The sequence below is a fragment of the Brienomyrus brachyistius genome, chromosome 7 (assembly GCF_023856365.1).
Source record: "Brienomyrus brachyistius isolate T26 chromosome 7, BBRACH_0.4, whole genome shotgun sequence".
NCBI lineage: Eukaryota > Metazoa > Chordata > Actinopteri > Osteoglossiformes > Mormyridae > Brienomyrus > Brienomyrus brachyistius.
Window position 1 is genome coordinate 9091903 of NC_064539.1, and position 139133 is coordinate 9231035.

The 139133-nt window shown below is 46.2% G+C and overlaps 11 protein-coding genes and 2 long non-coding RNA genes across 30 annotated transcripts; 6 read left to right on the forward strand and 7 right to left on the reverse strand.

Moving 5' to 3' along the window:
- Positions 1-1010: 1010 nt before the first annotated feature.
- Positions 1011-4751, reverse strand: drg1 (developmentally regulated GTP binding protein 1). The gene is made up of 9 exons (XM_049020978.1): positions 4546-4751; positions 3980-4103; positions 3709-3884; positions 3232-3301; positions 2965-3134; positions 2744-2874; positions 2362-2529; positions 2021-2143; positions 1011-1674 (listed from the first exon to the last, which is right to left on the reverse strand). The coding sequence occupies exons 1-9, from the start codon at positions 4582-4584 to the stop codon at positions 1575-1577; spliced, it is 1101 nt and encodes a 366-aa protein (XP_048876935.1). The 5' UTR covers positions 4585-4751; the 3' UTR covers positions 1011-1574.
- Positions 4752-8251: 3500 nt separating this feature from the next.
- Positions 8252-17600, forward strand: slc2a11l (solute carrier family 2 member 11, like). Its single transcript, XM_049019974.1, has 12 exons — positions 8252-8375; positions 8519-8617; positions 9454-9614; positions 9921-10045; positions 10958-11087; positions 11292-11440; positions 11971-12158; positions 12547-12657; positions 13155-13256; positions 14164-14239; positions 14523-14650; positions 15458-17600. Exons 1-12 carry the CDS (start codon positions 8352-8354, stop codon positions 15665-15667), a joined length of 1503 nt encoding a protein of 500 aa, XP_048875931.1. The 5' UTR covers positions 8252-8351; the 3' UTR covers positions 15668-17600.
- Positions 17601-19583: 1983 nt separating this feature from the next.
- LOC125746228 (uncharacterized) lies at positions 19584-22327 on the forward strand. 2 transcript variants are annotated; one of them, XR_007398886.1, is made up of 4 exons: positions 19584-20429; positions 20828-21165; positions 21240-21298; positions 21402-22327. It is a non-coding gene; the product is annotated as an uncharacterized LOC125746228 (long non-coding RNA). The 2 variants fall into 2 exon arrangements; XR_007398885.1 differs by having other exon boundaries at positions 21240-22327.
- Positions 22328-24565: 2238 nt separating this feature from the next.
- LOC125746224 (cytosolic purine 5'-nucleotidase-like) lies at positions 24566-33989 on the forward strand. Its single transcript, XM_049019975.1, has 17 exons — positions 24566-24819; positions 25182-25299; positions 25452-25547; positions 26974-27065; positions 27554-27611; positions 27697-27790; positions 28042-28095; positions 28414-28497; positions 28887-28928; positions 29142-29234; positions 29722-29788; positions 30828-30998; positions 31272-31323; positions 31450-31510; positions 31642-31818; positions 31929-32024; positions 32402-33989. The coding sequence occupies exons 1-17, from the start codon at positions 24801-24803 to the stop codon at positions 32444-32446; spliced, it is 1419 nt and encodes a 472-aa protein (XP_048875932.1). The 5' UTR covers positions 24566-24800; the 3' UTR covers positions 32447-33989.
- On the reverse strand, positions 28776-43681 carry LOC125746226 (uncharacterized). 5 transcript variants are annotated; one of them, XR_007398881.1, is made up of 7 exons: positions 43551-43677; positions 38168-38278; positions 37769-37809; positions 36327-36394; positions 35793-35884; positions 30947-30973; positions 28776-30850 (listed from the first exon to the last, which is right to left on the reverse strand). It is a non-coding gene; the product is annotated as an uncharacterized LOC125746226 (long non-coding RNA). The 5 variants fall into 5 exon arrangements; XR_007398880.1 differs by having other exon boundaries at positions 28776-30973; XR_007398882.1 differs by having other exon boundaries at positions 28776-30973; positions 37769-37866.
- si:dkey-106l3.7 (uncharacterized) lies at positions 36871-43237 on the forward strand. Its single transcript, XM_049019976.1, has 6 exons — positions 36871-37442; positions 40435-40614; positions 40696-40858; positions 42054-42136; positions 42214-42302; positions 42409-43237. The coding sequence occupies exons 1-6, from the start codon at positions 36921-36923 to the stop codon at positions 42476-42478; spliced, it is 1107 nt and encodes a 368-aa protein (XP_048875933.1). The 5' UTR covers positions 36871-36920; the 3' UTR covers positions 42479-43237.
- A 1665-nt stretch (positions 43682-45346) lies between the features above and the next one.
- On the forward strand, positions 45347-51069 carry rnf208 (ring finger protein 208). Of its 3 annotated transcripts, none has more exons than XM_049021071.1 (2): positions 45347-46336; positions 49276-51069. In XM_049021071.1, the coding sequence occupies exon 2, from the start codon at positions 49989-49991 to the stop codon at positions 50787-50789; it is 801 nt and encodes a 266-aa protein (XP_048877028.1). In that variant the 5' UTR covers positions 45347-46336; positions 49276-49988; the 3' UTR covers positions 50790-51069. The 3 variants fall into 3 exon arrangements, with proteins under 3 accessions (XP_048877028.1, XP_048877029.1, XP_048877030.1); XM_049021072.1 differs by lacking the exon at positions 45347-46336 and adding an exon at positions 46358-47105; XM_049021073.1 differs by lacking the exon at positions 45347-46336 and adding an exon at positions 47176-48434.
- A 1471-nt stretch (positions 51070-52540) lies between these two features.
- Positions 52541-65352, reverse strand: slc5a1 (solute carrier family 5 member 1). Its single transcript, XM_049021356.1, has 15 exons — positions 65171-65352; positions 63194-63265; positions 61516-61620; positions 60899-60958; positions 60628-60732; positions 60156-60261; positions 59044-59124; positions 58711-58922; positions 58397-58532; positions 58071-58178; positions 56575-56725; positions 55870-56038; positions 54974-55189; positions 53865-53973; positions 52541-52943 (listed from the first exon to the last, which is right to left on the reverse strand). Exons 1-15 carry the CDS (start codon positions 65300-65302, stop codon positions 52729-52731), a joined length of 1977 nt encoding a protein of 658 aa, XP_048877313.1. The 5' UTR covers positions 65303-65352; the 3' UTR covers positions 52541-52728.
- A 9498-nt stretch (positions 65353-74850) lies between these two features.
- ywhah (tyrosine 3-monooxygenase/tryptophan 5-monooxygenase activation protein, eta polypeptide) lies at positions 74851-79119 on the reverse strand. The gene is made up of 2 exons (XM_049020709.1): positions 78579-79119; positions 74851-75642 (listed from the first exon to the last, which is right to left on the reverse strand). The coding sequence occupies exons 1-2, from the start codon at positions 78663-78665 to the stop codon at positions 74986-74988; spliced, it is 744 nt and encodes a 247-aa protein (XP_048876666.1). The 5' UTR covers positions 78666-79119; the 3' UTR covers positions 74851-74985.
- Positions 79120-79895: 776 nt separating this feature from the next.
- Positions 79896-101782, reverse strand: depdc5 (DEP domain containing 5, GATOR1 subcomplex subunit). 8 transcript variants are annotated; one of them, XM_049019694.1, is made up of 43 exons: positions 101568-101782; positions 100523-100645; positions 100257-100344; positions 100072-100118; positions 99857-99942; positions 99646-99729; positions 99248-99297; positions 99085-99154; positions 98906-98984; positions 98708-98769; positions 98536-98605; positions 98318-98390; positions 97698-97801; positions 96948-97022; positions 96696-96830; positions 96551-96612; positions 96151-96224; positions 95897-95966; positions 95398-95434; positions 95113-95233; positions 94177-94409; positions 92742-92942; positions 92438-92573; positions 92271-92365; positions 92057-92116; positions 90640-90823; positions 90170-90330; positions 89747-89867; positions 89372-89539; positions 88888-89119; positions 88627-88760; positions 88245-88344; positions 87026-87088; positions 86448-86584; positions 85994-86074; positions 85724-85856; positions 85532-85640; positions 85202-85441; positions 82355-82524; positions 82070-82241; positions 81735-81795; positions 81556-81638; positions 79896-80362 (listed from the first exon to the last, which is right to left on the reverse strand). In XM_049019694.1, exons 2-43 carry the CDS (start codon positions 100578-100580, stop codon positions 80031-80033), a joined length of 4851 nt encoding a protein of 1616 aa, XP_048875651.1. In that variant the 5' UTR covers positions 100581-100645; positions 101568-101782; the 3' UTR covers positions 79896-80030. The 8 variants fall into 8 exon arrangements, with proteins under 8 accessions (XP_048875651.1, XP_048875653.1, XP_048875652.1 ...); XM_049019696.1 differs by lacking the exon at positions 101568-101782 and adding an exon at positions 101143-101314 and having other exon boundaries at positions 90640-90796; XM_049019695.1 differs by lacking the exon at positions 101568-101782 and adding an exon at positions 101154-101313.
- A 530-nt stretch (positions 101783-102312) lies between these two features.
- rab36 (RAB36, member RAS oncogene family) lies at positions 102313-107127 on the reverse strand. 4 transcript variants are annotated; one of them, XM_049021448.1, is made up of 11 exons: positions 107006-107127; positions 106417-106518; positions 105207-105298; positions 104954-105019; positions 104131-104232; positions 103968-104032; positions 103795-103846; positions 103579-103660; positions 103379-103469; positions 103125-103241; positions 102313-102845 (listed from the first exon to the last, which is right to left on the reverse strand). In XM_049021448.1, the coding sequence occupies exons 2-11, from the start codon at positions 106483-106485 to the stop codon at positions 102781-102783; spliced, it is 801 nt and encodes a 266-aa protein (XP_048877405.1). In that variant the 5' UTR covers positions 106486-106518; positions 107006-107127; the 3' UTR covers positions 102313-102780. The 4 variants fall into 4 exon arrangements, with proteins under 4 accessions (XP_048877405.1, XP_048877406.1, XP_048877408.1 ...); XM_049021449.1 differs by having other exon boundaries at positions 107028-107119; XM_049021451.1 differs by lacking the exon at positions 107006-107127 and adding an exon at positions 106032-106284.
- A 10967-nt stretch (positions 107128-118094) lies between these two features.
- On the forward strand, positions 118095-123859 carry LOC125746390 (indoleamine 2,3-dioxygenase 2-like). Its single transcript, XM_049020320.1, has 10 exons — positions 118095-118166; positions 118974-119069; positions 119305-119424; positions 121371-121489; positions 121825-121839; positions 122071-122170; positions 122301-122418; positions 122953-123004; positions 123199-123347; positions 123525-123859. The coding sequence occupies exons 1-10, from the start codon at positions 118095-118097 to the stop codon at positions 123857-123859; spliced, it is 1176 nt and encodes a 391-aa protein (XP_048876277.1).
- A 6820-nt stretch (positions 123860-130679) lies between these two features.
- On the reverse strand, positions 130680-138028 carry LOC125746906 (5-hydroxytryptamine receptor 7-like). The gene is made up of 2 exons (XM_049021523.1): positions 137162-138028; positions 130680-132733 (listed from the first exon to the last, which is right to left on the reverse strand). Exons 1-2 carry the CDS (start codon positions 137605-137607, stop codon positions 132070-132072), a joined length of 1110 nt encoding a protein of 369 aa, XP_048877480.1. The 5' UTR covers positions 137608-138028; the 3' UTR covers positions 130680-132069.
- Between the last annotated feature and the right edge of the window lie 1105 nt (positions 138029-139133).

Sequence of the window (139133 nt, forward strand, 5' to 3'; positions counted from 1 at the left end):
CCCACACATGAACCAGGAGCGTTGAACCTGATGAATGTTCCCTCTGGGCTTCTGAAGACCATTGGCCTTTCCGTTGATCCCTGCCCCCCTCCGTTTTTGGTACAATGTCCCCAAATCAGTTTTTAGTAACATGCAAGACATCAGACTCTCAGTTTCAGCTCCTTCTCAGGCCGAGTTGTCTCAGACATTTATAACACCAAATAAACCGTGATGCTACTTGCTCCGCCCCAATGCGGCGGTTCCTGCACCGGACCTGAGGATGGTGGGATTTTGCTGGTTTTCACTGCAGCTGAACCATTAATTACTCAAGCTTGATTGGCCTGAATGCACAGAATGCATTACGTTTTTCAGTCGCATGAAATAAGATTATTGCTAACTGAAAATAATAAAAAAATGAATGCCGAAAATATCAAAGTTCTTTGAACACTCTTCATCTTTGCACACTGCTGTAAATGAAGAGGACTTAATACTTTTTGGTTTATGACCATAGTAGCTTATTAAATAATCGATACACTAGGTAAAACGGGAAATAGAATTAGTTCTTCTGTTCTACTTGAATTTCACAAATGAAAAGTTAACAAATTTCACGACCGCTCTTTAAAATCTTGCATTAATGAAACAAGACTAGGATCCGCAGTCCGTTAAGCCTGATCTGAAACATGTGCTGCAATCAATTTATTTAAAAAAAAAATCTCAATCAAGGCTAAGTAATTAACAGTCAGGCTGGAGCAGGAAAGGGCAGGAATGCGAGAATCCGGAGCTCCATGCTCTCCCAGCCAAGCTCATCAAGTCTTCTTAGTTACTCAATGGTCTCACAAGGAATCGCCTACAACCAGCAAAAAGCACACTGCAGTACTTATTAACATGCTGACAACCATTTAGATACCCCCCCCCCTAAAAAAAAAATGACATATCACAGCTGTAAAGCTGCCCCACGCAGTTTGATCAGGCTCCTCCTCTGATATCACCAAAATAGTAACAGTACTGTGCATGTATATAAGGAAATGCAATTACGCAGTTTGAGAATTTATTTTCCCCATGTATCAGTGGACTTGAAGCACACGTATTCACATTCTGCCAAAGAGCCAGTTAAACATGGATGACTGAGTTTGTTGGTGGGGTCCATCGTTTTTTAAATCCGCCTCGTAAAATATCCTTTACAAACATTTCAGACATTGCTACCTGCTGGAAGGTATGTCTGTATTAGCCATGATCGTAGATGATTACAGCACAAAAAACTACCCACTTAAATATGTTACCTTGAGCAGGATCGCCTCAGTGGAAATTAAGTGATGCACTTCGGAATAAGGTTGTTATATTGCCTCTTTCTCAGCGTTACCATCCCCAAGACATTTTTACCCTTAGAGATCAGTGAGTCATACTTGCCAAAATGCATGTTTTAAACAAAACTCTGCAGGCATATATATTGACAAATAAAACGAGAACAAGATGACAACACTGATAACGCCATTTGCACTTTGTGGGCCCCCAAGTCCATCCAGCCCCTAACCATATCTACAGTCGTGGTGTGGTGGTCAGGAAGGGGTGTGTGGGGGTGGGTTTAAAAGGTCCCTCTACTTCTTGACCAGCTGAATGACATCCTCATCCTCCAGGATGTGATCCTTCCCCACCTTCTGAGGGTTGTGCTTGACCGACGTGCCCCACACGAGGGCGCTGTGGAGATAGAAAATTCCTATTTTACTCACTGGCCATGTCTGTATGTGGGACCGAGGGTTAGGCTGATCAAATGGAAAGATACCATTATATACCCCAAAGGGATCAGAAACAGTACTTGGCAGGCATGCATGCAGCAGGTAGCATGGCAGCTAAGGAACTCACCTTAACTACTTACCCATCCTTAACCAGTCAAGTATTTATATTGAATTGATCCAAGCTATAAATACCATGTCAAGCTGCATAAATTTGGGCTGAAAATATTTATAAACAGCAATTATGCTCTTGAATGCCGCAGTCACTCTACGCAGACTGTAAGCCATGCGGGTACGATGGAGATGCTCACTATTTGAACTCTTTCATGAGGTTCTTGTGGATCTTCATGCAGAAGTCCTCCACGGCTGTCCGTCCGTCAGGAAGCACAACGGGGGCCGTGTAGTCTGGGAGCTGCCCTTTTGGCTTGGTGTAGCTGCAAGGAGATGCAGCACGGTCACGCCCGGCTGGCTTGTTGTGAAAAAGTGCAGTAACAGCGGAGCGATGCCGGTATAACGCGCCGTCATGTAGCGAATTTGCAAAACGCCATCCCCGCCCCCGAGGTTTACGGTTGGCTTTTCTGGGCACATAGAACTGCCTGAATAGGTCATAAAGTCATCTGTCGCTCAGTGACACCCAGAGCGAGCGGCTTACATGCGCACGAGGTGCAAGTAGTCCCAGATCTTCTCCAGCAGGTCATCGAAATTCCAGCGGTGGTGCGCCGAGATGGGTACGCAGTGGGGGACCTTGTAGATGATGTCCAGCTCCTCTATGGAGATCTGGTCGATCTTGTTCAGCACATAAATGCAGGGGATGTAAACCCTAGGAGGAACATAGGAGGGAGGGAATAGCAGAAAGGAAGACGGGGAGGAGGGTGGAAGGAAAAAAGGAGGGGAGGAGAAAGAAAGAATGCGAAGGAAGGAAGAGTGTCAGTGGGAATGTGACACTACGTTGGAAAGGTCACATACATTACCTGAGGGAGGAGTGATATGCAAGTTTATTTGGGGGGGTAGGAATCTGAAGGTCTGCTGTTTACCGGTTTCCCTCCACCACGTCGATGAGGTCATCGGCCGTGCAGTCACTGCGGAGGGTGACGTCTGCGTTGTGGATTTTGTACTCAGCCAGGATGCTTTTCACTGTCTCCAAGTCCAGTTCACTCTGGGAGCACTGAGTCACAGAGAAAGGTGGCGCCTTCAAACCCCAGCAGTGCTATCCCACCAGCAGCCAGCAGGGGGCGAGGCTCCCCGCTCTGCTCACCGTGGCAGTGAAGTTGATTCCGCCCTTGTCCTTCTTCTTGAAGCCGATGTTGGGCGGCTTCTTATTGAGCCGGATCCCAAAGCCTTCCAGCTCGTGCTCAATCAGCTTCTTGTGTCCCAGGGGTTTCAGCACGTCCAGCACGATCAGGATCAGGTTGCAGGTTCGAGCCACTGTGCGGAACAAGGTGGATGAGCCCGAAAAATGTAATCTGGGCAACAGACTAATAAAACTGTTCCATAAATAGTGGCCACGGTATGTAGCTCCTACCTGCTATGACCTGCCTTCCCCTGCCCTTTCCATCCTTGGCCCCCTCGATGATCCCTGGAAGATCCAGTAGCTGGTGGACAGAAAAATTGAACATAAATAAACTCACCACATTGGCTCAGGAACACTGAGAAAACAGTGGACAGAGGTGGAGATTTCAGGTCCAGAGAGCACAAATCCAGACCAAAACAAAATTTGGGTCTGGATTTATACTCGCTGGACATGAAATCTCCACCTCTGCCACCGGAATGCTATCAAAAATTTGGCCCACTTCTTAAAAACCATAGAAATTGTAGATAATCTGTGTCACTAGGAAACGGTCAACTTATCAGTATTTAACACACCTGATAAAGGTTAAATTGTGCGTGGAACAGCTTCCCGAGCAAATCTACCAGGTCCCATGCATTCACAAGGTGTCAGGATGATGGAGGAGGTTGTTCAGTCAGATGAAGAAATAGGCTAGGAAGATCCTGAGCGTACCTGAATCTTAGCACCCTTGTAGCGGATGACCCCTGGCACGGTGGTGAGGGTGGTGAACTCGTAGGCTGCCACCTCAGAGTACACTCCTGCCAGGTTGCTGAGCAGAGTGGACTTTCCTACAGACGGGAACCCGACGAACCCGATACGGGCATCACCGGTCTTCGCCACGTCGAAACCTGAGGGAATGGCATGGCAGTGTGGCACATGAGTGGCTCAACACCACAAATCAGAGAGCCGGATCTCCTTGCTGTGTCTCCACGGCGATGCCCACCTTCCCCGGCACCACCACCACTGCCACCCTTGGGTGTGATGAGCTCCCGCCGCAGCTTGGCCAAGCGAGCCTTCAGCAGCCCCAAGTGGTGAGCTGTGGCCTTGTTCTTCTGGGTCCGAGCCATCTACAATACAGTCGAACGGGGGCGTTAGTGAGGCAGGGCTTGGGACCGGGGCTCAAAATGCACGCCCTCGCTTGAAAAAAGATCAGTCGTCAACAGTTAAAATAGGAACTAAACAAAGTTCGGGTATTGTGTTAGCAGACACAAAGTTACAAGCCTTCATGATCATGATTTAATATAAAATAATTTAAAATAGTTTTCAAGTAGCTAATATCATACAACATCCACGAGCGCGCTAACCAGCAACGACTGGTAAACTCATCATATACGTCAACATTTTTCGAATAAGTGGCTTCTGATGATTCAGTCCAAAAACTGAGACCAAGTAACTGAACGTGACAGAAATAACAAGGTGCACTTTCTACACGATGACGGACGGACTGTCTGACACGCAGTTAAATGATCCTGGTTCTGCCTGTAGTGTTGATTCATTGATTTTCAGTACCTCGGACTCGATTTCCGCAATTTTGGCAAGCAAACTCATTTCGATCGCGTACGGTTCACACTAAAAAAAATCCAGGTATTGAAAACTGCGCCTCCAATTCCAGACGTGTCGCCTTTAAGTTACTGTTAGCTTTTTACAGACTGTTCATATCACACTCCCAGCCGCAGCTCATGCTTTTCAGTCAGCCATAGGGTACGGCGAAATCACGCGAGAAGTCGGCAAATGGACGGCAGTGCTTTAATAAGCGCGCCCCCTGCGTTTCGGCGGTAGCATTGCAGATGAGCGTTCTCACGTTGAGGTGTGACAGTGTAATACACCACATTCTCAGCAGTGTGGGGGACTCTAGGTTTCTTTCCCACGGGGTTCAAGGTGAGAGTCCAACCAGCAGAGGTGGAAGGTTCAGGTCCAAAAAGTACAAATCCAGACCAAGCTTTGTTTTAGCAAACCAGCTAAGTGTAAGGAGTCAGTCACAGAGTACTCAGTTTGCTGGTTGAAACAAAACCTTGGTCTGCCTTTGAACTTTCTGGACCTGAATTTTCCACCTTTGCCAAACAGGAATCAATAGACCCGTGTACAGAGAGAACCGGGGGTCTGAATGTAAATTCAGACCTGGGGAGGGGCTCTATCAGTCATTTGGGCAAAAGTGCTATATAATTCCTATGTAATTAAATTTTATTGAACTCAATATGTTCAAATAGAGTTTACATCTATCGAGTAGTGAGGGTTCACCCCTGGTAAAATCACCTATGCTCATCACTGATTTATATTGTATGATTATCCATCCATCCATTTTCCAAACCGCTTATCCTACTGGGTCGCGGGGGGTCCGGAGCCTATCCCGGAAGCAATGGGCACGAGGCAGGGAACAACCCAGGATGGGGGGCCAGCCCATCGCAGGGCACACTCACACACCATGCACTCACACATACACACCTACGGGCAATTTAGCAACTCCAATTAGCCTCCCCTGTGGGGGGAAACCGGAGTACCCGGAGGAAACCCCACGACAACATGGGGAGAACATGCAAACTCCGTACACATGTGTCCCAGGCAGAGACTCGAACCCGGGTCCCAGAGGTGTGAGGCAACAGTGCTAACCACTGCACCACCATGCCGCCCCCTATTGTATGATTATTTGAAATACAAATATTTCACTGGTTATTAAGAATGCCGGTGCTTCCTTTCATACATATGCTTTACTAAATATTCATCGAGTGAACCAGAAAGTCATGGAAGTTGGTGAAGCAGAGAAGAAGGAGAGGACAGTAATGAACATTTGTCTGCATCAGAAATTGATGTTCGGAAGTGATGCTAAGCAAGACTGGGGTGCTTCAAAGGACAGATCAGTCACCGTTCCTGCTTAGTCACAGACTTCAGATGATTCATCAGTTGTGCAGTTTATCCGTGAAGCAAGAGTAGAGTAGATATCTGATTGAGAATTGTACTGGGTGGTGTGAGAAGAAGCATATAGGGCTTAATGTCACAAAGACAAAACCGACGGTGGTGGACTTCAGTAGGGATCTGTTACAGTGTGTTAAGTACCTTCTCATCTACACCAGTGACGGACTGGAGTGGTATAACAACTAGGAGGCAGTCAACAAGTGCAGAGGCAGCTGTTTCTGCTTAACGGCAAAGAAAATTGCCACAAATCTTTTCTGTTATGTGCTGGAGAGTAAAGTCAAGACTAGTTCCATCACAAGAATGAGCCGAGACTCTTTGTAAGTGGTGCTGGAGGGATGGTGTCCTAACTTTACACTCCATGATGAATAACGAGGTCCATCCACTCAACAGGAAGGTGGTGCAGTCAAGTAACAAGTCAACAGGTCAACCAAGGATGGCATCTTCAGTGCCCTGCATACTATTCTCACTCATTTGGAACATCATAAGTCATATGTCAGAATGCTCTGTTGGGATGTCAGCTTCACTTTTAACATAATAATCGAAGACAAACTATTTTATAAACCCTTGGACATAGTCCATAGCATATGTGCAAAAGGATAATGGACCTCTAACCAATAACCCCAAGCATTCAGGTTAGGAGCACGTCTTTCTTCCGCACTCACAGTCAGTAACTGGCATACCTCAGGACTGTGTGCAGAGCATTTGAATAAGGTACGTAAATAATGCTACTGTAATAGGTCTGATCCCTGATTATGAGACAGCCGACAGAGGAAGTACAGAATCTGGTGAGCTGGTGCTGAAATAACAGTTTTACTCATAATAAAGGTTAAACAAAAATAACTATTGATGTCAGATGACAATATGCTTTAAAAAACACCAGTTTTGAGACCAGTTGGAGAGAATCCCCAAGTTCGAATTCCTGGGAGTCCACACTACAGATGACATCACATGGACAGTCAGCACTACCTCACCGATTTAGAAGGCACTGCAACAGCTATACCACCTGAGATCCCTCAGGAAGGCCAGTGGGGAGTGACAGCTATTGGTGAACGTTTACTGCAGCATCATTGAAAGCATCATCACATTCTGCATCCCACTGTGATTTACCAGTTGCTCTACTGCTGACAAGAAATCAGCAAAGCGAGTCATCAGCACAGCACCGGAGATCACTGGATCTGAGGCATTTACTTCACCTGTTACCTTCTCAGAGAAGCCAGCATCGTCAAAGACCACACACCCCTATTACCTCCCGTCCGTCAGCTACATGATACAGAACCGTCCAGGCCCACACTTTAAGAATGAGGAACAGTTTCTACCCAAGAGCCGTTGCCTTAAATAACCAGCCATATACAATCTTACTTGCTGTACTGTCACACACCATATATTACCATGTCTTTTTGTACCACTATCACATTCTCTTACCTGCTGTTACTGCTGAATTATTGCAATAGTATCTCATGGTCCATGCATTGCACTTTACTCCTAATATAGTAACTTTTTATCCTTCTTGTAAATTTGTTAAAGCACATATAGTTACCTTTTTGTATATACATGCACCTTATTTCTTTCCTTGTATGTTTTCTTTTTTTTCTTCTGCATTGTCACTGGAATGGCAACAAATTTCATTGTACACTGTACAATGATATTCTATTCTATTCTATTCTATTCTATTCTATTCTATTCTATTCTATTCTATTCTATTCTATTCTCTTTGTTTAGTGCTTCTGGGGTTCATGTCCATAACCCCACCCAGCTCAGAGTACACCGACCCAACTCTGTTCAACTCATGCACTCTTTCACCTGCGCTAAATTATACACCTTCTATGTTTCACCGTCACCTCTACCACAGGGATTAGTAAAATTGGTTTCTTCCCAAGTGTGTGGTATATGCAATGTTCAACTCTTACCACTAGAGGGAGCTAGTATTCAATAAAAATGTCTTGCTTATTAGGGTTTGTGAACTTGACCAAGAAGTTGGTAGATGACTGAATGGATGGATGTGAGGGGACTTAATTGGTAATATTCATGTGCACAGCAGGCAAATAAAAACCAAAATGAGAGTAAGTGTTCACCCATGGAATCATATCTAGTAAGAATAATGACCAAAAAAATGCGTTACACCAACATTATGTTTTTACCATGATGATGTGTGAGAGCAAATGTTACCCACTAAATCACAAAGCTCAAGGGGCAGAATATGGTGGTCCTGAGAATGGACTTCTGACAAAATGACCTCCCTCTGCTCTTTGGTTCTTCTAGGTACATCGGCTTCTCCATACAGTTAAAATTTAGCACCTTGACTGTGATTCAGTAACCACTTCCTGTCTCTGCCAGACAAAAAGTGATCAAACGAGTAGGAGGCTGATTCAGAGGTTAATACAACACAGAAGTCACAGCTAGATACAATGACTCAAGCAATATCTCTCCTGGTAAGTGACATGGCAGTTACCACACTCTCTTCAGTGCTTTCTGTAGTTTGGTTTCAAATCTGTGAGACCCACTGGGTCAGATGTCTCTGTTTGCTCGGCTGTAATTCTACAAGCATTGCCGTGAATTTTGTGGTTCTGTGCAGGTCAGAAGCCCGAGGTTTGTCATAGCCATCCTGATTCTTGGCACCGGTGGGACATTCCAGTATGGATTTCACATATCTGTGCTCAACTCGCCATCGCCGGTGAGTCGCCCTGTTCTGGTTACTTTCTACCAGATCGAGGTCCAGTTGATTGAAGTGGTTCTGGAGGTGATGGGCTGTGTTGCGCATTATGTTGGACTGTTAGGTTTGGGTGAGTCAGCATGCAGGTGGTTTGGTGTGTGAGATTCTGGTCAAGTGGAACAGATAAGGAGCTTGTTTATCTCACACGGCTAAAGTCAAGTTGCCTTGTGAAAAGAGAGCACAGCGGCCGGTGGCGTGACAGCATGTCCGCTGATCCTGAATATCCATTAAGGATCAGCGGACATCAGGTGTGAAAAGCAGGATAGAAGAATGTGAATGTGTAGAATTGCCCAGAGGTACAACTGCAGTGTCATCGTGATGATGGAATGTGTGCATGGCTATTACATCATTAACCCTCTCCTCATGTGACACTCTTTCGGGTCACTTGATCTTGTTTTTTGTATGTGCGAAAAGTTAAATTTTGCTAAAGTGAGTTATTTATTTTCTGAAAAAGAAGGAGGGGGCAGTGACAGAGGGAGACAGATAATGAGTCAGCGATTTCTGTGATTTCTCTAATATCTCAATAAATACAACACACAATAACATTTGGGTCTTGGCTGTAGTTATCTTACCTGACTAAATCTTAATATCTTATAAGGCCCTTTTAGATAAAACTGAAGAAACTCCATTGTGTCTTCCCAGTAGCTGTTCAAGTGCTACCGAATGATACTTGTCTTTAATATTAAGTTTGCCCCAGTAGTCAAGAAAGCTTATGCCTCCCAACTCAGAAACGGCACATGATCAGCATGACAGCTGCAGGAATTGATGATGCTAACTCACCCATGTCTATGGTGTAGTTCATTAAGGAGCTGGTCAACAAAACCTGCACTGAGCGCTACAACCTCTCCCTGGAGCCCTGGGTTTTGAGCCTCATCTGGTCTTTCATTGTCTCCATCTACTGCATCGGGGGAATCCTAGGATCTTTGGTTGCTGGACGGTTGGCTCATGTTTATGGAAGGTGAGTGCTGGTAAGATCAGTTTTGGGATGTGGTCCAATCAGAGCACCATTTGTTCCGGTTGTTAAGGAAATGAACTTAGACCAAACAGTTACCGGCGAAAGTCTCAGTAGGTGAAAATAGTGTTGTGACCTTTGAGCCAGACACAAAAATGTCATCCAGTAAACATCTAGTTATGTGGATTTATATTGGATTAGAACGATTCTAGATACAGTTTTAAAACTGGTAAGTTCCACTAAAACATGTGTATTAAAACTGCACTGAGATGGATTTCATGGAAGGCCCTGCTCTTCTCACTGCTTTTCTAGGAAGAGGTCCCTACTGTTCAATAACGTATTAGCCATAGTCGGGGCCTCCATGATGCTCCTGAGCAAGGTCGCAGATTCCTTCGAGATGATCATGATCGGGCGACTCCTCTATGGTGTCAATTCAGGTTGGTGTCCACAGAGACAAAAGCCACACAAGCGGTCAATTACAGCCTGTGAGGAGAACCTGCAACCTTACTGGGTAAACATTATGGAAGATGGATGGATGATAGTCTAGTTAAGGTTTGAAATGATCTGGAATCAGTCCTAGTGAGCATTTGGCACACACCGAAAATCCTGACGGCAAACGAAAGCCACCCCTTCACTTGAACGGCTTGTCTTTAGAAACTCAAGCATCCACAGGAAGCCCAAATGAATGTGTGTATATTTAAATACAGGTCTCGAAGGCATCAGTAGCTCTCTGTAAGATCTTGGTGCCCCCAAGAGGAAAAACTGGTAGAAAATGATTTTCTACCAAACAATGTATTGTAACTTTGTATGATAGAGGGTTTAGTGTTTAACCCTTCCAGCACAATATCCATCCATCCATTTTCCAAACCGCTTATCCTACTGGGGGTCCGGAGTCTATCCCAGAAGCAATGGGCACGAGGCAGGGAACAACCCAGGATGGGGGGCCAGCCCATCGCAGGGCACACTCACACACCATTCACTTACACATGCACACGTACGGGCAATTTAGAAACTCCAATTAGCCTCAGCATGTTTTTGGACTGTGGGTGGAAACCGGAGTACCCAGAGGAAACCCCACGACGACATGGGGAGAACATGCAAACTCCACACACGTGACCCAGGCAGAGACTCGAACCCGGGTCCCAGAGGTGTGAGGCAACAGTGCTAACCACTGCACCATCCAGCACAATATATCACAGAAATTGGAACAACAGCAATGAATCAAAGAACAGTTTTTGTCTTTATTATCTTACACCAGACTTGATCTGAATTTTCCCACTGAAGAGAAGCTTTGATGTAGGATTCCACCAAAGTTGAGGTTTTCTTCTTTATAAATGCTCTACCCAAAGGATTTGCCCTGGTAGTTCATACATTGTATGTGGTGGAGTGCGCCCCCAGGATGTTGCGCGGCATAGCGGGTGTGTCTATCGCCACTTTCGTCGCCTTGGGGAAGTTCTCTGGACAACTGCTGGGACTCAGGTGAGATGCCAAGGCGTTTTGCTTAGCTTTAGTAATAGCTTAGCATTAAGGAGGGATATTTTAGCTATTATCTTAGCATGTGTCAATTCTACCGTGCGCTGACTTATTTAAACAGCAGTTGCATGCATTAGATGCTGAAGTCTTTGTGAAGAGGATATGTTTAAATGAAACAGGAGCATGTGATGGGGCTGTCCCTCCTCGCAGGGAGCTGTTGGGCTCAGAGGACCGGTGGCCCTGGCTGCTGGCCTTCTCTGGCTTTATGGGCATCTTGCAGCTGCTCACCCTGCCCTTCCTCCCAGAGTCTCCGCACTACCTGCTGCTGGACCGGGGGGACCGACCCAGCTGTGAGAAGGGTAAGGTCCCACGTGTAGCTGTAATTTTAAATGATGAAGCTCATTTCCAAATCAAAGGTTAGCACTGACCAGTTACATGAGCATTACCACACTACAGCAATCAAAACTACTGATTCTGGAAGATCACTCCAGTTGCCTCTCATTTGCTCTCTTATCAACCTTGTATAGTATGTAAAGTGCTTCCCAGTCCTGTGTTCCCCAGTCCGGTTATTGATGTCATTCCTTCATGTTGCCTGTGCCACTCCTCACTCCCTCCTCCCATTCTGGTCCTCCAAGATCACGCTCATTTCCAGTTGTTCTTTTGAGTTCAATAAAACCCCTTTTTGTTTGCCACCACCCCTGTTCCCATGTTCTTCAGTCCGCCCAGCCCAACATTATTATTATTACTGTAACTTTGCTTAATGTAAACCTTTACCCAAACTATTTTCAGCTCTTTACACACTTAGGAAATTTGTTAAGGTATGCAGGTTAGATAAAGTTGAAGGTGAGCTGGATCATCTCTGATGTTGATTTGTCCCCTGTCACCACAGCCATGCAGCAGCTGTGGGGTAAGGGAGATCACATCTCAGAGATTGAGGATATGCTGCTACAGAGGGCGGCTATCCAGGGGGTGCGGTACCGGTCTGTGTGGGAGCTGATCCATGACCAGACTGTACGCTGGCAGATGTTGACTGTCATAGTCACTTGCAGTGTCCTCCAGTTCTGTGGGATCAATGCAGTGAGTATCAATCAATCAACTAACTAGCCAATCAACCAATCAACCAACCAATATATCAATAAATCAACTAATCAATCAATTACATTAATACTAATTAAGTTGTGCTTTGCACACATTTTGTCACATGTACAATCAAATTTCAGTTTTTCACCAGAGAGATATTGCAAACAAACAGATTTGGATTCATTTCAGTTACGTAAGAAAATAGCTGATGAATGCTGGCTACGTCAGAACTCTGCTGGGACAAAACCCAGTGCACCATCAAACCCTGTTTCCTTGACATTGTCAATCAAAGGGTAGCTTTTCTCGGTGTAATTCAGCCACACCCCGAAATATGTCTCACTCTGTGCTGCCCTCCATGCCAAAGCAGTTGTGTCCCCCACCTCAGGTCTACATGTATGCCTTGGACGTCTTCCGCACGGCAGGGATTCCATCTCACCAGCTGCAGTACGCCACCCTGGGAACGGGGCTGTGTGAGATCGCCATCTCTCTGACTTGCGTGAGCCTCTATCTTTGCATGTATTCTTAGCTGTCACTTGTTGGGTTTGCTGGATGGGTCATGATCTCTAAAAGCAAAAAAAAAACTGTTAGATATATTGAAAGATTGAAACATATGATATTCCACAATCCTATCAATGTTTAGTACACCCTTGTGCAAATTAAATGAAAACAAGTCTGAAAACAGTGTGTAGGCACAGTGCCTCCTCTGTCCATCCACCCAGCTCTAACTCCACCCGAGCAGGCCTGCCAGTCTGTGGTCACAGTGCCTCCTCTGTCCATCCACCCAGCTCTAACCCCACCTGAGAAGGCCTGCCAGTCTGTGGGCATAGTGCCTCCTCTGTCCATCCACTCAGCTCTAACCCCACCCGAGCAGGCCTGCCTGTCTGTGGGCATAGTGCCTCCTCTGTTCATCACACTCCCTGCCCTGTTGTCTGGGCAGACCAGCAGGTCCCTGACCACTGCACACATGTCTTTGTGACAACTTGTTTCTCACAGGCAATGATAATTGAGAGCACAGGCAAGAGGGTTCTGCTGATCCGAGGTAACTTGATGATGGCTGCCGTTCTGGGACTGCTCACTGTCACCCTCAACCTACAGGTGAGCCGCCTCCCCGTTTGGCCAGCAGATGTCACTGGCCATCCTGTCTTCCCCATTGTCAAAGTCTTCAGTGTTGCTCCTTAGACAGCTGCATGGTTCAGTGAGCTGAATGTGTGGCTACCTGTCAATCCCTCAGTTGTGTGTTCAAATCCCAACTCCCCTGTTTTTGAATTTTGTTCCCTGATGTTTCGTTCGTATCCATTTTTCTAGTGTTTTGTTGACTTGAATTCTTTTTTTTGCTTTGTGCCTTGGTTTTGTTTTACCTGCCTTCATTATTTTCCCACTGTTAGATTCTGTTTCCTTGTTTGTCAGTTTCTTATTTTTCCTGTTGATCTCACAGTTCCTTGATTTAATTATTAGTTTCACCTGATGCCTGCTTTCTTGTGCCAGTCCTTGTGTGTTCAACCCTGATTGCTTGTTGTCCTGCACCCTTCCTGATTGGTTAATTGTTTCACATCTCAGTCCTCCTGCGTCGTTACCCGGTTCGGTTTGTGTATCTATGTTCCTGCTTTAGTTCACTTCCTTAGTGGGTCACTGTGTGTTTCAGAATGTTGTTTTATTTTTGTACTTTGTTCCCTGCCTGCTCCTTGGTCCTTTGACTTTTTGTAGTCTTTGTTTTTCCTTTTTCCTTTTTGACCCCTAGTAGTCTGTTTATTTTGTAGCGTTCCTAGTGTTTTCGGTTTTTGGGTTTCTGTTAATAAACTCCTGTGAGCCGAAAGTGGATCGTCCACCCCTTTCTCAGCTTGCACCATTCTGCACCAGCTGTTTGAAGGAAGACCCAGTGGTGAAGAGTTCCATCAACTTTTTCCTCAACTCCTGGATATTTTCAGCTTTTATTTTAAACAAATCTGTTTTTTTTGTGTGTGTGTGTGTGTGTGTATGATTCAGCTGATGTGTCCATTTACAGAAGCAGGTGTTTTGGATGCCTTACTGCAGCATGATCCTCATCTTCATCTACATCTTCTTCTTTGGCAGTGGACCAGGTATGTATATTCCAAACTGGGAAAACTACTCAATGTCAAAATCTTAGAGCCAAGCTCTGTCCTAAATCCAGGCTCCATAGTTACACTGACCTAGGTGTCTTGGAAATGCTGTTCTTATACCATTAGGTCATGCTTTTTTTTTTTTTTTTTGGTTTTAATAAGCTGCTTTGACCAGAACAATGATGAGCGGCACTGAATGTGGGGATGGGAGCTGTCAGAATGGCTCAATAAAATGTGTGTGTGTGTGTGTGTGTGTGTGTGTGTGTGTGTGCACGCCTCACAGCTGGCGTGACGATTGCACTTGCTTCGGACATCTTCAACCAGGCCTACAAGCCTGCAGCTTACACTGTCGGTGGCTCACTCAACTGGATCTCCCTCTTCCTCATCGGAATATTGTTCCCTGTACTTGTAGTAAGTACTTATTCAGGGGGCTCCTTGGGGATCCAGAGCCCCTCCCATTATGCTAATGGTGCTGTAATTCAGTCAGATCACAAACATTCAACTGAACTCAATTTCATTTGTACGGTGCATTTTCACAACATTACGTTGTCGCCAAGTGCTTTACATTATCCCTGTCCAAAGTCCCCAGTGAGCAGGCTAGAGGTGACAGGGGCAAGGAAATACTCCCTAGAAGGAGAGAACCAGACTCAAAGGGGGAGCCCAACCTCCAAGGGTCAACAGGAAGTCAAAATAACAGGATGGCAAAATCCTAGTTTACACAGTCAAAACTTTTAGATTTTTAAGTCTCAGTGTGGCAGGAAGGTGACAGCAGGCTAGTGCTGCTTCTGATGGGATAAGAAGGGAGACAGCAGCAGGGCAGGGCATCAATCTGATGAATGAGTTGAAGAACGGATGAATTCTCGGCTACCAAGTCGGGATGTCTAAAGCTTTTTTGACAGGATTTAACTTCAGTGTGATTTGTTCTTTTATTTTTCTGTTGTGATTAGCCATATTTGAATAGAACAGACAACAAAAAAATACACACGTTTGTTCAAGTCGTACTGAAACCACACTAGTTTTCATGAGATCCAGACACCCAAGTGTTGCTTCTATTCTATAGTTTGGACCATAAGACATCCATTGAATATCTCCATCCTTTCCTCCATGAGGAAATAGTTCATCTCTGGGGCCAATTTTTCTTACATGAAACTGTCCTGAGCATTTTGTATATACAGGTTCAGCAGATGACCTGAGGAAAGCTCTCCTGTGTCTCCACAGCAATACCTGGGTGAATTCTGCTTCATCGTATTTCTGGCCTGCTGTCTCTTCTGTGCAGCGTTTATATGGCGACACCTCCCAGAGATAAAGAACCGGACGATCTTGGAAATCACAGAGGACTTCCAAAGAATGCACGCTCCAAAACGAGGTGTGGTCAAGTGGTGCATGTCTGAGGTCAAAACCCAAGCCACGAAGTCGACAAAACTCTAAAACGGTTTTTGAGTATTTTCAGCTTTTGAAATGCAAATGTGTACTGGTGTCATCCATCTAACCATGAGTTTTATGATTAAAAAAAAAAAGAAAATACACCAAACCGCCAACCTTTAGTAAACATCAATAACTGAGTCCCTTTTCTGTAGCTCCACACCATTAATGATGAATAACAAACTAGCGGAACTGGATTAAGGCGAAGTGGGGTGGTCAGGGATGGGCAACCGGACAGGGAATCAAGAGGCAGAGTCTGGGTCACGTAGCCAGGAGGGTCGGAGCTGGGGTGGTCAGTCCAAGGACGAAGATTCCAGACACAGAGCAGGAGCAGAGGGGGAGTGCAGGACAGGAGTGGTCGGCACGGGAACAGGGCAGATCAGTGACCTGGATTACGAAACGGGGTTACTGGCTTATCGGGGTAACTTGTCAGATTTAAGGTAGTCTGGACAAAACATAAGTGAACGAATATGAAGTCCATTTAAACTGTGGTACCTTAAATCTGAGAAGTTACCCAGATAAGCCATTAACCCCACTTCGTAGTACAGGCCACCGGGCTAGTCGGTTAGCGCTCTCAGTAAGTCTCATTCGAACACGTGACAATATCTCGCATTACACTTCTCCTGCATTATTAACATGACAGGAATTTCTCCTAATGTCACCCCAATATTTGCAGTAACCGTCCAATACACCCATACAATGTTTTGACTTAACCACCACCCCACCTTGTTTGGCTGATCAATATGTCATTTATTAACTCATTTAATTGATTAATTAATTAAGCTAATGGCAAAATTTACTGAATACCTACAATAGCTGGGAGGCTCCTGAGGAGAGGTTTGGGGGCCAAAGAGTTCATCTAGCTAACTTTTTGGAGAACAGAGGAAATTATTTATTTTTTTATAGTGTTACTGATAATTTGAATATGTTCTTTTGTTCAATAGTATTTTTCCCTGAGCAAATATACAGGAAATCCCTAGATGAACATCCTTAAACATCTGACTAAGGCTTTTACACACTATTGTATAAACAGTATTGACTCCATGAAATGTTTTAAAGATAAAAGCACACTGCATGCATGCATAGGAACGGCACGATAACTCCTGTTGTCTCATGCTGCCCTGTCTTCCCCTCTTATGTAATAAGACGATTTATCTATCAGCATCTCTCCCCCGCCCCACATGTCACGCACGCCCGGCAGTTGTTCTGTGGAAAGTCTGCAGTGTTCAGGCCTATGACATCATAGATCATTTCTAACCTGGGTGTGGGTGAAGTGCAAGCCCATAATATTGGACCTTAATGCTGCAACACCCCCCCCCCCCCTTTGCGGTCACACCAGGAAATGGGTGAGAGGTCCCTCTCTCATTCAACTGAATAAGGAGGGGGGTTCCTTAAAATGTCATTCATACTTCTGAAATATAACCACCATGCAGTTATGCATCTGGGTTTTGTTCTGATCTGCGTCCAAACTATATCCATCAGCAAGACTTTGTGGGGTCATCTGATACGGGATCTCCATTTATTAGCTGCGTTAAACCATTTATCAGCTGTATCCGTGTTTGCTCCTTGAGCCCACGCTCTCTCGTCTTTTCCGACTGAGTGAGCGGAAGTCCATACGAAAGCAGCACAGGCTCGATACCAAATGCAAGGCAGGTTATCGTGGACAAACAGCCTTCTATTTTTATACATGATGGGTTTAATGGATAGGCTCTGGTGCAATCAGGAAAAGGCTTTGTTCCGCGGTGATCGCGTGACTGTGGAATCAAAGCCATCGGTAATCAGATCACCAAAGACAGTGGCAGTGTCCGCTTCACAGGCTTACCCAGCGATGCACTTTTTAAATGTTGTTCCTTCACAACAGATAACTACAAAAATCCAATTTTACCCATATGTATAGTACGAGAGCAAAGCTATATAATAAAGCTTTTACTAACTTGTATATTTGTTTGCAATTTTCATTTATGCATCCCGATATTTACTGAAGCTGTTTACCTTACGATCGTAAGGTAAGTCCCTTTTACCTTACGATCACATGCGTAGTAACTGGTCCTTAATTTTAAATATTACATCCTTTACCACTACCCCGCCTAGTGTCCAAAGTAGGCAAATATTTTTTAATGTTTCGATGTCTTATGAGATCCGCTGCTTCATACTGTCCTCGGAAAAATCGCTGGTCGTACGTGTCACTTGTGCTAAACGGCGGTGTTGCTGTCAGAGCACAGGAACGACTCTATATGAAATCGATCTGCGCCGGATTAGTCGGATATGCAGTGTCCACGTGAAGTGTGGCCTAGGCGTGTATTATAGAGAGCGTGCTAAAAATATGAAAAGGACGGGTTTAGACCGTGCGTTTATGGTCCCAATAATTTAACCCAGTGAGGATGCTCTGGGTGTAATTGTAAGGCTCCGGGCACGCCGCCAAGCTTTCGTAGGATAATTTCAAAGCCCAATTTAAAGAATTTGGGGAGTTGGATCTGTAGCCCACTTCACTCATATCCCCAGCACTTCCATCTCTGTTGTTAACAAACGTAAAACCAGACATCGTCGCCACAATTGCGACTGAAACTGTATTTATTTGACTATTCATACCGTATTTAAACCGGTGCATACGACTTGGGTAAAAAAGGTACGTCTTATGACTTTGCAAGCGGCAGCATTTGCTTGCGTCCCGATAAGCAGAAGCCAGGATGCCCCATGAGAACGTGCGCTTGCTTCAGCTGTCTGTGTCCCCCTTCGCGTGTGCGCGTTTCTGATAACATAATCTCTGCGTGTAACGCGGATCCACGCACCGACTCCATCCAAAATAAGGCAGCATAGGGTACACACCCTCACCGCTTTTCAACACGTCCGGACCACATCGCGCTTGGGGAGGAGTTGTTTACAGACGAAAGGCCAACAAGAGGGGACGTAATTCACTTGTGTCCTGGCGCAGCCCTCTTATCTCATATAAACCCCCGAGATCCTGCAGTTTGGACCCTGGTTGTGAACAGGAGGAGACAAGAGGTCGTGAGAAAAGAGGAAAGTTTCGACATGGGGAGCATTTCCACCGAAACCGGGGGAAATACCGGCGAGTCGGTTCGCATGCCGCTGCCAACGGATCCCAAGACTGGTTCGCTGAAGAGGGATTACCAGCACAGGTGAGGAGTCCGATGCACCGGGAATTAGGAAAGATCGCCGCTACTGGAGCGCCCCATTCAGTGACACGCATTAAGAATACCTTCCATTCATTTTCATCATTTACAAAAGATTCCCAAGGTCTAGATCTGCACCGCTTGATTTGAGACAATCTTTCGAATTTGCCCCTACCTTGATAAAAACAGTATGCGGTCCAATTGATCAGCACTGGCATTAAGTCTGATTTAATCAATTACTATTTGCTGTCGTTATTCTGTTTCCCAAGCCGTGATATGATTCCAGTAAATAAACTTTGTTTGGTGATCTTGATTCAAAGACAACTTCGAATACTCTGAACTCGCTAACTAAAATCGGATTCCTTTCACTGAGAATAAAGACCTATAGTCTAAAACGTCTCAGGGCAAATAAATTTACGATTTGAGGTGGAGCTTGCTGCATGGCCGAAGATAAGGCGAGTCTCGTGTTTAATGTAAGTTTAAATGAGATTAGTTAATAATTTAATAAATCCGATGCAGATCCTGTGATTTTTGAAATATTCAATAAGTGTACAAGAAGATTGTGTTGTCATTTCTGCCTGTATACCTGTATTCAAAGTTTACAAGAGAAATATTATGAAAAATATAATTTTTGCAGCGTTGATTAAACAAACCAGGATAATATATGTTCATCAGAGCGCCTTGGATATCGCGGCACATTCAGTGTATAACATAAGATTGTATAATATGGGGGGGGGGGGGGGTGCAGAATTTCTAGGTACTCTCCTGCAGATAAGGGGTTAGAAGATGGATGGATGGATGGATGGATTAAACATAGATCTGTACGTGCCTTATCAGTCTGAAAGTACATTTTTGGGACACATTTGATACTGCCAGTACTGCATTCTGTTACATCAGGCTGGCCTCTCATAAGAATTGATTAGGCTGAGTGTGTACTTTTATGGGTTTTTTGTAGTAGAACAAGCAACCTAAATAATTTCCTATAAAAATTTGCTGGTACTTTGCTATAATGGAAATTGCAGTATTGTGGTTCTGACCAACTCTGTGTGGGATAACGCTGATGTTAAAAGGGCACCTGCCCCCTCTGTCTGCCTGCCTGTGCGGCTTGCATGGATGTGCCCTGCAATGAACTGGCCGTTGTAGGCTGGTAGAGGATGGATGGATGGAAAGACACTATTTTATGCTGGATGTAAAGGAACAACCCAGGAGCCCCTTGTTGGGGGGGGGGCTGGCTTCTGCTGCTGTGTGTACTGTCCAGGTGCGTGTCAGACCATGTGGCCACCAACTTGTAAATCTTTAAATTAGCTGAACAGTATTGACTGGGGTGGGGGACAGGGAGATTGGAGTGGTTGGAGAGGGGCAGACTTTACCTTTCAGGTATTGATAGGTGCATATGTGGTATGTGATAGGTGCATATGTGGTATGTGATAGGTGCATATGTGGTATGTAATAGGTGCATATGTGGTATGTGGTAGGTGCATATGTGGTATGTAATAGGTGCATATGTGGTATGTGGTAGGTGCATATGTGGTATCTGATAGGTGCATATGTGGTATGTAATAGGTGCATATGTGATAGGTGCATATGTGGTATGTGATAGGTGCATATGTGGTATGTAATAGGTGCATATGTGATAGGTGCATATGTGGTATGTAATAGGTGCATATGTGGTATGTGATAGGTGCATATGTGGTATGTGGTAGGTGCATATGTGGTATCTGATAGGTGCATATGTGGTATGTAATAGGTGCATATGTGGTATCTGATAGGTGCATATGTGGTATGTGGTAGGTGCATATGTGGTATGTGCATATGTGGTATGTGATAGGTGCATATGTGGTATGTGGTAGGTGCATATGTGGTAGGTGCATATGTGGTATGTGATAGGTGCATATGTGGTATGTGGTAGGTGCATATGTGGTAGGTGCATATGTGGTAGGTGCATATGTGGTATGTGGTAGGTGCATATGTGGTAGGTGCATATGTGGTAGGTGCATATGTGGTATGTGGTAGGTGCATATGTGGTATGTGGTAGGTGCATATGTGGTATGTGATAGGTGCATATGTGGTATGTAATAGGTGCATATGTGGTATGTAATAGGTGCATATGTGGTATGTAATAGGTGCATATGTGGTATGTGGTAGGTGCATATGTGGTATCTGATAGGTGCATATGTGGTATGTAATAGGTGCATATGTGATAGGTGCATATGTGGTATGTGATAGGTGCATATGTGGTATGTAATAGGTGCATATGTGGTATGTGATAGGTGCATATGTGGTATCTGATAGGTGCATATGTGGTATGTAATAGGTGCATATGTGGTATCTGATAGGTGCATATGTGGTATGTGATAGGTGCATATGTGGTATGTGCATATGTGGTATGTGATAGGTGCATATGTGGTAGGTGCATATGTGGTAGGTGCATATGTGGTATGTGGTAGGTGCATATGTGGTATGTGATAGGTGCATATGTGGTATGTGGTAGGTGCATATGTGGTAGGTGCATATGTGGTAGGTGCATATGTGGTATGTGGTAGGTGCATATGTGGTATGTGGTAGGTGCATATGTGGTATGTGGTAGGTGCATATGTGGTATGTGGTAGGTGCATATGTGGTATGTGATAGGTGCATATGTGGTATGTGGTAGGTGCATATGTGGTATGTGGTAGGTGCATATGTGGTATGTGATAGGTGCATATGTGGTATGTGATAGGTGCATATGTGGTAGGTGCATAGGATAGGGCCAGACCGGAGTTACCTGGGACAAAAACACTTTTATTTACACAGAAGTCCTACTATCTTAGTTATTTAAAGAAACAAAGTAATACTAACCCAGCCCCCCTACCAAAAAAAAAACCAGGAAAAAACAATGATAAACTTTACCTTGAGTCTGCCACTGTAATATTTTTATGCATCACTTATTAGGAATGTGATCGTTGTTATCCCAGGTTCACCTGGGCTCCTCTTACCACATCTTTCTGTTCTTATTGCACGCGTTCATGCTGCTAGGATGCAAACTACAATCATATATTTATTTCAAAGAAAAACAGGGCATCCCTTAGCCCGCTGCATCCAGAGGGTCCATCGCGCCTCTCAGCCCACTGCTGTCTGCTGGGAGGGTCTGCGGCCACGACAATCAGGCTTAAAAGCAGTTTATTTCTCAGTTTATTTGACTGCTGAATAGTCTGTATTTAAATTCTCTTTATTACTTATTTTCATTTGCACTACGACCAACCTCATACATCACATATCTGAAGCTCACAATAAAAGACACTTTGACTGTTACTGTATGTAGGATAGTTAAAATTCTTGCACAAATTCGGAATCTCGGAATATTGGACCTTAAGCCTAAAGGAATGCATGTCCCATGGGACTTGATCATGGGGAATTTGGATCCCGACAATTCCGGAAATAGTTTAATAATAAATTCCCAGAGGTCCCACTGGACTGGACAGATCATATGGAATATGGATTTCCTGCTGGTAGACATCCTTCTTGGGGCTTGGCGGGGATGTAGTTTAACTTGCAATTTGACCAAGCTGACCTCTGCTCCCTGTCTAATGTTAAACTGCACGCCATGACGTTTTTATAGACGTTATAGCAGTTTGCGTACGTTCCAATCTGGCCTTCAGGTCCACAGCCTCAGGTCATCTCCAGAGCTTCTCTATTCTCCTGCTTCCTTCCCCCACAGCACACAGAGAGCAGATGATCATCAGCGTGGCCCCCGGTTCGCCACCCGTGCAGGGTGGGGTCGTTTCAGACCCGTGGGCATCTTCATGGGTTCGTGTTATTGTCGTGGAAACAGAGCGGGCATGTGGCTCTAACTGGATCAGTCCCCACTCTCTCCCCCTCCCCCCCCCACCCCATTATTTTTTTCCAGTACCTCAAGAAAGAAATTTTCCTTAGGGCGAAACTGTGTGACCTCTCAGACGTTTTCGGTTGGCACGGAAATGGAGGCAGACAGTAGCAATGTGGATTATTCTCAATGGAGCTGCTGATAGAGCATGTTCCAAATCTCAAATTGGCTTACTCACACCCCCCTCACACCCCCCACTGTGTTAACGTGACAACGCGAATGGCTCTGTGCATATGGGGAGGGTGTGATAAAGCCAGGGCTCGCTGTCAAGATGCGATAGACACCCACTGCAAAGTACGTGGCTGAGGGCACTAACCTCACCCCCCCCGCCTGTCACATGGGAGCCCCGCCCCTGCATGGACTCCTCCCACTGTAACGCTGCTGTCAGATGATGTTGTGGGCACTGGTACATTACATGAACCTCATCGTGACGCCCTGGTACAGTGTCAGAGGGCAAAAGTGAAAATAATTGCCGAAATCTATGTGAATCATTCAGCTGTAAATACCAGTTAATAAAGGACCAGGCTGTACTGCGTAACTGTAGAGATAACTCCTGATTATTGTGGTTATGCAACATATTGCACTCATGCTATTGATATACATTTATTTAATTACCTGACAACTTTATGACAAGCAATTTGCAAATTCTGGCTAATATATATACCTGGGTATTTTTCTGGGATGGTTCTGATTGGCTACTCTGCATTAAGAACCAGATCCCTGGTTTCGACATTCATGTTATGCGTCCATATGATGCACCACCTCTGGACAAACAGCTGCATGCTAACTGACGCAGCAATTAGCTACTAGGTAATTAGCCGTTACTGTCTCAAAGTACTTAGTGTGGTGGGGGGAGCAGTGGTGGGCCATGCTGTAAGTGGAGATCTCATTTTCTCAGTGGGAGTGCAAGATAATGTCATCGGAGATCCTGTTTACTCCCCCTGCAGAGAAAAACTTTCCTTAGCTGCTGGATAAATCATACTATTCGGTTAGTGCTGAAAGTGAACCTAATTTGCAATTGCAAATATTTAATTAGTAATTAATTAGTAATAAGTAGTTTGGTTTCAGATGAATTAATGTAGTTTTAGATTCTAGCTTTATATTAATTTTAATAATTCAGTGGTAAAGTGGTATGTTAGCTTAAACAGACCTAACTGAATCTGCAAAACACCTATGAACAGCCGGGTACATGCTAGGAGTGCAATGCTAATATGCCTTCGCTGTTCATCTGGATGATTAGATCTGTATATAAGGGTTTGAATGGATTAAAGCTGTCAGATTTAAGTGGGCTGACTGATTTTTCTTCTGGGACCAGCTGAGGGATCCACAAGCAGAGTGGCCTTCAGGGCTTTGGCCTCCCACTGCATCAGTGGCCGCCGTCCATCCATCCATCCATCCATCCATCCATCCATCCATCCATCCATCCATCCATCTTCTGTAACTGCCTGTCCTATTCAGTGTCACTGGGGGTTCAGAGCGTATCCCAGAGACTGCAAGCATAAGGCAGGGAACAACCCAGGATGGGGCACCAACCCATCGCAGGACACACTCACACGCTATTTACTCACACATGCAAACCTACAGGAAATTTGGTAGCTCCAGAGGAAACCTCACAACAAGATAGGGAGAACATGCTAACTCCACACGTACGGAGTCATGGCGGAGGCTCGAACCCTGGTCCCAGAGGTGCGCTAACCACTGCGCCTCCATGCCATCCCCTATGGCAGCCAGTTAGTGTGAATAGCGTTCGGTGCAGAAACATCGATAAAATCTTTGCAGAGCTTTTAATTAGAACATAAGAACATAAGAACTATACAAACGAGAGGAGGCCATTCGGCCCATCAAGCTCGCTTGGGGAGAACTAAACTTTGTAATTGAATCATTACAAAGCATTATAAACTGAGGCCTTTTCTGGCAAACTAATGAAAGTAGCTGTAATGCTACGATACTAAAAAGCTCTACTTCTTTATTAGCTTAAACACAGAACGTGATACGGACGCTTATGCAGCCGGTTTAATCAGCCGAACTGCCTCAGGAGCTTCTCTGCCAAAGAGCTTTGAATGCATAACTCAATTCTGTTCACTCTTTCAGTATTTTTGTCAACCGGAGCCTGGCGCTGGAGAATGTGAAATGTTTCGGCTTTGACATGGATTACACCTTGGCCCGTGAGTTATGAGAGACTTAATTATGCTGTTTTATTCTGTAAAATGAATGACTTTACAGGTTAAGGGTGTCGGATTAGGATTATGCCCATAGAAATGAATGGAGAGTCCCCACAAAGACATGAATATGTGGACTGTATGTGTGTGTGTGTGTGTGTGTGTGCCCTTCCCAATATGCTTGTTCATTTCCTTGGAATTCTATAATTTATAGTACAAGTTTATACTGTTGGGGGGATGTGGTTTTATATCCCAGCCTTAAGGTCATGACCCTCCCCACAGGCGGTACAGTTCTGTGACCCAATTGCATGTTCTAATGTATCTAAAGTTCCCTTTGGCCTCACTGACAGCCCATGTATCCACTGCAGATTACAAGTCCCCAGATTACGAGGAGATGGGCTTCGAGCTGCTGAGGGACAGACTGGTGTCCATAGGTTACCCACATGAGCTGCTGCAGTACACATATGATCCCAGTTACCCCACACGGTGAGCGCCCCCTGCAGGACAGGGCTCTGCCTCTGTTTTACCACCATTGACATGATCCAGGTTTTTTGCTGAATATCTTTCAAATAGCTATTCACACTATTGCTACAGTATGTTGACAGCTTATAGATCACTGTCTCCCCCCCCCCCCACAGAGGCCTAGTGTTTGACACCATGTACGGCAACTTGCTGAAGGTGGACTCCCATGGTAACATCCTGGTGTGTGCCCATGGCTTCAGCTTCCTCCGAGGGTGAGGCGACACCGTTAAAATGACGGCGTACGATTGGTGCCTGACAGGCACATGACTAAGTCTCGGTTTGCAGCTTGAGACTAACAGCACGGAAAGCAACGTGTGTCTAATATGAAATGCTAATTTAAAAATATCTCCTAACAAATACTGCAATAAAAAGTACAGTGTAGCAAAGACTGCCACGTGATTTAATTGCCAAATAATCCAATTATTACAAGTTTTGCAGGTTTTGTGCTCTAATATTTTTGTCCCAAGGGCTAATAATGCGTGTGTTGTGATGTTGTAATGATGTTAATGATGAGTTAATTTTAGAATGAATATGCTGACTTCAAACCCACAGCATGACAGCGATTTTGGCAAATCGTACGGCTTAATGCTAACAAGCTGTTACATGCCAGAGATGTTGACGAAGGTTCGCCAACACTAGTTGCAAGGAACCCATATGACAATTAATTCTGACATATTTGAAATGGGACAGAAATAATGGAGATGCTTCTCCGAGGATGACGTTTCATTACTCCATAACTGATCTGGAACTTTCCTTTATCTAGTCAGGAAATGTTTACAAGACAAAATATGGAGATGAAGGATTTGCGGGCAGTTGGGTCAGAGACACTTTTCCATTTTTTTTTAAATCTCTTTGCTTTGCCAGTGGCGAGCAAATGCAGGCATATCTGAGGCTGACAGTGTTTTCAAGCAGTCATTGTTTTTCCATGTTTGAAAAATATACAAGGATCAAAATAGCAGGCCTGTATTACGGCCACAAGTATTCCCTTGAACTACAACAGATGAGACGACCAGCCTGGGAGCAGTAATGTGTATTTATATCCTACACCTGGTGAAAGGGCTTTGGGCCGGAGATCCAGCAGCTTTTGTCTGTGTCACTCCCCCTCTTTCTGCATGAGTGAGGAAATTATCCAAGAGGCCAGATTCTCTGTTTTTACCCACCTTACACCTGCTCCGTAAATCTCAGACATATTCTCGGAACCTCCTCTTCATCCTATATCTGGAATGATGAAAGCTCCGAGCTTTCCAGGCCTTAAGAGGCAGTTCCCCAAGTGGAATCGCAGCCTGAACCCAGAACCTTTGGCTGGGTTCTGATGGAAAATGGCCATTTACCTCATATCCCAGGCTTATCCCAGAGAGAACCGGATCTGGGTCACCACCGGTTTGCTCCCCCCAGGTCTGAGAAGCCCCAGCATTCCAGCTAGTGACAGGCAGACATGGGCTTTCCACGCTCATGTTACTATGAAAGTCCAGATATCCATCTGTAGTGTTCAGTATCCTCTCACTGGTCACGTGACATGTTTGACCAGGTGAGAAGGATGGCAGTTATTTCGATTCACTCCAGGAATGTTCTGTGGGTGCCGAGTATTCGCGAGCGTCAGTAGATGTAAGTGACTGGGCTCTCACCCGCTCTTCCCAGGTCAGAGATGCAGGAGTACTACCCTAGCAGGTTCATTCGCAAAGACAACACGGATCGCTACTACATCCTCAATACCCTCTTCAACCTCTCAGGTAGCCGTCTTGCATACATTGTTTTGTAAGCTTTATTTAATTGGAAACATCTATATTCGGCTTCCTAAGTGTGTTACTGAGATACATCAGTCTAACATAACAGGCTTAAGACATAGAGAAACGGGTATATAGCACTTGGAATAAGACAAAAACAATGCAGTGATCAATGTTAAAATATTTGCAATTGGGGTCCTCAAAAAGAGAATTAATTTTGTTAGGTAGTAAAAGTGTGTCTTGTTATGGGAAGGTTCTGCCTTCTCCCAATGTGTAATTCCTTCAGGGAAGTCTTCTGTCTCCTTCAATAATTAATTCACAATAATTAGCATCTCCTGAAGGGTCTGGAAAAGTTCTGACACTCTGCAGAGTCACAAATACACGAAGCATTAGTCAACGGCAGATGTTTGCCACATCAGCAACCCCCTATGTGCCTGATTCGCGATGGCGAGGCAGGAATGCTTTTCCGCATCGTGTTCTCTCTTTCTTTCCAGAAACCTACCTGTACGCTTGTCTTGTTGACTTTTTCACCAGATCTACCAGATACACTAAGTAAGTTACTTCTCCTCACCCTAGACGGCTTCCCACTCGTCCCACATCATCCATGACCCGTTCATCTGTGTCTTTCTCTCTCGAGTCTGCATAAGGGGTTTCAGCACGGCGACCTGTTCATGTCTTTCCGAAGCATGTTCCAAGACGTGCGGGAAGCTATGGACTATGTCCATGAAACGGTAAGCGAGTGATTTCATCCAGGCCGCGTGGAATACAGACTTCAAAATGGCCGACCCTTTAAACATAAGGAAATGGGAAATTATGTGTCTGACGCTTTTTAAAGTTCTCTTTATCGTGTCCTTTACCGAGATCAAAAAGCCTAATTCTTTATTTCCTGCTTGTGTAATGGGAAGTAACGCAGAGTCTGTTAATGTCCAGCCTTTAATGATGGGTGGTCTGCGTCGGAGTAAATGTTCATCTCGCCCTGCAGGGCAGCCTAAAGGAGAAGACGCTGAAGAACCTGGAGAAGTACGTGGTGAAAGATGTGAGTGACAGCAGGCAGACGGCTTGCCTTCTGTTTTGAGCTGCGCTGCAGATGAAAGAGAGCAGAGGACAGAAGCCCTGCTTGATGCTCAGCATTAAAGAGGCCTGCGTTGTTGGGGGGGTAGAGGCATAACTTCCGGACAGAGCCCTGCTTGATGCTCAGCATTAAAGAGGCCTGCATTGTGTGTGTGCGTGTGGGGGGGGGTGGGGTAGAGGCATAACTGCCTTGTCCAGATCTGAAGCAGGACTATAGTGTGGACTAAGGCTATAGTGAATGTAGTTTAGCAGAAATGAGAACCATGTGACCTGTCTCCTATAGCCCCGCCTCCCGCTCCTCCTCAGCCGCATGAAGGAGGTGGCCAAAGTGTTCTTGGCCACCAACAGTGACTACAACTACACAGAGGTGGGCGTCTTTTATGCACATGCTTCTCTATATACACACTGTTGCTGATTTAGGACAGTAACAGGCATATCTGTGCAAACAACAACAAACAAACATGACATGACGCGACAAGAAAAATAGCAAAGGCTGTTTTGGCTTAAAGGGGAAATGAGATGTGGGTTTCAATCGCTGCCGGTCTGTATGGACTTGTGTGGAGTGTGCTGCCCTCTGGTGGCTCTCTTGTGTAACAACAGCATGATTTGGACATACATACAGGTAATTTATGGATGGATCAGAGCTCAGTCAAAAACACGGATTTATTACCTCTGACATTATGAACCAAAGGGTTAGGTTTAGGGTTAGCTTGTTAGGGTTAGATCTAATGTTCTGTGTTGTCAAATTCCTCGCAGGCTATCATGAGCTACTTGTTCGATTACCCTCATGGTCCCAAGGTAAGACAAAGATCATTTCTTCATTCCTCTACCCCATCAGTCGCTCTTTTCTCGCCATCTTCAGTTCCTCTCTTTCTCTCATTCTCCAGTTCCTCACTTTCTCTCATTATTCTGTCCCTCTCTTCTTCCCTCTATCTCTCGCGACCTTCTCACATTCGTCTTTCCCCTTTAGCAAATCATACCTTCTCACATTGCTTCATGTCCCTCACACAGCACGACTGGACGACCTTCTTCGACCTGATTGTCGTGGACACCAAGAAGCCTCTCTTCTTCGCGGAGGGCACCGTGCTCAGGCAGGTGGACACGGTAAGACTTTAATAACTACTGACTCAACAAGACAACCAATCACATTCAGATGGACAACATATGTTACAGCTGCATTTTATCAAAGTTATTTAGCAAATAAATCCATTAATTAGTTAAGATCAGATAAACCAGTCATCACAAAGACATGGCCTGGTGATATTACATGTACAACAAAGCATGAACTTGTAGGTACCCAGTAATCTAACTCAGGAACCTAGAAGTGAAATTATATCATAGCTATGATATATCATGGCACTCATACTTGCCCACATAAGTAACTATAAACTAAGGACCAGAGAGGCTTTAACAAACCAGCACATACTACATTCTTTTGGTCATTTTTCCGAAACATTTCTGTGGACCCCCTTCAACTTTTCTACAGACCCCTGCAGTAACCAATAACAGGCTACTGAAGGACGGTCACAGAGAGTGAGTGAGAATCTCCAGAAGCGCCTGATCTGCTAACATGGTTGCCTTGCTCTCACAGCAAACAGGAAAGCTACGAATCGGGACGTACACAGGGGACTTGCAGCCAGGCACGGTCTACGCTGGAGGTACGTAACTATAGATATCCTGCTTTGGGTTCCAACGAGCACTCCTTCAGAGGTTTTCTGAGGATGTTAAGCAGATAATTATGGCATATCCACTCGCCTAGCATATACTAGTATTATAGTATGCCCAATAAGACCATGAATGGACAAACATGGATCAAAAGAGCATCTGCAAACAAAAATACAGAAAGGTACCCCTGTAAACAGACAAGATCACTTATAAACAACCAGACAGAAAGGCTACCTATAAACAAACAGAAAGAAACGCCATCTGTAAACAAACAGACAGATAGAGCACCTGTAGACAAATAGACGGCAATGCCACCTGTAAAGAAACAGACAGAAAGACGACCTGTAAAGAAACAGACAGAAAGACCACCTGTAAAGAAACAGACAGAAAGACCACCTGAAAAGAAACAGACAGAAAGACCACCTGTAAACAAACAGACAGAAAGGTGAATTATAAACAGACAGAAAGGCCACCTGTAAACAAACAGACAGAAAGACCACCTGTAAACAAACAGACAGAAAGGTGAATTATAAACAGACAGAAAGGCCACCTGTAAACAAACAGACAGAAAGGTGAATTATAAACAGACAGAAAGGCCACCTGTAAAGAAACAGACAGAAAGACCACCTGTAAACAGACAGAAAGACAACCGGTAAACAAACAGACAGAAAGGTGAATTATAAAGAAAGGTGAATTATAAACAAACAGACAGAAAGGCCACCTGTAAAGAAACAGACAGACAGAGCACCTGTAAAGAATCACATAAAAAGGCTGCCTATAAACAAACAGGCAGAAAACCGAATTATAAACGAACAGAAAGGCTACCTGTAAACAAACAAACAGACAGACAGAGCACCTGTAAAGAAACACACAAACAGGCTACCTATAAACAAACAGGCAGAAAGGCTACCTGTAAACAAACAAACAGAAAGGCTACCTGTAAACAAACACATACACAAACCTGCATGCCTCCTCTCCTTGTGCTTTGTCTTCTGTTCCTCTCTCCACACCCACCCCCTTTTCTCTATCCAGGTTCCTCTGACATCATATGTGATCTGCTTGGGGTCAAGGGCAAAGACATCCTGTATGTGGGGGACCACATTTTTGGGGACATCCTGAAATCAAAGAAGAAGCAGGGCTGGAAGACGTACCTGGTGGTCCCTGAGCTGGCGAGGGAGCTGCAGGTGTGGACAGAGAAAAGCCGTGAGTAACGCCGGCCGCACTGTGGGCACAGAGCCTCATCAGCTTTCTGACCAAAAATGAAACCGCTGGCTGATTTTGCACTTTACACTTATATGGATGTAATGAAACAATGACTTCACAGGGACTGCCTTGACTGACCATGCGCCTGTATTATGTACTGATATTGTGATGTTCTGACCACTAGGTCTGACTGCACATCCCACTTGATAGTTATAATTTGACATCGATTTGACCTTGAAAGAGGCGACCTGATGTGACCCTCTGTTTTAACAGAAATGTTTGAGGAACTGAAGACCCTTGACGTGTTCCTGGCTGAGCACTACAAGTGAGTGACCAGCATCAGCCCAGATGAAATCAAGGGGATCTATTTGCGGCCTGTCTGGGGGTGGGAACAGTGGCTGGGGTAGGATTGTGTGTCAGCAATTCCAGCGAGGTCTCCTTCTGTTCCCAGAAACCTGGACAGCGGGAGCACAGAGTGTCCGGATATCAGTATCATCCAGATGCGGATCAAGGTGCACTGCACTGCCCTACGCACATGCAAACGCACACACACACACACACCCACCTGTCTCAGTCACTCCTCACTGCCCCGGCCACTTCTGCCCAGTGCACGTGAGTGTGACCGGCTGTCGTACGTTTGCAGAACCTGACCCGCCGGATGGACATGTGCTACGGCAGGATGGGCAGCCTACTCCGTTACGGCTCTCGTCAGACGCTCTTCGCCAGCCAGCTGATGCGCTACGCAGACCTCTACTCCCCCTCCTGCCTCAACCTGCTGTACTACTCCTTCAGATACCTCTTCAGGGCCCCGCCTCTACTGGTGAGTCCTGACGGTGACCCCTGTTGAAGCTGTTCTTTACGCATGGGGTATCGATCTCGAACACCCTGACCTCACCGATTCAGTCATGCTGCTCATCTCTGTCCTAACAGATGCCCCACGAGTCCACTGCAGACCACATCCCCCTCGACCTCCCCGTGTTCAACTCTTCCGTCACCAACCATGTGCTGACGCTCACAGATGCGAAGGTAGTCACATGACGGCGATAAGACGCACATCTGAGAGAGTAATAATGCGATCATCTAGGACAAGAATCGCAATAAACACAGGAGCAGCTGCGCTGTCGGTGGGGATCACAAAGGCAACGAACTACAAGTCCATTTTAACTCTTTAAAATATGTAAATTAGACTGGTGTGTGAGTGTGCCCTGCGATGGGCTGGCCCCCCATCCTGGGTTGTTCCCTGCCTCATGCCCATTGCTTCCGGGATAGGCTCCGGACCCCCCACAACCCAGTAGGATAAGCGGTTTGGAAAATGGATGGATGGAAAATATGTAAATTATTAAATTTTTGTTCTGTAGTGATGTAGGAGATTTCACTTCCTATTACCTCTTATGTCCATCCAGAGGAAATGTGAGCAAGGGAAGATGGAAGAAAGAGAGAATTTCTGACTGGGGAGTCACACCTGGGAAACACCTGAGGGACAGGGAGGCTCTCTGTGTGTCTGCGTATGTGCGACTTTGTGTGCCGCCCATGCATGGAGACAAACTGAGGAAGACCCTCTATCATCATCATCATCATCATCATCATCCTCGCCCTCCCACATCATTCTCATGGTATGACACACAAAACTGTGGCAGGCAACCCCGAGGTGGGCAACGAAAACATCAGCCATAATCGCTAAATTGAAGGAGACGCAGGTGACAGTTTTTTAATCACTAGCTGATTGCTGGTTGGTGCCCAGAAAAAAAAACTGGGTCTTATGAAACCTTAAAATACCCAGTTATAAATAAATAACATGCATTCAGTGTTTAGTATAGATTTCAGCTTCTACTGTTTCAGAATTATATTTTGTTGCTCAACAAATATTTAAAAATAGCGGCAACATTTGTTGCCATTTTTGTAAATCTTTAATTCAGGTTTTACTATTTTTTAACATAAAAAGTTACCTACCTAGTAAATGCATGTCAGCGTAGCGATTTTTGTACAGAACTTTCGAGTAACAATTTTATTTTAAAAAACTAAGAAATAAAATGCAAAATATATTATTTTGATGATACAAAATGAAAGCAATACATAAAACTGGTAAATTGCTCTTTGCAGCATTTTCCGTTGTCTTCACTTGGAACATTTTGTTCACCATTTTGCTGCCCCCTGCTGGACAATCTTCAAAGCTACAGTCTCAGTGGGCACAGTCCCATGAGCGAACTCTGCCTGCAAAGTAAGCTGCAATGCAGCAAAACGTGTGTATTCCCACATCAGTTAAAATTAAAACCAAAGATGCCGTGGAACACAAGACAAAAGGAAAAACGCCGGTATCAGAACTCCTTATGAATGCAAAACGTGAAACTGGAAGTACGCCAATATTACTGTACGCAGAAAGATAGTTACCTGACTCCAAGCAGCCCAGGAACATCCAAAGTGCATCTGTGAGTGTGGATTTGTAGAAAGTGCAAAGTTTTATGCGTCTCCACCTATAATGCATTCCCGATGTAAATAGGAAGTAGATATATACGTCAGTATATTTTTATACAGAATTTAATAAAAAGGAGGCGTGGACTGGTAACATGAATTTGCCGTTGACCTGGGGAACACGCCGAGGTCGACAGACGGGTTGGGCCCGCCCCGGTATACAGGCCGTATAACACCGAATTTGGGGCAGAAAGACCGGCCCACCGGGGAAATTCTCTAACTTCCTCTTGGCCAGTTTGTGACTGATAAAATTATTTAGGTTTATTAATATAAATAAAAAGAGTGGTGTAAATGAACTGCAGTTAGAACATATTTCAATAACAGCTATATATAGCCGAGTCCTTTCCCTGCAGACGTTGTAAACTAACCGTGACATTGCTAACTTTGTGTTGCATTGTGTTCAAGGGCAATAGGTGGCAGTATTATGACACGTGTGAGTTGAAATGATAACGAAATTGGTAGAATATTTGATATTCCTGCTTTTAAGAATTAATAAAGCAAAAATATGTATTTGAAAAACTATTTTGGTGTCTGTTTCCTCTCAGTGATCTTACAATACTACAATGAATTTAAGTGTTTATATGATCATCATCAATCGTTATTAATTAAAAATATATGTATGAGGCCGCTTAATAGGAACTATATGTTTATATCCGTGTTTTCTGTCTTTAGGCACAGGGTCCCCCTCCCCCAGGCACAGGGGCTCGTCCAGGCCGTTCCTTAACTATTATTGAATATGTTTTCGCGATGTCCAACAGGAGAGGGCGCCTGTGCGAACAGGTGCTACTTAGGTAACTGGGAATTCTATCCCTGCATCACTTAATGACTTTATATAGGTCATAGTGATGGGGGGGGAATTTAGAACCCTACTGATAGGCACCTTTATTTTTATTTTATTTTATATTTATACCTAGATTTTGCCAAGTATCTGTGTGCGTAGAATCCCACACATCACAATGAGGACGTGCAAAACTTCACACACAGACACACAGTGCAGCTGGGATTTGAATGAGAAATGAGGCAACCTACTGAGCCACTTAATCACCATGCCACACAACCATCATCTCTCCCTCAATACCATTAATATTCGTAATATTTCTTGAATAGCGGTATTTCGTTCCCAGTTTAATCCCAGTCTTCTCCCATTTTCTCCCTTCGTTACAATGTACTGGAAAGCCATTAGGCTGACATCGAGGTGGATACGGATAGCATGTGCACCACAGACTACGGTTGGTATGTTTGTGTTCTTTCAGAACTGAATCATTATATAAAACAAGAACAAAATGAAACCGATGTTCTGTCACTTCATTTCCAGCAATGATTCCCTAAATTGAAGTCCAAACTCTCACTAAGTGCCCAGAGGTTTTCTTGAAAACGTATCCCGTGGGCACAGCGGGTTTTGGAAATTTTGCTCTTCGGTGAGAAGCAAGAAGCCGATCATGGACTGCAAGCAGCTACTGGCAAAACCTCCAGATTTGTATCAATTACGGAAACAAGATTTTTTTAGCAAGATGATAATTCTGGACCTAGAGACACACCTTTCTTGCGAGTTTGTGGATGCGATTGAAATGCCGATACTGCAGGAATGTGTTCTGAGAAATTCCTGCGCTTCTCCCCAAAGCTCGCATTGTTTGTCAGCTTCCCGCTCTTTGTTTTCTTTGCGGCCGGCGCCTTTCCTACTGACTGACCGGCTTGTTTCAAAACTCTTGCATAACACGACTTTTCCCCTCTGCAGAGATATCGGCCTGATTGTTCCTACCCACCTGATCAGCGGAATGTAGCGCATCATCTTCGCAATCTTTTGATCACTGGCCGAAGACAATAAATCACAATGTCCTTCCCAGTTTCAGTGAATAATATGACAGCCCCTCAATTACGAAGCGCGTCCCTAGTCAGTCCGTGACCTAACTGTAAAGCAACATCTACCCACTTCCTTCACTGGTTTTGTGTCTGTTTTGTTTGTCATTTGTTCTTGGAATGTTGTTATTCTGAACTGCTGATTCTCACGGTGAGTTACAAAGACAACCGGACAAAGTGTTGAAAGATTACAGATTTGGGTCAGTTAGAGGTAAACTGGCACACATTACATTATCTTTCAAAGACACTTTTATCCAAAGCGGCAGACATAGGAAAGCAGAGCCAGACGGCACCTGGAGCAATCAGGGGTTAAGGGTTTTGCTTAAGTACTTACTAGTGAAATCACTCTGTTTACCCAGGAATTTGAACCAACAACCTTCTGATCACTGGCATCTGAGCCACACACACACAGAATGACACAAGTTTAAGTTAGGTTCAGGAGTTCAAAAATGATGACTCTCCACCCACCTGTGATGCAGACATGCACACTGATTGATGGCTTGAGGCAAGAGGTGACTGCAGCTCCTCTTGGCATTCCTACTTTAAGTCCATCTTTGCTCCTATCAGAGAATAAAGGACATCTAAGTTCTTCTTAGCAATATGGCAATCACAGACATGGAGATTGCAACACTGGCCACTGTCTGACAAATTACAAATAAATTGTAACTTCTGCATGCCATCCTAAAAGTGGGTACCTAAGCATTCACAGTTATAGCTTCCATTTATTTAGTTAAAGTTAACACAGTTAACTAAAAAAGTAAGAGATTATTATTAAGATATTAATTGGGTGGTTGGTTTGTAAATGTCAAGCAACTTCTGGTAAGAATCATAAGACAGTCATATGTAGGTTAGACCAAAAAAATTTAAGTGGTCCTCTGGGATGATCGGAATCCAGCTCTGCAGGCCCAGAGGCACATCCCAGAACTGCAGAAACGCAGACGGCAATCTTCCCGAGATAAGGCTCGGCAAGAACGTGACACACTGTAGACAAAATGCTGTTACCTGAGATCTTAAAGCTGTCAGTGGGGTGCCTGTCCTTTCAAACAGGCCATTTGTCACATTCTGTCAGACTGAAAGAGATTTTTTTTACTTTATTTTTTATTAATGCATAGCTTTTTTTAGATAAACCAGTATGGCTTACTTGTTTAGACTTTCTATAGTTGATTCACATTAATGGCATGTACACAGTAATATTGATTTAGAGATTTATCATCACAGACTACAATAGGTCTTGTACTAAGGCTTAAAAACAAATGACACTGGGTCAAGCGTCATCCTGTCCTGGCCAGGAGAGTCCAAGTAAAGCTGAGAAGGTTGAATGACCTTAAAAGGATATTTATGTGATGCGGAGGCCTTGGAGGTTTTGGTAGGAGAGAAAGGAATTCAAGAGACAATGAGATTAAGGCAGAGCAAGGTGAATGGAAGACTGATGGCTTGAGGGAGGTGAGGGGCGTGGTCTAGGGAGGTGTGTGGGCGGGGCTTATACACAGTAAATACAGTAGCACACATGGTCACACGATCTTTTGGCACATTCGTGCCTCTCAATGACTGAGCTTTATTGACACAAGGTGTGCAGAGTGGGAGAGGAGGACAGAGATGTATTTATACAGGAACTTTGGGCAAATTATGGAGGCCTATGTAGGGAAGAATTCCAGCATTGACGACTCAGAAGATACTCATTCAGGGGGGCAGGACTCCGCGCTGCGAGAGGGGGCCATGGATAGGTCAGGCGTACTACTGAAGTCGGAGTCGGAGGACTCTGGGGTGGAGGAGCCAGTGGTCACCCCTCTTGGCTCAGAGCAGAGCTTCTCATTGGGCAAAGATCCCGAATTGGCAGATGGGCCGCTCTCGCCCTCACCTCTGCCCTCACCCTCACCAGCCCGCGCTCCCTCCTTATCATCACCCCCAAACCTGAAGGGACGGGAAGGTTGGCGCAGAGTGCGGACCCAAGTCGAGTTGGCTCTACAGAGGACCAAGCAGAGGAGCTCCAGAACTCCAGCGCCTCAGCTGCCCATCAGCTTCATGATCCCCCAGCCCTCGTTAGGTCCGAGTTTGGATGAGGGGGTCCCACCGTTGCTGGACCCTGAGCCCTGTCAGCAAAGCCAGGGCAGATCAGAGGTGAGGCCACCTTACTTCGCATTTCCTGCAGGCCACCTGCTCATTCTTCATCCTCTTTAATATCTCTTTCACCCTCAATTATTTACAGATACGATAAACATCTCAGCGTCCTTTACAGTCTCCTGGTAGCTGGACGGTGTCGATCTCATTGCCAATTCCTTAATGCTTCACGTCAGGGGACCCTAACGTGTCAGGAACTCGTATCGATGTTGTGCTTTAACATCTGATGGACAACACAAACCCAATGTCACCTGAGTGCCGTCAATGACTTCCCGGCAACGCAATACGGCATTAAAAGCATCGTATTTTGAAATAGGAACACTTACGGTTTCAGCTCTGCAATCAGCTACATCTCGTTTTCTGTCCTCTGCGAACACAGCAGGACAGCAGAACTTTTAGCTCCAGGGACGAGAATAAGGAGGGTCTGAAAACATGATATTTGAGGTTCTAAAAGATAATGAAGACCTAATATTCTTACTTTCTTCAAAAAAAAAAAGGGTCTTGATCGTTCGTCGTGATGTAAAGCACGCTACAAACTAACGGAGTTAAACACAAGCAGATGAAATGCATGGTTTTCTCTATAATCACTGTTGTGTCATCGAGGTTATCGACATTATTTTGTTTTCAGGTGCATTTTTTGACTTTCAAACAGAACCAGTCTATCCAGGTGCTGAAACTCAGAGGCATGAATGGAATTGGGGGCGTGGTCTGTGTGTGTGACTCACATGCTGCACAGGTGTGCCCAGCCAATCAACAGTTGATTTGTAGATACTGCAGATGCCTCATGCATGGAAACACATCGCTTTCCCAAATTTGTCACAGCAGTTCTGGAATATCTGGGGAGAGAGTTGCATAGATATAAGGGGGTCAGTTTTGCTTGGGGTGATATCATATGCAAAAGCCGAAAGGGCATGTGGGGAAAATTGTACTCTGGTTTTAGGTCATCATTTGCGTGGGTCCAATAGATTTTTGCGTACTTGTGGTGGATTTAACTGCTTAACCTGTATGCAGGTAGGCGGAGCCTGCCATAACAAAATCGTAAGTAAAAAGTGTGCAATGACAACTTCATTGCTTCCAGAGCATATTACTTTACTCTGAAAAATCTTTCTGATGTAAAATACTTGAATATTTCCTCCAGGCGAAAGAATTATGAGGAAGAAAATTCTGCTTGGCCCCATCCTTAGTGGTCACTGTGGCTTTTATAAACTGTTACTGGGAAAAGTCACTTGTCAAATAGAACCAAAAACACTTGCTTCTTTACCCGGGCTGTCACCCTACTGAACGCAGCCTGAGACTTTTTAAATACTGATAAAATATGATTATGAAGTGTGACAGGTAAGGAATTTTAAACATGTGTATGTATAGTACACCACAGTGCCGGAAACGCTGCAAATAATTCCCTGATCAAGCCGATTCTGATGACAAATCCATGACACTGCAGAAATTCCTTAATTAGCATCAAGTTTAATTAAAAACCCCCATCAATCCATATGTTGTGTTTTTGCGTGACGTTTTTTTGCTGACACAGATAGAGCATCTGTGTCAGGAGCATTAGAAAGGCCTGCTGTCGATCTGACACACACTGCTAGTGCTGCATCACTCCCACAGGCCCCTGTAAAACTGGCACTCCCATGTGGCCTAAAATTGGACCGACATCGTTCGCTACGTTTCTAAAACCCACACGTCCCACAGTATCTCAGTCATTTGGGCTCAGGGGCGTCATTTTGGCCCCCTTCTGTCTCAACACCACCCGTGCTGACTGGTGTTGACTAACTGGAAACCGCCTACTAGATTTCTGCAAGGCAGTTAGCGTAGCTGTTGTAAACAATACTTTGCGAATTCTATAGAAGGATGTGTTTCAAATAACTTTAACTCAGATACATCAGTACAAAGCAACAGAACTTTCTGAATAATTCTAAATTTAACCTTTCTGAATGTTGCTGGCATTTACTTCTGGGGTTTGGTTAATTGTTTTCGCTGCTGTGGTTTGCACCGCAAGGTGCTGATGGAGAAGCTATGTATAAGGAAGCTTACAGCACATTAGCTGTTTGCTAGTAACTTGTAGCCTGCTAGCAACTTGCAGCAGGTCAGCAGCTTGTGGCGTGCTAGTAGCTGGTAGCATGTTAGCGACGTGTGAAACAACCACAACCTGGTCTTTGTAGACCCTGAAGACGCTGCTGTGTGTGTTTGCTCTATTTCTCTCACTCTTCTTGTTCGATGGAAGTGTGAAATTAGCCATAACTTTAAAATAGCAAAATATTCAGGTCAGACTGGCAAGAACGGACACTGCAGATAATGAGCATTCGAGAAAGTCCTTATCATCCTTACCGCGTTCTTTCAGTGTTAACCCTCATCACCATTTTGTTTTCGACACAGTGACGGAAAATGGCAACTTCTGTGACGCCTTAAAGCAGAACGTCTCTACTTTTATCAGCAGATATGATGAGTAGGACACATTCCCAAATGTAACATCTCAAAATCAACCTTTGATCTTATTTTTTTCTTGTCCTGAACACTAGCTTTCAAAGTTAATTTCTTTTTCTAAAAAGCGTGTTTGTACAGAATTGTAGGTGTTTTACACGATTCTGCAATCCTTAGTTCCTCTTGATCTCCAACTGGTGACCAAAAGCTTCCTGATTAAAATCTCTAAGGGTATTTTACATCTTGCAAAAATATGCATTGCTTAACCTAAAAGTACTGGTGTTCAGCTATAGTAACAATTCATTTGTTGACTAATTGTTAATATACAGTTGTACTGGACAAAGTATGTATGTAAGCAATGCCCTTAATGCCTTCAGTGTTTTTACTGCCCAATAGTGTTTTAGCTAAAGTGCCATTGAAGCTGGATCAGTCCAGTGAAGCATCCAACTGGAGAAAATTGAAGCTGTATTAAATGTAAAAGCACTATAATATAATATAATATATAATATAATAAAAACCGAATCCAGAAGGAAGCATGTCATTTGGAGATTCCCTCTCTGTCTCTCCCCAGGTGGACAGCCAGGTATGTGGTGAGAAGGCCGACCACGGGGGCCAGCTCTCCCCTGGGCTGTCGTACCTGGATGAGGTCTGCAGACTCCTGGAGGAGATCGCCAAGCTGCAGGCGAGGAACCGAGAATTGAAGAGAGAGAGGGATGGACTTCAGTACCAGCTGAGAGACAAGGAGAGACAGGTGGGGAAGACCGCTCTGAGCTCCGAGCCTCAGTGACGGCAAAAACAAGACAGAAATTTGATTAGTCTCCGGTTCGAACAGGAGTTGAGGTCCGGACAATGTTTGTGTGGCGCTGCCGAGTCAGCCAGTGAGGGACCAGCACAGAGGCGAAGGGGTCCCATGTCCAGTGGTCTTGCACCCGGGGAGCAGCCAGCGTTTCGGCGGCGCTCCATGTCCGACTCAGAGGCCCTCAAAAGTAACGTGGGTAAGCGACGACAGTTACTTGATGTCTTGGATGTACTGAAATCACTGTTCCCAGAATGTTGTGATGTACACTGTCCGGAAAAATATTTTTTTTTTTACTCATATACGATCTGAACACATTCCTGACTTTCGATGAGAGTAAAGTCATAACCTGCATGTCACTAATGGGAATGAGGCTGAGGAACATGTGGGTTTGAGCGACTGGTCATGCAGTTTGGACCTGGTGCTGGAGTCTTTTGTCTCCTTAATTTGCTTGGAATGTCACAAGAAAAATGTTATTCCATGTATTTGATCGCAGTAATACTTCTACATGTCAATCAAAGCAAAGATCTGTTGTTATGTGGTCTGCAAACGTGGCCAATGGTATCCCTGGACTTCATCTTGCAAGACAAAGGTGAAATTCTCTGAAGAGTCACCTGAAAGTCTTTACACGCTTCAGGCGGACTCCAGGTAGTTTAGACTATTTTTACTAGTGTACTTCCAGTTCAGAGTCTCATAACTTCAAGTACTTTTTGAGTAACAAAACAACTTTTCATTTGACAGCATGAAGAATTTTTAAGTGAAAAATATGTACCCTGCCTCTACACACCTTTTTTGAGGCTCAGAAACAGCATTAAGCAAACTTGTATACTTTTGGGGTGCCTATCTCATAAAGGGGACCAAGTAACAGGTAAATGTTTTATATACAAGAGATGAATTTGACCTTGAAAATAATAGCTTAGATTTATGCAAAAGTTAAGTTTGCCCATACTCTGAGATAATACTGCTTTTGGTAGCTGTAATTGTAAGAGTTACAGTTCATAAGAAAAGACCCTGGATGAAAATGGATAAAATGTGTTATATCTCAAGGAGAATGTTAAAAGTTATCTGTAATTCACAAGCCAAATTCCATCAAGATCAAAAACAGTGATGCAAAGGCCATTTGTTGAATTAAAACGGATTCCTCTGTTTTCCTCGCATCATGATGAATGCAGACAGGTAAGTATAAGACCTGAGAAACCATGATTAAAGTTCATCTGGCTTAGATCAGATCAACTGGATTGGCCACTGGGGACGTTTTTGCTCCCTCCCAGCTCCTGGTAGCAAAAACATGGACTGGAAGGCATGGAAGTCTATGGAAGCATCTGAGGATTTAGTTGAAGGAGCATCATGATATACAGGAAGGATGAGTTCATGTGTGCTTGTTGGCTTTGCAGAGCGGTGGAAGGAGACACTGGACCATGGGAGTACGAGGCAGCTGACAGAGGTGGACAGCAGCAAGCAGACAAAAGCCAGACAGGTATGGACCGAGTTTACTGTGATAGCTCTGTGCTCTGATCGCTTGTGTGTGATCGTGCGATGGGTTTGGCTCAACAGGACAGAGTCAAATGGCAAGCAGCCAGCCTGAATGAGACCTCAGGAAAGTTTCCAGATCCCACAGAGGAGCCTGACAAGGAGCCTGGCAGGTATTTGAGAGTGATGTCAGGGCAGCTATTGGGTTAACCTACGAGCCTGTTAACATCTCATGATGCTTAACCTACTAAGGGACTGTATGTTTCTCTTCATAAATAGCAAACAGAAACTGAAGAAGAAGCAGCATTCTCTATTCAAGAGGAAGTCCAAGAACAAGAGTGTGAAATAAAACAGCCATCTTGCACCACTCCCTGGTTGCGGTGGTCAGGGGAGCCTGAGATTCAACGATCCCAAGCTGACCGATCTGTATCCACAGCCTCCTGCTGATAATTATTAGGTACTCTGAGCATGTCTTTCTAAATGGAAGAGCTATCTGTAATAGCGATGTGAAGCTACGAAGCATCTCGATGAAGTACTTGCACTTTATTTATAGCTGTTGGCATGTGAATAGCTCAGTGCTTAATTCGGGCTGTACCCCGCTGGTTTTGATGGGTTTCTTCACAGCTGTATGACTGATATGTGGAAGGCTTACGATCATATGTTTAATATGTAGATTTGTGTAACGCGTTCACTTTATTCGTTTACGTGATTGCTACGATTTAAATCTCTTACGTTATACCCGTATTTACTCGATACATATCCATATATAAACACAGAACATATACGCAAATAAACGCTCGAACATTGATTCACCTTACGCAGGCTATCAACTGAAAGCACAGTATATTTTATAAATAAAGTATAATGGTAACGTAACAAATCATATCATCATTCCAATCAGTCACGTAGTGTATTAACCAAGTTTACACAAATCCATTTGTCTGAAAATATCTAATCATGACCGATTACTTACGTTTATGTTATTTCCCTAAATGCAGAAAAATGTATATTTTGTGAAGCACATATATGAAATATTTAAAAGGGTAACGGTTCTGTTTCGTAATGTGAGCTAAATTATTTAATCAATAAATTATTCGAATTTCTTGTACTTTATTCGTTTTTTATTATTAAAATATAAGCACAGTATAGCAAAATGAGCATTGTAATTTAATAAAAAAAAAAAACTATAAGCATACTCATTTGTCAAGTATAAAAATATAAAATTGAAAAGATTAAATTGCGCAATGCTTTTGCCCTTTTGTTTATGCCTAAGATAGCTGCGATCGGCTGTGCTGTCAGCCTACGATGACAAACGTCACCAGACAAGTCTCCGTTGTGGGGGAGGGTTTGGGGGATATATGTCACAAGATATTTGGAAAATTTCAACCGCAATTTAGCCTTCAGAAAAACACAGCACTTACTGGGGGTGATCCTCAGCTAGGTACTATACAGACGTTTTTTTTCCATTTTTTGATCCGTAGTAGCGCTTTATTTAAGAATGGGCTGATGAGGCAGAGCGAGTCACGGCCGCCGGCGCCCACTCATGGCTGAGTCAGAGAAGGACGGGTACGCGTGTGCGCGCCTGTGTGTGAAGAATGGAGGGGAGGAGCTTCATGTCAATTGTCGCCGATTTCGCCACGCCCCCTTCTTAGCCCTGTTTACTGGAAAACGGGGGCCGAGGATTGTGATTTGTCATCACAGGTAATCGTTATTAACATTTGACTCGTAAACGGCTATTCTGTTTAAAGAGGAAGCCATTATCCTCGTGTCTGGGGGAGGAGGGTCGTGTGTTTTGCCACGTGCAAATATTACAGTAAGACACCGAAGAGACCATCAACAATAGATGAAGGCACTCTGACTTTGGAAACCTATATTACAGACGTGTAACTGCACAAGATGCCCGCGGGCATGAAGCTGAACAGCTCCTCCCCGTAGTGATCGCCATCCCATCAGTGCGTTTCACCCCGTAACCACGGCACCCTTGGGAAGGCTGGATGCCGAAACACCTGTGCTGACAGCAGCAGGGATGAGGCAGAGCGACCAGTGGACACACCAGTGAAATCAAAATTTACTGGATATGAATCCTGTGTCCTGTCACCCCTCACTATGCTGGTCACCTGGGGGGCTGTTGGTGACAGTGACAAGAAAGTCCTCGTGACACAGAAGACTGGCTCAAGGTCCCATGCATAGGTGACCTTACATTGTGTCTGGGTTCTGAAGCAAGCAAACAAAGTAAAGGTCACACTTTACATAGTTTTATTTAAATCTGTTGCCTCTTTATTTCGTGCAGCACATCCCGAGAAATTATTATGCTGTGTAAAATCATTGTAAAAAGTACAACAGAGTTAGGCAGAATTAAAATAATAAAGCAATCAACAGGCAGAACTTATGGGATCATTATAAAAACGGAACAAAAATCTCAGAGGGCCTGGTTCTGTCCTGGTGTCATCAACTTGAATGAATCCCCCCCCTCCAACATCAGGATCCACTGTGGTGTTTTGGTTGTAGAAAAGCAAAATAGTGATGCATGGATCAGTGTGACGTAGGCCTGGAATGCTGGGAAGGGGTAGGGGTGGGGCCACAGTGACTCTGAGAGGGAGGGGCTGTGAAGCTGAGAGTCTCCTCGCAGCTAGTTGTGTAAGAGGCGGCACGCCCATGTCCTCTGCCCGTGACACCCACTGTCTGTCCACCTGGCCTGTCCGCATGCCCTGAGGGGTCAGTCCCCTCCCGGAAGTAGCCCTCTGGGTTCCCGTGGGGGGGGGGGGGGGGCACCACGTCTATTTATAGGGCGGAATGTGGGTCGGCTCGCTGGGAAACGGTGATTAAAGGCCCGCGGTTACACAACGGCGTGTGAGTGCGGCGGGGACAATGGAGAGCCCTGCAGCAAAGTGCCTGTCTGTTTATGTGACTGGCATCCTGTGGGTGGCCTGCTCCTTTGTCTGCTCCCGGCTCGGCCGGGCCTGATGCCTGTCACATTCTCCAGGGCCCAGGTACATGGCTTCCCATTTGAGGTCATGAGATGTGTGTGAGCCGGTCCAGGCATTGGTATTGTGTGTGGTGTGTGTGTGTGTGTGTGTGTGTGTGTGTGTGTGTACACCCTATAGTTGTGCATCTCCGCATTGGCATGTGAATACCAGCATGCGTTTCTGGCTCACCACATGAGAGTTTCTGCCCTGACGTGTGTCTCATAGCTACATGCGTGCCCCGTTGCACATTTGCATTTGCGGCCCTGCAGTTGCATGCAGCCCCTTGCTCTCGCCACGGAGCGCAGAGTTAAAGAGCCCCGTCTCCCCGTTGGATGGAGGGATTTTTTTTAGTGGTGCTGAGAACACAGGATCCAGTCTGCAGTAGCTCTGCAGCGCAGACTGCGGAGAGAGAGAGAGAGAGAGCAAGAGAGAGGAGGAGAGCGAGATACAAGGGGAGAGTGAGAGAGAGAGAGAGAGAGAGAGAGAGAGAACAAGCACACACCTCACAAGTAGAGCAACGGAAGCTGCCAGCGGAAAGGGGGGAGAGACCAAAGAAGAGATTTCAACGTCGGCTCGCAGAAGAGAGAGCAGGGGGAACCAAGCAGAAGCGCACTGGCTGCAGAAGGGAGGCTGTAGGAGGAGGCTTCGGTGTGATTACATAAAGAAAGAGGACAGACAGCGGAGCGGTGAGGAGGAGTGAGGAGCAGCCATCAGGGATGATGGAGAGGCAGCTGTGAGACACAACGCAGGATCGACAAAGAGCAAGGAGCTGGAGGCGAGAGCGGGACTGCAGCACCAGGGACGCAGCGGCAGTGAGGACGTGGGAATAGTTGTGAAGGAACGCAGCTTGATTATTTTTGGCTCTTTCTGAGCAGACTAGCAAAGCTGTATCGGAGCCGTCCTCACACGCATCTCCTCGCTGGGCATCCCACCCCCCCCCACCCCCCCACTGCCTCTGCACCTCGTCGCTTCCTCGCCTCCGCCGCTGACATGCCAGAGATCAGGATCCAGCAGCCATCCAGAAAACCGGAGAACATTACGTAAGATTGGGAGCATGTAACCCCCTGGCGACAGTGAACCGGGCTGCCAGACCGGACTGCCGAACGGGACCATCAACCCGGAGCATCAACCCGGAGCGTCAACCCGGAGCGTCAACCCAGACTGCTCCTGTCACCGGTTTTTGACACCGCTGGGACCCAAGACTGGGTTCAAAAGGACCGAATTGGGGAGTAGTACTGCAGGTCAGAACAGCAGATGCGGCTATGTGTGTGTGTGTGTGTGTGTGTGTGTGTGTGTGTGCTCGCGCTTGCGCATGTGTTTGTGTGCGTATGTATGTGACTGTGTGGGTCATGTATATATTACACTGTGGGGACCAAATATCCCCAGAGTGTGATAAAAACCTATTATTTTGATGTTGTAGGGACCATTAGTTCGGTCCCCACAAGGAGAAATTTGGTTTTATAAAAATCTGTGACTGCAATCAAAAAACTACAAATACCAAAAGTCTTGTAATTTGTTTGGTTACTTATGGGTAAGTTTAGGGCTGGGTGGGGGTCAAGGTTGTCATTGTCGGGATTAGAGTTTTGCCGATAGAAATGAATGGACGTTCCCTACAAAGATATAGATACAAACGTGTGTGTGTGTGTGTGTGTGTGTGTGTGTGTGTGTGTGTGCGCGTGAACACATAACCTCTGGCTGTTGTTCTTTGTTTGTACATTTGGTGATGTTGATGGTGTGAAATTGCACGCTCACTATTAGACATGGTAAGCATGTATCTTCCTCGGGGGGGGGGGTGCGAGGGGGCCATATTTACATACTGTCAAGGGTACAGAAACACAGAGCGTACGCAGATGGCGCCTTGCGGTGGATGTAAGAGAGGCCAGCCTGGTGACACTGTGCTCATGGTGGACGTGCCGCGCCTGCAGGAACCTTCCGGAACCTTCCTCCGGGCACCGCGGTGACCCCTCACGTTTGTTAGCAGCTCTGTGAATGAGCGCAGTATGGAAACAGGTGAGGCGGGTGGTATGTGAAAGCAGCACTGCCACGGCGGGGGAGGTGGGGGGGGGGGGGGGTGGCTAGCGCGCTGCATCTTCGCCTGCGTTCACTGCACTCGCAGGTTCTGCGGCTGCGCTCTTTCGAAGGGGGAGCAAGTGCGAGAACAAAGACGCTCGAAGACAGTTCGTCACAGGCGAGGCTGTTGGCGGCTTGTTTGGGGATGGCGTGGCAAATGGAAAATCAGCTGCCCCCGCCCTCCTCCCCATGCTCAGACGTATACAGGCATGCACGCTCCGGACGTGGGGGCACCTGATCACTCTGAGACTGATTTTCCGGAGCAGGGGGGAGGTGACCTGTGGTGGAGTGAGGCAGGGGCTGTGCAAAGCATCATGGGCCGGCGCAGACGTAGCAGGTGTAACACATGCAGGCAGACCGCAGAGGGATGTGCGGAAAGGACTGTGAGCAGAGGCTGTGTGTGTGTGTGTGTGTGTGTGTGTGTGTGTGTGTGTGTGTGTGTGTGTGTGTGTGTGTGTGTGTGTGTGTGTGTGTGCGTGAGGGGAGGCAAGTTAGAAGAGCGCCGTTGGTAGTGGGGGGGGGACAAGCGGGTGTCAGTCCCGCCCCTTTCACTTTTAGTTTCTTTTTCGTTTGACAGGGGTAGGCATTGCATGTAATTAACCTGGATGCCGAATTCGTTGGTGTTCCTCCCTGCTGGGTTGGCGTCACCCATCTCTGTGTGGGCTGATCTTGCCATTTTCGTACTGCTGTCAACTGCTAATTTGTTAATTGTGTGCCTCCCTACGTGGGAAGTCCGTCATGTGACCGGGGTAAGGCCACGGAGGGAAGGACGTAAGCAGCTCTTTGAGGTTTTGTGTGCGTGTGTGTGTGTGTGTGTGTGTGTGTGTGTGGGTTATGTATATATTACATTGTGAAACCTGTTATTTTGATGTTGTGGGACCATTTTTCCAGTCCCCACAAGGGGAGACTTGATTTGATAAAAATCTGTGAATGTAGTCAAAAGTCTCAGATTTTGTTTGGTTACTTATGGTTAAGGTTAGGGCTGAGGAAGAGGTTAAGGGTGTTGTTGGGATTAGGGCTTGCTCCAGAGAAATGAACAGAGAGTCCCCACAATGGTATAATTACAAACCTGTGTGTGTGTGTATGTGTGTGAAAGCAGTTCTGCTATGAATTCCTGCTGTGGGCAGGACCAGCTCAGCCTGGCTTCCTCCCCCAGGTCCCAGCAGGCTAACCTCCAGGCAGGAACAGCACGCTCAACAGGGGGAGGAGCCTCCGGCGGTGTGGAGGGCAGCCTGGCACGGTGCTTTTAGCACCCATGTGCATCCTCAGGTGACCCCCTACCCCCAGTAGCTACTGCAGGCTATCCCGGGGTGGACGGGGCGGGGTGGACGGGGGGGTAGCGATCTGTTTCTCTTCAGAGAGCCGTATCTGCCTCAGTTCATCAGCCAGACAGGAAGCCGTTACCCAGCAGAGCTGATAGAGAGTGAGCTAACCACCTTGGTGTGGCCCTTGGGCACCCCCCTCTCTCCCCCCCCCCCCCCCCCCCGGGGCCTCTTCGCTTACAGGTAGCAGCTCCTGTATGAAGCGTCCGATGTTTAGTGTGTCATGTCAGAGAACGAGTGAGCCCAGGTCACTGCATTTATGAATGAGTGGAATGTTTCGGTTGACAACAGGGCATACATCAGATGCACCCCCACCCCTCCGTGGCAGCCCTCCATGCCTGTAGTGGTCTGGTCTGTGTTCCTGAGAGCCGTCCTTGTCTGTGACTGCCCACCCCCCCATTTCCCTGCCACATCAACAGAGTGGTACGGCCGGCTCTGAAGTCACAGCTGCAAATCCCAGCTGGCCCAGCAGCCCCACTAGGGTTGTGGGGGGGGGTGCTGTAGCGACATGGCTAATGGAATCAGCCTATGTATATTTATGGGTCCTCAGCAAACTTGTTTACCAAATTAATCCCTCTGCCCCCCCCCCACCAAAGCAACACATAGTGCCTGACAGTGAGATGAATACCATACAGAACCCACATGGATAACCCCCCCCCTTTCAGGAAAGGGTTAGGGAGGCAGGGGCTGCACAAGCTGATCGGAAGCTGGTGACTGTGAGCCCCCCCATTGAAAGTGTTTAATTTCAGCAAGGCTGGCAAACAAAATCTCTCTGCTTCCGTCCCCAGGCGCTTGAGCTACGCCCCCCAGCCAATCGCTGGCGGAGGATTATGCCAGAGCGGCCCGCCCCCGCGTGACAAGACGACGTGCATCCTGGGCATCCATTCTGCTAGTGCCCCCCCCACCCTCGCTGCAGCCCAGAGAAGAGAGTCACGGAGGCTGAAGGGAGAGGAGCACGCCGAGGAGCTCACGCCTGCCCTGACCTGTTCTTGCCGCGGCTGAAAGACGAGGCCTATTTTGGGCTCCAGAACCTCTTAGCGTAAACGAGAAGGGAGCACAAGGTCAGAACAGACACAGCCTAACTCCCTCGCCTGTGGGTCTCCCTTAGCCGGAGTGTGTCTCTCATCTTTTTATTGGTACAAATACTGAAGCGTCCTGCCTTAGTGTGACGTTCAACGTCCCAGAATCCCCTGCTCCAATTTCCCAGAGCATTACCTTGGAAGGAGGCTCCACTGGCAGAGCGACACCAAGTGTCCTGTGATTTTCGGAACTCCTCCTCCATTGGGCTGGGCAGCCCACGTTCCGTCAGGCCAGCACTACTGTGACCATGCGCAGGGTCCTCCCCATCCCCCGCGTTCCCGCCAAAGACTGATGGCAGAGAGGGTTTCACTGCATTCCTGCCAATTTGCCGCCCTGTGCCGCAACTGGCCTGATGAGCTGAACTGAATCTCCCCCCAACTGAATTCCTGCCCATCCTGTCGGCCCCGATTCAACCGAACGCATGTCCTGCCTGAGGCGCCAGCCCATGGCCATCCCCATGGATACGGTCAAGATCATCCAATCTGAGAAGTTCCCTCACGAGTGCCCCGCCCCCGTCACACAACCCCGCTATGCGCCGCCGCCACGCGTGGCCTGGGACGGGGGCGGAGAGGGTGAGGTGATCGTGAACCAAGCCTGCGGCGACATGAGCCTGGACGTGGCTGTGGGCACGGTGGCCCCGCGGCCCCTGGTCTCACCACCATGCCCCCTGCCACCAGCACCTGTCCGCCGCGAGCGCGCCTACCTGTCCCAGCGTAAGACCAGTGCCACCGACATCTGCTACCACAGCCAGTTCCACTACAAGATGGACGACGTCATCGTGAACCAGTACGTGCTGCGCTCAGCCTCCTCATCCTCGGCCTCGGTGGCGGCGGCAGGTGGCGGAGCTACCTCGCCCTGCGAACCGCTGGACTGTCCCACCTGTGGCCACACCTACAACTTCTCCAGCAAGCGGCCACGCATCCTGTCCTGCCTGCACTCAGTGTGTGAGGAGTGCCTGCAGATCCTCTACGAGTCCTGCCCCAAGTACAAGTTCATTTCCTGCCCCACGTGTCGCCGTGAGACCGTGCTCTTCACCGACTACGGCCTGGCCGCGCTCGCCATCAACACCAGCATCCTGGGCCGCCTGCCGTCCGAACCCGGCGCCACCGTGCAGTGGGGCGCCGATGGCGACCGCAGCTGCTACCAGACCGTGCGGCAGTACTGCCAGTCCGCCTGCACCTGCCAGCTGAGCAACCCTCTGTCATCCTGTGGAATCATGTAGAGGACCCTGGCCCCTCCCACATCTGACTCGGCCCCCAACCCCCTGACCACACCCCTTACACAGATATATCTATATATTTAATAGCGCTGGAAAAGACTAATGTGTAGAGGAACTAAAAAGGATACACACAGCAGATGGGAATAATCTAATAAATGTATTTATGTATGGACTGCATCTCTCCTGGATGTGTTTGTCGCTCTCTCTGATCTCTCTGGCAGGGATTTTCCTCCGGGCCCCAGGGTTACTTTGAGATCAAGAATAAAATCAACGAATTGCTCGATCCAGTGTTTCTGGAGTCATCTTGGTCATTGTACCTAAAGTAGTAAGCAAACAGTTAAGCTACACATCCAGAGGTCTGTGTAGCAGGAAATCTTTATCTGATCACTGGTACAGGCTGCGATGACGGTGGGTGTGAGGAAGTAGGTGCTTATAAGCTGGTTTGCTCCGCGAAGCTGGGCTCTGCTCTCGAGGGAACTTCCGTTTCATCTGGGCCTTTGTGGGCCCATTAGCTGCTTCCGGCCAGTAATCAGTCCTAAAGCCAGGCGGTTATAATCACACATCCTGATGGTTCCCCTCGATGGCAGCATCTGGACAGCCCTGTCCGTCAGAATGCAGGCATGTTATCAGATCAGACGGCTGAACTTCTTAACCACGTGACGTGTGGTGTCAGCTGAGCACATGAGCTACATCCAACTGGATTCGTCTCACATTAACTTATTTGCAGTTTTAGTCCTGGGAATGTCCTGGGGGTGCATGACCAACGACCATTAGTGTGGGTGGGATTAGAATGAAGAGTCAGCCACTTTCCCGACGGTGACTGACATCACACATGATAACTGATGGTATATCAAAATCCCGCCCACTGTGGGTCAGAAACCGCCCAATCACAGGCCTTATAAGATCATCTGACCATAGCACCAAATACGACTTATTTTATTCGAGAAATGAGGGTGCCATTTACAATAACAGTTAAAAATGAGCATTCACTGTGCATAAAGAGTCTAAATAAGGCTGGAGACAGGTGACTGGCATAGTTTTCTGTTAACATCTCTCAGTCAGCCTCTAAGTTCTTGCTTTGCTGAATGAATGTTCCCTTTGTCCACCTGTTGCATTAACTACATCACGGAAATAATTCAGACCATGTTATAAACACCTGTGTTACAACAGTAGTGTCCCGATGACTACAGCTGAAAATGACTTGACGGGTGGGGTACTATTAGAGGCCGACGGGAGAAACCTTTGGGGGTTTTCTATGCCTGTGTGTTTGGGGTGGGTGTCCTATAGAGAGAGACCTGAAGAACTGTACTTCTCACAGACGAGGAGTTCCTTCTTGGGGGGGATGAGAATCTACTCACTTCATAGCAGCTGATGACGAAATTGGTCACACAGGGTCTGATGAAATCAAGTCCTGCTCTTGACTGGGAACGACCAGAAAATAATTCAGCTTAACGGGGACAGCCTGTTGGGGAGGGGGCAGCTGGTGCAGGTGGAATGCCCCTCTTTCTAAACAGACATGTTGAAGGTGGTTGACCAGGAAGGCTCCACTCCAACGCTCATTAATACTTAACAGAATGGGTGAGGAATGGAGGAAATTAGTGGTGGAGCTTGACTTTTGACAGAACATACCATCATTGTTCACGATATAAAGGCGGCCTTCTTTTCCATTACTCTGACACCAAGCAAGTATTTGCCCTGATATAGTAGGATATAAGGTGTACTTTTATAAATGAAATTCACGGTAGTCGCTGACATGTAGATAAATACAGCCCTGCTTTAATATTCCTTACATCAAATGAGCGGTTCAGTAAAAATATGCTTTCAGTCGCATGTATTTGTTCTGGGACGAGTGAAGATCGAAGCGAGAGGGAAGTAGAAAGAGAGAGACTCTGCGGGTGGGGGGGGGGGTTAGAGGCTGGGGTCCTTGACGGCTGGGGGGCCACTAGCCGAAGTAGGCGTAGAAGAAGATGGCCACGGTGAGGAGGATGATGGCATTGGCGTTGACCACGTTCCTCCAGACAGGGTTCTCTGAGGTGTCGGTCAACTTCTTCTGCAGCTCAGCCTGCTCCTCGGGGCTCAGCTCGGGGGCTGCACCCTGCTCGAAGCCACAGAACCAGTTATAGGCCTTTTTCCAGCAGCTGGGGTCCTCGGCTGGCTCTGGGGACACAGAGAGGGACAGCGGGGTGACACGGGGCACGCCCATACCTCTCAGCAGTCAGTGTAGTATACACACTTTGCAGCTTGTGAGATACTGCTCTTATACTTTAGGGCAGTGTCTCCCAATCCGGTCCTCGGGGACCCACAGTATATTGCTCCCTCTGAGCTCCTAGCCACAGTCCACATTTTTGCTTCCCCCAAGCTCCCTGCCAGACACTCTACATTTTTGCTTCCCCCAAGCTCCCTGCCAGACACTCCATATTTTGGTAGGCAGCTGGGAAAGAGCAAAAATGTGGAGTGTCTGTGAATCCCTGAGGACCGGATTGGCAAACGCCACCGTACAGTTTTGAGAGTTAATTTTAGTAGAATATACAGCTTCTATAAACCTGTCTGATTATAACTCAGCTATGTAATGAAATAATGTTGTGCAGAATGTTTTTTTCCCGCTGCAGGGAGGCCTCTTTCTCCTACATCTAGTAACATCATTATAACCTCGATTGAACCTTTCATACACAATAATGCTGCTAGTTAAATGAACTAAACCAGCTACTTGGTCTAACTGGTTTGGTAAATGCAGGAGTCAGCCTGTGCACTGCTGGACGCAGCAGGGAATCGCAAAGCTGCACAGTGTCAGCAACACAGCTCACACTGGAAGCTGTAGCAGCATGCAAACAAGATCCCTTGGGATTCACACCAGTGCATCCTATCTCCTTGCTAAATAAACACAGGCAATATGTTTAGCCTTACAGGACAATTGTAATATTAAGTGGCTAAGTGTAATTGATGCTAATTGCTGGTTTGATGAAAATGCATTTTAAGGTCCTGAACTGAAATGAATAACACAGCATTCATGGACGCGATTACGGCACGGAACAGCGCTCCACCTACTGGCCACTGGCGTGAAACGCGACGGCGCCTCACCTTCCACCTTCATGGATTTATCATCGCTGGGTTTAGCATCCCAGGTATCCACCTCCAGGTCCACCCTCTCTTCGGTGCTGTTCCGCAGACTCCAGCAGAGTCGGTGTAGCTGGAAGCACAGGGTGGATGGGGGTGAGAGATGGAAAGAGCCTGACTTAGCTAGAAGGTCCAGAGGTCCAGTGATTTGGCCATGCTTTTCTGATACTCCAACCTATAGATTTCCCAAAAAAAAATCGAAATAAATTATATATCTCCCGCTAATTTTACGGTTCATGTATTTGCTGTCATCCAAATCTGTCGGTTTAGTTAGTGTGGTTTGTTATTCTGTATTTGATGCCTGCAAAACAAAGGGTGAGGAAATCAACGGGAAAAAGAGTCGGCATGGGAAGCGAGGGTGAGCGGAGATGGGGGGGGGAGGGGGGGGAGTGCGTGAGCGAGCGGAGAAGTGGGCCGCTGGCAGGGAGCGGCAGAGAGGCAGATGGGCTGGGAGGTGCCACCCAGCACGAGGAACGCAGAACTCCTCTCTGCAGCGTCGCTGTGGCCCCGGCGCCTGCCGCCAGCACCACGAATAGATTTACTGCACGCTTCACCATATGGACCATCTGAAGATCCCTGTCCTCGATTTACTGCTTTTTTATACAGGTGGGCCAAATGAGAAGGACCTTCAAGGGCTGGGGTGGCCGCGTGGGTCCTTTACGACCCAGCGGTCGTGGGAGTTCTGGGCGGCCCGTCGAGTTACCTGGGGCATCCGGTCAGGTGACCTAAAACCCAGTTTAACGTCCTAGATGGGACGGTACGACCAGCATGCCAGCTGGTCACCAGGGGCTCATCCGGCTCCCAGTGAAAGGAAGTGCCTTCGCAGTGGAAGAGGAAGTGTTTTTCACAGAGAACGCCACCCACCAAAATGTTGCCCTGCAGGAGCCATTTTGTGTAAACATACCCAGTCTTTACCAACGTCAAACATTCGAGTCTTTTTTTTTTTTTTTTGTATGACCCCTTTTCTGATGTACATTTCATCTCTTTCTAACACTATAGTGGATATCAATCAATGACCAATCGGTTTCTTGGGGAGCGGGGCCCAGCAGTTTGTTGGCCGGAGTCAGACTCACATGCTTGTCATCGATGGGCTTTGTCATCAGAGATATGCCCAGGACGAGCACACAGGAGATTCCGAACAAGATGAGGGCAAAATAGAGGTAGTGAACGCGGCAGATGATCTTGGGGCAGTTGCTGGGGTTCACGCAGCTGCCCGTCCCGTAGGCAAACTCCGTAATCATCCGAGCCAACCCAATGAACAACCCCACCAGCAGCCCATAGAAGGCCCCCTGGTGGAGAGATAGAGAACTAAAGGTCACTAAAGCATGTGTTTCCAGTACAAGAGTCTAACTACTTTGAGACGATCAAATGAAGAGAAAGCAGAAGCAACAGTAGGTGGCATAATGGGCTCCAAATTCTTCGGTTTGCAGCTCCATGCGACTCTTGATCCTTCACAGCAGTAATCAGTAATCTATTCATTTGTAAACATGGATTTCAAATGGTAAGCAGCTTTGAATGCAGGTGTCATGCAAGTAAATAAACATAGAGATGAATACAGAGTGGAAGTCAAGATGATGTCATGGAATGACTGGTCATATAAAAAGAGCCATGTGCTGTTGAAATGTGTTTAAGATGCAATCCATCCTCTAACATTGATATACAAGCAGATAAAGGGGTATATAGTGGGACCAGATGAACAGATATGGGTGGATGGACAGAGGCATGAATGAATGAAGGGGTAAACCGGGAGGCCTAGGGTTTGGTTTGGAGATATGCATTTTGTAATGAGAGGCTGCAGAGCTGAATGCAGAGTCTTGCATCTGACCACTGATCTGGTTTTGTGACGTGAAAGATCTTGGCCTGTGATGGAATGTTTTGGGCAAATGGCAAGCACTGGGAGCACTAGGCGAACGGGGAAAACTGGAAGAACTTCATGCAGGAATGCAGAGAGTTCGGAACGGACGTTCACCGGCTCATTGACACGCTTGCAGAAGATGGCCAACAGGAAGACGGCGGCGATGGGTGGGCCCAGGTAGCTGGTGATGGACTGGATGTAGTCAAATAGCTGACCGCTCTGTGCCGTCTGGACGATGGGGATCCAGGCAATGCTGACAGCAATCAGGCCTAAGATAAAAACCCTGTGCAAACAGCAGGTGGTGCACTAGTTAGAGACCTAGATTTTCTTGCAAAAAACTTTGAGCACCCTCCAGTCAATAGAGTAAATGGATCAAGGTCAAATTGTAAGCCAGTGAAAGAATCTAATTCAAAGCAAAATAATATACAGCAAACGATCCTGAGTTTAGAGTGGATTAGTTATTTATACCTATTGACACATTGCATGTTCTCCCCATGTCGTCGTGGGGTTTCCTCCGGGTACTCCGGTTTCCCCCCACAGTCCAAAAACATGCTGAGGCTAATTGAAGTTACTAAATTGCCCGTAGGTGTGCATGTGTGAGTGGATGGTGTGTGAGTGTGCCCTGCGATGGGCTGGCCCCCCATCCTGGGTTGTTCCCTGCCTCGTGCCCATTGCTTCCGGGATAGGCTCCGGACCCCCCGCGACCAGTAGGATGAGCGGTTTGGAAAATGGATGGAATGGATGGATGGACCTATTGACACTTCTGCCTGTCTCTGGTTCACCTTCAAAGGTTTATGCCATCCCACAGGGGTAAGTTACCTGCCAGCGATCATGAGTTCCTTTTCGGAGGCAGAGGGCCGGATTTTGGTGTAGATGTCCATGGTGAAGAGCGTGCTGGCGCTGTTAAAGATGGAGGTGAGCGAGCTCATGAGGGACGCCAACATGACTGACAGCATCAGCCCCCTAAGGCCTGTGGGGGGGGGGGGGGGGGGGAATGAGGGGTGGAGAATTAAGGAAGGAAGCGAGAGGCCAGTAAATGAGGTGCTGCAGTAACAATAGCAACTGTTCTATTTTATGTCGGGCCTTGACCTCTCTGACCTGTTATTTTTACAGTGTAATTGATTTTCTTGAAGAGGCCGCGTAAGACCCTTCATACTCTTGCTGAGCTGAAGAGTGTGTGATTTCCAAGAAGATGGCATCCATTGCGTGCGATTAGCCAGCAAAACAACCGGCGCTTCCGTTTTTATTGTTAACCGTTGCCGTGTGAACTAAGCCACTTCCCTCTGCAAACACGGTGTGCAGACACTGCCAAACGGCGCGCCTAACGTCGGCATGGGGGGATGTTAGAACACGGCATGCGTTACACAGTAAGTCGGGCTCCGGCGGGTTAAGGCTATTTTGTCTGTCGTTAAGATCTCGCCACAAGCCCCATCTCAGGGTGTCTCGTGCACCAGGCTGCCACAAGTTGGCCACGAGTCCAGCTTCCTGTGACATCTCGCGGAAGGTGCAGTGATATTTTTCGAGCCCGGATGACAGTGAATCGACCGAGCAGTTTCCCAAATTCGGCAGAGCCCCTGACTCAGTGGAGACTTTCAGGCATGTGGCTTTAACTGGCTAGGCAGGCACGCATAAACAGTCACTGGGCAATTCACCAAACACGGCAGTCCAAATTCTACACAATGTTCTCTCTGGTCAAAACAGGCCTGGAAAAACAGGGGAGATGGGCATTTATGAGATGGGCACATATCCTGCAGAAATATTTGTGGACATATGAGAATTATTAATAGGATTTAAAACCCTTGCTCCAGAGGCTCCAAACCATCTGCTTACTATAGTAAAAAAATACATTTAGAAGGTACATTTGTCTGTTGTATCATGGAGGCAGAATATTTCGTTTGATGAGATCTTGTTGCAGTCTTGTTGTCTCCAAATAGAAGTATATCTACACATTTGATCCTTACCGAGTTCCTAGAAGTGTTTGGGTTTCTGAAGCTGGATGCCCATGTAACACTCAGTTACTCCTGGTCAGTTTCCACTGAAGGGCTGGTCCCCCGCACTGGGTGAGATTTACTGCATGCCAATCACAGGCCATTTTCTCTCAACAGCAATAGGCAAAGTAACCAATCATGAGTGGTTTAAACTTGCAGGTTATTGAAAGCGCTTGATAATCCTGCCCCACTATGCTTTATTTCATTTGTTTACTTGGCAAATCTTCATTTCAGTTCTTGATTTGTTCATTTAATGGAGACGTGCCCCCTATTGGTAGGAGGACTCCCAGTCACTGGTGGTCGACTTCTGCTCAGTTAAGCCCATACCGTTCGGCATGAGGTCCACTACCATCTTGGGATAGGCGATATTGGTGCAGCCCACACTCGTGCCACAGTAGGCCTCACACTTGTCCGGATCGACACAGGCAACCACATCTGCAGGTGAGAGAGTCATATATAAAAGACAGGGACTGGAGACCAGGTCAATCTGCCAGATCTCACCCAAGCAAACAGGTCACTGACATGGACAGAAGAATGACACGAGGCTGCTGTCCATGATGATGCGTGTCCCGGTATCACGATACTGCTGGTACACAGTGCACATGAACACAGACATACAGACAACCCGCACCCCGCCCCCTCCAGCCACTGACCTGTGTACAAGATGCGGCTGATCATGCCAGGGAAGACCATGAGGAACATTGGAAGCAGCTTTAGGTAGCCACACAGGATGCAGCCGGCCTTGACGTGAGACATGTTCTTTGCAGACAGACAGCGCTGCACGATCACCTGTGTGTGTGTGGGGGGGTGAGACATGGTAGAGGACATTAAGAGCAGTATCCATAGCAGCATGTCCTTGTAAATCATGCCTGGCTTTGATGTGCTCTACAGAGGGGTGATTCACACACGTGTCCTGCTCCATGCCTCACGCTAAATGCTCGCCCCCTTGCTCCCGTGCAGTCAGTACCTGGTCCGTGCACCAGTACCAGGTGGCCAGGATGGTGAGGCCGAAGACCAGTCCGGGCCAGGGCATGTCGCCAGTGATGGGGTCCCGGAAGATGTGGAAGGCGTCTGAGCGGGGCGTGTAGCACGCCTCGCTGATGTTGGCGCTCACGTTGGCGGGGATGGAGTTCATGTAGCCGTTATAAAAGTTGTTATAGCCCCCCACTTTATTGAAGGCTGCAGAGAGTAGATTTGGGGAGAGAAGGTATTATTTAGTGCAGGTGGTGGAGGAGGTTTAATGGGAGGCGCAAAAAGAGGAGGTGCAAGATGGGAGTAGTGACAAAAAAGCTTAACGCACCAAATCCCATTAGGATGAAGGAGCCGATGACCATGATGATGGTCTGCAAGGTGTCGGTGTAGATCACCGCTGCCAGGCCACCTGAGCAACAGGAAACGTCACACATATCACTAAAGGCGTGGGTACCGGGGCGCACCCAGTGCAGAGGCAGATACAACACAAGGAAGTTGCACACAGCAGAAAACAGTCAGTCAGGAAACAGTCTGTCATTCTCACAGAGAACAGCTACACACAGGGTCAGCAGGGACATGGACACCCTGGCAGATTCAGGGGGCCCAGCACTTAACAGGGGTCCACACTGCATTACAGAAGCCCCACACTATGTTACAGGAGTCACACACTGCGTTTTACTCCCAGGAAGCCCCACACTGTGTTACAGAAGCCCCACATTGTGCTTCAGAAGCTCTATACTGCAATACAGAAACCCCACACTGCAGTACAGTCCCGGGATGTCCTACATTGCAGTACAGAAGCCCCACACTGTGGTACAGTCTCAGGAAGCTCCACACTGCATTATAGAATCCTTACATTGCATTTCCAAAGCCCCACACTGAGTTATAGTCTCAGGAGTAAATCTCCAGGTTAACTGCAGAACTGACTGCAAGGCTTTGTGTAAGTATGCTGTTTCCTGCATGTCCGTCCATGTTACACCTGCCCTGACACTGCACAGGGCAGACACGTCCATGAGGACTGGTCCTCAGGCACATTCAGGTTTTATCGAGGGCTCAGTTGTAATCAGAACATTAATGCTGTGCTTAAGTTAATTAGTACAGGGAGGACGACTGACTTGTCTTCAAAGTCTTTGAAAGGGATACTAGTACTCAGGTACTCCAGAGATATAAAAAACTGGATTTATATTTACCCATGGACATTATATCTAAAAACTGAGAATCTGCTCATCTTAACAGACAAAGGCATTACAAGACCCCTGTGAGTCTGCTCAGAATAAGCAGATGGAAGGTGAATGGATGGATGGATGGATGGGTAGATGGATGGATAGATTGCATTATAATACAAATAGTCCAGATGTACAGTACACAGACAGAGAAAGACAAATAAAGATGCATAAAAACAGATAAAGATGGTCTGTGATGGTGGGTAGATCATGTGACCTGTGACCGTGTAGAGGGCAGTGATCAGCAGCAGCAGGACCACGGCAACATAGATGTTCAGGTTCAGGGCCTGGTTGATGAATATGGCCCCGGAAAACATGTCTGCCTGAGGGGGTTGAGATGGAAGGGACACATTAGCCTGCGAGACGTCAGACGGCATGGGAAGTGATGGGCTTTCACGGGAGAGCACTGGAATGCCATGAGAAGTCCATTAAGCTCTGGAACACCAGATCCACTTTAAAAACATTTCAAGCTGAGCGTTACGGACTAAGTAACATAATGAAGGAACTTTGACAGACACTGGAGAAAGAACAGAGCTGTACCAAGCAGCACAGACAGGGATGAAGTTCCTGCTGAAGAATCTGGAACTTTGGCGCATCATTAAGAGTTCAGTTTCCATGGCTTCTAAAAGCTCCACTTCAAGCCAGGCTGCTCTGGTCTGTAGCTGCACCAGGAGCTCCGCTGGACTCACAGAGATTTTCGTGAAGATGTAGAGTAGCAGGGAGAGCACAGAGAGGTAGATCCGAATGCGCTGTCCGCCGAACCTCTTCTTCAGGTACTCCGGCATGGTGACCACCTGTAAGTACGACAGAACAATTTTATAAAGCAGGGAAGAGTGCACAGGCACGCTACATGAAACACACATGGGTGCGGGGAAGAGCGTAAGGAGAGTTGGTAGGACACAAACGTGAAATACCAAATGGGGGTCAGGCATACAGTCAAAGGCACAGACAGGGACTCACCCCAGCCTTGATGTAAATGGGTACAAAGAGCCACCCCAGAATGATCACCACGATGAGAGCCTGCAGCAAGCACATGTCACATGTGCTCAGTCACTAAACACCACAAACACCACCTACATATCCTCCCACTGCTAAGACAGGGAAGCTTACTTGACACACTTTAACGACCTCGACTGCAAATCTTTCTAAGACCACTCTAGTTGCTCTAAATAAGGGCGTCTATATGAATGGATAAATGAAAATTAATAAATGAATGAACCACTGAATGAACGAATGAATGATGAATGAATGAATGAATGAATGAAACCTGACCAGTGATCAGAAGTTTTGGATCCCAAACACTTGACTTGACTTGAAATGTTATCGTTGGCATCTGACATTACAAAGCAATGATTCCCAGCAATAACTTTACTGAAAAAATATGGCGGTAAACAGAGGTGGGAAGCTCAGAAAGCACGAATCCAGACCAAGATTTTGTTTCAACCAGCCAGCTGAGTGCTCTGTGACTGTGACTTTATACTGAACTCACTTGGTTGAAAGTCTTGGTCTGGTCTTGAACCTGAACTTTCCACCTCTGGTAGGACATGATGCAGAAGAACATGGCAGCTGGCACTCACGTTCCACTCGAAGCCCCCGATGGCGATGCCTGCCGCTGCGCCCGTCCCAGCCAGGCCCACAAAGTGCCCGGATCCAATGTTGCTGGCAAACAGTGATGCCCCGATCTGAAGAATTAGGGAGGATCATCACGTGTCCTATTACAATTAGATATACCATTGTAACCCCATCCCCTTAACCTTAGAACAAACTGTACAAAACACTACAACAAGCCCGGTGTAGTTGGGCACCCCTATTCAAAATAAAATGGTACATTCCATGCGCAGAACCTCATATAAGGAATATTACTGCCCTCTGAGAGAGCAACATTACAAACAGCCAGTCATTTAACCTGATAGGAGCTGAATTACATAAGTATAGATCTGGTGTTTAGTTAACAAAACATAAGGAGACATGCGCTGCAAATGTAGTTTGATTATACAAGTAATACATTTCCCAGAAGTTGTTTATACCCATAGAGAAATATGGCTCAGTGGAGCCCTGTTCATTGCTGACCATGCGATAAGGGATTGGAGTTGTCTGCATCTTAGCCTCATAACAACTATCCCTTAACATCAGGGCTGGAACTGTGATCACGTGGAGGTGGACTGTAAGTTCAACGGAGGCTCCGGGGGGGGGGGGGGGGGGGGGGCAAATTCAGGTCTGTTACCTGCGTCCGGGGGGGGGGCATTCTCTGAGATTTCAGGGGGTGTTTGGTTATAATGCGGAGCCATCACTTCATGAATCCAATCTCTGTGCGACTGGTTGATCCTGCCATTGTCCCTGATCCCCTTAGCATGGTATTCTTTTTATTGCCATTTATAGACTTCAGAGGAAACTTCCTGTCAGATAACTGCCATTCTTCAGAATAGGCGTCATTGCTGACATTCACTCTTTCGATTAAGAAATGCAATTATTTAGACTGAAATTACCGTGAATATTTTATAATCAGCATTTGAACGTCTTCTAGCTAAGGTTCGGCTGTAAAAAAATGATTCCAGGCATTGATAAAAAAAGGCATTTATGACACTTAGAGGTAAGTGTTTTACACAATCATTGTTAACTATTAATAGATAAAGGTGAACACTCCATCTTCATATTAAGCTCCTGGGTGAGTTCAACTGTCACCGACTGGTATTATGATATTTGTGACTAATATGTAAATATATATTAAATACATACAGTTTTACTTGTTACAAACTAGACATTCTGCCTACAGTGTATGGTGCTGATCACATTAGACTATGCTACAAGCTTGCTGCCTGTTGCCTTGTTTGGGGATTGGTTCCGAGTGGGGTCATGTGATCGAGCGGGTGGCAGGGGTCCAATGCCAGAGCAGAGTGCTGATTAAAGCATTTTTACAGCCAGCTTGATAGCAGCACGCAAAGCCTGTGCTGTGAGAATCTTTGGGTGGTATCCAAGCCGCCTGGATCCCATCCCAACACTATAGAAGGTGATAAGGGTTTTTTTAAATTAAGCTGTTAACTTAAGCAGGGATCTGCTTGAAGCAGATTCTAATAGCATGTAGGTGAGTAGAGGAGAATCCATTGAAACCCAGCCATGTGATTTAATCAATGGTCCTCCCATGGCTCTCCACTTCTCCATGCCTTTTCCCCTCTTTCTCCATCTTGCCTTAATCCACTCCTCCACCCACAACCTTCTGCTGTTCCATCTCATCTACCTCATCATCACCCTACTCACCGGCCACCACACCATGCTGCGTCCAGCCAGAAAGAATCCACCCACCGTGCCCCGATTGGTGCTCACCATTGCCTGTCAAAGGAAAAGAGGGCGGGACATTCAGCATGCATTTCCGCAGCACTTATCAGGTTGACAGGTTGATTGCAGCTAAACTTAAGGAGAGTCTAAATCTAAATGACTGCACTGCAGTAGTTATGATATGGTCACAGACCCACTTTCATTTGCATCCTATTGTGTAACATTCCCTCTGACCCCAACCAGGAAAAACAGTTGGATGGATGGAAGGATGTATGTGACAATCTTATAAATAATAATTTATTTAAATAATGTTGAAAATGATTTCATTACCGAAACACATTTTTGTGAAAGGCATCTTTTTACATTTTTTTTTTTACTTTTTTTTACATTTACATTCATTTTTTACAGATGCGCTAAAATTTTCCAGCACGTGCAGAGTAGATTTAATAAGTTTAGTGGTGATAAATATTTGTATTCAGATTAATGTTTCATCATGAGACCCAAAGAAACCTTTGGCCTCAGGTGGGAGGTATGTGCTTCATTTATTACTCTCTCTGCTTCCACATACCCAATCATTCGCTTTTACCAAACATTTCATGATAAAACCTTGGAATTAATTACCTTAATGACCTTAAATGACATTCGGCAGCAGTTTGGAAAACTGTGCTTGTGTTGTATACGAATACATTTTCAGCTTGTTATTATCTTTACCCTCTTAGTTAGGCATAGGCAGATTTGTTAAACTTTGTCCTTATCAGTAATTTGTAACTATATAACAGTTTTAATAGATGTTAACTGCAATATAGTAATAATACGAATAGATTGTAAAGCTGTAGAATGCATCATAATGTTACTTGGGAGTAACCGAAATGGAATATTTCTGAAGAGAAGTTCAGTGCTGTAAGATTATGAAAGGCAATGTTAATGTGCTGGTATAGTTCTCTGAGGCGTGATTTGATTAATTATTACCTACATTTTCTCACCTGGGGTGTAGAAACTTTTCACCATTAACTTGCCGTGCCTGATGTTACCACTTTACCGCCAGCGTAAATTAGCAATTAAACACCAGCAGAAGTAAAACTCTGGCAGAAAACCAGCTGTTTGCTTACTGATGAGGGAATCATACATTATTCAAAGTACAGAATTCTCATAAGCTGACTGACACGTGTACCTGTGGCGGACTTGCACACAGTCCTGTCTCTGCGACTGTCACAAGGTAAACTCTTATAAGATAAACTAATCTGATCAAAGAACTTCAACTCCCTTCAACTATATATTCAGAAAACCATGACTGAAAAGCTAACAGGGAATACATTTCTCAAAAATACGGCTTTCTTAATTAAAACCAATTGTTTTGGCAAAATAAATTCATTTCAATTCCCATATGTCGAGCATTTCATACAGCTCGTTATCAAGTACGATGGCTGCGTACTTTAATAGATAATGACCAGATATAACAGGTATGAAGGGAGACCAGAAAATCGAGAGCTATGGAAGCTGTTTCATGCATGTACTGGGTCTGGACGCCTTGAACAGAATGGGGTTGAGACCGAATTGTGCCCACAAAGGTTTATTGCGATTTATAATAATGTTTGACTGCTGTTGGCCACCACAACGTCATATTAATGCGGAAAAAAAACTGCGAAACGCTCATGGCCACTAAACCTGACGGCGTCTGCCTTGTATCGGCTGTTATCAAACGTGCAGCAGAGCCATTTGTGGTAGCTGTGTTCGGCATGTATACTCATAGGGTTCAGCACCAATCTAAACCTTTTACAAGGATGTACGATTACAGGAACACGCCACAAACGTTCAACATGCCGATTAATATTTCTGTCACACTGAGAAAACATTGTTTTCTTGGACTATCTTGGAGCACTGGGTTGTAGGTTAACACTCTTCTTGACCCAAGATACATTTTGATTAATCTGAATGGAGGTGGAAAGGTTGGATACTCACCCATATCCCAACAGCCAGGACAACCACAAAATAAATCACAATCACCGAGATGTCGGCTGCATTGTTGATGGCCACGTTGGTTTCTTTTTCAGCTGCCCGAACATAGGAGAATCCAAAGTAGTCTGCTGCCATGGGAACAGCCTTTGTGGAGATACCTGACTCCCGATGGTCTTCCTTGCTGTGTCCTGTGCTTTTGTATTGAACCTGCAGGATCTACGGGGGTGTGTGTGCGAGTGCGGGAGGGTGTGTACATGGGTGTGTTTTTTTTTTTCACGCAGATGACAGTCAGTCAATGTGTACCAATGAAGTTGAAACTTCATCAATGATCAACTCATCAGGAAATTCTATGTATAAAATTCCCAGCTGCCTTCCAGTTGGGGGGAGGGGGGGGGGGGGTTGGTTACAGGCAGCCGTCTCGGGCAGGGTGACACAACTCAAAAAATGGAGTGATGGCAAGTATTGAAGAAAGGAAAGATCCAGAATGGATTCGCACTTCAATTCAACGCTGATCAGCAGCTATGGTGAGGAGGCTGTTCTGCTTGTGAGGAGGTCGGTTGTGACCCTACTTTCTGATTGACTCAGTCTTCCAGGTTTAAATCCCAATTATAATATGTTGTTATAGTCTCGTATATTGTATTAAAACTGGGTGCTTCGAAAACTAAACCCCATGAAGGACTAAGGCATAGTATATGAGTTTGAAATGGGTGGATACAATAAATAAAGAATCTGGTCGTGTGAGAATGTATGCAGTGTCATGTGTGCATGGTATGGATCAACACTGGCCACCTTGCAGCCTCAGGATTCCAGTAACTTTTTTTCCCACTGTCCCTGTGGAAAGCAACATCACAGACTGGGCAAACTGGCACTTCATCACCGGTGCTTCTGTTCCTGCTTGGTGATGTAATGCAAAGCAAAGACATGCTGCTGATTTTGTGCTGAAAAACATCAAATATGCTTCAGTCTGATAAATAAACGGATGCATCCATTCTTTCATCTTCCCTTTTATTATCCCGAGCAGGGCTGTTGGAGGGGGGGGGGGGGGGGATGGGGGCTAGATCCTCTGCTGGTCAGCATAGGGCACAGAGGGTCCACGATACTATATAAATATTCCCACCCCAGGTACCCCCTCCTTCCTGCTCAGGGCTCACCTTTCCCCAGAATTAGATAAGTCTTTGTTGAAGATGGATTTTATACATATTTTCATTATTTTGGATTAAACTTTGTCGACTGCTATTTAAAAATTCCATTAAAATATGCACAGTTAGCAGCATAACACAGAACCAACCAAAAAATTAGGCTTGCGTCAGAAGCTGTGGCGGACCATCCGTGCAGAGCCCGAAACAGTAAATGCTAACAGCCGCACGCTAGCTGCAAAGACAAATGAACTATAATCACCAGAGCAATTTGCCATTGTTGTGCCCAGAGATGGACGGTAATTTCAATTAAATATATTTAGAATGTGTATGAATTCCTTTTGAGTATTTTGTAATTTGTATTTAGTTGGATGGAAAAAATCAGATGTGATTCGTAACAAAATACTTTTCCTGTATTTAAAATATTTAAAGTACTTAAAACATGTCATTTACTTATTATCTGCCGTTTTAAGAACCGTCACCTGCCTTAGACTTTTGAATGTGCTATTACCGTCTTTGGCTAGATGCAAATCACGTGACCCAGGGCCGGTCAACCCCATAGGCGACATAGGCGGCTGTCTAGGGCACCAGCGTCTAAAGGGGTGCCGATTTGCCAGTCAGTTTCACTTTGTTTTGGACAGGGGGCACCGGCAGTGATGCTCGCGTTGGGTGCCACATCGGGTAGAGGCGGTACTGACATGATCCATCCGGCTGTGCTCATCGTAAACTTTGTTTTCCCATGACCAGAAATCTAAGGAGAGAAGCTGCCGTTGTGCAAGTATGCGGTAAAATATACTATCAGATATTACTCAGTGAATTTGATAAAGCTTCGCTGTGCCTTCTTGGGGATGCACACGCACACGCACACGCACACATACACACACCGGCACCCCTGTCAGCCTCCACCACTAATTCTCTGGGAAACACTGGGTATAATTTAAGGGTGTAACGGTTCTGAAACCAGAACCAGAACTGTGATACAAATGTTCACAATCTTGTATGCTGGTTCCATCTTCTGATACCGTAGTTCTGTCTTGTGGGTGCCGTAAAATTCATCTCTCCTGTATCTTTGTCTCAGTTGATGAGCAGTTTGGGCCCAAAAGGATGCATCACGCAGACAGACACACTGCTGATGGTCATTAAAGGCCTGGATCTTCAACCTCCCCCTCCCAATGCTCAACCCAAAGTTATGCCCTTGCCCTAACAAGGACCTTACCCGGCACTGAGAGCAGCGTTATCCCACTGAAGTTGCTGCAATCCAGGCGATCACCTTTCCCTTTCCAGACAGAGACAAGAGCTGTTTTTCCACATTTATATCACATTTATGAAATTATTAGTTATTATGTAGATCGTTTAATGTGTTGGTTGCGAACAGCATTTTAATGATAGAATCAAATGAGGGAAGGAAAATGCATTTCCTGGCAGATAAGCTGTTATAAATACGAACATCTTTTTGTTTAGCTATTTCAGATCATATTACCAGAAAATGATATTCATTACGGAGAAAAATGAATAACTAAATAAAAAATAAATTACTAATTGTTCCTGAGAAAACATACTGTGTAATAATTCGTGTCGGTCAATAAAGTCGAGGACTTTCTTGTTCATGGAGTAGTAAAATAGTGACGTGACTAGTAAATAAATAAACTATGTTCTCGCGCCCGGCAAAATCGCATAGTTTATTATTACCATATGGATAAATGCATCTTTCGCGATGTGAAACCAAATGTGCGAATACATTTCCTATTTCTGTAGTATACTGTGACGGAAGGAACTACACCAATGCCCCATTCAAACCGAGGAAAAGAGCTGTGCGCGCTCCCGACAAGTGATGCATTTCACGGCAAAGATGCTGAATCCGGCACAACACCGTCTCAACTCAGAGCTGCTCCCCCTGCTGTTCAAGAAACTGAATTGCACGCCATGAAACATCAGCGATGTCTTTATTAGGAAGTTCATTTTAATAGAAGACCACCCATTTAGAGAGATCTGACGAAAGATAGCTAGCAAATGAACATCTTGTGTGATGAAGAAATATGGGAATTCACAGGAGATTAAATCTCTCTTGTACAAAGTATCTGAGACTCACTGCTGGATTAGAGCAATGCTTAACTATTAATTTCATAGTATTATTAAATGACAGGTATGCGCATATTTTCTTCTCATGACTTGTGAAAGGAGTCTAAGGATAGGTGATAAAAGCTGAGAAACTTCACTGATGCTTCTGCCATATGCGGATCAAATATATCTCTTTTGGGTTTATTTCATCATATGTGTCACGCCCAGCTCGTCCGATCCTAGTATGTGCCACGCCCCCTCATTAACCGCGTGTGCTGCCCCAATTGTAATCACTTGTTTCCTGTAATTTCGACTTGTCTTGTGTATTTCAGTCCGCGTTCAAGTCAGTTTCTCCAGGTCTGTCATTGACGTTGTTCATCGTGCTGTACCCTGCCCTGTCGTTTTGAGGAATAAAACCTCTATTCCTGACTGCGCGGCTTTGCTGCCTTCCTGCCCACCGGGCGATCGCAACGATATGCGCATCTGCTGTTTAGTGTACAGACTCAAATTGTTTATGAAGCCTCAAACATGCACCATTACATGCTTGTGAATTACTTCCTAAAAACTGAATTTGTGATTACAAACTTTCAGTATACAACACAAGTCAATGATCGTACAGAAGTCAGAACTAGAACGATCTGGGACATTTGAAACACTTCATTCATTCACTGTGAAGTTTTTCTCAAAGAGTTCAGTACCGACAGCGTATGTATGCACCAAACAACAGACCTGCATTCTGAAGATGATGATACACAGGGCAGCACCCACAGTCCAAAAACATGCTGAGATTAATTGGAGTTACCAAATTGCCCGTAGGTGTGTATGATGTGTGTGTGCGCCCTGTAATCCGTTGGCGCCCCAACCAGGGTTGTTCGCTGCCTTGCAGATGCAGGTGAAACAAAGGAGAAACTCATCTGGCTCTGAATGACCACAAAATTCAAAGGTGCCCACTGAGATCCAAGTTTTTCAAATTAAAAATTTGTTGCCCAATATCAACGGGAAAGTGCCTGAGCAACAGTTGCCCCGTATATCATCACCCTTATATAGTTGCTATGTCTAACATGTCATTGCTAATTGAGGAAGATTACTTTCAGCTTGCTCAGACATTTCCGAGGTGTGTTTCAAGTTTACCATCCTATTCAGTCTTACTTTTTTGACCCTCTGGCTTCATCTACTGAAAAAGTACTACTGTGGTATATGAGCAGACACAACAAGCAAATCACTGCAGTCTTTGCTATCAAAGAGGACTTCTCTCCTGGATACCACTGATAGTGGAGCTACTTAAGAGTTTTTATTGACCTGCTGTAAAGCTAGTTCAGCTTCTAACCCCTTATGGGCTACCAGACCTCGCTTGGGTCCCTATTTAGCCCATAAACATACTTCAAGGACAGAGTCCTTATCGTTTCACCACGCTCTCTAACTACACTTCCTGTTGCCGAGCAACAATGTTCTATTCATTGAGGGCATGATTAAAGGTGTATTGTCACCAGCAGCCAGCAGATGGCGCCAGTTGTACGGGTGTCTGGGAAATATTCTTCAGGCAAGGGATAAGGACGCATACTAGAGGACAAATTTGTGCTGAGTCATACTAAGGAGTGGGAGGAGCTAACTTGAAAGTGGGCAGTTCTGTCAAGTGCTCATGTGACAGCTGGGACTGGATAGCCTTGTCTGGAGAGAACGGGGAGGTAATGATTGAGCTGTAGAGGGGGCCGATTACAGCGTGAATGTGCTTAGCGCTGCCGCTGAGAATATGCACAATAAATGTAATTTAGTCCTGGGGGGTGAACGAAGGCAGTTAATATTCTGTAAAAAGGCAATAGATGTGTCACTAGCTTAAATGTACGAGTGTGCTCACTTGCTTCGCTGATTTTAGCTGAGGACTGGGTAGGACAAAAATTTATATCCAAGATACAGCCCAAGGACCAGCCTTTATTAATATATTTGGATGAGACAGCACATTTCTCTCATACAATTTAGTGGAAGGACACAAGCTGTAAGGTGATTGGTGAAAGGGGCACCGACTCTAGCTGTGATTCGCTGAGCGCCGTGACTGCTGAGCCTCCCTGCTACTGCTCTTGTCAGCGTGCAGAGCTGCCACCCCCACTGAGTGAGTGCTTAGTCATTGCACTGTAATGGATGCATTTCTGAGTCTGTAGCAGCCAGCACTGCTGCTGAGGGTGGGGGCAGGGTGGCGGAGGGGAGTCCAGGGATTACAGCAGCTGGTGAACTCTACTCTTTCAGAAGTGACTCACACCGGCACAGGCGTGTACCCACACAGGCCCGTGCGCCGATAAAAATAGGCCCAACCCTGCCGCCTCTCTGGCGGAGGCCCGCCCCACTGAGCGTGGCCCATATGGACGGAGAAACTGGTGAGGCATGGCCTGCGGGGGGGGACAGATGGACCCAGGCTTTTCAGCCCAGTACAGAGTCTGCGTTCCACGCTGGAAACAGCGGAGGCGTTCGAGCCCCGCTATGTGAGAGAAGGAGGCCATCTTGGATCACTGAGCATAGCTGATGTCACCACTTGCTAGCACCTGCTTCCCTAGAAGGCCCAAGACTCTAAGTCGTGAGTAGTGCTGCTTAAATAGCTGTGCCTTGTGGGTATTTAACTCCGTTTCATTTAAAAAATGGTGGTGCCTTCTCTTTATAGAGGTTAAGGGCTTCCTAGTGTACCGTGCACCAATATTTTCCCTCTAATTCAATTCTCCCTTATTTATGACTCGCCTGCCTCCCTCAGTCTGTTCCTATCTAGTCCTGAACGATCCCTTATCTGTAATCATCAGATATTTAAATATCTGACTCTTCCCCTTTTTTCCTCTTCCTCTGTTTAATGGCACTAGTGTTCTCCTCTCTTTCTCTCTCTCACTCCTTTTTATTCTTGTAGCTATAGCAACTGGCTCCTTTGACATCAGCTCGTTGCTGAGAAACAGCGCAGAGTGACATAAGGCAGTTGTCATGGTAACAATTCTCCTGGAGAGAAACGTCATGAAGGACCTGGGTGGGACAACACTTACTTAGCCAATGATAGTAGAACTATCAGAGAAGAAGTATTCCTTTTTCCTCCTTTTCTAAGATGGTGTCAGATTCCCACTCAACTCAGACACTCACAACACTGCCGTCCTGTATTAGTATTATCTCCTTTTACTGAATGATACATATTACTGACAGTGTGTGTCCTTGGTATAACATTTTCCTACATGTAAATGATTAAATTTACCAGATTATCAATCTTTATAACTCATAGTGGGTGACATGGTGGTGCAGTGGTTAGCATTGTTGCCTCGCACCTCTGGAATCAGCATTTTAGTCTCTGTCATGGCTCCATGTCAGTTTGCACGTTTTCCCCATCTCATCATGGTGTGTGAGTGTACCCTGTAATCCGTTGACGCCCCAACCAGGGTTGTTCCCTGTCTTGCACCTGTAGGGTCTGAACCCCCTGTGATCCTGAATAGGACAAGTAGTTACAGAAGCAGAAAATCATTGCTTGTCTTCAGGTTCATATTTATCTCTGAATCATGCAGCAAATCCTTGAGTATTGATATTCACATAGAGATGTTCTATAAACCTTGGCTATTAGCAGGGGTTAAATTTATATATATATATATATATATATATATATATATATATATATACCGATATATGAACACAAACCATCCCTTACGGTCTCATTCCCCTGCTTCTGGGACTTCCTGGTTCCGTGCTTTTTCACGTTATCCTGGCTATGTCAGACGCCTCTAATTGTTTTACTGCACAGATGACCGCTGCCCTCGTTGCATCCCCTGGTGCGTCTTGGCTCCTTCTTCGTTACACATTTACGCTGGGAGCTCATGAGCTCACCTGTTTCAGGACGTCGGGTACACAGGATCCCCCTCGCTGAGCCACAGCCTGCACCTATTACATGGCTTGTACCCCCCCAACCTACCTCAATCCTTACTCTTGCTTCCAAAATTTATTTTCTGTTGCAGGATAAAGGAAAATAAGGCTATGAGCCTCTCACAGGAAGCGTTTAAATAAGGCCATCCTACCCATAGTGACATTACAGCTGTTTTCTGCCATCTGATTTCCTCCAAGGCCAGAATGGTCAGATGAATATCGTTTTCAGAGTACGGATGGTACTCGTTTGCAAGCAAAGGGAGCAGCGGGTCCACAGGCTCAGGATGTGCCTACACTGGCTCAGGATGTGCCTACACTGGCTCAGGATGTGCCTACACTGGCTCAGGATGTGCCTACACTGGCTCAGGATGTGCCTACACAGGCTCAGGATGTGCCTACACAGGCTCAGGATGTGCCTACACAGGCTCAGGATGTGCCTACACAGGCTCAGGTGCCATCTTTGGTGACTCGGCAGGGCTGAATGATCGGCAATGTGGGCATCGTGAAATGATTCTAACGGACGTCAATAGGCCGAGCTTCAGCACATCCTCTGCACCTGTAGCCCTCTCCGCTCACAGTGTCAGCACATGCTAATTAAGGAAACACTTGTTTATTATAAATTCACGAATTTCATTAATTTTTATATATATACATGCGCACACTCACTCTATGCTCTATTTTACTGAATGACCTGATATTAGGTTGGAATAATATGCAATCTTGCAACTAGTCTGATTGAATTAGGATTTTGGCCAAAAATTACCCAAGGGCCGCATGCAAACAGACCGATCGTATAAAAGCTAGACAGCCCCCTTTTGAAAAGCATAGATTTCAACAGAATGGGGCCGATCATCAGAGAATCCAAACAGCCAGACCCACAAACACACAAAGCCACACCCACAAACACACAAAGCCACACCCACAAAAAAGGAGCCAGCCACCCAAAATCAGTATCCAGGAGCAACCTTTATTTCAGCCCTGTCCCTCCAGGAGACTCCCACTCAGTCTGGCTTTCCATATCAACCAACAGTTTGACAAATACAGGCCAGAGAGAACACTGAAAGCAGCTATTTGCTCAGCCAAAGTTTGACTTCTTAAAATGAACAATAAAATAAATTTTCAAAAACTCAAAACTCGCATTGAATGATAAAATGCATCTACATGAGCATGTTTCTGAACATCTTAATCACCCCCAACAACACCTGCTAAATAAAATGACCATATGTGTATCATTCTGAAGCACGCGTTTCAAATCCATCGAACTTTGGAGATTTGGCTTTCAAACATGAAATATTAAAAAAAACATACATTAGTTAAATAATACTTTTAATAAATAGTGTCTGTGCTGCATGGTAAACCAAGTCACATGTTAAAGGACATCTTGCTGTTGAACTAAAGTCTGTTCTATGAAAATGAGGAAAAAATGGGGGGGTTTTGTTGATTCCAAACCAAGCAACCTCAATATGAGCTGAGCGGAAACAAAGTGTATTCGCGCCCAAATTTTGCTTTGATCTGTTTTGTAGTGTGACTTAATTTAACCAGTAGAGATTTCATCTTATGCTGCTCTTAGACTGCTATGAGGACCAAAGAAGCCACCATCTCTAAGGGAGCAATGCTATACCACCTCCAAGACAGAAGGTGACAGTATGGAGCACACAAATCTGTTTATTCACCTACTCCTTTGTGTTAGATACATGCAGTCAGAATGGGACCATGGTACTGAGGCACTAGGGGGCAGGCAAGGTCACTTTATGGACGAATGACCAACTAGAACCTTTAGCCCCCCCCCCCCCCCCCCAAAACTGGCTTTAAATCCAAACCATATCGTCACTCTTTTTGCACAACTTGATCTCTGACCTGCAAAGACAGGCACAATTAGTTTCCCCAGCCTTGCCTTAGCCACAAGCAAATGACGACACCTGGGACACCTGGCGTTCAGTCACTGCAAACACCGTCTACCTTCCCACCACAACCACAGACTCGCTTGGGTGACAAGTCATCGGCACGTCAAACGAGACAAGGCGACGGCATCGCCACCGAATGCAGCCTCTGCCCAACTAAGCCAGCTGGCCAGGAGGAAATAATAAAACCTCTGCAAACACGCATATGCTTGGGCGACAACACGGTTACGCACGCAAAGGACACGGCACCTGCCTTCTAGAAACACGAATGGCGCCAATCGTACGACATGTGAGAGACTAACATCTTCGTTGAATCGTTTACGGATAAAGTTTCTACTGAGCGCTGAGAGAAAGACCCGAAAACAAAAGAGCCCCAATATGATGGTTTTCAAATGCAGGGAAGCTGAAAATAAAAGTTTCTGTGCAGGCAGAAAGGTGGCGACTTCCTGACGACTGATCCAGAGCCATCATCCTGCTTCGAGTATCGTAATTATAGACCACACAGCGATGCGTGAAGGGGGAGGGATGAATGAGGCAGTGGTAGAGATGGAAACATCTGGTACTGTTCGGAACACATCTGGGGAGGGCGAGAGCATGGGGGGAGAGCCGTGATGTGGCAGGGTTGGAGAGGTGAGGAGAAGAGATTAGAGAACAAGGGAGCAAGCGTGAAAATGCGGGATTTCCAGAGGGGCGATTAGAAATGGAAAGAGGTTTTCATTGGTATGCCAGGAAGGAGCATTCAGAGCACACAGAGAAGGTTGGCGGTGAGGGTGAGCTGGGGGTTCGGAGAGTAAGGAGCTGGGGGGGAGGGGATCTGTTGGCTGTGATGCAAACACGGTGTAGGGTGGCCCTAATTGTTAGCCTCCCCTGCTTCGTCATCCTGCTGGTCACTGGTCCACAGGGTGAGGTTGTCTCGTAGCAGCTGCATGATGAGAGTGGAGTCCTTGTAGGAATCCTCATTGAGCGTGTCCAGCTCCGCGATGGCATCATCGAAAGCCTGCTTGGCCAGGTGGCAGGCCTGCTCCGGTGCATTCTGGATCTCGTAGTAGAAGACGGAGAAGTTAAGCGCCAGGCCAAGGCGGATGGGGTGGGTGGGCTGCATGTGCTCCCTACTGATGTCAAAGGCCTCCTTGTAGGCCGCCTCAGAGGACTCCACCACGGTGGTCCGCTTCTCACCCGTGGCCACCTCGGCCAGATACCGGTAGTAGTCGCCTTTCATCTTCAAGTAGAAGACCTTGCTTTCGAACTGTTCATCGGTGCAGTTCTTGATGAGGTACTTGTCAAGCAGGGAGAGAACATCCTGGCACACGGATTCCAGCTCCTTCTCGATCTTCTCCCGGTAGCCCCGCACCATCTCTAGCTTCTTCTCGTTGCCATCAGCCGCTGTTTTCTGCTCGATGCTGGAGATGACGCGCCAGGAGGACCTCCGAGCCCCGACCACATTCTTGTAGGCCACGGAGAGCAGGTTGCGGTCCTCGTTTGAGAGCGGCTCGTTCATCTCCGTCACCTGCCAACACAACAAGGAGGTTGAAGGACAGGGGTTAGACTTCCAATGCTACCCAGACAGCCTGGAGGAAGAGAGAATGCTTTGAAGATGCCAACACCCAGAACTACCAGGCAAAATTATTTTGGTTCTGGCTAAACCCCAGAGTGACTGCAAAATCTCAACTACAAGACAACCTCAGGAAGGAGTCCTACATGCAGATTAGAAAACAGCTCTCCAGTGCAAATTAAACAGTGTAATAATAAATTAGAGGTTTTATACACAAGTATGAAAAAAAATAATTATGGTTCTTTTGAAGACCTCACTCTTCAGGGTCTTAAAGGATTGTCTTGGCCTCTTTGGTCCCCCAAATATTCTGCCTTGGAGAAATAAATAATATTAACAATTCTTTCCTTTTCCAGTCTATGAGCAAGGTCAGAGAGTCCAGAGGTGGCCTCTGAGAGAGACATCGGAATCCCGGTTATACCAAGATGTCCCCTTACAAATGGACCCTAAAAATAACAGCAGGAGTCCCCCAAGACTCTCACCCATGGATCGGCAGACAGCTTAACATGACATGTCTCTTGCCTACACTGACTCCACCCTAAAAAATGCCGGTTCCTGTTGGCAGACTTGCGTGACTAAACCAAAATCATGCACCAAATTTAATGACGGTGGATACAAGGTGTCGGTAATCTGTCATTAATATAAACGACAAACAAATACATTTATTTTTGTATAGCGCATTATCACAACATTACATCGTCTCAAAGTGCTTTACAGCATCCCCACCCAAAGCCCCCAGTGAGTAAGCCAAAGGCGACAGTGGTAAGGAAAAACTCCAAAGAAGGGAGAAACCTTGGGAGGGACCAGACTCAAAGGGGGAGCCCATCCTCCAGGGGCCGGCAGGGAGAGTCAAATAGGAGAGATGGTTAACTAATAAATTAGTTAAGGAAAAAAGGCCATTTATCTCTCAGGACACAGAACATCCTGCATTACATTGAACTAGAGACTCAAGTCCGCAAAGAATAATACAAGAAGTTTTACCAAAATGGACTGAAAGCACTTCAAAATCAACAATGTCAACTCCTCATCCATTTTCATGAGGAGCCAGAGAGCTTGATGACCATGTTACTGGACACAGGTAAGAGTCACTCTCCTGATTTACTGTCCCCAACCAACCCATTCATTGTCTGGGATGCTGCAAAATCAAATCCCTCTGGAAGGAGGAACTGTGGCTACCGTCAGCCTATTTACTGTCCCACAGACTGGCCTGCCCCCCCCGTCCGGGTAATCTGTACCATTCGAAACCACGGGCAGAAGTATCCCTACAGCCAGCGACCACGCAAACGTACAGCAATAGTTTGGAGAAATTCTGTACCGAGGGCCACACCCAGTAACAGCAATTCTGCTCATTTATCTTCAATCATCATGCGACTTTGTCCTGTGTGACCTGACTGAGCTGTGTAGCACACGGGCCCATGGTAATGGATGCTCACTTCGGTACACCATGTCCGCTGCATGTTTAATATCTCTGACAGAATTTACTATTCTCACAGTGCGGAAGTGTCCTGGATCTCACTGGCCTAGACCAGTTCTGCTCGGCAGAAACGTCCAATGTCACCCTCTGTCGGATATTCCGGGAACTAATGCTCCCCAAAATTACATCAATATCAGCAACGAAAAGGACCTCTTAAACTGCAGAGTCGTTTTGTCTTAAATACACCCACATTTTTACAGGTGCCCACCCAGATGTCTGGAAACATGGTGAATAAGGGAACGTAGGAAAGACCACAGGATTCGGGCGTGTGGCACGTATGACGGCCCGGTGGACTATGCAGGGCATAAGCTGACAAATGTCTGGCATCCGCACAGACGTTGCACTTGTCTCTACAGCAGCTACCAGGATCAGGGCTGAGAATGGCATCTCTATTTTTCGGTTATGCCAGTATTTATTTAAAATCTAGTTTAAGATTCGTTCTTTTATAACATTGCTGAATCCTTTAGGACAATAAAAATATTTCGGGAATCAATAAGAAAAACTGTCCAAAGGTTCAAATCAATGGTTGTGAAGCTACGATTGTTTAATATTATTAGATTGATATTAAACATGCATTTTTAAATTCTGCTCTATTCTGATATGTACAAATTATTTGGATAAGGACCAACCGACTTGAACAATACTGTTTTTACAAAAAGTTTTTTGTGGCCAAAATTTTATATATATATTGGCTGATATACACACACACACACACACACACACACACACACACACACACACACACACACACACACACACTCGTGGGGATTCCTGTTAAAGGCTGACGTTGTGTTTTTTATCAACTATATTATGATGATGACAGGTGGACGTACTTGTGCTTCATCGTGATCCAGATTTCGGAATTAGAACACTATTTACTCGGCATCCCAGCAAACCAGCCTGTTGGGTTAAAACGCGGTTCACCTCCGGTAATCGGCTAGGTGGTCGCAGTTGAGTCAAGCTGGCAAAAGTAACATCACGCCCCATGTCCATCTGACAGACAGGGTGGAAATAGTTTACACGGACTGCGAGTCGTTACTGTCAGCCTGCAAAGGGAATTCGAGCGCAAGGTATTAAAACACATAATATGACAACTACGACAGGGAGAATTTGCCCTGAAGTGGTATAGGCTAATGCGGCGGAGAAACGTCACGATTTATGGCACCGACGTGATTTTGAGCCCCCACCCCAACACCGTCCTGCATTTTGGGGACACCAGATGAAAATCCATTGGATAGGGAAACATTTCAGCCACCTATTAAACATTCCTGTTTAGCCTTACGTGGGAGGCGCTCCAGGTTGCGCAAATGTCGCTTGCATTGGCAAGTGTGTCCGTTCTCTATAAAAATGTATACTTCAGGAAAATTAATAAATTAACTTAATTGGGGGGAAAATCAAACAGATTCCCGAGACCACTTACCAGTTTCATTGCTGACGCCATGTCATCGTAGCGTTCCGCCTGCTCCGCCAGACGGGCTTTCTGGACGAACTGCTCTCTATCAACCATCCTTGCAATCAGGCGGCTGGACGTGCGGGATACGGCGCTGTGCCTCTAGCAACGCGGCTCTTCTAAGCCTTAATGGGGACCTGCTTCACCCACCTGACAACCTCTGGGAGGCACAACTCGATCCCACCCTACAATGAAACGCCACACTCTAGCGGAGTGCAAACTGAAGAAAACGGGGAGGATGTTAAATAGCAGGGAATAGGCGCAGGAATCAGCTGTGACTAGCTAGCCGGCTCTGCCCTCGCACCGCCCCCCGTGGCCGCAGGGATCTCTGGACTCTCTCTGGTCTACCTATCCCTCACATCCAACCTCGCCTATCCCCTGACTTTTTTCTCTTCTCTCTCCGCACTCCTCACTCCTCTTCAGCCTCTCCCTACCCAATGTCGTCTAACCCGCGGCTTCCTCACACGCTTTGCCGCAGTCGCGCAGGCGCACTGTGGGTCTCCCAAGGCTTAAGGGGTGGTGGGCCAGGGGGGAGGAGCCCCGAGATATTTTATGGTGACGTCACCTTCTATTAATAGCACGGCGCTGGACTGGCGCGCATCTGCGCAGCGCGACGTGCTGCATTTTTCGTCGCAGCGGCTGGGGGCGTGCCTGCAAGGCCAGCAGCGCAATACGCGTATCGATCAGTCCAAAGATCAGCATGGAGCGATAGGCGGGGTATCGATGGCGCTGCCGTTGGACCGATATCGTGCTGTAAGCCAGACGCTATGGCTAGAAGGGGTGCGGGTCTCTGTAGTGGGTCGCATGTTGGCGTCATTTGAGTAAGTGTTAATCACAGAAACTCGCTTCCGAACCTCTCAATAATACACTGTAGCCTTAGACATCTATATCTACTCAGCCCAACGACAGTTATCTTTTCACCTTTAGGCTCATTTCTAGCCAGTTGCAGTAAAACAAAAATATGCTTGTTTCATCTGTACCTCTAAGGCAGCTTAGGCTTGCAAGTCGCCCTGGTAAGTCATTGTTTCTGTTCCATTTCCTCCCTTTAAAAGCAACTCTGATTTATGCTGTATGCTGGGATGTAATGGAATCTCAGGAGAGCCACAAGGCCCAAGGCCTGACAGCCCCTCCCTGCCCCTGCTTTTCACTGCTTTTTCAATCTGTAACACTGCAAATACTCTCATCCATTACAAACCGCTAATGATCACACCACTTTTGCACCTTTACATATTTCTGTGCTTAAAATGGCTGATAGATGCTTCTAAAGACACAGACAGACACAGGAAAGACACAAGAGTGAGTAAATATTTATTATTTACATATTTTGAGAAACAGTTCAGTAGCATAACCAACATCGGACTGCCAAGTACCTGGCATTGTGACCTTTCACCTCATTCTGACACAGGAACTGCCCACACCTCCTTAGGGAGGGGTCTCTGGAATGCAGCCCCCTTCCTTGGGGGCGCTAGCATTCATCTTCTCCACGCAGCTCTCCCAGAAGGCCAGCAGCCGGTTGTCCTTATTGGCACAGAAGTCGGTGAAGTCGCGGAGCAGGCGATCGGCAAGACGCTCGTCACCGAGAGCGCCGGTGCGCCACGCCTTGGTCAGCATGGTGTTGTAGGCCCAGTTGTAGCCCACACGCTCCTCCACCCCGAAGAGGCTCTGTGTGGCCGACGTGGTGGAGTTTCGGCGCCGGCGCTGCTGCCCACTGCTGTACTTCCTCTTGGAGTAGGGCAGCTGCAGGAAGACCGTGCCTGAGGAAAGGGAGAGCCAGAGACAGGGAATAGGGGGGGGAGAAAGACAGGTGTAAAAAAGAGAGGGAGAGAGGCAGAGAGACAAGGAAGAGAATAAAGAGATAGGAAAGAGAGAAAAGGAGAGATGGAAGAAAGAGAGGTGAAAGAGGCAGGCAGACAAGGAAGAGAATAAAGAGATAGGAAAGAGAGAAAAGGAGAGATGCGGAGAAAGAAGAGAGAAAGACAGGTGAAAGAGAGGGAGAGAGGCAGAGAGACAAGGAAGAGAATAAAGAGATAGGAAAGAGAGAAAAGGAGAGATGCGGAGAAAGAAGAGAGAAAGACAGGTGAAAGAGAGGGAGAGAGGCAGACAAATGGGACAGAAGGATAAAGAGCCAGGGAAAAAAGGGAGAGGGGAGAAAGACAGGTGAAAAAGGGACAGAGATAAGAGAAAGGGAGAAAATAAAGAAGAAAAGGGAGAAAATAAAGAAAAAAAGAAAGGGACAAGCAGTGAGAATGCAGAGAAAGACAGGACTGGATCAGTGTTTGGCGAGACAGGGAATCCACATGGAGAGAGTGCCCTTCTGCTGGGGTGCCAAGCCGATGGGTCCTGAGCACAGCCTCTCACTGCCTGGCCAGGTGGGAGGGACTGGAAAGGGAGGCGTGTTTCGCAGAGGGGTTCCCTTAGCAGGTCTCTCACATGCTTCACAGAAATGTCCTGAGACGAAGGAACGGACTGTCCTTTTTAAACCCCCCCACCACTCTCCACTATCCACCCAGGCTGGGTGGAGGACACCAGTGGTTGCCGATAACAGGAACAGATGGCAGAGCATAAACCCACCACTGTGAACATTACGTAAGAACACGCTTAACTTTTCTGCCTAATATTTTTACCATTATGGTGTCTTTGCCAATGATTTCCTCTGAATTTACAGGAGAGAGTGAAACGAGAGATAGGATGGGGAGGGAGAAAAGAGCAACCCAGTGAAGGAGAAGTGGAGGAGGATGGCAGGAGGAGTGCGTGCAATGGGGGCGGAGGCAAGAGAATGATAAACAGGAGTGGGAGGCAAAAGGAGGAAGAGAGGAGGAAGAGGAGTGCAAAGGAAAGAAAAAGCAGGAAAAAGAAGCACGTGAGCAGCACAGGCTGCGAAGAGGATGCACTTAGGGTTAGGGTCTGCAAATCCCACCAGCCGCAGCTGTGCAAGGGCGCCGCCTACCTGTGACGTGGATGTACTGCGGCTTGTTCTCTGACGGGAAGTTAAAGGTGGAGGCGGAGAACTTGTCATGGACGAAGCCAAACCTGCGTATGATAAGAGGGGAGAGTGACGAGCAGTTAGTACAGCCCGAGTCTGGGGGCAAGGCTGGGTGGCTGTCCGTCCCCCTGAGCCACTCCTACCTGTAGATAATGGCCTCTTGCAACAGCTGCATTCTGTCCCAATAAGTCTCGGGTTCGAATCCTGTCAGGATCACGTGCGAATAGGAATTCATTACTTAGTGGAAAGACCAAACGGAAATAAGACAAAAAAATTACGCTTTTCTTTGTCGGCCACATACAGACACATACACACATTTTCATGTGGAGTCCCAGATCATTTGAATGTAATTCATAACCCCCTCCCCAGGTAACACTGAAAACCGAATACTGATATTTTATATAATGTTCTGGAACTTTCAGCTTCATAAAAGCAGCAAAGGGATCCATGCAGGACGTTTCAGGCTACCCCCCCTCACCCTCAAAGAGGCTGTCGCTGCCGTCCCTTAGCAGCACCTGCACGTGCAGCGGGATGAAGAGTTGGGCACGAAGCGGATCGCCATATAGGTACGAGGGCAGGGCGAAGGGCACCTCCAGGGTGGGCACCAGCAGGAAGCCACACGAGGCTGCCTTCCTGTGCCAACCCTGCACCTGAAAGGGGGCGGGGCCCAAACACAAAACTCTCACACACCCTCACCGTCTTCATCCCTCAATGTCCTCCATAAGGAATTACATCCAGTAACTCCCCAGCGCAGCGGCCTCACCATCTCGAAGAGGACCGCGGCCGTGGCCGCCATCCACTGCAGCTTGGTCTCGAAGGCGGCGTTGGGAGAGAAGTTGCCATGGTAATAGCAGCTGCACCACTCGGTACGATCGCTGCGGTTGTTCACATCCACGTCCAGTGTCACCGTCTTCTGCTCTGGCAAGGTGGCGGCTGGGGGTCAGATGTGGGGGGGGGGGGGGGGGGGGGGACAAATCGCAGAGGCGAGTTTGTCGTTTTGAGTTAGTTTATGAAATTGACCCCAAAGGCACGTCAGGTGACTTCTCACAGTCACATAATTATTGCAGGAGCGTGTAAGCGCTGTACATCACACTCTTACCCGAATCCTCCGGTTTCTCTCTGCTGTCATGCGCTTCAATCTCTTCGTTTAAACAACTTACTCAATTCTGCGTGACACAATTCTAGGCATGACCTAGAAACGCGCAATGGGGGATACACCCCTCTCATAAGACAGGCTTTCTTTGGCCTTTGTCTGGTGCAAGGAGAAAGTGATGATGCGTCCCTTACTGGCGCCCAGTGACTCAGGGGAGCCTGAGAGACAGCACTGTGGGCACTCAGGGAATCCCAACCCGGTTTCTGTATTTCCTCTGTGACAGCAAAACCAGCTTCTCCTGTCTGAAGAAACTTCCAGGCCCAGCCTGCCGGCGAATCAAAACCGAGGAGGGGGGCACCTTACCTGACTGACCAGTGAGGTGCCAGCATAATGCTGACACACCTCAAGGTCTGCTTAAGTGTAACAGTACAGATAAACCATTAGCATGTCAGCCAATGACGTGAACCAGCATGACTGCTGCCGTTTGACTGCTATCACGTTGGACGGAATCATGGGTGAACATGCAGTGGCAGGGATCAGGCGAATCTTCAGCTCCTGGATCCGGCAGACGGGTGACACCATTATGAACGCAAACGAAGAAGCACCAGTCATGGGTGTCGCTTCGAGGATGAGACCAGAGCAGGTAGAGGACAGGTCTAACAGGCCTGGCTTCTGACCCATACCTCAATTCTCCCTCTCACACTTGAGGTATAAAAGACAGACCTGCGAGTGGTTGACCTGGGGCCTCTACAGCCATGCAGGCATCCACAATTATACACAGCTATTGAGATTTTTTTCAGGGAGATCCAGTTAGGCTCAGAAGCCAAGCTTGACTCACAGATGGGTATCTCCAGGCCATTGGCTTTTCTGGTTGTCACGTGACTTATGACTTACATTATGATTGGATCATGACAAACAGTATGCATTCTGCCCAATAGAGACTGGAGTTACACATGTATGTAAGACCTGACTGCCCCTCCTGGCATTGATTATAACCACCCGGAAGGGGAACACAAAAACACAAAAATTAAAGACAAGGAAAGCTAGAGTCTTGTAAAACGTTCTCCCAATGTTCCTGAAATGGCCGAAAAGCCCTCAGGAACGTTGCGAGTACGTTGTACATCAGTCACAGGGAGAGACAGCCAAACCACTACACTACAGTAACACAGCCACTACCAGAGCATGCATTAAGCACAACAATAATCAGTTAATGCTCATCTGATTTTGGGGGGGGGGGGGCATGCATGGGGCTCTGTCTGCATTCACAATGTCGCCAATCACACAGGATTTTCTGCGTGCACAGCAGGTGGATGGCGGACTGCCAGACCCACCCACTGCCAGCTGACCCAATCACAAGCCAGTGCATGCAGTCGGAGGGGACCCAAAGTGCTGACATCACATGGAGCCGGTGATGAAGTCATGGAGGTTAGGAAGAAAGGGAATGGAGAAGTTCACTTTGGAGTTTCCTTTCAAATTGCACGTCAAAATCACACAGGAGAAATTTAACCCGGTTTGTGTGCAGCACAGCTTCTGCTAACTGATAATCTTCCTCACATAACCCCTATTCCAGTGAGTATATAAGGCAAATCTCAGCTAAAGGCTCCCCTAGACTTATGTTAACACATCACACACACTTACTGCAGCCCATCTAAGCCGGCGCAGACTATTAGAGCAATGTTTCCCAATCCGGTCCTCTCAAACCCGCAGACAGTCCACGTTTTTGCTACTGTGTGCCTGCCCTTGGACCCCCAGGTCAGGAAACCTGAGAGATACCTTATGGGCTTCAGGGCCACCTCTCCACTGAGCAGGAAGGAGTCACCTTGTGGTCTGCTGTGGTTCATAGAAGCTGATGCTGCTGACTGCATCCAGTTAGAAAACTGAGGGGCGGGGCTGGTGATTAAGGTTCAGGTGTTGAGCGGGCTCCGTGTGTTCAGCGTGCCATGAATAAAGGGTAATTGAGGTAACTCTGAGGTTGAACAGAATGTTCAGTGAGGCAGGTGAGCAGGATCTAATGTAACCCCCAAGGTGAGAGTGCCAAGCGGACCATGTCCAGTGGAGGAGAGCGACCCCGAAGTTGTACAGTGCAAGAGGCCACGTTCAGAGAGCTGCATAAACGTCAGCTGGCTGCCCCTGAGGTACAGGTGTTCAGCAGATGGGGTGAGCAAAAAAAGTTCAGCAGGCTGTGTTATGCAAGAAAGTATGAATGAAGTCAGTTAGGTGTGTTTAGCAGGTTAACATGCTCCATGAGGCCAGACTCCATGTGATGCCCTTCTCTGGGCAGTGGGACGTACCACCCGAGGGGGCCGCAGGGGAGGGATTGGGCAGGCAGTGGGACGTACCACCCGAGGGGGGCCGCAGGGGATGGATTGGGCAGGCAGTGGGACGTCCCACCCGAGGGGGCCATGGGGATTGGGCAGGCAGTGGGACGTACCACCCGAGGGGGCCGCAGGGGAGGGATTGGGCAGGCAGTGGGACGTCCCACCCGAGGGGGCCATGGGGATTGGGCAGGCTGTGTACCTAGCAGAGCGGCAGCCTGGCTGCGTCCCCCGAAGCTGCGGCTGAAGGAGCTGTGCCTACTTGCGTAGGAGGCGGGCCGGCTAGGCAGCCAGGGCAGCAGGAAGGCAGGCAGGTCGCAGGGGCGCCTCTCCTCCAGCACGAAGGCCACCTCAAACCACTTCCTTTGGAAGAGGGTGAAGTCCTCCAGCGCAGTGGCCGACAGGCCCCCTGCCCCCGTGGGGGGCAGCGGCGTGGATGGGCCTGTGGGAAGGGCAGGGCTTCCGTGTCACAGGGCATGATAACTGGCCGTATGTGTGTGTGTGAGACAGATCGTTCATTGACGCCCCCTACCTCTCTCCGCCTCCCTTTCCGGCGTGATCCGGTAGAAGTAGAAGCCGTAGATGAAGGAGCGCATGGCTTCCCCAGATGCGTGAGCGATCAGTCCCTCATCCAGCATTTTCTGCTCAGGGAACAGAGCATCTCAGTGGAGCCGCCCGGGGCCCCGGGGCCCGGGGCCGAGGTGGCAGGCAGCACGGAGCTCACCTGCATGATGTCCACGGCCATGCCCTGCGTGGCCACGCCCTCCACACTGCTGACCAGCCAATGGACGACCTCTGCGCTGATGAAGCAGTGTGGCGGCAGGCCTTTCTGTTCGGGGAGAAGCTGCACGCCCATCCTTCACAGCACAGACACAGCTAATCACACAGAGAAGCTGCTGATGGCGACTCTCACAAAAGCCTGTCTGCACTTGACAGTCTCTCGAGAACGTCGATCTGTACCCTGCACTACAGGCAGTAGGTGGGGCTCTCTTACGTGGGGTGTTTGATGGCCTCCAGGATGTCCATTAAGGTAGAGGATGAGCTCAGGATGGATCCCCCAGCACCAGCCTGCCCACTGCAACACAGTGAGCAAACACAGGAAGCAAGTCAGCAATTCAAAGCTGAAATATAGCAGCGTGTTAAACAACGTCAATATTAAAAAGTGTTCAAGAGTACGACAGGTGACTAAGATGAGCAGCTTGTGCTCACAAGCACTGAACTGAAAGGTTATTTACAATATCAGTAAGAGAGACGTTCCATCAGAGGTGCTGTCCCTGTGCTCCTGAATCAGTGCACACAGCTCCGACCTTCACCGGCGGCCTCGACCTTCACCGGCGGCCTCGACCTTCACCATCATCTTTATTCTCTCACAAACCCAACTGCCATGTATGTTTGGTAGATCCCGCAACGGAGCTCGTCGGTGTAAGGCACCTCCCCAGCCGTCTCACCTGGTCTCCATGGAAATGCTGGACGAGGGTCCTGCCTCTCCGGGCCCCTGAGCCGCGGGGCCTCCCACAGCCTGGGGGGCCCCCTTGTCGGCCAGCCCTCCCTCCGCGATACTGCCTGCTGCGTGATCGACTGCCATCTATGGGAGCCAATTAAAGGCTGTCAGCTGCCATTAGCTCATCTATCTCACGCTGGCTGATGTCAGCATTCTTCCAGAATATTCCGACTGCAGTGGCTAGACTGGGAAGATGCACACTATTTCATGCACAGGCCACACAGGTTAGCAGTCTTACCCAACCTTCCTGAGATTATCAGGATGTGAATATGTAACACTACAGCAAACAAGTGCCTTTCTATTAAAAAGAAGGGGAGGGGTTTGATTGAGTGACAGGCATCAAACTATCAGCTGATTGGTTAGGCTTTGAGAAGTGGCCTATCAGCTGACACAGGCAGCTGCATGCAGCTACACTAGGAGGCATAACCGTGCTAAGAACATGCACTCGGCGGTGCTGCAAAGCAGGGCATGCAAGGTACTGCAGCACCCCCCCCTATCCACCCCCAGACCCCCCACCATACTGACCTGAGTGTGAGACATGTAGGAGGAACGGGGGCTACGGACAAAGTCCAAAAAGAAGGCTGCGTCCTGTAAACGCAGGAGGGGGCAAGAAAGAGATATAGCAGAGTTCCAAAAAACAGAAGGAAGAGGAGGAAGAGGAAGGAAGATGGAAGGAACTTCAGAAAGTTAGGAGGGGATGAGTACTGACTGACAGACCAAGGATGGAATAAAGGTCTCTCACACAGACTCACAGACACAGACTCACACTGAGCGAGACTCACAGACACAGACTCACACAGAGAGACACTCACAGATTCACATACAGATACACACTCACAGATTCACATATATACTCACAAAGTCAGTTTAACACTTGGGGAGAAAAACCAAACTCGCAAAATTTACCCTGCAAGCTCACTCCTCTCTGGCTTAAGGTGCTTTCCCACCAAAGATCAGGAACCTAGTTCCTGGGCCATCACTACTTTGAACTTTTGTGCCTTTTAGCCACTTTCATGTGTTGCTTTCCCACCATACGACAGAAACTGTGACCTTCGTACAAAATAAGTACATAATTTCATACTAAACTACATCACCACCCCCAAAACAATGGAGGATAAACTAATTAAATTATTAGATATCGGGGGGATTGATTGCTGTCAAAATGGGACACCGCCTTTTATTTAAATTTTAATTATATAACCTGCGACCAGTTTATAATTCATTATCAAATCTGGCTAGCAAATCAATCTCTCTCTTTCCACAGAATAAAAAAACTATAACATATTGCAATAATATGTGGTGGTTAGTTTTATCGCAGCATCCGCGATTACACAAAAGTATATCAGCTATCGAATTTTCTGAGGCAGAAATATGGAGATGCAAGTAAAAAGGTATTTAATTAATGCATTAAATGTAATTGAGACACAAAAATAATTCAATCTGCTCAGTTTTTGCTCCACAAAACCTATATCTCTTTTCCCCTCAACTCTCTGATTCACCCATGTTGTTAGTGTCATAATCACAGATAACAGAGAGACACAATAAGACTCAAAGAAACATGCAGACAGACAATATCTCACAGACACACAAACAACCAGATACACTCACAGACTGACAGACACACTCACAGACTGACAGACACACGAACATGCAGAGACACTCAGACAGATACACTCAAAGACAGACTCACAGACAGATACACTCACATACACACATGGATACACAGACTGTTTGCGACCCGAACCTTGCGGGGACTGTCCACGTTCCCAGACACCGATGCAGAATCACTCAGAGGTATGTTTGCTTTTCCCGTGAATAATGTGGCCTGCTGCTCTTCCAGACTCCTGCAGACAGGAAAAGCATCCTCAATGGCTCTCATTTGCCGTGCCAAAGTGACAGTCAGCATTAACATGGTCAGAGATACCCCTATGACTGGCGGGGGGGGGGGGGAAATCGGGGTGCAGCACAGGAATGTCTGTGTATTAAAGCATGTCAAACAGAGCAGCCTGATCATGTGAGGAACTGGAGGGAATAGAAATTCTATTGGGTGCCCATTATCCTTGGGTTTTGTGATCTTTTGCTTCTGAGATCGCAAGTCAAACTAAGTGGATGTTACCACCACGCACTTCTGGTTGGCATCCATCTCCAGCAGGGCTGATAGAGCCGAGGTTCCCTTCTTGGCCAGAGGGGGCGCTGCTGGCTCGGGGGGGTATGCAGAGAGCGAACCTGTCACCTGAAGTCCCTTCATTGCTGGTCCTTTCTGCATGGGGGTGGGGACATGGGAGTTAGACAGGTGTCTGGAGACCTTACCCCATTTCAGCTCAGCACTCGCTGCAGTCTCGTTACTGCCCTTCTTTGCACCACATTCACCTCCCCCCGTCACCCACCCGGATGATACGGTCCGAACGGTGCCTCCTCCGGATCCGGTTCAGACCCTCCAGGAAGCGGATGAAGTTGTCGAGCAGGGCCCAGTCCCCGGCCCCACCGAGGCCCTCACGGCCGGCCCCGGGCCCCTCCCCATACACGTCCCAGCGGCCCTCTCCCTCGGCCGCCCGTCGGGCGCCCCCTGCTGGCAGGAGCAGGAAGCGAGTGCGCCAGAATTTCAGGGAGTCTATCAGGCTGGAAGAAGGATCATTTTATCAGTATTCAGCGAAAAACCTTCACACAAGACGCTTCATAATATCATTAACAAATAATACACTAATGTTAAAGAAAATCTCGAGCAGCTGAATGAACACGGCGGAATGAACCTGAAAACAAAGCAGTAGAAGCTCACAGGCAAAACCCTCACGGCAGTTTTTTGGGATAAATATATATTTCACACTCAAATGTCCATATACCCAAGGCAGCAGAGGTTGACGGCCGCAGTACCTGAAGTCCTCCGAGCCGGCGGAACAGATGTACTGGTCCAGGTAGTTCCACTTGTACTCCTCCAAGCGCTCGTGACTGAACTCCACCCAGCAGGACATAAACTGGGCTTCCGGGTGGGGTGGGCACAGGCTATAGCTGTACTGGATCTGGGCTGACTCATAGGGGTACCTGTGGTGCGCGCACGCATGCACGCACACACACACACACACACACACACACACACACACACACACACACACGTAAGCCATTTAAGGATCCCTCCAAGCAATGCCTAATTCAGTGCAACACCCATATATCACTGTTAAAACCAAGCCCTCTCATTCAGAGTCACCCTGGCCCCTGCGTCCATCACCGTGTCCTTGTGTGTGCACTCACTTGGGCAGGTAGCGCGTTACGGTGATGATCTTGTCCTTCAGACACACCTTGTGGAAGGTGCGGCCCATGCTCAGCCAATAAACACACTCTTCTTCCTCGGGCCCGCGCCGGGACACCAGTCCTGTGCACCACACACAGACACACACGGACACACAGAAATGCAGTGAGCAGACACTACTGCTGAAGGAGGCGGCCTCAAATAATTTATACACAGATAACTTGTCCTCAAAAGTCAATCCAGCATATTCAATTGGTCGTCCTGAAAGTTATGCTACATTCTTCCCAACTGCAGTAAGAATCACAGGTCACATGACCCAATTAGGTCACATGACTCATGTGCTCGTATTGGCCTGGGTGAAAACTTTGCCCTAGTTCCAACCCTGAATGTAGGCCTGCAGCCCGCGGTGTGACAGTGGTAGGAACCTCGGGAATACAGGGGGCTGCTGCTGAGGGGCGGGGCCACCGAGGGGGCAGGCTTCCCGACGCTCGGCTGCACGATGATCTGGTAGCCCTGCATGAGGCGCTGGCTGATGAACTCTTCAAACACTTGTGGCGCCGTCATCACCGGCGCATCGTCATCTCTCCTGAGGCATTGTGGGGGGGCATACGAGGACCAATCACAAGCAGGTCAGTAGAGTCTGATAACAGCTAATGCGTGTGCCCATCAAACAGACCAATGGCTGTGCAGATGTCTGTGTGTGTCCGCCAATCAGACCAATGGCTGTGAGTCTGTGTCTTCCAATCAGATCAACGTGTATGTGTGTCTGCCAATCAGATCCATGGTCGTGTGTGTCTGTGTCTGCCAATCAGATCAATGTGTGGTTCCGTTAGCCAGTCAGATCAATGGCTGCGCGCGAGTGTCAGTCAATCAGAGGTCTTGGCACAGCGGGCACCTCTCCATGTCGGTGTGCGGCAGCAGATCATAGCAGCCCTCTGTGTAGTCGTTCTGCAGGGCCTGGCGGTCCGGGAAGTAGTCGGTGGTGAGGGGCAGGCAGGCTGGCGTGGTGAGGGACTTCCAGTCCACCCCCACCGTGCAGCAGAAGCTGGGCACTGTCGGAGGGGCGGACAGAACCAGGACTTCATAGAGAACCCCCACCCCCACCCCGCACCCAAAGCACACACACAGGCCGCCCGTTATGGTGCAAGCGGGGAGGGTGGAGGGCACAGGAAGAGTGGGCAAATAAACACCAAGGGGAGGAGGGGGTTAATGAGGAAAACCAGATGGAGGGACGAACGAGGGAAGGTGTAGAGAGAGAGTGGGTGAGGGTTAGGATGTGGAGCAAATGGTGGAGCAGTGGCGTGGGGGGGGGGGGTGGGTGGCAAACACACCAGGCAGACAGGGACAGACGAAGGGAGAAAAGAGGGAGAGAAAGGAGCGAGTTACTGTCATTGTCCTCATTGGCTGTGCTGGTGGTGATTTCGGCTCAGGTCAGATCGACGCATGCAAGCAATTAGATGGAATCGCAGGGAATCGCCGTGGATCCGGTTTGGACTCGTGCATGCGGGCAACCGCGCACCATCTTCTCACAAGCGGCATGCCTGTTACAGTGCTCAAACACAAGCATCACACACGCACAGGCGACAGAACCGTGTCCCTCCACCCGAGCGAACGCACTGATAAAGAAAGATGAGAGACAGCAGAGGGGATGTGGGAGGACTTGGGAATGAGAGACAGACAGAGACTGAGTGCGAAGGTGGGAGAGACCATGTTCTCATGAATAGTGAAGCCATCCAAACCTCGCAAAGCCCAACATGAAAAGCAACAGGACCATATTTCTTAAAGAGGCCACGTCTGATTACCCTCCGGCAGCGAGTGTATATACTGGACATTACTAGAACATCTTTGCTTTGGTGTCTTTCACACATTTCCAGTTCATGTACCTATCTATGATTTCACCAAGTAAAATGTTAAAAGTCAACGTGAGCCAATGTAAAATGTTAAAAAAAGTCACCTGACCGCAAGCGACCAATAACTGCACCATAACCAAGGAAAAGATACAAGACCACGTTAATTCAAAGAGAGTTGAAGACTGAAAGCGGACACCCCACGGACCACGGATCAGGGATTAGGATAAGGGGATTCGGGTCTTGGACTTGGACAGCATCAGCAAACTCAATCCGGCAGACAAACACATGCCGCAGACTGTGGACTCAACCCACCTCCCATCCGGTTACCATGAAGGTCTGTGAGGAGCAGCAGGGACCATCTGAGTTCATGTCTGTGATTTCTGAGGCCTCCCTGAATTCTAACATGCCGAGTGCACGGTGTGAACACGTGTGTGAGTGTTTGGAGAGACGATGGCCACTCACTCGGATCTGGACTGTTCGAGGAGGAGTCTTCAAATGAGGAACCGCGGTTGATGGGGGTTCCTGGGCAAATATCATCACCATCACCACCATCAGTATCAGCTAAGATGTGTAACCCTAGTTACCGTGTTTTAATACTAACGTGGTGTGTAAATGTGGTGTGTCCTGCCTTAACTCGATGACACGCAACTCGGTTCCGCTCCACGCCACTCGGTACCTGTGCTGTTGCTGCTGGCCGGGCTCCCCGTGAGCTCGTCTGTGCCCAGGCTGGTGTAGAAGCCGCTCTCCCCCACCTGACGACCTGTCGTCCTCCTGAACACACCCATGCGAGACTCAGCCATTGGCAGGAAACAAGCATAACCACCCCAAGTGGGCGGGACAAACCTGCCGGTGGCCTCGTGATAGGCCAGCTCCAGCAGCTCCGCAGAGGTGTGGGCGGGGTCCCGCTGCTCGCTCCCCTGCAGCTCGGCCATGTTCTGCCGGGTCTGATGATGAATCTGGATAGCTTCTCCTGACGGGCCTGAAATCGGCGTCGTTAACATCAGGACCTGGTTGTTGGATGCGTGGCACAGTGCTGCCCCCTGCTGAACTCTGATGCCAACGCCAACATGTCTGTCTGACTCGTGTGTTTACGTTCAGGTCACATGATCAAGGGATGGCTAGTGGCCGGGTGTGTGGCGCCCCTCACCGATGGGGAAAGTGTGCATCCAGCGCCGTCGATTGGAGGTGAGCTTCATGGGCATGCGGGACGGGGCGAAGGGGTTGATGAGCGCCCTCTGCGGGGCGTATCCTCCAGGCCGCACGTGCAGCGTGGACTCGGCGCTGCCCACGGTGAAGCGGCCCGGGGCACTCGAGTCCCGCTGTGACTCCATCACCTTTTCCAGCAGATCTGCGGGGAGATGCGCGCGCGCGCGCGCACACGCGCACACACACTCACTGTCACCGATTCCCCATCTCCATGGCAACCGGTTAGCCCACGCCCACAGCTAGCTTGGCTTCATAAATCCCAGCTAAACCCAAGGTGAACCAGCTTAAGAGTAGACAGGACCAGATTGTGGGGGTGGGAGAGGTTACCTGGCTCTATATCCATTTTATCATCAACATAATTAGTATTGTTGTGTTTATTACCATTACTGCCATCCATCCATCACCATAACTGCTTAATCCCAACTAGGGTTGTGGGGGGGGGGGGGGGACCAGAGTCTATCCCAGGAAAAAGGGGTACACACACACACTCACACAGCCACACACACACACAAGGGGCACACACACTCACACAGCCACACACACACACACACACAAGGGGCACACACACTCACACAGCCACACACACACACACACACACACACACACACACACACACACACACACACACAAGGGGCACACAGGGAGAGCATATGAACTCCACACAGAAAGGACCTGGGATCGAACCCAGGACCTTCTTGCTGTGAGGCAGCAACGCTGACCACTGTGCCACCCACCACTACTGTCATTATTATTAAATATTATGAGGCCTGTTTTGCCGTCTTCACTGAAGGATCTATACCGAAGAGTTACATACTGTGAGTGTTTTTGAAAAAAATTTACTTTTTACCCTTAAATTTCACATGGCACAAAACCTCAGTTACACACAGGTATATTTACAAACACAGCTGTGTGATTTTACCATAAAGGAACAGTGACAGGTTGTGACATTTACAACAGAATCAGACATTTAACACACACATACACACACACACACACACACACACACACACACACACGTAGGGCATACCTATCCTTATGGGGCCCACTCATTCACTTCTATAGGAAAAATGCTAACGCTAACTATGACAACCTTAACCCCCACCCTGCCCTAACCATAACCATAAGTAAACAAGCAAAATACAAGAGTTTCTGCATTTTTAGTTTTTTTCATAGTAGTCACTGATTTTTATAAAAATAGAGTTTTCCCTTATGGGGACCAGGAATCCGGTCCCCATAAGGGGAAAAAAAACAGATATTTATCACGTTATGGGGACATCGTGTCCCCATAAGGATAGGTATACTCACTCGAGCGCGCGTGCACGTGCACGTGCACACACACACACACACACACACACACACACACACACACACCATACCTCTGGTGCTGGTGTAGCCCAGTGAGCTGCTGACCTCATACTGGGTGGCCGGCAGACGCGGAATGAGCAGGATGTTGGAGATTCGGCCCAGGCTGTCATCAGAGGCCAAGCTTCGCTGCTCCTCAGGGGCCGCTGGGGCCCGCACTGGTGGGGAGGCTCCAGAGCCACCGCCCCCACTCACCTCCACTGAGCCCCAGCTCTTCCGCCCACTGGTCTCCCTCTCCCGCGCTGCCCTGAGGAGCAAGATCATCTCTTTACTATTACTACTACTGTGGGTGCATTGCAGCACAATGCATAAGATGGAACCCAAGCAATGGTGGAATGATACAGTCCATAAGAAGGAACTCAGGCAGGGATGGAATGGTACAGTCCATAAGAAGGAAGTAGAAGTAGAATGGTACAGTCCACGCAATTATGCCCATGTAGCAATACAGTAGAAAGAGTTTATAGAAAAGTACATGTGTAGAGGAGCAATTGTACAGTCAGTATTAATGCATCCAAATTATGGTATAGCCCAGGGGTCATCAACCTTTTGGAAACTGAGAGCTACTTCACAGGTACTGAGCCATATGAAGGGCTATCAGTTTGATACACTCTTCTTAAATAACAAATTTGCTCAGTTTACCTTTATTTATATATTATTATAATTAATGACACTCATCTATGTGAAGACACTGATCTTATGATTTTATCAACAATGATAAATTTTAGATGCTGTTCACTGATGAGTTGTGCTATTTTCAGAACAGGTCTGCAGGCTACTCATGGCCTTTGAGGGCCTCCTGGTGCCCGTGGGTACCATGTTGGTGACCCCTTGTATAGCCCAAATAGAGGTTAAAGCGTATATTAAAACCGGTACATTCCGTGTCGGGGTACATTGGTACAGTCCGTTTAGATGTGCATTATACACACAAAGCAGCCTTCGACAGCTCGTACCTCAAGTGTGTGCTCCTCTGGGCTCGAGACGGCCCGGGAAGCCTGAAGACCTGGGCATCGTGGGCATCGTAGTCCACCTGGATGGGCAGGCTGTTCTCAGAGTCCTTCGGTGCCCCAAGAGCTGGAGGACCGAAGCATATAAAATAAGGCAATATGCCTCTGATTTAAGACAAAGGGAGAATATCTGATGGTAATGAGAGGCAAAAGCATTTGAGAGTGATAACAGGCCGTTTCCCAGAGCAAAAACACATACAAATACAGCATTTTAAATAGTCATTGTCTTACTGTGGTCTTTGTTGCTCCTAAATCGTTCAGCTTGAACCTGTAAGGAGCACAAAGCAAAACAAACTTGTCAACAACACTAATATCACCCACAGCGTTCAGCAGATGATGAAAGGAAGACCATGGATAATACACCAAAGGATATGGAGCATTTCTCCTTATGCGTACTTGACTGTACTCGTGTACTCATTCTACGTCATTCTCCATTACCGAAGACCAATTCAGATACTCAAGAGCAGAACTACAGCGGATGATAAAAGTCCCAGAATGTGGTTTTTGCCCCATGCCAAATATCAAGGACAGACTGGTTGCATCCTCCCCAAACGAGAACAATCCCACGATTCATCGCGCTCCACGTTCATTCTTGGGAGGCAAGCTAGCAAGACCGGTCTTGCCAAGACCACGATCTTTGGGTTCTTAGTATGGAGAAACACCCTTGGTCTGCCAAAATGATCGACCATTACCACGGCGACTATCTGCCCCCTCCCACTTGACCCCTTACCTTGCGGCCTGCCAATTTGATGCGTGGAGTGAAGCTGTTACAGGAGCTCTGGCTTTTGGATGTGTAGAAACTGAAATCATAGGAACGCTAGATAAATCCAGTGACATCCATTTCCTTACTAATCACAACTGCTCTTCGTATCACAACCATAACACCACCTTCAGTCACTTTTTGACCCCATCCTCTCCCTCCGTCTCTCATTCCCCTCCTGGTCATCCATATGCTCTTCCCCATCCCCCCCTTCCTCTCCTCACCTGTGGTTGATCCAGTGGGGCAGGTTGTAGTCATCACCTAATCTAGAGTCTCCAGGAACTGTGCGGTTGTGAAGCTTAAAAAATAAATAAGTAAATAAAGAGGAAGTGAAATCATGTTTCTTTGGAGTGTGAACACAAGTTGCAAAAAGTTACAAAGGCACAGGACCTCATACATAGGCCGATTCTAGGAGTCATAAGAAGAAGATTACAGTTGTACAGCTGTAAAGTTTACATGAACGGGTCACAAATATGCTTAACATGGCCATTTTGGACTTCCAATGATTTTTGTTCCTTTTCAGTGGTAGAATAATATACAGCGCACAATTTCAGTAAAAACAAAATTATATATAAATAAATGTTATTGTAACATTATTATACCAAAAGCCAAGCCCCAACTCACCTTGAAGAGAGGAACCGCGTGCAGCGGCTGTTCACCCATGCAGACCAGGTCCACGCCAATACCTGCGAGCACACGCGTGCGTCACCAGGGGGGTGCATGTGCACTGCGAGTTACGGCCGTGTGAGAGAGTGGGCGTCGGTCGTACCGTTGTCAATCATTCGCTGTTTGGTGAGAATCATCAGCAGCCGGTCGACCTCGAACACACCCACCCCTGGCGTGATGACCACCGACATCTGACCCGTGCGGTCAAAGTTGCGGTTGATATAGTGCTTGTCGAAAACTGCGGGGGAGACAGAATCAGAGTGAGGGTTGGTGTGGTAGAGGTGAGGTGGGGGGCAACTAACCGCTCATCACTCCACCCTCTATGTCCGATCGATCTTCCAGCACAGATGCTCACCATTGAAAGACAGGTTGATGGCCTCCAGGTAGTTTCCCTGAGCAGCGGTCGAGTTTTGCCCATTAGGGAAGCCATCTGTGACCAGCATGGGAACACAAACATCTCATCATCTGCTGCATGGCAGCAGCATTCAGATAATGTCCATTTTCTTGCTGTGCGGACTTTTGTCTCACTGTGAAAGTCTTTCATACGCTTATGTGTTTAACATCAATGCTAAAAATCCGAATTCTGTGTCATCCATCCATCCATCTATCCATCCATCAAACCATAACTGGTTATCCATTATAAGATCATGATGATCCTGGAATCTATCCCAGGAAGCACAGAGAAGACCCCAGGTGTGACTGGCGTGCCTCATTGGACAAGGACACACCCACAGACAGAATAGGTGATACAGAGACACTAGTTCAATTAACTACAGTCGTTGGACTGTGGGATGAGTCCAAAGTATCAAAGGGAAGTCAACACAACATAGGGAGAAGACGTGAATGACAGCAAATAGAGCTGGGGATGGTAATGGAGCCAACGGTCACTGAGACACGCAGAGTCGTGCTGATGAGATTCACTCATGAGGAACAACAAACCAGCACCTAAGCTCTGACATAGTTCTCTCTGCCCACCAGGAACCCCCTTAGAGATGAATCGAAATACATCCCCAAAATGAGAAGTTATCAATTTCTTGCTGAGGGCGCCTTTTGGGAGGGGGAGGCGGGGGGATGGGTTTGCGGCTCGTCGTGTGAATTGCCAGACCTGCTCCCTGGAGACGCACCAGCACAGGGTACTGGATGAAGAGCTTCTTAATGGTGACCAAAAGCGAGGTCCACTCCTCCCGCCTCTCATTCTGAGCTACGACCCTGTGAAGGAGGAGGGGTCATGTTTCCACGCTCATCCCCATGGCCGTCCAATCACACGTGGGCGTGTGGGACTAGCCGCATTGTGAGAAAAACCTGCAACTTTTTACACCGTGGGGACAAATTTTCGGTCCCCAAAAGGATAATCTCAATTTTATCAAAAAACTAAAATAACCAAATGTCTTGTATTCTGTTTTTGATACTTATGGGTAATGGCTGGGTTAGGGCTGGGTAAATACATATACACACACACACACATACATTTTCATTTTAAAAAAAACTAACCCAAGAGTGAAATTCAGAACCCTCCATCTAAGTACAAAGACATGTGAGAACTTTGTCCTGTCTACAAGTTTCATATTTTTCCAAACTCTTAAGACTTCAAACACTGAGTGCCGGTCCTTTATAAAGGAGATGCGCACAGAAAGGGATAGTTACATAAAGAACAACACAGCAAGCAAACAAGCAAGCAAGCAAGCAAACACACAAAAGAAGCAAGGAACCGACAGACACACAAACCTGTAAAAATCTTCATAGAAACGCCCCTCGTGATCCTGTCTGACAGAACCTCTCAGGATCTCCGGAAAGTCGTCTGAAAGAGGGAATGGAATATACAGAACTGCCGAGTCTGATAAACCCCGCTGGCCTGACAAAAACAGCATATTGCATGCGTGTTATAAGCATAAGCTATGGTCTGGTTCTTTAGAAGGTGAGCCGTGATTAATTCTAATGCGTACCCATGGATTTGGCAGAGTAGAAGGTTCGGGAGAACAGCACGACCGTCACCTCGTGGCTGCAGTTCTTCTCCTGAAGCACAGTCAGCATGGGCAGCAGAGTCAATGAAGCTCTACAAAGATGAATAGTCGTTTATGGGGCATTCGGGGTGAGCGCACAAAGGGATCCACCCACCTTCCATTTGGCAAAGAGGTCAGACAGGAAGCCATTTACGGCCTTCTCGAAGTAGAGGTCACCTGCAGAGGCACACATCACAGGTAATCACAGGGTCTGCTTTAGCCTCTTCATAGCATCTTACCTTGCATGTCAAGGTCTACAGTGGTGCTATCATAGATATCTCGCACACCCCAGAGCTCCAAAACAGGGTCATACCATAGATATCAAAGTCCCACATCTCGCAGCTCATCTGGATGAAGATATACACCATGGCTGAGGTTGACCGAAAAACCACCTAAAAAGTGACCAGAGGAAAAGAAAATTATTTTTATGCCCCCCAGTAGAAGGTGCAGCTGCCCATCAATGATCTCCTGCCGCCATGAGGGGAGCCTTACCCTGGTGTCCTCGCTGATGTAGCCACAGGTCACCTTCTCTCCCTTTACCCATAATTCACTGGCCTGTGCTCTGAGGGCACATGAAAGCGGAAAAGGCTGAAACACACAAGCTAACATGCACTTCTGTTTCTCTGACAATATACAGCAGAAGGGAAATCAGTACCTGATGCCAGCAAACTCCACTTTCTGGGTGACATAGGCACACGTGCTCACCTTGGAGGGATAGAGGGAGTGTGGGAAGTCAGTGATGTGCCCTGAGGGACACGCAGACGAACGTGCAGACGGACACACGGAGGGACACGCAGACGAACGTGCAGACGGACACACGGAGGGACAGGCAGACGAACGTGCAGACGGACACACGGAGGGACAGGCAGACGAACGTGCAGACGGACACACGGAGGGACAGGCAGACGAACGTGCAGACGGACACACGGAGGGACAGGCAGACGAACGTGCAGATGGACACACGGAGGGACAGGCAGACGAATGTGCAGACTGACAGACTGAGGGATGAGCAGACGGATACACTGAGGGAGGGGCAGAGGGTTGGTCGCTCACCAGACTCTTCTTAAGCCTCCACATGTCCCCTCTTCCAATGTACTGGTCCTTGAAGGTTAACTCTACCAGATCTAATGTGACGTCCTGTCACGGGAACACAAATCCATACGTAAATACTGCTTTTACCACGGACAAGTACCACAGATAAGCAACAAAGAGAAGACTAGAAGAAAAAATTATTCCTGTACTGGACGTGTTGGCAGAGGCTCACTTTGGGATCTACGACGTTAATGAAGACATCCTGATAGGCCCGGAGCTTGAAGGCCTGAGCAACAGTCTGGTCCACGCTGATGGTCTCTGAAATGCATTCAGCAAGCTGTGTTACCACTTCCCCTCAATGTTTCTTTGAGCGATTCGAACCAAGAACCCTCTGGTGCTGGTTTGGCCTATGACAGCACACCATATATAGAAGCAAGGAGGACTCACCTTTCTGGAGGTCCTCCTTAAGGCTTCGGACCTGGAGCAGGAGAGGGCTTAAGTAGAGAAAGGCATGAGCAAAGTTACTGTGGACGCCCACAACCTAAAGGAGATCATAGACTAGTCCCAGACAGTCAGTGTTACAGTAACACAACTTAGCCTCCTATATTGTAACATGCAAGCGATAGAATCACCTGTATTCATCATTGGGATGTGCAATCTCAACAATGTCCCCTATGGACACCTGAGGGAACACTTTGGGGTTCACCATCAGCTCATCGTCTAGAAAATGCAGACAGATACCTCTGTGAATGGCAGTACAGAAGCAGGGGCCAGGAAAACTTTGATCATTGATCAATAAATCAATGAAATGGCTGTTTCTTCATAGGGTGAAGAAACAAAGCATATCCATCATGATCAATAAAGGCATATAACACTGATAAAAAAAAAAGACCCATACCACTCCCACCAAAGCCTTTCTTGTGGAGCACCAACTTGTAGGATTTGTTTGTCTTCATGGTGAGGAACGGTCAGGCTGAAGGGACCGCAGTCGCCATCATAAAGATTGTGATAATTAAATCATCTGTAATGCAACCGCGGTATCATAAGAGCTCGCTAATCAGTGTGAGTAACAGACAAAACCACATAGATTTCCCTAGTTAACTAAAAGAACAGAAAACACCCAGTCTATTATAAGAAAATATCATGAAAATGCCAACTTCTTTGCTGTCACGAACAGAATTTGCCTATATTTTTAAAATTTCACGAATAAAAGAATATAATGTTTTAACTAGATCTGAGATTAATATACCATTCCAATACTGACTGCTACGCTGATAAAAGGATATTACTTTAAAACATTACATAGCAATCTGCCGTTATTGTCCTAAACATCACAAAGAATTTCCCAAAAAGTACATATCGCAAAGCGCAAAAATAATACTGCTCCACAAATACCCTTAAACATGAACCTGCGCGGCGTTCTCGCGATTCTGCATTTAAAAAACATGATTGTTTCCATATTCAAATTCATTATGATTTACGATAAGAAAAGAGTTTGAAGACCTGAGAAACACTTACATGCCACGTACTTTTTATATTAAAAAACAGTCTATTCGAGACGCACGAGTTAGAAATGCAGCTGTCAAATTACGCCATTTTTGTTTATGGTCGGATGCGCGCAAAGGATCTGGGAAAGCGTGTTTTCCTGCGAGTTACCCAAAACACTATGTGTGCCTGATTGTATGTATATGTGTAAAAAAAAAAAAAAAAAAGTTATTCTATCATTAAATCTCGGCCAATTCTTTGTTAGATTCATTTACTACTAAGTATTTCGCGGTCATGGCATGCAATCAGGCTGCCGATCATCCTACATAAACTACGCTGGCACGCTCATGCCAGTTCCATTCTACACGGCTAATCACGATCTTTGCCCAGTTAATTTATTATTATTAAGCCACATTACAGTACAATGCATTACAAGTCATGCGATATTCGAGGTGTACCGTGTCGATGTCTTCTAACCATGCCGTTTATTTACTTGACTTCGGGATTATATCAAACAGTAGTAAGATTTCGGTGGCACGACTCGTTGGCCGGTTTGATGCATAGTACCGGCCACATTAACGCCAAGATCCGGCTGCGGTACAACCCGAGAGCTGCCGTTCCCAAAACTTTGCATGTGCCCGGCAGCCATGAATTGGTCCTGTGCAAACGGGTGTGTTCTCGCACTCATCTCTCGCAGCGTGAAAGCTGCGAAAGCGTGACGTCACGAGGCAACCGCTGGTAAATTTCATCCATTCATCCACGTATCACTCCAGCCTACACATTAAAGAGGAGACAGATGTATATTGAATGTGAAATTTCACTCTTCCTGCTTTAGTTTTCAATCTCTGGAAATTGTGTATCGCATCTGCTCGCATGTAATGTGAGCACGGTTGTAAAAAAAAAAAAACATAAATAAACAGTAAATATCAGTATAATACAGGTTCCACTTCTGTTATCATGAGTCTCGGTTAAATGTATTAAACAACAGGTTAGCGCACTTAGGAAAGACTAATGAAACTGTTGTGGAAATTTTAATTAGTCGCCACCAGATGACGCCAAACACAACACAGTAAAGTACAAAAATTCAACAGTTTCATCCGTCGTATCTGATTAACAATATTGGGCAGCTCATTTTTAATGATGACTGGTGGTTAGAAACATTTGATACAGAAGACATGATCACAGACATGAAATAGATTTTTGTCTTTGTTTGGTAAAACAATCTTTATTGATCATAAGACAACAGCAATTTGTATAAGAAGCCCAGTCAGCCAGGCTAACATGTGTTTCAGGAAGAGTCCAGTTAATATCTAGTAACTATCACTTTTAATGCTAATTATCCTGAAAACTGCTATAACAATATATGCCTGTTACTTTAGGAGCACTTTGCAGGCAGTGCGGTCGACGTCTCACAAAAGGACAGATTTAGTCTTCAATGCAAAGGCTTTTTCAGTTTAGCAGGCAATACTGAAGAGGGCATTAAACACACTATTTATGATCCATGTCAACTGGATATGCTGGCCAGGCAGATCACATGGCCACCTAGTGGCCGGAGGGTATAATTGACCTCTTCCGAGTCCTGCTCTTGTGGCGGCTTGTCCCTTTGGATATTTGGGTCCCTTCTGGGTACACTTGAAGGTGATCCATTCTTCAGATATCCCCTGCCTCCCATCAGCAGCAGGACAGTGACCTCTTAGCACCAGACTGGGGTCCCTCTGCTGAGGTGCCGTCAATCCCTACCAAAATCAAGGTGACGTGGGAAGATGCCAAAGGGGAGCTTCGAAGATCACTGAGCATATAAATGGTATCACAGGAGGTGTCTAATACAGCCCATACACTCCTACCAACACAGACTCCTAATCGGTCTGATGTCACCCACCGCCACCTGTTTCAATTCTGTCTGTCTCCCTCTGTCCTGTGATTAAAGTGTCTGGCTTCAGTGTGATTGGTGCTCTCCCTCCTCCTCCCTCCCTTACAATCCCACCCACTTGTACGTCAGTCCTCCCCCCACTTACTGATGAGGCCTCCTGCCCCTATGCCGCTGGGGGTGCCGGCTCTCTCCAGGTCCTGCAGCACGGAGTCTTCGAATGACAGTGCTGTGACACGGAAGAAGAGATCCTGCACATTCTCCCCTGGGAAGAGGGCACAGGGCCAGGCTCAGGCAAACCCATCACCCTCGACGCGTACAGCGGCGATTGGACAATCCAACACACAGAGCACAGATCGCAGCTCAGCTCCGCCCCCCTATGACTCAGACCCACCCACTTACCTGTTTTTGCAGAAACGGACCAGAACTCGGCCTGCATGTCTGCCGCCATCCTAACGGCATCCCTCTCAGTCCTCTGGCATTCAGCTGGTGACTGGGGAGATCAAAACATCACAGGGGGGACACGGGGGAGGTCAGTGGGGCGTTCGCTGTTCGGAGAAAAAGCGGGACGTTCGGTCATGTGTTCATAGGCCTGCTCCTACCAGCAAGTCACGCTTGGTCCCGACCAGGAACACAAAACACATCCCAGGCTCGTTTTCCTTCATCGCCTCCTCCAGCCACTGGCTGTGGGTGGGGACAGGGACGGGTTTAAAGACATGGTGGAGAAGCAGAGCTGTCAGCAGTCCACATTGAATGGGTTTAGATCTGAATATTTTGTGAATGAATCTCTTTGCAAACCTCGCATCCCACCCACTCACCGTGTGTGTTCCAAGGTTTTAATGTCTGCCATATCAAAGACTGTAATAATCACTGAGAAGAGAAATAGCCCTTAGTAACTTCTATGTGAAAGAAACAGACTTTGATTATGAAGCGGCCCCTCTGTATGCTACTGTATATCATTGTGATTAAGAGGGGGGGGGGGTATTCTTACCCTGGGCACCCCTGTAATAGGCGGATGCAATGCACTTGAACTTCTCTTGGCCAGCTGTGTCCCAGCTACAGAAAAGTAAAAGCAGGACAAGCAGTAATGTTAGTCCTGCTGATCCCCCCCCCCCCCCCCCCCCCGCCCACCCCACCCTCAGAGGCCCACTCACATCTGGAGGGAAAAGGGCACACCAGCCACCTCAAATTTCTCGATTTCGAAGTCCACCCCAATGGTGGCCTTGTAGTCCCTGTCAAACATGTCCTTGCAAAACCTGTAGGGAGGAGTGATCGTGCGACCTTATTTTCTTAGCACTATTCAATATGCGGTCTCCTGTACGTCACTTGTATTAAGGAATTCACCATACAAACATCATTATAGCGCAAGGAACAGCACCTCTCTTCCTCTGAGTGTACAATATACCCATTAAATTACTGTGACATCAAATGTGGAAACATGCACATTTTAATATGAACCAAGAACTGGTGAGCTACTCCACTAGTACAGCTACTTAGAACTACTTATATCATCTAGTATCCAAATACAATATTTAAATGAAAATGAAGTATAGTTGGCCTGCTCCTGGTATTAATGACCATTCTGATTAATCAGTCTAACTCTAATTAACACTTCACTACCATAAATGTCGATCTGATCATTCTAGAGTTCTTTCAGAGTCATGGCTGGGTTCTAGGATGTGTTATGATTTTCATTTCCCGTAAACCAGGGGGGTGTTCCACGAAGAAGGATTTCTCAGTTATATGGGTTAACTGAAGCTAGAAGTCATCATCCAATAAGAGTTTAGGTAAGAATCATTTCTATTGGACAAGCTGAAGCTAACCCAGCTAATTGAGAAATCCTGCTTTGTGGAACGCCCCTCAGGATACTGCAATATCTGATGGCCACGCCCCTTTCTCAGCAGATGCATGTCCTCAGTTTGCTGGGCAGGACAGTGTAATAATCACAGGCCTCGCTGCAGCTGCACTACACCTTACCTGTTGATGAGACATGTCTTCCCCACGTGGAGGTCTCCAACCACCACCACCTTAGACATGGCCATCCTCCAGGGATGGAAAGAGGACAGATTTTAGGGTTGCCATTTGTATAATTATTTCCATCATCCTAATTCCTGCGAATCCATGAAGGCGGCCATGCTAGGATGGAGTGTTCCACCAAGGCTGGTCTTTATCCTGATGTTCCTCAGTAATGGAAGGTAAGGGAAAGGCTGCCGCAGAAAGGGACACTTACCCAGCACTCCTGGCCTCACAGTCCTGACAGGCACTCTTTACTTGGGAGTGCCAGTGATCCTTCATCTGTAGGCAGGCCTGAGGAGTGTAGCACTGCAACACAGGGGCACACGGCATCACGCACCACCACACAGGCTAATATTCTGCCTGCACATGGCCGGCGGACCAGACTGCTTTTGCACCTCCTGCTGCATCCACCGTACCGCTGTTATTCTGCGCTCAGCAAAGACAGAGGCGACAACCTCTGGGGATCTTGCCTCAGTGAAATCGCAGGAGCTCATTAAGGTGCTACCCAGGCGAACAATTGATTAAACCCCCCTCTCCCCCAAGTGCACGATCACCCAGCATCCTTAAAGCGGTTGCGGGGCCCAAAGATTATGTTCACTCTGCTGGTCATGGGACTCAAACCAACACCCTTTTGGGCACAGACACAGATACTGAACCCAGTAATACCACACACCACTTACAGATGGTGACATTAACATGAAAAGGACATTTGGGTACATTTTTCCCTTCCCAGCTTTTTGCAGAGCTCTCTGTTCAATCATTAAGCTGCACTGAGATGGAAAACACAGCAAACATGACGTGTGATAAACCCCATTGGCTAGTTAAACACACAGAATAAAGATATTTAAGCAAACCCTACTTACTTCATAGGACCAGCTTTTCAATTGTTCAATTAAATCAACCTATGTTTCAATCACACATCAGATTACTACTTTGAGATTAATTCAATAATTACAGAATCACAATATTTCAAAAACAGCAGCATTTCTTTCCCCTGGGTCTACATGAAACGTTCACTAATAGCAGAGCTAGTCGTTACCAGAACTTAATTTCATGGCCGTTTACAGAAACAATGATGTCCCTTTTACACTCTTCATTCCTGCAGCTTCATGTTAGACGGGTCACTGAATGATACAATCTGTCCCTCGCCACGAACTTTGAAAATGGACATGGTTTCTTCAGGTCAAGGTGCTGGAGAAGGTGAATATTCTGTGAGTTGATTTCTTAAAGATTACGAAGATCTCAGTGCTGCTGTTTCATGAGTGGTGGAGGCCTACAGAGCAGGGTCTTCACTAAAGAGATGAGAAACAAATATGGCGGAAGGTGTTCTGGATACTGGCATTTAGAATGAAGGGGCTCCTGAAATTTGCTGCTGACTGCTGCACACGGGTGCTGAAGGGATGATTTTCACAGTGACCTCCTACCTTAGGAAACTTGGAGACCACCCTGTCCCTGCTCACGGGCACTAGGGGGTACAGCCTCCCGTTCTGCATCTCCTACTCACTCTCGACGGGAAACCTGATGCACTGAAGGGGTTAAGGCATAGGGGTCACATTGTGGCACAAAGGTACAGTGTTTGATGCTGACACTGTCAACATGCTGCATGACTGCATGAATGGGTGGGTGGATATCTGGGAGCTACAAGAAGCACAATTACTATAAGCGTAAATAAGAACAAATGCAGTGTGCACAACAGCTCACATTAACATCAATTATTTAAATTAAATCAATGTACAATTCAGAGTACAATTTGCGGACGCAATCAACGGAGGGGGGGGGGGGGCGTGGCCAGACTTTCGTCGAATCCTCATAACTTCTGAAAAGCGAAAGTGGGAAACCTACAGTCTGCAAAATTCATCTTAAAAAGCCACATTTTATGAAAAATGCTTATATTAACCGGAAACGGGCGTCTAGATGCAGTCCGACCCGCTAGTTACATACGGCATACACATCTTCTGTCTAAAAACATAACATATAGCGTGTGAAGCCTGGGCATGCAAGGACACTACTCACGGTTTAGTGGCAATCAACCTATTATGTTGGTGTGGTTCTAATGCCAGGGTTAAGTTTCGGTACCGCGGTGCTTCCAGCGCTGCTGCCTTTTCATCGAATGCTGCCCCAGTCGCCAAGGCAACAGGCACGCGCCTGACGTCCCACGTCACCCGGACGACAGTGCCTGCGCGGCGCGTTCTAGACGATCAGTGCTGCGCTGCCGCTTCACTGTGGAGTCCGGATGTCAGAGGCACTTTCCAGCGCCCTGTCACCCCTGAGGAATTATTATGATAATATGCACATAACGCGCAGCTTATCTGTAGGCGCCCCCCAGTGGAACGATATATGTCAAAGACATGAGGAGATCAACATGCAACTATATTAAAAACATTTATAACTCCGGTTGAACTTTGACTTAAAAATGTCTAAGCAGTCGAAGTAGGAAATGACGAAATTGCATTAGATTTTTAAAAATGTACTCAACTACATTATATTATTTCTTTTATTATATTACTTACTTCAAAGTATATTATTTACTTTGAAAATTTCAAAAGCATTAAATTAATAATTAAATTAACCATGAGAGATAGTGAGAGATGAGTACATCGTAAAACCCCTTAAATGGTGAGTACTGTATGCCATTTGGTGGCGCCATTCACCTGTACAACTACTGCTAGGCACACCTCCTGAGCCCGCTATGTATTTTCATCAAAGTACCTTGGTATCCAAACTATAGTCAGCGAGCAACAATTTTTCTATTGACAGGACATGTCAGAGTGCCAATCTTGATATTCCACACGAATGCTAAGGTAAACCATAAATGGTATATAGTGTGGTCCTCACCAGCATGTGTGTTACCCCTATGTTTCAGATATTACTTGAAGAAGAACACAGAAATGGAGATGTGCATCCTCATCTGAGTACAACAAGACCTCCTCAAGGAGAGCAACTTCTCCCTTTTACCACTCAGCACAGAGATGGTGGCCATACAGCTCTCCTTGAGAAACCTTGAACTCTAATGCAACATTGAGCCCACTGAATACATTGACAGCCTCTTCAAGCTGAAATCCAAGATGGGATCTACAATCCTTAAGAAGTTTGAAGAGCTGGTCAAACAGGAGACCTTCTGGGTGGCATCAGAGATCGTGCATGAGGCCAACCAGTAAAGGAGGATGAAGATGATCAAGCACTTCAACAAGATTGCACTCTACCGCCATGAGTGCAAGAACTTCAGCTCCTTCTTCGCCATCATCAGGTACCTCAAATGGGTGAATGCCAGTACAAAGTCCATGTTTTAACCCTCTCTCCGTGCAGAACTAGAATGCCTTCATGTTAATTTTTTTTGTGTTGCAGTGGGTTGAATCTGTCTCCTGTGTCCCTACTACAAGGCACCTGGGAAAAACTTCCCAGCAAATGCCACAACCTTCTCCAAGACCTTCAGGACCTATTTGATCCCTCGAGAAACATGGTAAAGTACCACAATGTACCTGTAGTTTATGATCCACACCTCCAGCCTCCCATAATCCCCCTGTTCCCAGTCATCAAAAAGGACCTGACAGTCCTTCATGAAGGTACTGTGGTAGAAAAATTTAAAATATAACACTTAGAATAAAAGTCGGACCTCTCAGTTTGATGAGGTAAAGGAAATCTCTTTTATTCCAGCATTCCAGCAAAGCACTCTCATCACACTCTGGCATTCGGTACCAAATCGCCCGGAGCTCACCGAGCAACCAGTTGATAAACCATAACTCCCACTTCGCAGTAAGGGTGTCTAAATCCTGATTGGTCACAAAACACCAATGAACCAAGCTCAAACGTATAACAAACACAATTCTCAAATTCTATTGTTTCACCTTGGTGGCAAGGTAAAATCCACCCATTTTGCTCAGTTTACCAGAACATGTCTCGACTGCTAGGCTCCTACTTGAGATTATTTTTACAGTTCTGCCAGTGATAGGGACTCCCAACACCTCCTCCTCTCTGATTGTTGACCTTGTAGCTCCTGTTTCCACTAGGAAAGGGATTTCCCTTCCCTCCACTCTCACTTTAAGCAATGGGTCATCTGCTAGGCGTCGGGTTAAGGCGATGAATTGACCCTCTTCACCACCTGTCCCCGCAATCTCCTATTGGGGAGGAGGGGCAGGTCACCCGGAGTCACATAAATCTGATACTGCTCCTCTCACACAGGGTGTCCCCCAGGGATCAGTTCTAGGCCCAACTTTTTTCACCATCTACAGTATATGCTTCCCTTAGGTCAAATTATATGTCACTATGATCTCAGCTTCCATTGCTACGCTGATGACACTCAATTATATGTAAGTGCTCACACTAGTACATCCATGTCACCATTTTCACTAACTAACTGTCTCTGCTAAATCACACCCTGGTTGACTCAAATTTTTTTTCAGCTTAACGTTCATAAAATGGAAATTCTACTGGTGGGTACTAAATCACTTCTATCCACTCTGTCTAAGATGAAAATTAATGTTAATGGAGTCTTGGTAGAACCGTCAAGTACAGTTCGTAACTTGGGCATAATTTTCAATCAGTTTCTCACCTTTCAGTCACATGTTAGCTCTCTGGTACAGACTGCATTTTTCCAATTCCGCAACATCTCTCACCTCCGTCCATCCCCCGGTGTTGCGGACACTAAAACACTAATCCATGCCTTCATCACTACCCACCTTACTGACTACTGTAATGCATTGCTTTCTGGCCTTTCTGGCAAAACTTCTCAACAAACTACAATATGTTCAGAACTTTGCTGCCTGTTTGCTAACACATACTGTATGAGAAAATCCGCCCACATCACCCCGATTCTTCATGATTGGTTACCTGTCACTTACAGAATCAAATATAAAATTTTACTAATCACCTACAAAGCTCTCCATGGACTTGCCCCTCACTATCTGTCTGACCTTCTTCTTCCATACACCCCAGCTCGCACAGTAAGATCATCGGGCTCCAACCTTCTTACTGTACCTAAATTCAGATTATCCTCTGTGGGTGGCAGGGCGTTCTGTGTGACATCACCTACACTATTGAACACACTTCCTCAGTCTGCGAGAGATACAGCCTCTTAACATTTTGAAGCTTCAGTTGAAGACTCATTTATTCCACGAATGTTATAATGTAACTACTACTATGCAACATTCCTGTTGTTGTTCTGCTGTTATTGTTGCTGCTGCGTCTGCATTGTTTTCTGTATCATTGTTTGCATTGTAAAGCGTCCTTGAGTGTGAGAAGAGTGCTATATAAACAAAACATTATTATTATTATTATTATTATTATTATTCCTCTAGTGTGGTAGACAAATTCTAAACTGACGTGGAGAGAACACGATTAAATGAATGAATGCAAAAATTCAAGACTAACCTTAGCCTCAGGGATGGAGTAAGACATAAGCTATCCTAGGCCTAGGACCATGGTAAAGGAGAGAATGGTTAAACTTCTTAAATTTAGTCTTGAGTGAGCTCTTTGCTTTTTCCCATCATGAAATGCTTCTTCTGTGATACCTTGGTAACAAGAAACCTTTTTATTGGCCATCAATTAGGACTAAACCAGCTGATATTAATGTACACTGATAGGGGGCAGGATTGCTTTCTAAATATTGACAGATTTCACCTGGTTTCTTGGCTCTCCGTGCCTTTTTGCACCTTCTTTTCTTCATGCATTCAATTCTTAGTCATTTCCCTTTATTACATATTACATAACTTTATTACACAACTTAATTCATGGTTTTATTTGTTATGATTACTTTCGTTGTTACCGACATCTGATGTAAATTTCATGTCAATAACCCCATTAGAAATATATTTACTGAGAAAAATGTTGATGTGGTCAATTTTCCCAGCTGTATGTTAATAAATTAACACAACTTAAGGTGAATGCAGTAATTTTCAGTTGTGCCATCTCTCTCTCTCTCGCTCTGAACAAAAATCATGTAACCATCTTCTGCCTAAATCTAGTCAACTTTATGATCTCCACTTTCCTATCTAAATCAAACAAAGTAAAAATTTATGGGCATGTTGGATGGTTGCTGCAAATACTGAAGTGACTTTAGGAGAAGGTTTGAAATGGCTAAGCTAGCTCATTTTGACAGCATTATTTTACTTCAATTAAACACAGTATTTTTCATTTTTTCAATGTGAGTATAAACTAATTGACCATACACACTTATTCTTTGTAACCATTTTTATTCATTTTTATTAAAGGTGCCAATAATTCTGGAGGGCACTGTATCGAGTGTTGGTCCAGTTGAAGTCAAGTTGCAGTTGTGTAATCATTTGGTTATAGTACAGAAAAATGGGCTTCACTCCTGGTAATACAGCACAATTGCCAGAGTGCTGCCAATGGCCCTCATGATGTAGAGCAAGGTATCTAAACCAACATGTATTGCTAAATAGTCTACAGTGAAATACAAATATACTTAATATTTATAATGGTGGTAATAAAAAGAATATGAAAAAAGAATCCGAAATAATAAGGAGTACAATATCTTTGTAATGCTTTCTGCACAATGGAAGTCTGTATGTGTTCTCCACTAATGCTACAAAATAGCAATAAAATATATTTAAAAAAGAGTGAATAATAAATTTAAAAGTACAGTTGTGCAGTCATGTGGTTAAAAAAGATCAGCTTCTTTGGTTGGCATTCTGTAGAAAATGTCTCCTGCTTCTCGAGATAATTTGCAGATAATACAGATGGATGGAATGTTGGTGACGTTGGGTTTACGGGAAAACGCAGCACTTTAAAAGAACAGGGATGCAATCTTTGATCTTGTTGGCGATATATTGCATGTATATGTTGCAACAGGGGCACCACATGTCCCCACAATATAATTTTGACCTTGTAGAGGACATTTTTTCAGTCCTCACAAGGGGAAACTCAGTTCATAAAAAATCTGTGAATGCAATCAAAAAACTAAAAATGTCGTATTTTGTTTGGTTTCTTGTGGTTAAGGTTAGGGCTTGGAAGGGGTTAAGGTCAACATAGCTGGGATTAGGGTTCTACCCATAGAAATGAATGGAGAGTCCCTATGAAGATATCCATACAGGTTTGTGTGTGTGTGTGTGTGTGTGTGTGTGTGTGTGTGTGTGTGCATATGTATGTAGGTGTGTTTAAAGCCGGGAAATAACCCTGACTGATTAAACAGACCTTTACTGTGTAATTCAAGCAAATCTTGTATTGGTTCGCTTCAGGCACTAAAGCTTACTACTCAGGACATCTGAATTAAATAATAATCAGATTCAAGTACAGTTTAACAAATTCCAGCACAAGGAAATCAGCACAATACCAAGAGCATTAAAAATGAAAAACAAACATGGAGGTAGAAACGTGCAGAAACCAAAACCACAGCGAACAGGGGAGTACAAACCTGCAGAAGGAAAACAGCAGCAGCCAGTCTTGACTTCTACATCCCTTGACAACAGGCAACAATCCAGCAACAAGCAAGGGCCAGTATCTTGGTGAAGACCAGCTGATCTTCTTTTGTCTGGTTTATGCTGGACACACAACAGACAGGACAGCAAAAACTGCTCCACCTCTTCCCTCCAACCATGTCTCAAGTCACAGGAAGAGAGAAGCTGACAAGATCTAGAAGGGGTCCTCACTTTCAAACGGCTGGGCAAATTGTCAGGAGAGGGTATTGCTTTTATGGTCTTTACCCCGGACACGGTAGACACCTTAAAATCAAATAGGTGAATAATGGGACCACCTGGCTTGTCAGGATTCATCGACTTGATGACTCAGATACTCAACTCAGATACTCCAAGTTATGGTGGTCAGTCTACTTCAAAAGGATGTACAGCACCCTCTAGTCAGCACCTTTAGGGGCAGTTTATTAGCCAGCAACTCATAATTCTCAATGTCAAAGTTACGTTCCACGGGGCTCAGCTTCCTGGAGAAGGCGGCACATGGGTACAACCTCCTGCTCCCCTCCTGGCATTAGGAAAGAAGGGTCCTGACCCCTACCTCGGAAGTGTCCACCTCCATGATGAAAGGGAGATCCAGGTCAGGTTGTCACAGGATAGGTGATGAACTAAAGAGGTCCATCAGATGCTGGAAAGCTACTGTTGCTGCCTGGTCCCAATTCAACCAGGTCTGGAATTCACACAGAAGTGCTGTGTGGGGTGAGGCAATGGTAATAAAGTCTTTCTAAACCGTCCATTACTGGGGCGAGGCATGGTGCAGGAAGAAAAAAGGAGGTAACAATCCACTAGCGGCTATGAGAGATAAAGGGGGTTTATTACGGAAACTAAAGACACTGGGTAAAACTACTAAGGAAAGGACCATTAGGGTTCAAAAAGCAAAATGGGGAAAAATGACTAATTACAAGGAATGACAAGGAAACAAGGTCCAGGAACAAGGCAACACAGGGAGCAAGAACAGGCAAGGGAACATAGCACTAACTCACAATACAAGACAGAGTAACATCTAATCTTCCAGTGCAATGACTAACTCAGGAACTGAACTAAGGCAGGAACATAACTGAACCGGGTAACGAAGCAGGAGCAGCGTGACATGAAAACAATTAACTAATCAACAGGACAACTAGCAACAGAACAGTACAATCATTGGCAAAACGGCAACAGGTGAAACTAATAATAAAATCAAGGAACTCAGAAACTAGGGAACAGTATCCAAAAACTAGGAAAATAATGAAGACAGGTATAACACAACCAAGGGCACAAAGTAAAAAAACAAAATAGAATGCAAGCCACAAAACACAGGAACTAGAAAAACTGATACAAATGAAACACTATGGAACATCCATCCATCCATCCATTTTCCAAACCGCTTATCCTACTGGGTCGTGGGAGGTCTAAAGCCTATCCCGGAAGCAATGGGCACGAGGCAGGGAACAACCCTGGATGGGGGGGCCAGCCCATCGCAGGGCACACTCACACACCATTCACTCTCACACGCACACCTATGGGCAATTTAGCAAGTTCAATTAGCCTCAGCATGTTTTTGGACTGTGGGGGGAAACCGGAGTACCCGGAGGAAACCCCACGACGACATGGGGAGAACATGCAAACTCCACACACATGTGACCCAGGCGGAGACTCGGACCCGGGTCCCAGAGGTGTGAGGCAACAGTGCTAACCACTGCACCACCATACCGCCCCCACTACAAAATACAAAAACAGAGGTAAGTGGACTCAAACAGACAACTGATAGGTTTACAGGTACACACTCAGCCCATAGAGCCATGCAGCAGTCTGGGGAGTTGGGGAAACACACTAAGGAATTGAACGATAGGGAGGACAGGATGGCCAGCGACATCTGCTAACCAAACGAGGAGGAGACAAGAAAGGCTGGGACCGATGGGTGCAGACCCTGACACCATCTGTAGAAATTTGTAAAAACCAAGGAATCAATGGAGTTCTTTCATGGTACGAGGTCCAGGTCAGTCCTGAACTGTCTTTACCTTCTCGTCATCCATCCCCATACCTCCGGGCAGTATCAGGTAATGCAAGCACTTGGGTAAAGTCCAATGGAATTCACATTTCTCCCCTTTGACAAACAGGTTGTTACGACCGCTACAGGCAGCAGTACGATCGTGTGGGTCGGCGGTTCAGGAACAGGCAAGACACGGCGAACTCAGGGAAAACTGGGGGTTTATTCAGGGCTAGGGAGCGGGAAACATCGGACCACACCATAACCACAATGACAGACACGGAAACAGGGGAGACCAGGACTTAAATACACCAAAGCTGGGCAACATAATCGGACAGGGCTGGAAACAATCGGGGAAGCACACGTGGGTAATCAGGGGGCGTGGCACACATGAGGAGCGGACGGGTCGGGCGTCACACAGGTGAATTTTGCGATCATGCAGTATCTAGCGAGTGTGGTGTACATGTTATTTGAAAGATGAGAAATACACAAATATGACATCGATATACACAATAACAAACTTGTTTAGCATATCTGCCAAGACCTGAGTCACAAATCCCAGGAAAATAGAGGAGCTGTTTGCCAATCCATAGGGCATCAGGAGATTCTTGTGTTGACCGGTTAACAGAATGAATGTGGTTTTCCACTTATCACCTGCTCGGATCCAGAACGCACTGTATAAAGACAATTTTGTAAATATTTGGGAACTGCATAGCTGTTCCAGAGCTGAGTGGATCGGAGGTAGTGGCTCTCGACATTTGGGGGTGATGGCATTCAGCGCCTGATAGTCAATGCAAGACCTCTATCCTTCTTCTTTACAAAAAAGAAGCTTGAAGAGACAGGGGAGGTAGACAAATGGATAATACCCAGAGCCAGGGCTGGGTCAGCACAAAGAGACATCCTTTTGGCAGTGAAACCCCTTCAACCAGATCTATCCCACAGTGTGACTCCCGATGAGGCAGCAGGTCGAATGCCTGTGATTAACCGAACACATCTGCGTCATCTTCATACTCATGGAGAATCAAGGATTCGCCTTCAGGAACTGGACTTTTTACTGACAGGACTCTGCACACTAAAGTGAGACAGGTGCTAAAACAGGACAGAGACTATGAATGAAGTTCCCCTGAGAGGAGGGCGCCGGTGCTCTCCTGGGGCAGACTGGGCAGGATTGAAGGACGTGCCTTGGTAGTAGAGATAGAGCCCCTGCTATAGCCAGCAAAGATGCTCCAACCAGGATAGCAGGCTTCTTACCAACTGCATGAGCTCTGGCTCTGAGGCAGGGAGCGTGGGCAGATTCTGGAGGCTCTTGGAGATAAGAGGGAGGCCAATCCAGTCCCATAGATAGCGTGTGGAATTCCAGCAAGATCCATCACTGATTGAGTTCCCTGATGTAGATCTAGGAGACGGTCACCCAGGCTTCGCCCCAATGTGGGATGATCAAAGACAGCGCTGGAAGCATGCTGGATTGCTACAAAAGATTGCAAGAGAGGGCTCTTTCTCCTTCCCATTAACCGGGGGGTTATGAAATGATCGGTATCTACCTGAAACATGTCTAGGTGATGACCAAAGAGGTGAGATGGTTGATCTGTGCCATGGTGTCCTGAAGCTGTTCCTGGAGATCCATGACCATCCACGACAGGAAACACTCGAGCAGATGTCAATGGCAGGAAAAACCAAATCAGCAGAATCAGAAGGCAGGGACAGTATTGGGGTCACAGAGTGAAAAGATCTGGTAGCCAGAGAGATCAATCCCACCATGATGAGTAATCTAGACAGGGCTTGACACAGAGTGGATGGGGATCTGGGGCAGATGAACAAGGACAGGAACATGAAGGACAGGTCGGTAAGTGTCCACATGGGAACAACAATACCTCACACCATGTACGAGGTCACCTGGCATTATAAAGGAAGCAAGACAAGTGCAAATCTCTTCCTGATAAAGCTGGCATTCTCACAAAGGGGTGGGGTATGACAGTCTTCAACTAGAGATATCATTCTGTTTATGTTAAACCACAGAAATGAATGAGCACATCCATTAATTTTCACTTCAATGTAGTTTATCATTTTGAGAGGACGTTCAGTAGTTTTATGAACCTTTATGTAGAATGTGTTGGTCTGGTTTAAAATTTGCCATATTAATTTGAATTGCTTTTCTGAGATTATATATCTATCCATTTTCTGGAACCACTTGGCCTATTCAGGGTCACAGGGGTAGTCCAGAGGCAGGGTACTAACCCATCACAGGGCATACTTACAAGCAATGCTGGTAACTCCAGGTCACCTACCTTAGTATATTTTTGGCAGGGGACCAGGGTACCTGGAGGAATCCCCATGACAACACAGGGAGAACATGCAAACTCCACACATGTGACAGAGACTTAAACCCTGGTCCCCATGGTGTGAGGGAATGGTACAACCAATGCAGCACATGAAGATTACATATATATGCTTAATTACCGTGTCCTTTTTGTTACTTGAAACACCATCAAAGTGATTTATTGGTCATGTGCATAGCTATTCTCATGGTTGTCAGCTCGTCTAAGTATTCAATTCACGTTAGCTGGTTTTCACAGTGTTTTGGGCTGTGTCTGACATTCAATCACTATTTAATGAATTAAGTAACGAGGACAAAGAAGATGCTTTTTTTAAATCCAAGCCTAAAAGCTTTCTCAGATCCAGCCATCCCACCCAAACCCTGGCCAGGAAAAGAGGATGGATGGATGGATGGATAAAATAAACTTTCATTTAATGTTTAAATGACTCTCTGAGATGTGCAGACAAGCCTCCCACCAGTATTTTTTTTATCTTGAAGTAAAGGGCCTGAATTTCTCACTATGAATTTCAATTATTTCAGCTGTCAGTGGTGAATGTTTCACTAGTGGCAGATCGCATGGTCAGCATTCTGATGTTGAATGAACCCTAATCAGCCAACCCTTCCAGAATGGATGACCAGTTTCATCAGATTCCTCTAAAGAGACCTAAGCAATCTAATATTATCGTTTTAGTAAGTTTTTCTGAGTTCCATTCAGGGTTATTTCCAGACTATTAGAACTGTATTACTTACATGTACAATGGAAGTTTACAAAGAAAACCAAGAAACAATCTTCTGGCTTTTTAAATATTCTGCATTTACAGACAACACTTACAAATGATAGAACAGAAAGACACTTTCATTGAAGGTTATGATGGATGTCCCGACTGACATCCATCTGACATCCATTTTAGCTAAGATAACCCTACCCTAACCTTTAAAGACTCTTTGTTTGCCTAGCCACTCTAAGACAGAAACAGAAAGTGGTTCATAGCGAGGTGGGATAGGGGTGGGGGGTTCCCACAGCTCTTTTTTATTTTCGATTCCCTTGGGTTGGCAACATGGATGCATGGTGGTGGAGGTTTGTCTAAACACTTCACTCACCACTTACAGGCATTTTTAGACTTGTGGGAAACACATAATTTCATAATTTTCATTCCCTTTCTTCTTGGTGTGCCTGCAGATGAATAACTAAATTTTCCATCCTGTTTCTTTTTTTGTGTTTGCTATCTTGTGGCAAGATAACCGGTTACAAAAACTTTTTTCCCAGTTACAGGATGGGCAGGGCCTGCCAGTCATATGACCCTTCAGGTGATGGGTCCTGGATGATATAAATCAGAGGAAAATACAGCAGCAGGCATACAGACACACTGACATACAGACATTGTAGTCGCTGCCATGGAGCCTGAAATCCAACTGGAATCTTTCCATGTGTCCAGCACCAAGGGCTTTGTCCTGGACGATCCAAAGGTAAGAAACATCACAATGTGTCTGTGTATTAATTATATTGTAATACAGTACATTATATATTAATCATACCAATATGCTGTTGATTTCCCGAGTCTATTCGTATAGAAGGGTGTTCATTAACTTTCTACAACCGCACCAGGCAGGTGCCAGAGAAGCTGGCTGGTTATCGGTGTTGCAATATTAGATAAAAATATTGGTATCAGTCAAAATTTCCACATTAGAGTACCACTAGTCAGGTATTTTCCAATAACTACAGTGGCTTATGTCACATGTAAGCAAAATGTTTAATCAATGCAGGACTCCGCTTTTGGCTCATAAACATGAAAATGCCTTTAAGTACAAACATGCCAGCCAAATGTGTCATAACTATGGTACAGGTATAAGCAATTCTTAGCCTCCACAGTCATGCATTTAAACATTCTTATCTTATATCCGGGTACTCCGGTTTCCCTCCACAGTCCAAAAACATGCTTAGGCTGATTGGAGTTGCTAAATTGCCCGTAGGTGTACATGTGTGAATGAATGGTGTGTGAGTGTGCCGTGCGATGGGCTGGCCCCCCATCCTGTGTTGTTCCCTGCCTCATGCCCATTGCTGCCAGGATGGGCTCCGGACCCTCCGTGACCCAGTAGGATAAACAGTTTGGAAAATGGATGGATGGATGGATGGATATTATATTATATTAAAATGTATATAAAGTACTTTGCAGGAAGAGATTTACAGCCACAGTAAATTGACTGTAAAGTCCACTTGAGTGGAGGTGTTGTCATCGTAAACTTTAGTGTAGTCACTTTGCATGTCCTTTTCAGACTGATCTCTCAGAGTACTACCAGCCATGGATGAGCATCGCCATGGACCTCCCCCAGCTGATCCAAACTCATCAGCTCCAGCACAGGGTCCATGAGGTAAGTCTCATCGAGCACCAGGAGGCACTGTGGTTAAGGACCACGGCATGACACACAACTCGGTGTTCAGGTGTATTCTTTCAGCTAACTGTACAGACAGATATGGGAGCTCTTTGTATTGAATACCTCGCTAAGAGTTAGCCAGTACAGCAGTGGTGTTAAGTGGATGGCAGCTGGCAGAGATGCTGAGGTAATGTAGACCTACTGCAGCCTGTGTCTGTCCTCCGGCCACTAGATGCCGCTGTTGAGCACCACGCATCTCCAAGGGCACAGAGAAGAGAGGCTGGCACACCTGGCACTGGGCTTCATCACCATGGGCTATGTGTGGCAGGAAGGAGAGCACCAGCCAGTCAAGGTGGGTATGGTGGGGGCCAAGAAGGTGGAAAATAAGAGGAGGAGTGGAGCGATATGATAGGAGGAGGAGTTCAGAGTGGGGATGGCAGCAGGTGGAGGACTGCGGAGGAGAGATGGTAGGAGGAAGTGTTGCGAGGTCGCTTAGGGTAGACAGCCTTAAGGAGACGGACCACAAGATTCCACAACCTACAGGCAATCAGGCTCCTTAGCAAAAGCTGCCTGCATGCTAGATCCTGCAGGAATTAATACTCTGGCCCTTTATTTCCAGGTTCTATATCTAGGGCTTCTGTAGCGCATTTATGTCTAAGGGTTTGTCTTTGAGGGGCCGTTAGGGACTTTATTCAGAATTACCATACATACACATATGTGAAACCATGCATAAACGTATGTGAAACCAAAATCCTTCACACAGTACACTGAAAATTGCACAAAATGTATTCATTCACATGCACAACTGAAACGCTCTCACAAACACTAGTGAAACCTTCCATACATACTACTGAAACGCTCTCGCACACGCTAGTAAAAGGTGCTTACATACACAACTGAAAATGTCATCTTTGCTAGTGTGTGTGAATGCTTTTCAATAGTGTGTGTAAACGTTTTAACTAGTGTTTGTGAGAGCTTTTCTGTTGTGTACGTGAATGAATACATTTTCAGTTGTTTATATGAGTGTCTCAGTTAATTATGTGAGAGTCTTTCAGTAGTATATGTAAATGCTTTCACTTGTCCATCCACCCATCCATCCATCCATCTATCCATCCATCCATCCATCCATCATCTCCCGCTTAATCCAAGGTCGGGTCATAGGGGCAGCAGCCTCAGCAGGGAGGCCCAGACTTCCCTCTCCCCAGCCACTTCATCCAGCTTCTCTGGGGGGATCCCGAGGCGTTCCCAGGCCAGCCGAGAGACATAGTCCCTCCAGCGTGTCCTGGGTCTTCCCTGGGGCCTCCTCCCAGTGGGACATGCCCGGAACACCTCACCAGGGAGGCGTCCAGAGGCATCCTAATCAGATGCCCGAGCCACCTCACCTGGCTCCTCTCAATGCGAAGGAGCAGCGGCTCTACTCTGAGTCCCTCCTGAATGACTGAGCTTCTCACCCTATCTCTAAGGGAGAGTCCAGCCACCCTGCGGAGGAAACTCATTTCGGCCGCTTGCACCCACGATCTCGTTCTTTCGGTCACTACCCACAGCTTGTGACCATAGGTGAGGGTTGGAATGTAAATCGACTGGTAAATTGAGAGCTTCGCCTTTTGGCTCAGCTCTCTCTTCACCATGACAGACCGATGCAGCACCTGCATCACTGCTGACGCTGCACCGATCCGCTTGTCGATCTCCCATTCCATCCTTCCCTCACTCGTGAACAAGACCCCGAGATACTTAAACTCCTCCACTTGGGAGAGGACCCCATCCCCAACCCGGAGAGAGCACTCTACCCTTTTCCGACTGAGGACCATGGTCTCGAAATTGGAGGTGCTGATTTTCATTCCAGCCGCTTCACACTCGGCTGCGAACTGTCCCAGTGAGAGCCGAAGGTCACGGTCCGATGAAGCCAACAGAACCACATCATCTGCAAAAAGCAGAGACCTAATCCTGAGGTCACCAAACCGGACACCCTCAACTCTCTGGCTGCGCCTAGAAATTCTGTCCAAATTCTTTCACTTGTCAATATGTGCAATTTTCAATGTACTATGTGAAGGATTTTGGTTTCATAAATGTTTATGCATAGTTTCACATGTGTATATGCATGGTAATTCTGAATAGAGTCCCTAACGGCCCCTCATAGTGTTGCACTAAGTTCACATCACGACAAATCCTTTGATCCTTTGAAAGATAAGAATAGACCTTCTTCTGTCATACCCTTATCTAGGTGACTTCTTTAAACAAGAGTAAAAATGAAAGTGAGAGAGGCGGCTGACGGATGCCGGTGTTGTTTGCTGCCTGCAGACGCTCCCCAGGCAGCTGGCTGAGCCGTACTGCAAAGTGTCGGAGGCCTTGGACCTGCCGCCCATCCTGGTCTATGCCGACTGTGTGCTGGCCAACTGGAAGCTGAAGGACCCCACAGGGTCTGTTTGTTCATCCCCCCCCCCCCAGCCCCATATCTCAGTCTTCCTCTCTCTCAGTCCCTCTTTCCTCTCCAAATCCCCTTCATAATCTCATGATACTTCATAGCCATTATGTTTGGCATCAGTGCCACCATGAATGTTTTACTAGAGATGAAAGGAATGTAAGGATTACCATATTCTCAAATGCTATTGTTATTTGTTGCTGTATTGTTTTTTTTGCTAATTTGTGTTACGTGCCTGCGCTCGGAATTCAAAAAGCAGAATCCCAGAAAGTTTTCACTTTCTAATGTTCCATCTCTGCTCTTCTTATGCCATGAAACCCTGCCGCTCACCAGTCCATTCGAAATTGGGTATGTTTTAAAACATGAAATATTTTTGAACACGTGTGTGTCTGTGTGAAAAAAGAATCCTTCAGTATAAGTGGTATGAGGATATGAATTACGAGCCATGTGAACTGGATAAAGCCGTTAAGTTTAAAAGATTGACATCTTAGTATGTGCAGTAATAGAATCATTTCTTAGTATGTACAATGGATGTGAGAAAAGGATTTGAGTTTAACTTGTGTTTCTATGGGCCACAAGGAACATGGACACCATATTCAAGTTTCCTGGGGGAGAATCATGCAGGGGCTTCTTCCTGGTCTCCTTGCTGGTGGAACAGGCTGCATGCAGAGGGATAGAGGTAGGATGTGTCCCTATGGGAATGCTTGCATCACCTGACAGCAGGTGTATTTCTGTGTAATATCTGGAGATGTCACCATGGTCTGCTGGGACAGCTGAAGCCTATGGCATGGACATTTGCATTCCTTCAGGGAATTGCCATGGCGATGAACTCCATGCTGACCCAGGACAATCGTCGTGTGAAGGAAGGTCTACTGATGGTGAACGAATCCCTGCTGAAGATGAAGGAGGTGTTTGGACTCATGCGCAGTAAGTCTCAAATCATCCCTCAGATGGAAAATGTCTTCATTCTAATCAGCTTGGGTGGACTTTCAAACCCAAATCCTGGATAAGGCTGTGGGAGACCCTGTCTGTCCCAGGCAGCACAAGGTGCGGCTATATTTTATACAGGATGCCAGTTCATCACAGGGTACCTACATGCACGCATTCAGTCAAACAACACAAGCAGTTTAGGGACACCATAAAAAAATCTGAACAAGCTTGCTTCAACCTGATACCTGATGCCTCAGGATAGACATCAGAAGTTTGAGCAAAAAGAGTAAAATTATGAAATATGACAAACCAACTACTAGATGTCATCATCATCTGTTGTGCTGTTAGTTACAGTCCTGCTCCAAGAAGTAGATACCCCAAAGCACAGAAAGTCCAGCCACAGAAGGCTGTCATTGTTCATGAATTGTCTGAACATTCCTCCACTTTCTATTCCACTGTCTTTGCTTTTAAATGTGTCCTTTTAAAAAAGTGTCTGCTTAATTTTAATTGCCGTGTTTATCTTTTTCTTAGAACACGTGGAGCCTGATGTCTTTTATGGGACACTGCGGATCTTCTTTACTGGGTAAGCTTCTTATGTTCTCCATTTCCCATAAGAAATGCAGTACAAAGAGATTGCTTGTCATGTCAGAAGCAGGAATGGGAAGGCTTGAAGACACCTCAGATTCCAAGCACTTTCAGGCGCATTCAGTGTTTGGTAGAGGATTCCTCGAGTGTCTCAAGAACTATAATCCTGATTCTGTCGCTTTGCGGCCACAGGTGGATGGACAACCCTGCCCTGCCCGATGGGCTATGCTATGAGGGGCTCTCTACAGAGCCTTTGCAGTTGAGGGGGGGCAGTGCTGCTCAGAGCTCCAGCATCCAATGTTTTGATGCTCTGTTGGGTGTCAAACAAATGGAAACCTCAGGTGAGCTACGGAAGCCCCTCCTCTTATTTTTTTTTGTAAAGTGTTGGCAGATATAAAATATCTAGACTTTTATAAGATCCAGTACATTTAAAATACTATTTAAATACACATTACAACCTAAATGTATCTCAGCCACAGCTCTAACATTCCTGTCTCACTGTTCTGGCTTCTTCTCAGCTGACAGCTACCTGAAGGACATCCGCAGTTACATGCCCCCAGCCCACCGGCACCTGATCGAGGTCCTCGAGAGTCGGACTCCCTTGCGTTCATACGTGGAGAATTCTGGCGAGCAGGATCTCATCGACACCTACGACAAGTGTGTTGAGGCCCTGGTGGCCCTGCGATGCTACCACCTGCAGGCTGTAAGCAGCTATGTGTCTGCGCCCAGTAAGAGTGCACACAGGGGCGACCCCACCCCCAGGGAGGAAAAGGGCACAGGTGGCACAGATGCCTTCCGTTTCCTGAAGAGCGTCCGCGACTCGACCAAGAATGTCCTCATCAGCCCTAAATGAGCCGCTCTATACTCTGCCCAACAAACGTCACTCAGCGTGACAATCAGCTAACGTTTATCCTATCTATTTCAAGTTTGGAAGTTTTCAATAGGTTCTATGCATTTCTTTGCCTCATTTTCTCAAACCTATGAGCAAAATACACAAATAGTTCTCAGAAGTGAACAAACTTTGCTCAAAATGTAATACGGCACTTTGTGACAAAATACCCCACACAATCTAGCAATTCATGCAGCTCATTCTTCACAAAGTACACACTTGAATGAATAAATTAAATACACTCACCATGCTCTATCCTTTTTGCTTGAAGCAAAGTTACATGTGCAAGTTACATATGGTTAGTGACAGAAATGGCAGTTCTTACACTGGTTTGTAGTCATGTTATTCACTGTATGCTCACAAATACATGAAAACTGTAGATCAGCATCCATTAATACGATGAGTCAAAAGTTGGCCTGTTGCATCTCACAAATAGGCCTGAGAATTTCATCAAAATCACACTAAATGTTGTCCTTGTGTAACTGGCGTGATCTTGCATTGTGTTAATTGAATGCACCGCAACTCAAGACTCCCAATCAAGCTGGTTTATTTTGTTAAAAGATGAACACTGCAATCACAGCACTGTTCTGGAAATAGAAGAACACACACATTACCACACACACACACAACGTGGACGCTGGCTACTTGTCTAGCAATACGTTAGGTTCACAGAGGTTCACAGAACAGATAGAAACTTTGTCCATATTTAAACTTGTCCATGTACATATATTTTAATATAACAAAATAATAAAAAAACAGATGGAGAAGGAGTTGAAACAAAAAGAGGATGGGACTGGTGAGAGAGATAAGAAGGAGGTGGGCGGGAATGCTGCTGAGCAGGGCTCAGGCTGTGACATCGATGGGGTGCAACGCAGGATCTCGTCGTCACTCTGGGTGAGATCCTTGCACGGGATCTTGTCACCCACCTGGTGGAGTTGAAGGGCTTCCCTAATTTGCTGTTTCTGGAGCATAGTAGCTTCTGTAAATTCCTAGTAAATGACCCCTTCTGTCTTTTACATCTCCTTCTTCTCCATGACAGGCCTCGTGTCATATTTTTACGGCATCCTGCATCCTGCTGACCCCTGGTGGTCGCCACCGGGATGGGAGCAGATCTAGTGGCAGCAGACATAGTCAGGGAGTTAGATGCCAGTGGCCCAGTACGGCATTTCGCCTGACAGCCTCCATTACTGGTATTCGTTGGTCCTTTGGGATTATAAAGACAGGGGACAGCACATTTAATTAAAGTGAATCCTTATGTTACTATATAATAAACCTACATTACTTGCAGAATTGAAGCAAAACAAAAGTATCAAACGAGGAATAAAAATAAAAGAATGACAGTAAAATTATACAAAATAAAATGCAAAAATACAAGACACAAATCAACTGATGGCTGTTAGTAACAGACAGATATAACACTTTGGTGTCAGTATTGCACACTGAGAAAAATCCTGCCATCTCATTGGAGAGAGGAATCACATGCTGGGGAAACTTACGTGCTGGGCTTGGATTGGGCCACCGGCGTTTCCGTTGGGGAACTTGACCTATAAAAACACACCAGTTAGTGCACAGATTCCCTGATATTCAGAACAGCATTTGCACCAAATATAGCAGCCCACTCAATCCAAATGCTGGCATCAACGATGGAATATTAAATCAAATCATTTATATTACCTCATTTATATTATCTTACACTCTTCATAATTTGCAATTTTTCTTCACTTGCAAGGTACCCAAACTAAGATTTTTGCATTTTCTGATTGCAGTATGGGGACAAATTCACCTGTTACCTTACCATTTGATGATGATTTTCTGTGATGTTTAAACACATCGCAGCAGATTTTACTGATTTCATTACCGTATATAATACAGTCCACATGCAGACAAGAGCCCCAAATGTTTACTGTTTCATGGTAGCAAATCATTGTTCAGCTAAAAGTACATTTTTGTAAAGGTTTTGATTCCAATTCAAATAATATTGTTAATAATACCAAAATAACAGTCCAGAAGCACAAATGTAATTTTTTTGATTCTGAATATTCTATCGTGGGGTCAGATGCGACTCGGTAGGTTAGACCTCGGGGCCTGTGATTGGTAGGCTGCTGTTTTTGAATCCCTGATGCCACCATCAGGTGGTACCTGAGAAGGGCTCTGGGGCACTGCATGGTGGCTGACTCAGCACTGTGACCCCAAGCTTGCTTTCACCTTCCTCTTATGGTCTTTTGGATGAATGCAATTCAGCAAAACCGTTGGCAATTTGAGTCAGGCTAACTTTTACTTACTGTATATAATGCATGTCTGTGGGAGTACCATGACAACACTATTCAATTGACCAGAGCAATCAGCACATGATAGCAAAATAAACTATTAACCAAAAGCATGAATTGTGTTTTGTAGCAGCCAAACACTAGCGATCAAAAAACCATTCCCACACTTCCCAACGTAGTGAACTAAAATCCATTCAATTTCTAAACATAGCGAATAAAAAAGTTAAACGATTAACCTCAAACTGTACTTACCGTTCCACTTTCCGTTGCCAGTGTCTTGCCCAACATTACAGAAATCGCGATTAAATGGTGGATATTTGCGGCCACCACTTGTGAGGGTAGTATTGTTTTGGAACCCACCGGTGGACTTTTCAGTGCGCTTCGCTGGATCTAGAGTGATGTCATTTTCGGTCTCCCCGTAGACTTCCTGTCTGTCAGTGGATGTGCCTTACAGTGGATCTGCAGCCAGACTTTATTGGGATGGCCAGTGAGACCTGTTGGCCAAATAGGGAAAGGACAGACAGAATAGGATAGGGCAGGGTCTTATCCTGACACGCATTCTCTTCCAGCAGTCTGTGCAGCACTGCCTGGGAGTTAAACCCACAGTGGAAAGTGCTGGGTCACTGTCTGCAGCTTAGGCAAACAAATGATCCTTTACATATACCATCTGTTAATAAATCACCCAGGAACATTCAGCTTTTCTACCCAGTCTGCAGACATGTCCATCCCTTTAGCTACATATATATTTTTTTAATTTTCGTTCTCGTCACCCTTCAGTCACAGATGAAAGTCTGTACATACCAAGCTACAGGTGCATGCTGTCCTGTAATGTGAACACATGGAGGTGGTGTTTCTCTACATCAAGATGCCAGTTGATCTAAGGGCAGGTATGTAGGAACAAGAAATATAGCACGTGGAATTTATAGACCTGTCATTACATGGTGAAGATTTAGTGCATGACTGCACCATAGTCACATAAAGCTCTTTTTTACAGCATTCTGTTCCCTCCCTGTTCCACGTAAATCTCTTTTACCCAAGACCAGGTTTTCATTTTTAATCTCTAAGCTCTCCCCACACATGAAGTGTATAGGGACTTGTGGGCATTGATGAGTCATTTAAACATGGCATTTCACTTCACTACTTAGTATATATCAGGGTGGTCCTTAAAAATCAGCTTCTGAAATGTCTTGCTCTCACCTCATAATTTTGTTCTTTGACATCAGAAAATGTTTTTAAAAATTTACTGGACAATTTTTGAACAAAATTAGGTGTAAATATAAAATATTGTTTGGGAACCCCCTTCATTTAGCACAAGTAAATGGTGTTGCTTAAAAGTTATTTAAAATTAAATTCTGTTTACACTGCCATAAGATATAACATGTATTTTATATGTAATTTAGTGTTTACCTATCCCCCAGGTGTAAACTGGCAACAAATATCAGACTGGAAGTTTGTTGTCCAGCGGCAACGCGAGTGACGCTCTAACTTAATGAACAGGATCTTCACAGTAAGGTAATGTGACAGTCAGTGCCGTTTGAATTATGATGAAAAGCACTGGTTCTAAAAGGGGTGAGCACAGTCCAGCCATATGCTAATGTTTTCTCCCATTTGTAGCAGCTAAAAATGACCCTTAGATAGGAATTGGGATGGAGAAAGAATGAGGATGATGCATCCTTGAGGCAAGTGGCTATTTTAATGTAACGCAGATACATCCTTGAGTTGTGTCATCAACTGCTTGTGTGGTGATTTAAACAGGACAGGAAATGTTTCACAGCCTAGAAGAACAGTCACTGCAGCATCAGTACAACATGTGTCCTCCAGCTGAGCATCACAGTGACCCCCTCTCAGAGGGTGGGGCCAATCCAGGGGGCAGTAGAAAATGGCTGTTCACAACTCAGGTGCGGCTACATTCATGCCACCCCCCTCTAGTAAGCTCAAATTAAACACTGATCTGGGTTATGGCAGTTTGGAGCCTAAATCAGGAAACACACGGCAGAAAGCATGACACAAGGGGCTGCTCTCTCTCTCTGGGTTCATGGACACACAAACACAAGTTTGCCATTTTTCCAGGTCACAATGATCCAGGGCTGCTGAAAATATGACTGTTAAAAAAAGGGATAGGGAACGCAGCTCATGGAAGGCCAGGAAAAAGCGGGCCGATGTGTGTGAAATGATACAGACCTGCCACAAATTGCGTTTCAGGAAAGATGAGTGTGTGTGACAGTCAAAGGCTAGACGAGGGAGACTGGGCATGGGGGGGTCTGCTGAGGGGGAAATGGGGAATCCATGAAGAGGGGTCAACTTGGGATGGGCAGCCTGCAGTGGAGGTGGTGACTGAATGGAGAGCTTGAATTAATGAATCAATGAATATATTCTGGTTCTGTTTTCATTGACATAAAAATATAATTCCAGATGCCACAAATTACAAGCCCATCTTCGTGCAATCAGTAACCAACAGGCTTATCATTATTACCCTATATTTTCAAGTAAAAAAATACAAATAGATGATCCTTTTTTATAAACGGTAGCTCAAAATTCAAAGGTCAAAATACAAAATCTCAATGCAAACCGGAAATATCCATCCTCCAGGCACCATCATAACCCAGCGAATTCCAGTCCATCTTTTTGTATATTGTCAATCAAAACATAATAATCAACTCACCGTTAACTATTTTAAAAATTTCAATAGAGAGACCCCCTGGTTAGGAAAAAATCCAGAAGTTCCTGAAGGAAGCGCCCCCCCCAATCCACCCACCATCAACAAGATAATTTTCAGCTTTGATTGATCACAAAACTTCAGTGGAAACAGTTTCAACAGGCAGGCACTTTCCCTTTTTCACCCTTGTTTGAAAAGCCAACACCTGCCAGCATCTTATAATGACAGAACAGTGTTACGGCTCAGGAGCCTAGAGCAGAGCCCTAAGCCCCGCCCCCTCACCCCTACCCAGGCTGTCCCATCCTCCAGCGCTCCCTCCCCGGCATCTGTGGGTCACATGGCTCAGTGGGTCACATGCAGAAGCTCTGACTTCTTTACCCAAGAAGCAATGTGACTGCAGCATCATCAGCCTAAACTGCCTTTACCCAGAATGCTGGTGGGAATGGAACCGCAGTTACAGGGGGTTATGGGAAAAATCTAAATCCATAAAGGCACATTTATTTTCATGCAAGATGACTCAGAAGCCGTGCCACAGAGAACCTCGTCACGTCACTCAGAACCCAAGGAAGGGGAACAGGAAGCTGAAAAACCACACATCTCCCCTCACCCAAGGAGGAGGGTGAGGAGGCTCAGACAGGGAGGAGCTGGCTCTTACAAACTCCTCATATGGTAAATAGCAAGGGGGTTAACGGATGCAGTAGTAGGTCTGTGCGATTTAGCCTTGCATCCTGACCCATTAGCAGCATGCAGTGACCCTGTGACCCTGAGCTGCATCCGTCCAGTGTTCTCTCCCTGATCTTGCATCCTGTGCATCTGATCTCCTGCTTTGCCTGCACATGCAGTCACACTGAGGCATGATGTGTTTGTGTCCCATCTGTCATGCAGACACCGGTCCAGCTAACCCCCCTCCAGTCATATGGAGGGGTTTGTATGCTTCCCTAAGCTGAGGACACACTTTAGTGTGCATGACTGATCCTCTCGCAGTGTAAAGCAGCGCTTGTTGTGATGAGCTGGCGATTGCACCCATATCCTGCCATGCTGTGATGATGTGGGTTTCATGCCTGATGAGTGCAATGTTATGGACATGTGCCCTTCCCTCCCCCCCGAGAAGACCAGCTAATCAGGCAGGTGCTCTGCCAAGCAGATTGCAGTGGGTGTTTCAGCTGTCCCCTCATGCACCTTCTCCATGGCAACGTGGACAAGCATGATTCTAAAGGTCGAGGCGCAGACCAGAAAAGTGAGCCAGACCTGACCTTGCATTGACCTTGTGGCTCATTTATTTAAGTGCTTCTCAAAAAGAGGTATGTTCCAGTTATAAAACAACCATACATACGGTGGCTTTTGGCAACTGGGGGATCAAACGGAGAGACTAGAAACTGAATTTCAAGCAGACCTGTTTAGAAATAACTTTGCAATGGGGAGTTTCCAGAGATTCAGGATGAGCAAGGCCAGTTCCCCACCCTTCAGTAAACACCATTAGTATGTAAATAAGCAGGCCTGGTCCCACAGCAGTGAGTCTTTTCACTTATCAGGGAGTGTCATTCACATAAACATATACAGGAAAGCAGCTGCAGTTCAACAGATGCACAAAAAGCACTGCTATTAATAAACGTTTCGGGTAAGTAGTGCACAGGGCAGCAGTTGAAGGGCTCTGGACGAGCACTTGTAAGCTCTAGAGCAGATTTCATTACTTTCTTACCTGAGCACAGCTCATAAGTAGATATGTGTATGCATGCATGCCTGAAAATGCTGCATGTGTGATGCATTTCTGTCAGCTATTGCAATGCAGCACCAATGCCTTGCTAACATCACACAGGAACTTCCTCCTCCCATGATAGTATAACAACATCTTACTCATATACGTACAGACAAGACACTGTGGAGGAGTGCTCTCTGCGTGGTCAGCTATGTTTAATAAAATTCTGACCCACTGTCTGCTGTGTGTGATGCTGTACAACCAGAGATGGGAAAAAATACATCAAAATGTAAATATTCCATAACTGTAAGAGTATTGAAATAAAGTGCAAAATACAGCAACAAGACAATGTATAAAAATAAGCTACGGTATTTTGTATTTTAAAAAGACATTTCACAAATTTCCATTGTACGTCGTCCTGTTTGATCTCTTCCTTCACCAGCACACAGGATGAACTGGCCTCTCATGTGAGTGGCAGCTCTTCACTGCTTAATGAGGTACAGCGCAAATACGAATCTAGACAAAAGATCAAACATGCTGAAATATCTAAGATATACATCCCAGCACACAGTATGTGACATCATCACTTATACAGTTCGGGGGAAGTATTTTCGGTATCTTTAAGGTACAAAAATGCTGAACACACAAGTATTTTGATACAAATAATGTAATCGTTCAATATAAAATATAATTTTATATTTAAAATACATACGCAAAAAACAAGCAAAAAGCTCACAGTAGAGTCTCTGTGTGGATACAGACAGCAAGTTCAAAATGGCCCTCTTTCTGTGAACAAAATTCAGTTTAATAGAAAGAGCAAAATTCAATATGCATACTTATGCTCATCGGTATTGATCTGAAAGAGGAAACGACTGTTTAATGGCATGAGCTGCGTTTTCACTGCATTTTGGGGGACCTCAAGACCCCGGTCATCGCAGGCATCCCCCTTCTGTGGTCGCCACGGTTACGTGTGCAGACAGTGTGAAATAATGCATGGAAATGTTCTGTTTTAATATATGCATTTTTTCCCCTGTAAATATGCATTTAAATGGTCGTTATATCACCTGAAAGACACTGACTTGTAATTTTAAGGTGTACTAACATTTACAATAAGTACAATGACAAATACTCAGGGTGTGCAGATCTACATTTGGTCATTGAAAGTCAATCCACCCTTCGATATTTGTATTTCAGAAAATCCTTCGTTTTAAACACATTATAACCCTTTCCCACTATTACTATCAGTAAATCTGAAAACCCAGGATTTCTTCAGTTATTTATTATGAAAACTGGTATGAACCGCGTTTTATATGCGTGCCCCTAATATACATCAAATGCTTTAAAACATAAAACCGCTCTTACGTTTGTGCTCCGTGTTCTCGTTGAGCAGGAACACGTGGAAAAGACAGCTGCATGCCGCATAAAACCCATCAGAAATATCTTTAATAATAATTTGGTGCTGCTTTCTAATCCTCAAAGGCTGGTTTGTGTGAAAACTTCCCTCGCCGGTGCCCCTGCCGCCCCCACTGTTCGCTTCCTTCCCTGCAGGCTGGGTCTACACCCTGAGGGCCTCATTGACGGCCACAGCAGAGAGGCGCCGATTGATGTTATGATACCGGCATCGCAGCAAGTCGAGGTAGGTGCTGCGCAGGTCGCGGTTGAACATGGCGTAGATGAGGGGGTTCACGAGGGAGTTGGCGTAACCGAGCCACAGCAGCGTGCGTTCCAGCCGCACGGGTACACAGTCATGCTCCGCTCTGCAGATAAAGGGTCGCATGGTACTCAGGATGAAAAAGGGCAGCCAGCACACGGAGAAAACACCCACGATCACCCCCAGGGTGGCGGCTGCCTTCTGTTCCCACCAGAAGACAGAGGCGCTGTGGTGCTTGTGTCTCAGAAGGTGGCAGAGGGAGCTGCAGCCTCCTGGCACCCTGGACTGGTGCTTGCCGCTGCTCTTGCACGCTGCCCGGAAGATCTTATAATAGAGGACGAGCATGATGAGCAGAGGGATGTAGAAAGCAAAGGACGTGGAGTAGATGGTGTAGCCGAGGTTCTGGCTGATTAGACAAACCCCACCCCTGTGGACGTTCTGAGCCCAGCCACAGAAGGTTGGCAGGGGGACAGAAGCCGAGATCAGCCACACGACCAGAACCATCTTCGCCATCAGCTGACCGTTCTGCCGGGCCGGATACGTCAGGGGTCGTGTGATGCCAAGGTACCTGTCCAAGACACACAGCAGGAGCACAGTTTGGTGACGCCCAGATTAACCGATGATCATTTTTTTAAACAATGATAAGATAAGTATATTTATTTTGCAAACCTGGGCAAATCCAACAGCGACCAATTAACAAATCTGTCAACACTACAAGTTTAATAGGTGCGGAAGAAAGGCACTGATATTAAGAACGTCAGTTTTGCAGTTCCTCAGGGTAAAGTTTGGTTTGTAAAAACCATTGTGATGCAATCAGGAATCTATCATGCACCAGCAGGGGGCGATGAGCACCATATGGACCTAGGGTAATGATGGTTTCCTGCCATCATTCCTAGTTTGTCCATCCTTCCATTTTACTTTTTTAATATTTTTGTTTCTACTGCTTTTTCCTTGCTGTTTGCTGTGTGTTTCAAAAGATGCAGGTTGTATTTTGTGTTTCAGCGGCAGGCTATTTGCATAACCAATCAAATACGTTAGCCAGTCCTACCCCAAAGTACCGAAGTACCAAAGAAGTACCCCAGCTGGTTTGGCACTTTCGGTACTGGTACTTGACAGGAAAGTCAATAGAAAAGCGAAAGTATCAAAAGTACCATACCAAAAGTACGGTACCAAAAGTACGGTACTTTATTCGGTGGAAAAGCGCCCTTAAAGCCATAAAAGGTAAGCCAGCTGCACACTCACCCTCTGGCCCTGTGGAGAGTCTGCTTGGAGGATGACTGCCCTGAAGGGACTGCCAGCTCCTTACCCACCCTGGCCATGCTGCAGGGCGTTCGGGCACAGAGCTGCTTCCCCTGAACTGTGTGTTTACCCCACTTTTCCCTGCAGAAATATTGCCCCTTAAGGGATATTTTACCTGAACCCTGCTCTCCTCTGTCTCCCTGCCAGCCACAGCATCTGTGATCTAGTGTGAAATGTCAATGGATCCCCCCCCCCCCCCCCAATAAAAGTCACAGTTAAAATTACTTACGTAAACCTGTTTAAGGCAATTCATGTACAAAATGAAGCCTGGTATATGAAATATTTGTTAACACTTTATATAAACCGCACCTCCATAATGGCTTTATAATGCATTCGCAGAACATTGAGTGCACCTTAATAAGGCATTGCTAGAACATTCATAATTAGCATGCAAGCATACCTTAACATCCTAACATACCTTAACAGCTTTAATATAAGGTAACGCTTTACATTAACTGCACCTCTATAATGCATTCTGTGAACATTCAGTTTCCCTTTCATAATGCATAATGTAACAAATGGATTTGATGCTAGTCTCCATTCCTGACTTCCCTAATCTATAATTCGGGCAACATATTGTGATGCTGCAAAGCCAGTCAACACGACAGGCCATTCAGATTACCAACATGCCGTGCACCACGTGGCTTATATGTGTAATCATATTATTTCATGTGTGTAACTGTGCATTTATGTCAAATACCCTTGTCTCTGCGGCTAATGGTTGTCACTGGCAGTGCACTGTACATGAATGTGGAACTTCTGTTCCTATTTATAAATAATTGCCTCCTTTTATTAAAAAAGGGCCCACCACACAAATTCTGTTACAATGATTAATAAAATGATGACAAATTAAACTGTGTGAGTGGATCTGTACATAATGCTAAAAAGCTGTACAAGCAGACTGGCTGAAACCTGGAGTGATATTCTCATTAAGAACAAAGAGGATGTAACAATGTCCTGTCATTTAGCTCCCCAGAGAAATGGTGGTGCAATTAACTACAGGAAAACCTGAAATGAACACACGATAATATAATCGCAGAGTAAGAGATTCAATATGAAGAAATAATATATATGTGTGTGTGTGTATCCAATAAGATTTTTGGAAGACAGGAGAAATTCTTACTAGTTTTTATTGTGGTACTCTTCATTTGCATATGTTCTACTGCTAATTGTGTTTTTTGTTCTGAGCAAAAGTGCACGTACTAGGCAGACTAATATCCTTAAAGATTTCCTTTGACTGCCTTTTGCACAGCATGGTAGATGTCACTAGTGAACATCCCATAGAGGCAAATTTTATTGGAAACCAGTCTTACAATACAAATATATAAGGAGTAAATTGGGCGTTTGGACGTGGATTTTTGTGATCCTAGGCTAGAGGTGGATTCTTGAAGGGCTCAGCCATTTACCACACACTGCACATGATGCTGTTCTGCACATTATTTAATTCATAGCTTACATGTTCTGTTTTGTTTAGTTTCTAGGAAGTAATCAAACAGTAGCCACACTCTGTTTGTGCTTGATCTAAATACATAAAGTTCAGCCCCTGGACTGGCTCTTTTTATGTTTATATTCTTCCAGTCTCATCTCCTTCAAGACCCCACCTATCAGCTCTGTCATCCCTGTCCTGTGATTTAACCAGCACGGCTCATTGAGAAACCAATGCCGAACACTGACAAGAAGATAAGTAAATATTTTGCATTACAGAAGATCCTTGGCATATTAGAATATTGCAGACAAGAGCGAAGAGTCCTAACCTTAGCCCAAACCAGGGAAAAGACTTTCCTTTGGAGAAGAGGTTGACAATGCTTTGAAGTCCTCTTTTTACCGGGAAACAGTACGAGTTATTTAGACTAGAACTTGATCTACTGGAAAAATAAATGAGATACTTGTGATGTGTTCACTGGCACGTTGTGAGAGCTTTGCAGCAAATAACAGCCTCTCAATGTGCGTGAATCCTATCACCTTTGCTCTGCCAGTAGGGCCTATTAATTTACCAGTGTCTTTAACACTGGTATATGGTAATAGTTATATGATTCCATTTTCAGCAAGGGACTTTTGTAGGAACATACTATGCTGTTATACAGAACAAGGCCGTTAAATACCTTACATACTGTTATACAGGATAAGCCTGATTTGAATCCTGAGCTTCTTAAGGTGAATGTGTGTTGGGATTCACATTTGTTCTAAGGCAGGGGTGGCCAATCTTATCTACAAAGGGCCGGTGTGTGTACTCAGGTTTTCACTGCAACTCCCTAATTAGATTACTAATTAGAGGACTGATTGGCTGAAGAGTCCTCACACCTGGGTTTGAACAGCTGACCTACAGGTTATCCGGAAAACCTGCATACACACCGGCACCTTTGCGGATAAGATTGGCCACCCCTGTTCTAAGGACTGAGGAGTAGGTGCTGATTCGGGGAATTTCACTATAAACACTTCTTTGACATCTGAAGTACAGTTCAGTTCAGCTTTAGCCGGTATCCTTCTGACAGCTGCTTACACAGGATGAGTTGCAGGGTTTAAAACCAGCGTAGGTCATCCTGCTTTTGGGAATGTGCTACAGCCCAGTCTCTGTACTACAAGTGTACTACTGGTCAACTAACATGGGAACATGCTCCTCCTTGACTTGGAGATCACTGACAGATTGCACTCACCAATCAAAGACACTTGCATGATTTCCCAAATGAGAAACAGGGCATAGTGTCCGTGTACTGCAAGTAGAACACACAAGACTGTAAAACTGTGTGTTCTCTTACGGATGCAGTCAAAGTTTAATATTGAAGATTCAAAATTCACGTTATTGTCTCCCAATAGGAAGCTTGGACTTCCAGCATCCATAATAATAACACATTCCACAGGACAGAATAAGACAGCTACAGGGAACAAGAATCATATCTAAAAAATTAATTAAAAATAATGTTGATAGTTTATCTGTTTATCAGTTAAATTTTGTCATAATTTCATACACCGCAAGAACAGGATGTGTGAAATGCACCGGAAGCGTACAGCTAATGTAAAGCCTGGACCTATTCTATTATTCTATCTATAGGTTGGATTAGTCGATATTCTGGTTTCCTGACAGCGAGATCCATAGGAGTATTTTCAGTCCTAAAATCTCCAACCTTCTGAGCTGCATAGATATAGCACTGCAAGGATTTTTTCTGCTTTATCTACATTTTATTAGTCACTGAGAATTGTTCAAGTCGGCCTGCGAGCGGTAGTGTTACAACTAAACGTGCACGCACGCAAAAACCTAATTAACACTTTACGCCGCAGCTGAACAGCCATCAGACAAGGTCGCCTGCTTAACGGAGACAATCATCCAATTTGTAGGCATAACAAATACACGGATCCGTTATCTGAGAAAAATAATTATTTTGACAAAAATATACAAAGGTTTTCCACAACGAGTAATTATGATACCCAAGCCGCTCTGTATATAATAGATAAAATGTCCACAATTTGAACTTTACAAGTTTCTTCATATCGGCAGCGTTAAGGTTGCTAAATTCAATTAAATTTCCTTTTGCTGAATAGGCCTATAAGTATAATGCAAACATTACCAATGAAAATTCAAACAAGACGTCATTTGTAGGAAATGAGGATGATTCTCGTCTAATGCCACAGCAAAACACAGGATGTGTTTAAAGGAAATGGTATAGAAAAAGGTCTAGCACTTTAGATGTATTGGACATACCTGTCTACGCTGATCACACACAGGGTTAGTATGGACGCGGTACAGCACATGACATCCATGCCAATGAAAATGTTGCAGAAAACCTCGTCAAAAATCCACTTTCCCCCTTTTAGGTCCGTCAGTATCGCAAAGGGCATGACGCCCAGAGCTACCGAGAGATCCGCTACGGCCAGAGACACCAGAAGATAGTTTGAGGGCTGCCGAAGTTTCTTGACGACGCAGACAGCAATTATCACCAAGCTGTTTCCCACCACAGTGACGAGAGTGATGATCGACAACGCCACCCCGATAAAAAAAAATTCTGCCAGGCTGGATTCCATCTGCTGCTCCACGCGTGACAGGTTGTTCGTGGGGTCCACGGTCGCGTATGCGGTGACAGTGGGGTCCCCGTAGATTTGTTCGTGTCCGTGTTCCGAAGGGGACAGGACTGTTGAGATCGTGAACATCACGGCGGCGAAGCCGCGCCGATGGTGCAAAAAACTCCGGGTGAGCAGTAAAGCCCCAGTCCTCTGACAAACCTTGTGGTATCTGCGTGAAGAGGCGCTTCTCCAAAAAAACAAATGCTATCCATCCGCACGCTTCAGCCACTAGGCCGGATGCCTTCCAAAGTTCTTACAGCGACTGACACTTACTGACAGCGCCACTCAAGGTGTGATTTTAGACAGCACCTTGATATATTGGGGGGCACACCGGCGGAAACCTCAGCAGAATTAGTACTATCCTACTAAACACAAAAGTATCCTCCAGGACCCGGTTTAATCCATTCCACGGATTACACGAATTGCCTGCAGTTGAGCTGTAACTGCAAGCCTGCGTACCAGGCATCAAATAAAACTGAATAACCATGTTAGGACGAGAGACATCCTGTAATGCTTCTTTTAATTATAATAGACACGTTAGTAACCCCCTGTCGTCGTGGGGTTTCCTCCGGGTACTCCGGTTTCCCCCCACAGTCCAAAGACATGCTGAGGCTAATTGGAGTAAATTGCCTGTAGGTGTGCATGTGTGAGTGAATGGTGTGTGAGTGTGCCCTGCGATGGGCTGGCCCCCCATCCTGGGTTGTTCCCTGCGTCGTGCCCATTGCTTCCGGGATAGCGGTTTGGTAAATGGATGGATGGATGTTAGTAGCCGATCATTACATCTTGTCGCTTCTCCTTCGCGTCCCGCTTAACATGGACAGAACCCATTGCAGGTGTTGGGCCGAATTCTGCACCCCTGTCATGAAATGCACCCCCTGTCGGGAGTGCGCACAGCTCTTTACTTCGATTCGAAGGGAAAAAAGAAGTAGTTCCGTTCTTTTACATGTGCAGCAGAAATATTACATTGCGTTTACACATTTAGAAGATGTTTATCACTTTCACATCGCGAAAGCTGTATTTGCATAAAACGGATAAACTATGACATGTAGACGATGAGCCCCGAACCAGAACATAGGTTATTCATATGTCATTAGTTTACTAGCTTAAGAAGAAAGAAGTCCTTGGCTTTATTAACCAAAGAAGCTAGATTACATAATGTGATTTCTTATACAGATTTAGTAATTTATTTTTCTCCACAATGAAGAGAATGTTCGGGTATTGTGATCGGAAATACCTAAACAAAAAAGATGTTTGTCTTTATGACGGCTTACCTGCCAGGAAATCCAGTTCCATTTTCTCATTTGATTCTATCAGGAAATGTTGTTACCAACCAACACATTTAACGAATTACATAATAATTACTGAATTGCCACATCACGTGCAGCACGTGCGGGTGCATTTTACGGCAGATTGGGAGTATAATATTTAAGAAACTGGTTCAGTAACTATGTTATTAGTACCATACAGAGTTTTCACTGTTTATTGATGTTGGAGAATTGGGTGGCTTTATGAAAAGCATCTTAGGAAAAGATGACAGGAACATTTGGGGAGGGGTGCACCTTTATGTATAAGGGTAGCATCAACAGAGCCCGAATTCAAAAGGGGTGCACCCG

What these genes read in the sequence shown, in the direction of transcription:
- drg1 (XM_049020978.1), bottom strand. Translation starts at nt 4,584, where the DNA reads ATGAGTTTGCTTGCCAAAATTGCGGAAATCGAGTCCGAG. An exon ending in ACAAGGGTGCTAAGATTCAG is followed by an intron (nt 3,302 to 3,708) that starts GTACGCTCAGGA and finishes TCTGTCCACCAG; the next exon opens with CTACTGGATCTTCCAGGGAT. An exon ending in TACTTGCACCTCGTGCGCAT is followed by an intron (nt 2,144 to 2,361) that starts GTAAGCCGCTCG and finishes ATCTCCTTGCAG; the next exon opens with CTACACCAAGCCAAAAGGGC.
- slc2a11l (XM_049019974.1), top strand. Translation starts at nt 8,352, where the DNA reads ATGACTCAAGCAATATCTCTCCTG. An exon ending in TTGGCTCATGTTTATGGAAG is followed by an intron (nt 9,615 to 9,920) that starts GTGAGTGCTGGT and finishes CTGCTTTTCTAG; the next exon opens with GAAGAGGTCCCTACTGTTCA. An exon ending in TATTGTTCCCTGTACTTGTA is followed by an intron (nt 14,651 to 15,457) that starts GTAAGTACTTAT and finishes GTGTCTCCACAG; the next exon opens with CAATACCTGGGTGAATTCTG.
- LOC125746224 (XM_049019975.1), top strand. An exon ending in AGAAGTACGTGGTGAAAGAT is followed by an intron (nt 28,096 to 28,413) that starts GTGAGTGACAGC and finishes TGTCTCCTATAG; the next exon opens with CCCCGCCTCCCGCTCCTCCT. An exon ending in TTCCTGGCTGAGCACTACAA is followed by an intron (nt 31,324 to 31,449) that starts GTGAGTGACCAG and finishes TTCTGTTCCCAG; the next exon opens with AAACCTGGACAGCGGGAGCA.
- si:dkey-106l3.7 (XM_049019976.1), top strand. Translation starts at nt 36,921, where the DNA reads ATGTATTTATACAGGAACTTTGGGCAAATTATGGAGGCCTATGTAGGG. An exon ending in TGAGAGACAAGGAGAGACAG is followed by an intron (nt 40,615 to 40,695) that starts GTGGGGAAGACC and finishes CGGTTCGAACAG; the next exon opens with GAGTTGAGGTCCGGACAATG. An exon ending in CCTGACAAGGAGCCTGGCAG is followed by an intron (nt 42,303 to 42,408) that starts GTATTTGAGAGT and finishes CTTCATAAATAG; the next exon opens with CAAACAGAAACTGAAGAAGA.
- rnf208 (XM_049021071.1), top strand. Translation starts at nt 49,989, where the DNA reads ATGTCCTGCCTGAGGCGCCAGCCCATGGCCATCCCCATGGATACGGTC.
- slc5a1 (XM_049021356.1), bottom strand. Translation starts at nt 65,302, where the DNA reads ATGGCAGCAGACTACTTTGGATTCTCCTATGTTCGGGCAGCTGAAAAA. An exon ending in TCCTGGCTGTTGGGATATGG is followed by an intron (nt 63,266 to 65,170) that starts GTGAGTATCCAA and finishes TTCCTTTGACAG; the next exon opens with GCAATGGTGAGCACCAATCG. An exon ending in GCAGCATGGTGTGGTGGCCG is followed by an intron (nt 61,621 to 63,193) that starts GTGAGTAGGGTG and finishes CTAATTCTTCAG; the next exon opens with ATCGGGGCATCACTGTTTGC.
- ywhah (XM_049020709.1), bottom strand. Translation starts at nt 78,665, where the DNA reads ATGGTTGATAGAGAGCAGTTCGTCCAGAAAGCCCGTCTGGCGGAGCAG. An exon ending in TGGCGTCAGCAATGAAACTG is followed by an intron (nt 75,643 to 78,578) that starts GTAAGTGGTCTC and finishes TTGTGTTGGCAG; the next exon opens with GTGACGGAGATGAACGAGCC.
- depdc5 (XM_049019694.1), bottom strand. Translation starts at nt 100,580, where the DNA reads ATGAAGACAAACAAATCCTACAAGTTGGTGCTCCACAAGAAAGGCTTT. An exon ending in GGGCTACACCAGCACCAGAG is followed by an intron (nt 92,943 to 94,176) that starts GTATGGTGTGTG and finishes ATCTCCCCGCAG; the next exon opens with ATCTGCTGGAAAAGGTGATG. An exon ending in CCTACATGTCTCACACTCAG is followed by an intron (nt 86,585 to 87,025) that starts GTCAGTATGGTG and finishes TGGCTCCCATAG; the next exon opens with ATGGCAGTCGATCACGCAGC.
- rab36 (XM_049021448.1), bottom strand. Translation starts at nt 106,485, where the DNA reads ATGCAGAACGGGAGGCTGTACCCCCTAGTGCCCGTGAGCAGGGACAGG. An exon ending in GTGCCCTTTTCCCTCCAGAT is followed by an intron (nt 104,033 to 104,130) that starts GTGAGTGGGCCT and finishes ACTTTTCTGTAG; the next exon opens with CTGGGACACAGCTGGCCAAG. An exon ending in AGGGGCAGGAGGCCTCATCA is followed by an intron (nt 102,846 to 103,124) that starts GTAAGTGGGGGG and finishes TGATTTTGGTAG; the next exon opens with GGATTGACGGCACCTCAGCA.
- LOC125746390 (XM_049020320.1), top strand. Translation starts at nt 118,095, where the DNA reads ATGGAGCCTGAAATCCAACTGGAATCTTTCCATGTGTCCAGCACCAAG. An exon ending in GAGAGCACCAGCCAGTCAAG is followed by an intron (nt 119,425 to 121,370) that starts GTGGGTATGGTG and finishes TGCTGCCTGCAG; the next exon opens with ACGCTCCCCAGGCAGCTGGC. An exon ending in CTGCATGCAGAGGGATAGAG is followed by an intron (nt 122,171 to 122,300) that starts GTAGGATGTGTC and finishes GCATTCCTTCAG; the next exon opens with GGAATTGCCATGGCGATGAA.
- LOC125746906 (XM_049021523.1), bottom strand. Translation starts at nt 137,607, where the DNA reads ATGTTCACGATCTCAACAGTCCTGTCCCCTTCGGAACACGGACACGAA. An exon ending in TGTGTGATCAGCGTAGACAG is followed by an intron (nt 132,734 to 137,161) that starts GTATGTCCAATA and finishes TGTCTTGGACAG; the next exon opens with GTACCTTGGCATCACACGAC.